The sequence below is a fragment of the Poromitra crassiceps genome (genome assembly GCF_964638095.1).
Source record: "Poromitra crassiceps genome assembly, chromosome: 16".
NCBI lineage: Eukaryota > Metazoa > Chordata > Actinopteri > Beryciformes > Melamphaidae > Poromitra > Poromitra crassiceps.
This window is the reverse complement of record NC_139645.1, coordinates 6,941,690-7,085,868: the sequence shown is the minus strand read 5'-3', so window position 1 is coordinate 7,085,868 and position 144,179 is coordinate 6,941,690. Positions and strand designations below refer to the sequence as shown.

The following is a 144,179-nucleotide window of genomic DNA, read 5'->3' as shown; positions in this document are numbered from 1 at the left end:
AAAGCCATCCAAGCTTTGATGTCTTCCAGACATTTGAGCAGTGGCTGGATGGAGAAGGAGTCAGATTTCTTTAGGGGGACATATATCTGACTGTCGTCTGCATAGCAATGGAAGGCAATTCCATGCTTCCTGAGTATAGAACCTAGCGGCAGGAGATAGAGCGAAAAAAGGACAGCGCCTAGTATTGAGCCCTGTGGGACCCCATACAGGAGAGGGGCAGTGGAAGACACAAAGTCTTCAAGGCTTACACAAAAGGATCGGTCTGCCAGGTAGGACTTGAACCAGTCCAGGGCTATGCCCTTGATGCCCACCCACTGCTCCAGGCGGGAAATCAGGATTTCATGGTCCACTGTATCAAAGGCAGCTGTTAAATCTAAAAGCACAAGGACAACGCAGTCACCAGAATCGGTAGCTAAAAAGATATCATTAAAAACTCTTAAAAGCGCAGATTCAGTACTGTGGAGAGATTTAAAACCGGATTGGAAAACTTCAAGGATGTTATGTTCATTTAAAAAGGCCGTTAGCTGATTGTACACTGTTTTCTCAAGGATTTTTGAGATAAAGGGGAGCTTAGAGATAGGCCTGTAGTTGGATAAAGGTGCAGGATCCAGGCTCGGCTTTTTAATCAGTGGCTGCACAACTGCATGTTTTAAATTTGCAGGTACCACACCTGAGGAGAGGCTACTATTTATAATCTCAACCACAGATGGCCCAACAGTGGGAAACACTTCCTTAAAAAGGCGTGGAGGGACAGCATCTTTGGGGGATCCTGAGGGCTTCAGTTTATTTACTAGCTCCTGCAGGCCAGATAGGGTCACAGGTGTAAACGTCTCAAAGACAGCATCACAGGGAACAAGCACTGAGGGGTCGAGCGCAGGTGGTGAAATGACAGCCCTAGCAGAAGATACTTTGTTAATGAAAAAATGCAAAAAGTTTTCACAGACAGTTGGGGAGGCCTCAATGCAGGCAGTCTGTGGTGCATTTAGAACGGTGTTAATAGTTTTAAACAACACACGGGGTTTGTGACAGTTGGATATGACAACATCAGCAAAGTATTTTCTTCTGGACTCTCGTACAGTAGCTTGGTAGTGACGCCAACATTCCTTAAAGATTTGAAAGGACACATGTAAATTGTCTAATTTCCATTTTCGTTCAGCTCTACGGCACTCGCGTCTGGAAGAGCGAGTGGTCTCATTTAGCCAGGGCTCGGATTTGGCTTTGGGCCGCCTGGATTTTTCTAGGAAGGTTCCTAGTAGAGGATGGGTCAAATGCAGAGGATGAATTTCCCCATGAGGATAAATAAAGGATAACTTAACTTAACGAGTGCGTGGGTCCAGGTCAGGTGATACCCGTCCTGTACAGAGTGTAACCCAGTAACAAGGTATACTGATACATACAGACCCACTATATATATATATAAACCTCAACCTGGATGAGTTCAACTAGAACCCATCTATGTATTGAGCAGAGAAGCCATGTTTGCCCTTAATCCTTCCTTATTCCCACACACACACACACACACACACACACACACACACGCACGCACACGCACACACACACACCTCCCCCCCTCTCCCCCATTGTGTATCCTGGTAAGTCCAAGCCTGGATTTTCAAATCAACGATCTCACATGATAAACCAATTATATTCACTGGCCGACCGTGTTCGGTCTGTGAAGTAAAAACCACACAGCTGACTGTAATATGCAAGTCATTGTCAGATATCCTGATGATGCTGCAACTGAAGCGCCAATAACTTGGGACTGGCTTGGATCATAGGATAAGACGTGCGATTCATTTGTCGGCTAGTGTCATGACAACTATCTGCACCAAAACAAACACAAACACAGAGGAGCCGTGGAGATTGTGTCCTGCTTAAAAAGACAAAATCCTTATTTGTTGTGCTAGTGAGAGACTAACTGTATGCAGACGTGTGTGTGCGTGTGTGTGTGTGTGTGTGTGTGTGTGTGTGTGTGTGTGTGTGTGTGTGTGTGTGTGTGCGCACATGTGCGTGTTCTATTTACCCTTGTGTTGTTCCTCTCTGCCTTCAGCTCAGCAATCTCCTCCTCCTTCTCCAGTAGATGCTCCCGACACACGTTCACCTCCTTGGTCAGTGCAGCAAACTCCTACAATTGAAATTGGACAATGACATAGTAACATTGAAACTTGTTAGTTAAAAGAAGTTCTGTTTTACAGTCCTTAACTTAAGGAGAACGCTATAACAACAAGAAAGAACAAGTTCAGTTTTATTGTCACTACACATTCATGTGGATGGATGTATTACACTTCTAATAATATCCAATAATATTCCATATTTTCCTCACATAACTGTTCTAATTGATTATGGTTTCTCGGGCACTCTCGCAGAATATCACTAGTGTAGACCAGATGGAAGTCAGTCAACCACATCCAAATATTACAACGTAGGAAACGCACAGCAACAAGACGAAGGCTGGGCGATCTGGGTGAAATATCACGACAATCACAAAGATTTCCTTCAGTATCAATATTTATATCACGATATGGCTCACGTATGCAACATCTCATTAATGTTAGGTGTGTGATGTCAAACAAAAAAATAGAAATATTCGAATAATGTTCCTTAAAAAAAAAGGCTAAGTTCACAGCTTTCATCTGGCTGTAAACACTAAGCCAGTTGTTCTCAAATGAGGGTCTGGGGACCCCCAGGGGTCCTTGAGGGGGTTCCAGGGGGTCCCCAGCCAAAAGTGGGGTAATTTATTTTCACTATAATTCCATTCATAAGTAACACAATGACTATTTCTGTCATGGGTTTTATACACTTTCTGTAATAAAACATCTAAAAGCATCAATCTTATTATCATATGGGGGACCGTGGGACAAAATCCTATCAAATGGGGGTCCGTGGTCTAATCTTGTCAGTTTCGGGGTCCTTCATGTGAAAAAATTTGAGAACCACTGGGCTAAACAGTCTAGGAAAATCACAAGTGAACACACATGATGAGACTGACACTTTGTGAACAGACTTGTGCTAAATGATAAACTCGCATCACTCTCACACATCTCTCTGTCTCTCTCAACCGAATTCACTTGCGTATAAAAACACACACACACACACACACACACACACACACACATACATGCGCACACACGCTGCTGATACGGATTAAGCGCATGGTTGGGCTCGGAGAATGTGCCATCCTGATTTTTCACACTGTAGGACCACAGCAGCACCCTGAGTGGTGAGGCCTTCTTCTCCTTACGTTTCAGAGAGGGAGAGGAGGGAGAGGAGGGTGCAGAGAGGGAGAGGAGGGTGCAGAGAGGGAGAGGGGGAGAGGAGGGTGCAGAGAGGGAGGGGGGGAGAGGAGGGTGCAGAGAGGGAGGGGGGGAGAGGAGGGTGCAGAGAGGGAGGGGGGGAGAGGAGGGTGCAGAGAGGGAGAGGAGGGTGCAGAGAGGGAGAGGGGGAGAGGAGGGTGCAGAGAGGGAGGGGGGGAGAGGAGGGTGCAGAGAGGGAGGGGGGGAGAGGAGGGTGCAGAGAGGGAGGAGGTGGTGGGGGGGGGGGGGGCTGCTGGAACCGATCGTCCTTTTCAGTCACTACCACAACTATTCTCTCTTCCCCTTCACCCCGGCCTCTGAGCTTTTACAGCGACTGTCTGGCACGGATTCCTCTCTGCTAAAAAGGAGCGCCGGCCATTGGCTGGGATCGTGGTCTGTGGGCTCTGCTCTGGCCAATGGGAGACGAGGAGAGGCGGGCCTAGACGTAATTACAGAGCGTATGACTTCCTACATTCCAGAGCAGAGGCTGAGGTTGAGTCGTGCTGCAACTTTAAGGTTTCTCTCTCTCCTCGCTCACTCCCACAATCTTTGACCCGTTTCTTTCCAGCTATCTTTCCTAGTTTGCCCTTTTAGGCCCTTTTAGGCCACTGACTGAAGAGTGGGGCGGTGTGTTTACACCGGTTTGGTGTCTTGCTTGTGGTCTCCTCCACTGTGAGATGTTGACATTTTGAACGGTGAAATTGTGGGTGATTGATTTGAGTCTGGCAAAATCAAAACCGTGGAAAAGTCTCAATGAGCAGGATTCACCTGCTGACCAACTCAATATGTCTGTGTCCATCCAAGCTATAATCCAGAGAAATTACATTCTCCATTATTTTCACAATGCCCACAAGAAATAAACCTACCAACCTTCTATACGTGGGGTTTGCATCCACCTGTTCTTATACACATTTTTCATTTGTGCATTAAAAAACCTGAGTGAAAAACGCGGAGGGGGGGGGGGTACTTTTGAAATATCGTAAAAAAAAAAAAGTTTTGCGCTTAGCGGAGGTGGAAAGGTTGATGTATCGAAAAAGGTAAATGCGACTAAGTGCAGTGGAAACGGATGCAGCAAAGCCTCTCTCAGGTAACCAAACTCTGGTTTAACCAAACTGCCAAGGTAGGTTTTAATTTAACGGAAGAAGACTGCAGGGAATTAACAGGCGACTCACTTCTAGAATTGATATTTTATTCACACAGTTCTGCACAGTGGATTACTATATATATATATATATATATATATATATATATATATATGCCGAACTGAAGAGTGGGACCTGGTAATCCATTTCATAGTGTACCTTTGTGGATAATCAAAATACTTTAAATGAATAGATGTTTTTCATAGAGCTCAGTCGCTGCCTGCAAGTCGACACTGCAGCGCATCGTGCGCTGTGCTGAGATTGAGAAGGTAATCGGATGCAACCTGCCCGCCCTTCAGGACCTGCATGCAGCCAGGACACTGAAGCGGTCTCGTAAGATCATGGCCCCCCCCCTATCCCCTTTAAAAATGGTCTAGAAGATCTACGCACGCATCGTTATGTGAATCTGGCAGCATGAACTGCACGGGCATCAAGTCAGCCAGAATGTACAAGTACATCGTCCGCTTTGTTGCTTTCAAAATAAAACGCTTATTGTAACGTAACCTTATTTATTTTGAGTAATGCGTTACAGCCACAGTTTCACGCCATATAACATCACAACGAGTATTTTGATACAAGGTTTGCTGCTTCATTCGTTGAAATACCTTTTCTCCTCCAACGTGCATCAATAAGCTATTTACTTTTGTTTAAGTAACATTATTTTGAAAGTTTTAACCGGAAGTTTTCCAGCTCATCCCGAAAATGGTGGCTGAAGATATGCTTCCGAAGGAGACGCACACTTCTTCATAGCGCACGCCCGATAAAACTCATTCAAAACTTTGCAGTAACGCTAGTTTACTGACTACACTGTCGTTTCCCATAACGGTAGTCACAAGAAATGTAGAGAAAGAATCACTTTTTGGGAGACAATCGCTTCATGGTGATCACTATTCAGCTGCAGCTGTAACGTTAATCACACTGGTCAGTTTTCACTTTTTGGCAGAACACCGGACCTTGTAATCCGTGGATTTACGTTAGTGTAACAGTGATCATAAAGTAAAATGGATGATACTGGACAATAACCTGACATTGCTGGACAATGGACATGTAGGCTATTGGAAATGCATTCGCTTGTTTCACAACTTGTCTGCTCCAAAGCGCTAATGCCATCCATCCAACCATCGGAGATACTGTCTGAAGTAGGCTTTGTTCGCTTAGCGTCACCTAATATCACAGTCAGAGGGACTGACTGTGATATTGACAAAAAATGCTCCAGGTAGCGCTTTTTCCATGCAAAAATGCAAACGTTATGTGTGAACAGCCCCATATACAGAAAATTACCCCTGCTCAGTCATTACCATAGTAATCACACAGACCCCCCCCCCCCCCGCGCGAGTGCTCGAGCACTCGTTCATAATATAAGGAGAGTACTCGAGTATTTAAATTGCTTAAAATGCCCATCCCTATTGTTTACAGGTATGCCACGAGTGGATAGGTGAGAAGATTGGTGGATGGCTGCCATTAGAGATTGTTCTAAATCACTTGCCTAAATTCTAGATCAGGAATGGGAGAGGGGAGTATGGACACCGAGCTTCAAATCCAAGTGTTACTTTACTCACATGTGCATACAGACATCATAAACCCTCAAATACATGTATGCATTAAATGCAAATGCACAGATTGCATGTGAAACAATCCTATACACATGCAGAGTGTAGTGCAGTGTGTGGATGCAGGCCTGACGCCATCTCTTCCTGCAGTTCCCATCTCTTCCTGCAGTAGTGTGTAAATTGGCGTCAGGCTCAGTGAGTGTAGATGGGTGACATGCTGGTGACAAGGGGACAGGCATGCCCTGTAAGCCACAGAATAGGGGGAGGGGATTACAGGAGGGGGGGGGGGGGACATGGATATGTGTGCCAACCTCTTAAAGGAACAGCGTACCAAAACACAGGGACACACAAAAGCATTTCAGGGATTACCATTACTGTACCGGTCTATGCCAGGGTTCTCATGAAGAACAACACAGCGAAAGTACTCTGGCAACAGAGGATTTTGAGTGGTGTGATTTTAGAAGCCATCGGCTCACTTCCCTATCCACAATATGGGACTTTCCGTTTGAAAAAGTGGAATTTTTTTCTTATTATTGCGAGCAGAAAAAATGCATTTGATAAATGTAATAACTTGGAATAATCCATTATTTTACATTACGACAAACCACTGTTCTGAAAATGGCAAACTGTATGACTATTGACTATTAAAACTTTAAAAAGGACTATTCTCAAAATCTACAATCATTGTTTAGTTCCCAAACTGTTGTTGCGTAAACACATCTACATATTTACAAATTTGTAGACACAATACATTTTATGCATATTGCTGCAATCCTGCACCCTGGGCTAAATAGGTATAGACTATTACTTTGACCTGGTGCAACATTGACTACGTATACAGGACTAAAACTAAGAAGGGATTTAGGTTATGGTTCTCCTCAATTTTGATGTGCACTGTCTGCTAGGCACTGCTACTCCACAGGGAGAGAAAACAAAGTTCTTCTAATCTCAACTACATACAGTCTTTCACCTTCTCTAGCATTCAAAACCCTAATTTACTAAAACGCAACTCTCAGCTGGGGATACACCAGGTTTTCTGCTTACAATTCCTCTTGCTAAAAAGTCAAGCTTATACAGTATATAGACGGTTTTCACCAGAGCGCAACCCCACAGCACTTCCTTTTTCTCAGCATTCGGCAAACTGCAGAAATATTCACTTGACATCGTTACTTTTGTTTTCGCCGCTCAGCTGTATAGACGGTTTTCACTGAATGGTCAGTCCTGCACTTGAATGTTTTTTTTCTTTTATGTCCATAGCAAACACTGCAACAGGAAGTGAGCGGGGGTTCAATTTAGAATGTTTTTGTTGTCAAGTTAAAACAGTCTATAATCTAAAGGTTTGCATTTTATTATGCGATTACAACTCATGAGACTGAGCTGTTATTTTTTTTCCCAACTTCACCACTAGAGCTGTGCGTCTTCACTGATCTCACGATTCGATACGATTCGATTATACAAGTCTACGATTCGATTCGATTCGATTATACGATGCATCTCGATGCATCTCCGATGCATCGAGATGCATCTTAAATCGATGCATCACTTTTTCCGCAATACATGATTTATTTTTTCTCACTTTATTTTTTCTCACTGTGTGGCTACTTTTAAAATAAAGGTGCATTTGGAATTGCATTGTATTATGATGCATAATTAAAATAAACAACTGCATGTACTTACATTCTATTTTATTTGATTATAAAAATAAATAAATAAAAATAAATAAATAATAATAATCGATTTTTGATATTTGTTAATCGATTCAGAATCGTCCTATTAAGCATCGCGATGCATCTCTGAATCGATTATTTTCGGCAGCTCTATTCACCACCACCATCATCAGCAGCACACTGCGCTGTATTTGGATTTGAGATCAGTTAATAGGCCTACCAGGTCCTACATAATGACTTTAGCCATTCTTAAAAGCTTACGGCGCGTGTGCTGAAACCTGACACTGTGCAGAGGGCATCTGCTCTCCTGGAGGAGGACTCGCTGTCAGAAACTCATTAGGACGCCACAATGGCCGCTATTCAGGGCTGCTTTGCCGGCTGGCCAGACGCACACAGACACAGAGGACGAGTCAACCTGAAGGAGCCGGGTCACCTGACTGCTGCTAGGGGGTCTACGCCACCTCTTCTCTTCAACTCGCTGCTATTTATAGATTATGATGACATCATCATCGGTGGACTTGAAAAGATTCATTTAACAAAGCTTCCTGTATCGCTTAGGTCTACTATTTTAAATATGAGCGTGAAGAAGAGAATCAGCGATAGAGGTTCCCTTTAATTTGGACTTTTTCTTATTTATTTATCTTCCATCATTTCCAACGGCTAACTCCAACCTTCAACAGTTCAAGTTGCTATGGTAACCAAAGAGGACTGCATCATCCTCTGGTCCTTCTCTTCCGCAGCTCCTCCGGGTTTAAGGACAGATTACGCAGTAATATAGAACATAATGACAGTACAAATCTTTGCTCTATTCAAACTACATATCGATACTATGGTACCTCCAGAAGTTGGGGGTACCTGTCCTGTTGTATATTAGGGGTGTCAAAAACAATCGATTATAAGATGCATCGCGATGCGGACGTGCACGATTCTGCATCGATTCACAAGTGTCAAAAATAGATTATTAAAAAAAAAAAAAATAATAATAATCAAATAAAATATAATGGAAGTACATGCAGTTGTTTATTTTAATTATGGATCATAATACAATGCAATTCCAAATGCACTTTTATTTTAAAAGTAGCCACACAGTGAGAAAAAAGAAAGTGAGAAAAAAGAAATCATGTATTGCGGAAAAAAGTGATGCATCGATTTAAGATGCATCGAGATGCATCGATAATCGTACTCAAATCGAATCGTAGCCCTCTGAATCGTAATCGAATCGAATCGTGAGGGCAGTGAAGATTCACAGCCCTATTGTATATTGTGTAAAATTATACTAATTTAACTGGCTTTTATCAATGGAAGCTAGTGGAAAACAGCCTGACTCATGAAAGAGTCATTATATTCCCAGCTTCACACAACTCACACACTCTCGCCCTCACACAACTCAATCACCACACACACACACACACACACAGCCGATATGGTACTGAATTAGGGCTGCAACGAACGATTATTTTCATTATCGATTCATCTGTCGATTATTTTCTCGATAAATCGATTAGTTGTTTGGTCTATAAAATGTCAGAAAATGGTGAAAAAATGTCGATCAGTGTTTCCCAAAACCCAAGATGACATCCTCTAATCTAATGTCTTGTTTTGTCCACAACCCAAAGATATTTAGTTTACTGTCATAGAGGAGAGAAACCAGAAAATATTCACATTTAAGAAGCTCCAATCAGAGAATTTTGACTTATTTCTTAAAAATTTACTCAAAACGATTCATCGATTATCAAAATACTGTCGATCGACTAACTAATCGTTGCAGCTCTACACTGAATAGTGATGTGGACACAAAGAGAGAACAGAAAACTCATACAGGTCTTGATCAAGTTGCATCAGTTATGTAAAGAGAAGCCAACTGGTCTGTTCTAGCTAGTAGGCACTGGGCAGGTGATGTGTAAACGGAGGAGCAGCTGAGTCTTCTGCCAGAGGAGGGATGAGTCTCTCCACTCCTAACAGGGAACAGATGGGTCTTGATCTTCAAGTGCACTCCATGTGCCAATTAAAAGCACAGCGTGAGGCTCGTTATCAATTATGAACACATGTTTGAGTGGAATATAGCCTAGGAATTGTTGCTACATTGGGACTTTCTCCTCAACCATATGCATCGATTTCGATTTCGACGACCTTAATTTCCTTTTATTTGTCGAGATTTGAGATTGATTAAGAAAAACAGTGATTTTTTTTTCTTTAAACCCACATTTTTGTAAGGTTTTGGTCCGAGTGAAATGTTATGCGATCTCTCCTGTTTCTAAATATATCTGAACCGTTTTATTTGACCAAGTAAAACTATTTTTATAAACATTTTACTAAACAGCTATGGGAAAATAAATGGCGGATGAAAATCTCTGGTACAGTACTGAAGCAGGAAGTGACGTTCCACTTTAACTCAATTGAATTTGATCCCTTAACCTGGGGGGGGGGGAAGGGAAATGTTGATGTTGTTTGATGTGGCCACATGACAAGCGAAAGCAGCTGGGACGCTAAAGTCACAGCCATTACGATTAGCGGTTAAAATGAATGAACGGGTGCAACAACAACAAGGCCTGATGCTACCCAACATCACTGCTCTCTCTTCTACTGAGCACACAGCCATCTTCAAAGCAGTTCTGCTAGAGCACAGCTGGCAGTTCACTACTGACAGACACAAACACACACACACACACACACACACACAGTGGCCCAATATATGTGCGCCCACTTCAAGCAAAGCCGTTACAAGCCTTGGCTGGCACCGACAATTAGCTTTATTGCTACATATGGGCGCTCAAATTGGATGCAAACAGATCCCAACTGTGCTACAATGTAGCCGAAATGACGACGGCACCACTTCAAAGCTGTGGCACTGGTGTGAATGAGCTACTCACAATATCCCTGTGAAGCTCAGGGCCAACGTGAACACGTACAAACACACAGAACGGGAGGTCGTGTCAAACTGGCAGGAAAAATATAGCGAACTGAGTGAGCACACACTCTCGGCCATAGGGCAACGCTGGAGGTTGAAAGAGCCGTTGACGTGTGAGCAAGCTGCCCTGGAATGTTTGTGCATTCCGGGTGAAGGGTACTCGCACCAGGAGGGAGGAGACATTCCAGTTAGGGATGCACCGATCCACATCTTTTCACTTCCGATCCGATTCTGATACCTGAATTTGGATATCTGCCGATACCGATATTATGCCGATACCAATGTTTTTCTTGAATATATAGAGTATAGGCAAAGATTTGGCCAATTAAAGATTTTCTTTAAATATACCTTGCAAAAAGCAGACAAAATTAAGAAAATATACAAGGCAAAGAAGGATACTATTATACATGGGCAAATTACAGCCAGCGCTGGAATTGCACACAAAAAACAAAAACAAAAACAATCCCGATTCCGATCCAATCTGTGAATTAGTGCCAATATCGGCACCCGATACCGATATTGGATCGGCCCCATCCCTAATTCCAGTTGAAGGGTACTCACACCAGGAGGGAGGAGACATTCCAGTTGAAGAGTACTCACACCAGGAGGGAGGAGACATTCCAGGTGAAGGGTACTCGCACCAGGAGGGAGGAGACATTCCAGGTGAAGGGTACTCGCACCAGGAGGGAGGAGACATTCCAGTTGAAGAGTACTCACACCAGGAGGGAGGAGACATTCCAGTTGAAGAGTACTCACACCAGGAGGGAGGAGACATTCCAGTTGAAGAGTACTCACACCAGGAGGGAGGAGACATTCCAGTTGAAGAGTACTCGCACCAGGAGGGAGGAGACATTCCAGTTGAAGAGTACTCACACCATGAGGGAGGAGACATTCCAGGTGAAGAGTACTCGCACCAGGAGGGAGGAGACATTCCAGGTGAAGAGTACTCACACCAGGAGGGAGGAGACATTCCAGGTGAAGAGTACTCACACCAGGAGGGAGGAGACATTCCAGGTGAAGAGTACTCACACCAGGAGGGAGGAGGATACATTCCAGGTGAAGGGTACTCACACCAGGAGGGAGGAGATATTCCAGTTGAAGAGTAGGGGTGGGACAAAATATCGATACTCACGGTATCGCGATATTTCCACTTGCGATACGTTATCGATACACTGGCACCAAGTATCGATATGTTTATTAAAAAAAAAAAAAAAAAAAAATTTTTTTTTTTTAATAAACAGGCTAAAATATTATGCTGTGTGTGGTAGTTGAAACATAGTTTCAAGTTGACGTTTATTTATGTTTGTAGTTGAAACAAAAACATAAATACTGTAGGCTACATGTAGGGCTGCACGATATATCGTTTACACATCGTCATCGCGATGTGCGCATGCGCAATAGTCACATCGCAGGGCGTGCGATGTTAAAAGTAAATTAACTCGTCATTTTGCTTGATAAACTCTCACTTTAGGGGTAGCCTACTGAGTGAAATGCAGTCTCTCTCAAAGGTGAGAGATGCCCTACTACTGTACTCACTCATTTAGTGCTTAGCTTCAACACAACAAAATGGACAGAGAGCTAAATTGAATTATTTTTGCTTATGTTGCGTTGCTGACAGTAGCCCGTCGGATGTAAACGATGTGATTGCGTAGGCGGATGTGTCCACAGGTTGCAGCGCACTAGCAGGCTGGCTGCTGTAACTCAAACATGTCTGTGGAGTGGAGATATTTACTCTTGAAACACCAACAAGCAAGACAGCAACATAATATAATGACAAGAAGGCTAAAGTGATTATTACTGAGAAGTTGTCCGTGTATCACCGCAGCTCTCTCTCCCCCTCAGGCTCTGATGATGCCAGGTCCTACACATCGGGAGCGTTTTTTTCGTGCGATTAATTCGCACGTCAATAATATTATCCGAACCTATATCAGTCAATGCAACCGTGCATACCAACGGCGAAGTTTCGCCGAGCGTTATTGCGGTGTTTATTTTTTCGAACCACGGTCGATTTTTCAGTAGTTCGCTTCTGACGTGTACACATCTGTGGCTGTGATTGACAGGTGGTTCAAAACTCGCATCGCAATTTCGTGCCATATATTCGCTCTTGATGTGTAAGGACCTGGGTTGAGTTAATCATACATAGCGACTCATTTACACAAAACATTTCAGTGAAAATAAAAAGACAAGAGACATATCTTGGCAATTAAATGTATATTTATTACTTTTCACGAATGAATTGTTTGTCACCAGTGCTGCTACATGTGAATCGTCGTCTCTGTCTGTACTGCGGCGGTGCGCTCCAAAACCGGAACTCCAGAGATGCGGAGTGTACCACTTGGTAGTTTCTGGAGGGGGTTTCCGGGGGGTCAGACCAAGTGTGTAAAGTGGCAGGGGTGTTTCATTGTTGATTTATTGAAACGGTAGATTCTGGCACTCAATATTAGGGGTGGGCAATATATCAATTGTATATCAATATTGTGATATGAGACTATATGGTCTTTGATGTTGGATATGGTAATATATGGTGATGATACGGCATACATGTTGTCTTTCCCTGGCTTTAAAAGCTGCATTACACTAAGTGAAATGTAGGCTAGTGACATTTTTAAAGTAGAATGTCATAACTCACTCACTTTTTCATGTATGTAAGTCATGGAAATCCATTGGTCAAAATGTGTATGAACCCTGATAGATGGTGCTCTGAGGCCTACCAGTAGGCCACAGCCCAGTGGTTGAGAAACATTAAAATACATAATTTCCCCTCCAATATCAGATGGACTCCTCTACAAAATCACCCAAATCAATCTAGAAGTATTATTTTCTTTAAAATAGAGCTATTCTGGTAATCTGGTGAAAATCTCTATTTTTTCATATCGCAATATATATCGCAGGGGTGGGGAATATCGCAATGTCAGTTTTTTCCAATATCGTGCAGCCCTAGCTACATGAATGGAAATGTTTGATCATTAATATCTTTTAGAAATTATATAGGTAGGTAGGTTATATAGGTTTTCTTGTTTTAATAATAATAATAAAAAGACTTAATGTGTAACTTTTCCTCCGTGGTATCGAAAATGGTGTGAGTGAGTGAACTCTGAGAGAGTTCATGTCAATTCTGCTAATAAATACATAATACCTGCTTCTTGCCTTTTAGGGGTATTTTTTTCTCTTCAGTTACACAGGTATCGTGATGTATCGTCTTCCAATATATCGATTATCGCAGTATCGCTGTATCGTGATAATATCGTTATCGGGGGCCAAGTATCGTGACGATATCGTATCGTGAGCTACTCAGCGATTCCCACCCCTATTGAAGAGTACTCACACCAGGAGGGAGGAGACATTCCAGTTGAAGAGTACTCACACCAGGAGGGAGGAGACATTCCAGTTGAAGGGTACTCACACCAGGAGGGAGGAGACTATCCAGTTGAAGGGTACTCGCACCAGGAGGGAGGAGACATTCCAGTTGAAGGGTACTCGCACCAGGAGGGAGGAGACATTCCAGTTGAAGAGTACTCACACCAGGAGGGAGGAGACATTCCAGTTGAAGGGTACTCACACCAGGAGGGAGGAGACATTCCAGTTGAAGAGTACTCGCACCAGGAGGGAGGAGACATTCCAGTTGAAGAGTACTCGCACCAGGAGGGAGGAGACATTCCAGTTGAAGAGTACTCGCACCAGGAGGGAGGAGACATTCCAGTTGAAGAGTACTCACACCAGGAGGGAGGAGACATTCCAGTTGAAGGGTACTCACACCAGGAGGGAGGAGACTATCCAGTTGAAGGGTACTCGCACCAGGAGGGAGGAGACATTCCAGTTGAAGGGTACTCACACCAGGAGGGAGGAGACATTCCAGTTGAAGAGTACTCACACCAGGAGGGAGGAGACATTCCAGTTGAAGGGTACTCACACCAGGAGGGAGGAGACATTCCAGTTGAAGGGTACTCACACCAGGAGGGAGGAGACATTCCAGTTGAAGAGTACTCGCACCAGGAGGGAGGAGACATTCCAGTTGAAGGGTACTCACACCAGGAGGGAGGAGACATTCCAGTTGAAGAGTACTCGCACCAGGAGGGAGGAGACATTCCAGGTGAAGAGTACTAGCACCAGGAGGGAGGAGACATTCCAGTTGAAGGGTACTCGCACCAGGAGGGAGGAGACATTCCAGGTGAAGAGTACTCGCACCAGGAGGGAGGAGACATTCCAGGTGAAGGGTACTCACACCAGGAGGGAGGAGACATTCCAGGTGAAGGGTACTCGCACCAGGAGGGAGGAGATATTCCAGGTGAAGGGTACTCACACCAGGAGGGAGGAGACATTCCAGTTGAAGGGTACTCACACCAGGAGGGAGGAGACATTCCAGTTGAAGGGTACTCACACCATGAGGGAGGAGACATTCCAGTTGAAGAGTACTCACACCAGGAGGGAGGAGACATTCCAGTTGAAGAGTACTCACACCAGGAGGGAGGAGACATTCCAGTTGAAGAGTACTCACACCAGGAGGGAGGAGACATTCCAGTTGAAGGGTACTCACACCAGGAGGGAGGAGACATTCCAGTTGAAGAGTACTCACACCAGGAGGGAGGAGACATTCCAGTTGAAGAGTACTCACACCAGGAGGGAGGAGACATTCCAGTTGAAGGGTACTCACACCAGGAGGGAGGAGACATTCCAGTTGAAGAGTACTCACACCAGGAGGGAGGAGACATTCCAGTTGAAGGGTACTCGCACCAGGAGGGAGGAGACATTCCAGTTGAAGAGTACTCACACCAGGAGGGAGGAGGAGACATTCCAGTTGAAGAGTACTCGCACCAGGAGGGAGGAGACATTCCAGTTGAAGAGTACTCACACCAGGAGGGAGGAGACATTCCAGTTGAAGAGTACTCGCACCAGGAGGGAGGAGACATTCCAGTTGAAGGGTACTCACACCAGGAGGGAGGAGACATTCCAGTTGAAGAGTACTCACACCAGGAGGGAGGAGACATTCCAGTTGAAGAGTACTCACACCAGGAGGGAGGAGACATTCCAGTTGAAGGGTACTCACACCAGGAGGGAGGAGACATTCCAGTTGAAGAGTACTCGCACCAGGAGGGAGGAGGAGACATTCCAGTTGAAGGGTACTCGCACCAGGAGGGAGGAGACATTCCAGTTGAAGCTCAAAAGGAATGCTTTGATTTTTTTACATTTTATTTGACGTTTTGTTCATCCTCCCTAATGTTTAAACCTTGATGAAGGACTCCCTATTCTAACACAAAGTATCGCTGCTGAACATTTGGTTTTCTTCTGGCTCGTGCTTTTAAGCTCTTTGGTTGCTAGCCGCCGCAGAGATCTGTTCCCTATCCTCCCCTAATGTTACCAGGAATATACCAGTTATAAGCTACTTTACCCTTCAATTCATTCAATCAGGTTTATAACAGACATATTGTCTCTCAGACGGCTTTTTTATCCGTTTTATCTGCTGACTAATCAATTGCTGGAATTCACCTAATTGAAAATGGACGTCTCTTGTCCATTTGTGATTGTGGATTTACAGGCCAAACTAAAGAACGTCACATCGGCAGCGTATTAACACCAGATTACAGCATGTAAAGTGCCTGCAATGTTTTTTAACAGCTCAGGGGCTTTTTTGCCTTCCAGACACACATCCCAGGAGCTTTGGCAGACGGCCACCGCATCAGCTGACAGCACTACAGCAGTGCACTGCATGCAGCACGCACACACACACACACACGCACGCAAACACACACACACACACAGACACACACACACAAAGGCCTAAGTGTCTCCACTCCTATGATGTTGAAAAAGGAAGATATGCAGACGATGCAGAGTGGAAGTTGAAATATTGAAAGAAATCATGGCAATTGATTACTTCTCATGCTGGCAACAAGACTACAAGCCTTAAAGTAGTAGTAGTAGTAGTTGTAAGCATTAGGGATGTGCAATAAAATCGATACGGCAATATATCGCAATACTGTATCGATATTTCAGAAAAATATCGTGATATATCGCCATATCGATTTTTGTGCACAGCCGTGTGTTCAGTGACGCAATAAGAATACTTTTTATTTCAGTCTGTTCAGTAACACACTCAGCAGTTTTGACTCAATTTGTCCACTCAGTTATCAATATAAAGTGATGTACATATTATTACACTACCTGGGTGGTACACAGTAGGGCTGTGAATCTTCACTGGCCTCACGATTACGATTCAGAGGGCTACGATTCGATTCGATAACGATTATCGATGCATCTCGATGCATCTCGATGCATCTTAAATCGATGCATCACTTTTTTCCCCGAATATATGATTTTTTTTCTCACTTTCTTTTTTCTCACCGTGTGGCACTGGCTACTTTTAAAATAAAAGTGCATTTAGAATTGCATTGTATTATGATCCATAAAATAAACAACTGCATCTACTTCCATTATATTTTATTTGATTATATATAAAAATAATAATAATAATAATAAAAAAAAAATCGATTTTTGACATTTGTGAATCGATGCAGAATCGTGCAGGTCCGCATCGCGATGCATCTTATAATCGATTATTTTTGACACCCCTAGTACACAGCGGGTTGTATTTTTAGCTCCATTTTTTATTTTCAGTAAATTATGTAGGGTATTGCAATATATCGCAATATGTATTGTATCGCAATCGTATCGTGACCCATGTATCGTGATGCGTATCATATCATGAGGTCCTTGCCAATTACCCAGCCCTAGTAAGCATCCTAAAATCCCACATGGGACCATTGGATCAGCGCTCTTGTTGTCCACTGTGATGTTGGAGGAGCGCCCCTTGTGACTGTCAACAAGTCCCACACGGGACGACGGGAGTGGCGGTCCCTCTGGCACTGTACACAGATGTAGGGGGTGGTAGTCCCTCTGGCACTGTTCACAGATGCAGGGGCTGGCTGGTCTTGCAGGAGTCCCACGTGGGAGTGGCGGTCCCTCTGGCACTGTTCACAGACGTGGGGGGTGGTAGTCCCTCTGGCACTGTTCACAGACGTGAGGGGGGGGGGCTGGTCTTGCAGACTGGCTTCTTGTCCTTCTTGTTTTCATTTGCCATACGAGACCAGTGAGGTAAGTTGGTCCAGTTCAAACTGCTGAACATGCAAAAATCCAGAGTCGCCAAAACAGGATGAATATGTTGTTTTTAACAGATAAATATGCTTGTGCTCAGCCGCAGTGCGCACAGAGCAGCTGGCTACGGGGCTACTGGTTTATCCAAAAATGCATGAGGCTTCCTGCAGTTGTCAGATGGGAGGTCGCTTCACGACACGTTCTCACTGCAAACGAACCGCTCCAGAGGAAGTGGACCGAGTCGAGAGTGAGACCACCCTTTCTTGGCGATTCCAAAACTTTTGTGATTCCCCCCTCCCCCGTGACTTTTCCGGGTTTTTCATGTCCGTACGTATGAACCCTGGTAAGTCTTGTGTTTCCTCATTCAATAAATAAAGAGGAAAACAATAGAGAACAACAAACAGCATGTACCGTACTTCTTCAAAGAAACCGACAGACCAGATGCATGTTTTCAACCAAAAGCACAGAAGCTTAATTGATCACCAACTTCTTATGCATCATTAAAGGCAGAACACCTGATCCTGAGAGGGGCAGATACATGATCCATTATCATAACCCAGAGCAGCAAGCAGATACACAATGTCTGAAGCATGACTCCTCCCACCACATTATATTCATGTGTGAACCTATCAGCAAGCAGATACACATCTGAAGCATGACTCCTCCCACCACATTATATTCATGTATGAAACCTATAACATCTCTGAAGCAGATACACAACGTCTGAAGCATGACTCCTCCCACCACATTATATTCATGTGTGAACCTATCAGCAAGCAGATACACAACGTCTGAAGCATGACTCCTCCCACCACATTATATTCATGTGTGAACCTATCAGCAAGCAGATACACAACGTCTGAAGCATGACTCCTCCCACCACATTATATTCATGTGTGAACCTATCAGCAAGCAGATACACAACGTCTGAAGCATGACTCCTCCCACCACATTATATTCATGTGTGAACCTATCAGCAAGCAGATACACATCTGAAGCATGACTCCTCCCACCACATTATATTCATGTGTGAACCTATCAGCAAGCAGATACACATCTGAAGCATGACTCCTCCCACCACATTATATTCCTGTGTGAACCTATCAGCAAGCAGATACACATCTGAAGCATGACTCCTCCCACCACATTATATTCCTGTGTGAACCTATCAGCAAGCAGATACACATCTGAAGCATGACTCCTCCCACCACATTATATTCATGTGTGAACCTATAACATACACGTCTGAAGCATGACTCCTCCCACCACATTATATTCATGTGTGAACCTATAACATATCGATACAGCATCGATTAGGGGAATCACCAGATGCAGAGGCCTGGCATGGCATGGCCTGAAAAAAAAAAATCCAAGTATCGATACAGTATCGGGAAATAAAATATCGCGATATATTGCCGTTGTCACAACGCTGAGGAAGGTCTTTGACTGAAACGTTCGTTGCTGCTGCCCAGGTATATGAGGAAATAAACCAACAAAAAAGACATTTGGAGTGCTGGCTTTTCTCTTTTTCATGTGAACCTATAATAACATCTCTGAACTATTGAGAAGCCCTGCCTTCTGCCACCACAACATGACTGCTTTGCAATCAATCAGAACATGTAAGACCCCAGCAAACGCCAGAATGAACCGGTGGGCAAAGTGAACAACCTCTAATGGAGGAATGTCACACTGCACCCTCCACTTACAGGATTCTAGGCTGTGCCCCCCCCCCCCCCCCCCTCAAAAAACATCTTAAATCACACATCAAAATGAAGGAGCACAATTATCTAAATCCATTCCACTTCGTGTAAGGAGCTTATTAGCATATTGACTCTAGCCTTAGTGGCCATTCACACCATACGCCGAAGCAACGCCAAAGTCACGCTGAAGCCACGCTGAAACTAGGGGTGGGAATCGCTGAGTAGCTCACGATACGATATCGTCACGATACTTGGCCCTCGATAACGATATATCACGATACTGCGATACTGCGATATATTGGAAGACGATACATCACGATACCTGTGTAACAAGTGAAAAAAATACCTCTGAAGGCAAAAAATCATGTATTATGCATTTATTAGCAGAATTGACATGAACTCTCTGAGTTCACTCACTCACTCATACCATTTTCGATACCACGGAGGAAAAGTTACACATTAAGTCTTTTTATTATTACTATTAAAACAAGAAAACCTATAGGCTATAACCTACCTACCTACCTATATAATTTCTAAAAGTAGATATTAATGATCAAACATTTCCATTCATGTAGCCTACAGTAGTTATGTTTTTGTTTCAACTACAAACATAAATAAAGTCAACTTGGAAAAAAAAAAAAAAAAAAAAAAAAAAAAAAAAAATTAATAAACATATCGATACTTGGCGCCAGTGTATCGATAACGTATCGCGGGTGGAAATATCGCGATAACGTGGGTATCGATATTTTGTCCCACCCCTAGCTGAAACCACGCAGTTTCATTTCGTCATCCTTGTTAACAGGTGAGACCGTTCACACCACCTGCACACCACGCCACGCCAAAGCTGCGCTGAAGCGATCGTTCAGGATTCAGTCCTATTTTCCAGGCGTGACGCGTGAAGCTTGAAGCTGCCAGGCATGAATTCAATGGGAGTTGTGGGCGGGTTCAAGGCGCCGAGAGGAAAAGAGAAGGCTTATTGTGTGAACGGTTCAGCTTGAGCCTGCCTCAAGCGTCAGCTCCGCCTATTGTGTGAACGTGCACTTAAAGAGTTGGACTTGGAGTCAGTTGTGTGTCTGGTATGTGGCCAAAAGCCAAGCAGGTTAATGTACAGCACTGCTGCTCTGCCAGTCTCCAGTAAAGCTGAATACAATAACACTGGTAGCAAGGCTGAGAGAGTAAATCACCATACAAGGGAGTTATATAGTGCTGTATACATTTAACTCAACATCGAGGTATCATGAGACAAACGTTTGTTGCATTTCGTACATAGTAACTGTAAAAGCACTGCACAGTGCAAACTGTATTGAAGTTTCTATCACCTGTGATTGAAGGGTGTCAATTGAGCAGAGCAGACTGACCAAATTCCAGCAATGTTAACACATTGACTGCCAGCCATTTTTTTCTTGCTGTAGGTAGCTTCTGCCAAGCCGTTTTTTGAGGATTGTGGCTCATTTTACAAGCGCCGAGGATTATTTTCTGCTTGGAGTTTGTGAACATACAACATCTCAAAAGTACTAATAGAATGTGTACTTTCTCTGTCTAAAAGAGTTAGTTTGTAGAGTTAGTAGTTATGTAAGCATTAGCAGTTGAATACAGCATGGTTTTAGCATTAGAAAAAATATTCAGAGATAAACGGCTTTTTGTGAAATTCGATAGAGCTGTCACTTTAACCATTCATTTTTGGCTCTCTCTCTCTCTCTCTCCCTCCCCCTCTCGCTCTCTCTCTCTCTCTCTCTCTCTCCCTTCCCCTCGCTCTCCCTCCCTCTCTCTCTCTCTCTCTCTCTCTCTCCCTCCCTCTCGCTCTCCCTCCCTCTCTCTCTCTCTCCCTCCCTCTCGGGAGGGAGACGCACTAGGTTTAATCCTAGTGAGAGGGGGAGAGGGAGAGAGAGAGAGAGAGAGAGAGAGAGGGAGGGAGGGAGAGAGAGAGAGCGAGAGAGAGAGAGAGAGAGAGAGGGAGAGAGCGAGAGGCAGAGTTTCTTCAACTCCTCCCTCTTCTTGGCTGCCGCGGCCGTCACAGTCTCAGTGCTTTTGCTGCTCTCCTGTGCCTGTCTGCAGGCTGCTGTTTGAGGAAGTGGACTCGCTCGCTTCTTGGGAGTTTTGGTTGAGAGAAGCTTTTGCGATTCTGGTCATATTTATGCTGCGTGTTTCAAAGTGTGTTCCACCTGTAATGTATTATGTAAATTTGCAATCCCGCATCGCCAGCAATCAGTGCGAAAACGAGAGCGTTTTCCCCCAACCATTTTCATGAGAATGTAATACTGTAAAATCGCCTCGCCATTTCCTTGAATGGCTTTGCTCCCTTTTTCTTTGATTTCGCTCGTCTGGGGGAGCACTGTCAACACTTAGTGGGTCGGTAAAATAGATTATACACATTCAATACCTCCAATAATTGTACAGGAGACGTAAAAGGGATTGATCAACGCCCCACCGTCAAAAAAAAAAAAAGTCAAGCGCTGGATTTTTTTTGACGTATGCATACGTCGCTGGCAGTTAACGTGTTAACAAAGAATTTAATGTATAAAGACACAAGTTCAAGAGAATCAAAGCCCTAAAATGGGCAAAAAGAGGAACATAAGTTTGCCTTCATAGTAGGGGTGGGGGAAAAAATTGCGATATTTTGCCTGACGATATTGTATTGATTTTTTTTTTTTTTATTGCAGGCCATGCCATGCCAGGCCACGGGGCATCTGCCCGAAGCGCCCGATGTTGCAGTCTGCGCCTGCAGTGGCGTATTGAGTCCAGAGAAGCTTAATAAAAACAAAACAAAACAAAAAAACATTGCATGTCCTTCATAAGTGACAGTGTAATCAAATTAGGGAACGTTAACGGCATTTAGTATGAGAAATGACAAGTAGAAGACAAGTCTGTGCCCTTCAGGCATACTTTAGTTTGATCAGCCGTGCCCCACAGTGTGTCCACATCATATCAATCCACCAACGGGGTTGATATATGCTACAGAACCGGTTTCTCTCCCGTACCTGTGGCAAGGCGGTGTTGAGCTGCCTCTGCAGAGAGTCCCGTTCGTGGCTGACTTCGTGCAGCTTGCCCTGGGTCAGGCCCAGATTCTCCTGGGTCTCCCGCAGGGTGTCGAGGAGACGGTCCCTCTCCTCCAGCATGGACACCATCAGGGACTCAAAGTGGCCCTCCGAGTCCGACTGCAGCGGGGAACCGGAGCCCCGACCGCCGCCGCCTCCCCCGCCGGGCCCCTCGGACTCGCTGATGGTGGGCATCACCTCGCACATCATCTACAGCCGTGGTGGGTTTGGGAGAGGAGAGGGAGAAGAAACACATGAGTTTTTGGAGACGAATGGAAGAGCAGGATTATGAGGGAACAAAACAGACCTGTCAGCACAGAGTTGGTGATATGCAGCAATTTGGCCTGAAGACATGTAGAATTTTATCACTATGGAGAGTAATTATTTCTCTCTCTCTCTCCCTCTCTCACACAGACACACGCGCACAAAAAAGATCTTTTGTCAATGCTTGCCATACCCTACGATCTGCACTCAATAAACTAAAACGTCGCTTTTGTCAAAAGCAGACCAGTGAACGTGAACTCTAAAATATCATTCCAGTGTCCTACAACAGCTCAGTTTGGACAGTCTGGATTCACACACACACCCACACACACACACACACACACACACACACACACACACACACACAGACAGTATGGTGTCACTCTCTGTGACACCATACTGTCCCAAATACCCCTTGAGTTGACACAGGATTACAAAGGATGGAAAATTGACAGTAACAGCGGGCAAACATGGGGATATGGGGACATCATTGAAAATGATAGAACTTTTATAATATAAAGCTCAATACATGTAAATTGGGCAAGAATTTTAGGTCAGTGTAATGTGAATCCAAATCATCCACATTACTGATGTCATCAGTAACGTGGATATAATGACTGAAGTGGGTAAATAATCATCAGATCATTATTTATCAAAAAATATGTTGTGAAACCACCAAGTTACCAGTGAACATTTACCCCACTTTGCAGAAAATACCGAGATATACGTTGTGTATCATCATCATTCAGGCTAAAAAATATCAAGATGTGATTTTTGGTGCAGGCACCAAAACAATGAAGCGACAAATAAAACCAAACAAAATGTAAGGTGAGGCCAGGCCCTAAGGGTGCTTTCTCACTGGGGACCCGGGAGTGGAACCGAGCACACGTGTCGTTTTAATTGACCCCAGGTGCAGCTTGTGAGTGAACGTTGCGTTCCGTGCCGTGCCCGGGCGCAGAACAGCGTACCGCGACGTGACAGGGTCCACTCGAAAAGGTGGTCTGGGGGAGCGCTTTGGCGCGCCCGGGGACGGAACACTTGCGAATGTGAACGCCAACCGTACCGAACCACGTAGACAACACACGGCCGAGGATACACTCCAGGCGTAGTTGATGACGCAAGTGTACTCTGCATCTTCTGCAAGTCCCCGAGTGAGCACGGAAGAAATGTTGTAATGTGAACGCTGACCAGCGGGGGAGAGGGTGGGGGGGGGGGGGGGGGATCGTACTCGGGCACGGAACGGGACGAAAGCAATCATTCCTAGTGAGAAAGCAACTAACTCGAGGGCTGTGCAGGCTGCAGCTTGGAGTAATGCAGCACCTAACAAAAGCTGGACAGGAAGGCCTGGAGAATTAGAACCACTCTCCACACACCAAAGGGGCTTAGACTGCTAGACAGAAAAGCCAAGAATCATGTGAGCTGGATTTAACAGACCTAACAAGGAACTACAACTTACAAATGTGAAGCGAGTAGGAAGTGGACTGGCAGCCAGAGACGCCCCTTCCTCTTATTCCTCAAACCTCAAAACGCCTGCAATTCCAAAAGGCATTTGTTGCCATTGTGTTCAGCTGCAGCAGCACTGTTCAACACACTCAACTGTACCTTTTAACAAGAGTGTCAAAAGAGAGCTGGACCACGTCTGTTATAATGTGCCAAATAACCAGCCGACATGCCACCTTCAATTTATTGCTATTAAAAAGAAAAATCACACAATATAAGATGACAAACATGATTAGTGGTGGAAGGAGACGAAATGTAACCCAATTTAGCAGGAGCAAAATAAAACCCAGCGCTCCATAACGAGGTCACGCCACTCAAGCCCAACATTAATGTTTATGAGGGGGGAGGGGGCCACTCAGCATCCACCAGAGCGATTGACAGATGGTAGGTCTTGTGTAACTTAGCAAGGAGGATGTCCAATACATCAAAAGTTGAACAAGATTAACAACCAGGGTCTGGAACAACACGACTATATAAGTACACTAAAGAAAATGCTCAACACTTTTTAAGGAAGGTCAGTTTTGGGGGGTCGCAGCAACTGAGAAGCGAGGTGACTGATGAATGAGTAGATCACCAGTGGTCATTCAATTAACCTTAATGACTGTACTGTAGCCAGGTTGCCAATGATGATGTCAGGCCAAACAATTCATAGTACTGTCTGCAACTTTAGATTAGTTTGACCGTCTACACTCATAGATCATGTAGTGGGAGAATAGAGTTGTGGTAGTCTCATCGGCCACAGAGTTTGTAATGTTAGATAATACTATAAATACAGTACGTCTTTGTCTTGAACAGTCAGCGTATGCCAGTGTGATGCTGGCACACACAGCACATTTGAATACATGTCAGTTCATTTTCACCACATTATAGTGACCACATTTAATGTGTGTTTGTATCTCACCTTTGCAGAGTAGCGTTAGTCCAACCTCCTTTGGTAATGTCCAATTAACTTTGTGGTGCCAAAAACAACGAAATCCAGCTTCTCCAATTGTGAAGTGTTGCAATGTATCAAGTTTCACAAATATCCAGTGTCGTTCAAACCATATTCAAATCCACTCAGGCGCTGGGATCCATTAAGGCTGTGTTTGAAAGGGGTCTTTTCGGCAAGAAAAGGAGGAATTCCAAAAGGCCTCAGAGCAGGGGGCAGTATTCCAAGTTTAGCAGGCTAACAACGTTAGCAAGCTAGCATCGAGTACGCTGGTGACTTGATGATTGCATAGCTAGATTTACAAGTAGAGTGGATATCTTTGCTTTTCAAAACAAACCAATGGCCATTTTCTAACAGTTCAATATCAACTCACCAAATAGCAACTCATAATAAGTAGCCATGTGATGATGTAGTTAGCTGACGTGGAAACAGCCGTACCCTACTACTTGCTAACGTTAGCTAATTTGAAGCAGAATTCTTTGGCTTGAAGTCAGTTTTTAAAGTACAAGCTACGCTAGCTAACGTTAGCCACTAGCCAGCTAGGTAGCTAACGCTTGCTAGTTTCATATAACGTTAGCTACTAGCGTTAAGTTAGCCAAGATAGCGTCAGGTAACGTTAGTTCATAAAGTATAATGCTCTATTTCGGACAAAAGAAGACATGTTAAAATATCTTACAGTAATCGACTTTACATCATCGAAAAGACTAAGACGAGTGAAAAAAAAAATGAAATCCGCTAAGTCCTCAAAGCCTTGGTGTATTGTTGAATCTATCAAGTAACGTTAGCCCCTCAGCTAACGTTAGCTTCCCGTCGTTTATGTTGAGCCGCGTCACCACATCACGGCTTGACTCGGAAACTTCCAAGCTAACAAACAACGTTAGCGACCTTTTCGTTCGTCTGGGAAATCCAAACCACAGATAAAAACTTGTATTCCACTCGTTTCTATGCGAGTTTGGTATGCTTTTTTCGGTATTTCCACCAAAAGGTCCGTCGTCGGTCGGTCCCGTCCTTCCCTGTCGCCACTGCCTGCCAGCCTCGGCAGTCGGGACAGCCAATGGTAGGCTCAGCTCAGGCTAGCACAGCACAGCACAGCACAGCATTCACTTTTCATTAGCCTGCTCATCTGCTGCTTTCCACGGGAGGAGAGAGAGGAGCTTCCCAGGTTGGCAACAGGAGGAAAGGGAAAGGCAGTAGCACAGCACATTCAGTTCCTCTGTGGGTGAGTTCACTCCTCAGTCAGCGACATCAACTTCTGTCCATCCATACCCAATGATCCATACCATACAGCTAAACCTCAACCAGCAGCGTGGTAAAACATGTTTTATTCTATTATAAAAAAAAATACTTTATTTTTTTTATAGTTTTTGTTTTATTTTTTATTTTTTTCAACTGCTTTGCCAGTCTATTATTATTATTATTATTATTATTATTATTATTATTATTATTATTATTATTATTATTGTTGTTGTTGTTGTTGTTGTTGTTGTACTTTATGTGATGAGTCAAACTATCACTTGATTACGAACACTTTTATTATTACAATTTTACACGTTTATTAGCATTATACTGATTTTAGTGAGTGAGTGACCCACATTCTGGTTTGGGAAGTTTCATGTTCCCAGATTAAACAGCTGATAAATAAAAACAACATATTTTGAGAGGGCCTAATAAAGAGAAGTTTTGCGCCATCACGTGGTGACTCGGCGTTATTACATGGAGTCTACACAGAAGCCTCCAGGCCTTCCCAAAAACGTTTCAGAACAGTACAGTACCAGTCAGTGTACCCTTCTATATATGTCTATGGTACCCACCCACTACCACAGTGGTTCTCAAATGGGGGTCCGGGGACCCCCAGGGGTCCTTGACGGGGTTCCAGGGGGTCCCCAGCCAAAAGAGGGGTGATTTATTTTAGCTATAATTCCATTAATAAGTAACACAATGACTATTTTGGTCATGGTGGGTTTTATACACTTTCTGGATTAAAACATCTAAAAGCATCAATCTTATTATCATATGGGGGACCGTGGGACAAAATCCTATCAAATGGGGGTCCGTGGTCTAATCTTTGTCAGTTTAGGGGTCCCTCATGTGAAAAAAACATTGAGAACCACTACCAAACCAAATTTCTCAAGTACCACTTCCCACACTGCGGATTCCAACATCCCCCCCCCCCCCCCCCCATAATTAAATTAACTGATTTAACCATGCAATAGCATCAGCCAGCGCAAAATAGATGCAACACAGCAAATAGCCTAAACATCTTATTTGCTGATAGGCTGATGGCAGCAAGGCTCTTATCTTGAGTACCACCAGGTGGAGCCTCGCAGATTATAAACACAATTTACTAAATGAAAAGGCAGCTACCTCATTTGTGTCTGTGATGTAACTTTTCTGTTCACCTCCAAGCTGAGCCTAACAGCTATGTACCTGTCCTTTATACCCAACCCTTTGAGAGCCTTCCAAAGCTTTTTGGGATCGTTTTTATGTTCAAGTGTCTTTTCTTTGAAAATTCATTTTATATATTTCATAATACAATTGTGACATTCCCCCGCCCCCCAACTTCCACCTCCACGCCATTGTGCAGCGACACCTACAACAAGGCACCCAAATAGAGTGCGTGGCGTGCGTGTGTCATGGTGAAGAATTAAAGTGGAAAAAGGGAACATTTATGCATGAAAGTACACATATTTTTATTTATTCATTACAATTAATTCGTATAAGTCATTATGATGGCATTGGGCATATGCATGATTAATACTAGGTAAGATTATAAATTATGTCCATCTGGATATATGTTTTAAATCATACTTTACACATACTGTAACAGTAAAGGGAGTCGTAGAGCTACTTGGATCCCACAGTGTTAAACTCCTGTACCACTAAACCAAAATTGAAGTGGTGAAACACAACACAAGTCAAGTCAAGTTGTATAGCCCTAATTCACAAGTATGTCTCAGAGGACTTCACAGAAAATATGTCTAGCTAAATCTAGCTGACACAACAGTAGCAAATTACAGTAGTAATAATAACAAGATTGAACAATCATATGATAGAAAGAGGCAGAGATGGAATGTGGGGGAGGGGAGAGCAGATGTTGAGCATCTTTTTAGTGTAGCTTCCCAGTATCCCAGTAGGTTATTTCCTAGCATATAAGATCATAGCTGATATGAGATGGTCATGTGGTCATTGGAGGTGCAGGGGCAGTGTAGTAATGCAAAATGTATTCTCCTGCACACACAGCTGTCTTAAGTTTCAGTTGGTAAAGGTTGATATTTGATCCTTGGCGTCTTGGCTTTGTAAACGGCCGCTGCACAGATCATTCCAACGGCTGCTAGAACACATCCAGCGATAAACACCAGGTTCAGATTCAGGTTGGTCGCTGAAAGAAAGAGAAACACAGTTTCAATCGGGCCTTGTCAGAAGGTCTGTGAGCCCACCAAGCATTTCAAACATGTGCTGTTTTTGATTCACGACAGACCGGAGAAAAGGTTCGGCGTTACCTGTGCTCTCCTCCGAGGATCTTCTCAAGCGCAGGGGGCCCTGGGAAACAAAGTGGTTTGCAGTCTGGATGACGGTCGCTCTCTTGCCACGATGACGGCCAGGCGGAGAAGACGTGGAGTTGACGCATCCGCGGGAGCACCGGGTGTTGGGGTTGCCAGCTTCACACATGATCACCGAACAGCTGATGTACACCTGAACAAAACACGATCATCTGTCATTACATCAGCGGACAAACCCCCCGGTGGAACTGTAGTCCTCTTCTGCGCTTCATCAATCCAGCCAAACCTAGGTTACATCAGTATCACGTGGTGATACATATAGTTTGGAAATAAAAAAAACAACTATATATATATATATATATATATATATATATATATATATATATATATATATATATATATATATATATATATATACATATAATGCTATACATTTAAGCATGTAGGCCTATAGATAGAGTATGACAGGTATTTGGCACTAGCGCTTCGCAGTAACTGGCTCCTCTCCAGCGAAAGTTTGATCCTCACCTGGTCGTGCTGTCCGATGAACTTGAACGCCTCTATGCTGAACCGGAACTCTCGTTGGTGCCTCCTTGGATAGATCTGAACAGTCTGGTCCACTTGACACCTGGCAAAACACAGTATAGAAACAGTGTCATTGTAACTCTGACCATCCCTGATTGACTGATCAGCAGAGGTTTTGGTTTTCATTATTGTGTTACGGATACCAGTTGGTGCCCATTTTTGCCTTTATTTCCTACTTCCTTTCTCTTCTGATATGGAGCTTTGGTTTATAACAGCAGCTTATGCTCTTTTGGTCATGTTTACTCTTTATGTCAAACAGACAAAGATTGTATGCATCAAAGTCGGTCTCCATGAGCCAGGACAGACCCCCTGGCCTGGAGGTCACCTCTATCCAGACAATTATATCATTTTTAAACAGTTACGTTTCCGTATAAATCCCTGAGGAGCATAATGCCAGAAAAAATTCTGTTCATTTGTGAAGATCATCTTGCTAAACAATGTTCAAGTTTCATAAACTTTTGCTAACCACAGACCTTATTTCAGGCATTCAACCAAAATTCCATCCAAAAAAAATCATTGACCTCCAAAGGAGGGAACCAGGCAATGCTAACTGCTTCATTACCACTCAATGTTGCACTTACCCATTTTCAATGATGGGATACGTTGGCCAGTAGTTTGGGTTATCATAAGGTGTAGCTCTGCAGGACTCCACAAACAGCTCGGTGTCATTGACTGAAGACGAGGCTTCTATCTCCATGTAGATCTGGTCCCCTACGTCATACTCCAGAGGGTATGAATTGGGGTCCATCATTCCTCGGAAACGGCTGCTTTGGTAGAACTCAAAGCCGTAGGTGAAGGTACCGAAGCCTTTCTCCCACACGGTGACGTTCTTCCTGTGTGCGGTGAAGCCCAGGGTCACGTTGCCCCGCTTGGCGTACTGGCAGTAGAACTGCACCTCCAGCAGGTGCTTCCTGGTGATGAGGTCTCTGACATTGTCGACGGTGGTGATCTCATTCTTGAAGATGAGGTGTTCTTCATCTTCCTGCAGAGTCAAAAGTGATTCAGTCCTTGCACTGCTATAACTCATAGCATTTAGACAAATCGATGAGCACAGTCCTTCATGAAGCAAATACCACCAACCAACCAGCATCTAGACTAGGAGTGAGTTCCTTACCTCGATCTGAGTGCCGCAAGCATTGAGGGGGATGATGGCGATGATGTGAGTGCTGTTGGAGTGCCTCTGCAGGCTGCAGAGCGTGTTGCTGGGGTCATTAAGACGTAGATGATCCTCGTGAAGTCTGGGGAATGAGGATTTGTCCACCTCCACTCTCATAGAGGACTCACTGCAGATCACGTTGGCTATAACTGGAGGTACAGATTTGGTTGTTAATAATTTTCTCCCCAGATAACACAATACAGCATTTTTTTTGCAACTTAACCCATTGATACCTGATGCAGCATTTGTGTGTGTATCCCTTTAAGACCGCGAGCAAAAAGGGATACACACACACAAATAAGGGATATACACGCAAATGCTGCATCAGGTATCAATGGGTTAAAAGAGTCTACAGCACTAAAAATGGGTTTGGTGAAAATCCAACACATTTATAATTCTCTAGCAGTTTATGTTGGCATAACAAGACTCACCCTTCTCCTGCCCAACCTTCACCACAACACATCGCATCTCAGACTGATAGATGCGAGACCTGAAAACCATTGAAGATTAATTTAACACTTCCACTGAGGATAGTAATGCTTTTCAATTCAATTTCAATTGATTTTGCAATTATTAATATTATTATTACTGATGTGTATTCCACTGACAAAAGTCTATGTTTAAGGTAACCTATGTAAAAGGTTCACTTTAATCTTCTCAATAGTTCAAGAGATAGGGTGGAGGGATGAATATATGGTCTATTAATTTCCCATTTGGTTTGTTGTTGTCCCTTATACTCAGATTCATTTAGTTTTTTTTCTGTGCCGTGTCGTGAAAACGTTCCTTCTAGTGGAGCCTCTTTTATCCCTTATAAATGTATAGGTTCAACCAGAATGGGTGTGTGCAATTTTGATTGTATTTCTTATTCTCACAAGAGGCAGTTTAAATAGTAAATATTATTCAATTAGTCAGATTCAGTACAGGTGAGGAAATCAGCATCTGAACTTGGCATCTAATTAACTCTTAACAAATCTTTGTAAAAAGCACATTTTTGACTTACAGTTGAAATGCAGCAAATCAGTGTTGAATACTGCACATTGACAACTTCTGCATTGAGTCTGAGACAGCTGAGCAGCTTGATAGGTTGCTTACTGCAACTTATTATATTATATATATTATATTATTATTATATTATAACTGTCTTTTTTCCTCTTTCTCACCCAAGTATTGATACAGCGACAAAGCAAATGGGGAAATGATCTCCCAGGTCATCTTCAACAGGCGTCCATCTAATGACAAACTCATCATGCATGGTCCTGTGGTTGGTGATATTCAGAGGGCCGCTGACTATGACATTTTGCAGCCTGTATGACAACAAAACAAACAAGTCAGAAATGTCACAGTGATTTCTGAGGTTATATTGTACTTGTTGAAATGAACAATTTAATTATTTAATTATTTATTTATTTATTTTTGCTGCCACAAGGCCAATCTGGGAACCCAGAGTCTATTTCGGCATCTAAATAGACACCTAAATAGACTCTGGGACAGTCATACTTTTTTTTTTAGGCTTCCTGTACAGCGCGGATCTTCCGCCCGGGGACTTCCACTTCCGCACAGCGGTGCCTTTTAAAAACATACATTGTGTCGCTTTTATTTTGAAAGCGAAATGTCAAAATTATATTTTGTATTCACTACAACAGAGCGGCACTGCGCGGAGGCGGAAGTCCCGGGGCAGAAGATTCGCCCTGTACAGGAAGCCTAAAAAAAAGATACGGCTGTCCCAGAGTCGACAGTATTTACGTGCCACGAGGCTAACACTGGTCATGCCTGTTCAACGTTGCTCTTCGAGCTTTGGCCTTGACTCTGATCTCCAGTTCTCTGCTGACTTCAGCATGGAGGCGCTCGTCGTTTCTGGGTGTTGGCGGCAGGAACTTAGGCAAGTATTCTCCCTCAACGCAAGAGGGAACAGGTGGATCAACTAAAATTCAAAATAAAGATTGATTTAAATGCAGAAACGCAATATGTTATATATTCCATGCAAATGTATAGGAAGAGCATTTTGGCTGGCTTACCAACAACTGAGAATTGCAATGGAAGTTTACTGAGGGGGGGGGTGGAGGCATACAGGGGTGTTGTGGTGCTAGGCGTCTGTCTGGGAAGGGTGTATGTATGGGAATGTATGGGACTGGTGTATCTAGTTGGCCTGGAGGTGGTGGTAGTACTCGTCAGCCCCCAAGGAGCAGACGTGACGGTAGTTGCTGCGGTTGTGGTCGTGGGAGGCGTGCTGGTCCCCCACCACCGAGGAATGGTAGTGCGCTGATTCCACCACCAGGGGGACGGAGTTGTGTTCTGTTGGGTCCACCAGCTGGGAGTGGTGGACCCAACAGGTGGTGGTGTGGAGCGACTCGACCACCACCAACCCCCGCCGGGTGTTGTGGGAACTACGTTTGTAGTTGTTGGAGGTGGAGTACTGGTTCGATGCCACCACCACCAAGGAGGGCTTGCAGTCGTTGAAGGTGGAGCACGGGTTCGCTGCCACCAAGGAACGTTTGTAGTTGCTGGAGGCGGAGTACTGCTTTGCTGCCCCCAAGGAGCGCTTGTAGTTGCTGGAGGTGAAGTACTGGTTTGGTGCCACCACCACCATGGATTGTTTGTAGTCGGTGAAGGTGGAGCATTGGTTCGCTGCCACCAGGGAACGTTTGTAGTTGCTGGAGACAGAGTACTGGTTTGCTGCCCCCAAGGAGCGCTTGTAGTTGCTGGAGGTGAAGTACTGGTTTGATGCCACCACCACCATGGATTGTTTGTAGTCGGTGAAGGTGGAGCATTGGTTCGCTGCCACCAGGGAACGTTTGTAGTTGCTGGAGACAGAGTACTGCTTTGATGCCACCACCTCCGAGGAGGGTTCGTCGTTGGTTCTGGTGTGGAGGTCTGAGCCCACCACCAGGGGTAGGAGACAGTCGTGCCGTGCAGTGAGCGCTTCCCTCTCCTTCCCACGTACAGTGGAGACCTGTTGGATCGAGACCCGTCCGTGTAGGCCAGCGTGATGGGGCGACGCGGGAAGTCCTCCACGACCAGCTCAAATCCATAGATGCCAGTGTACGAGGTGGCGGAGTAGGACAATGTGCACGAGCCCTGACAATGTGAATATAGTGACGTTAGTTGAGGCAAAATTAGTTGCATAAGGCAGTGGTTCTCAAATGTTTTCACATGAGGGACTCCTGAACTGACAAAAATTAGACCACGGAGCACGGACCCCCATTTGATAGGATTTTGTCGCACAGTCCCCCATATGATAATAAGATGATGATAAGATGCGCTTAGATGTTTTATTACAGAAAGTGTATAAAACCCATGACCAAAATAGTTATTGTGTTACTTATGAATGGAATTATAGCTCAAATAAATGACCCCCCTTTTGGCTGGGGACCACCTGGAAACCCCTCAAGGACCCCTGGGGGTCCCCGGACCGGCGACCCCCATTTGAGAACCACTGGCATAAGGTATTGGGAAATAGATTTCTCAACCTACCTGATCTAAGTGAAAGCCTGCAGTTGATTGGCTGCACATGTTGCACTCTGTGCCTCTGGCTGTTCCATATCGACATCGAACTTGGTCATCATCAGGATCAAAAGACATCAGGTTGTATGACCGTGGGCAGTTTGCAGGAACTCTGAATGCATATGTTAATAACAAGAGTAACAGTTAGTGCCAGATGTCTGCAAAGGGTCCCCTGAAGCCCAGAACACACCGGGCCGACGTTCGGCCGTCGGCAATGTCATGGCCGTCGGTGAGTGTCTGTCGCTCTAGTCTGTGTTGTGTTTCCCGCATCGTTGTTGGGACTAGTCGGCCTTGTTGTCGGCTTTTTCGGAATCGGCCTCTTAAGTGAAAGCCTAATGCCGATTCAACATGTTGAATGAACATGTTCAACATGTTCATCTTCAACATGTTGAAGATGAACATGTTCAACATGTTCATCTTCAACATGTTGAACATGTTCATCTTCAACATGTTGAAGAACGCGCAGAATGTCTGTGCTAGTCGACCATCTCTGTAGTCTTTGCGATGTGTTCAAGTGCAACTCTTTGGCCCCGACACAGCGAGGCGACGCAACATTTGGCCTTTGTTGCCAGTTCCAGGCTTTACACAAAACAATAAAATCAGCAGATTGAAAAGCAAACAAGTGTAGTTAACGTCCCTATAAAGAAAAAGTTAATGGAGGATCCTATTCACAAGATTCATTTATTTTTATTTTTATATCTTTACAACCACAATCACCATGTTGTAGCATTGGAGTGTGTGTGTACGCGCGTGTTTTTGTTGTCTGTTTTTTGTTTTGTTTCTGTCTGAGTTTGTTCGTTCTGGTATAAAGGACCAGAAGGGGAAAAAATTTAAGAGAAGAGAAATTTGCACCAAATAATCATGTAGTGCATCATGTCTCTGGAGATTGACCTTATTTTTCTTCTCCCTTACTTTTTGGTTTATTCTTTCACCTTCTGTCACTGTCCAGACCAATGTTGTGTCTGAGCTGTCATGCTCTTGTTTTTGTTTGTTAAAATCAGAAAAACCAAATAAAAATATAATTAAAAAAAAAAAAGTTAATGTGTCGTGAGCTTGTCACACCACAGAAAACTGTGTTATTAACCATCCAGCCAAATGAATGATTAGAAATTTCAGCAAGTATATAAATTATGTTTCAAAATTGTGGAAAAAAATAAGCAGTAGTCTATTATCTGCCCTAAAACTCTGGGGGCGTGTCCGCTGAACTGTCCCCAAAAATAAATCTTCTAAAATTTTCTTTATAGCGACTTGGAGGTCAAGAGGTATCATAGATATGTTATGATGGAGGGGGCATGACATGGTAGAAAGACACCCCCCCCCACAAAGTATTTCCGGGCGAAATAATAATTTATTTGAATGGTGTGTCCACTGTGTCCATCCACTGTATGTAAGGGACTTACCGTAGGAAAGGTACAATGGCAACTTCTGGAGATCTGTTTGGCTCGCGAGTATCAGATCTGATTCCTAAATCCATTAGAGTCGAGAGTCTCCAAGATCCAATGTTATTGCTTGTGTGGATCCAACAACAGCTCGCTGCCCTGGTGTGTGGATGATACAACAATCTTGAGATACTGCATTTCTAAACACTGTTTACTTTTAGAATTGGCAGAATAACAATAAAATAAATGTGGTTGAAAATGTTGCGATCTACTGAAAGAGAGGATGGTGCTCAGCAAACTACAATTTTACTGTACTATCATTTTATTAAAACTGTAATATGTTGTTATTGTTGTTGCTATTATTATTATTAATGATCATAATAACAACAACAATCATCAACATCAAAAGGGTAGTAATAACAGCAATGATCATCGTGTGATTTGAGGGGAAATAGCGCACCTCATTTGAAAAGGTTTGTCACTTGGGACATGTCTTGTCGTGACTGTTTCAGTCTCACACCACAGCCCACCTCGTTCTCCATTGTTGACGATGTCAATTCTGCCGCTATGAGCTGGTCCGACCTGGTGTCCACAGTTACCGCTGTAACAATACCAGCTGAGCTGACTACAACCATTACGAAAGGTTACCCTGTTGCGAACATCCACCTGTGGAACAAGAGCTAGTTAGTGCAATTTTTGTTGAGTGGAGAGCACTGAGCACTACAAGAGAACTACAGTTATAGATATAAGGAGAACAGTCTGGGCATCCATATATATTGAAAACTCTCTCAAATGGAATGTCCATATCGACTACCTGTGTGGTAAACTGGGCCAGAGGCTTCACTTTCTTAGAAGGCTCAGACTGTACGGTGTTAGCACCAAGATCATGGAGACCTTTTATAATGCCGTGCTGGAAAGCCTCATTAGGTACGGTATGGCAGCATGGTATGGAACACTTCCCGTGCAGCTCAAAACGAGACTTGCAAAAATTGTAAATACAGCAATGAAAGTGATTGGGAAGAGAGACTTTGCACCTCTCCAAACAATCTACGAAAAAAAGGTCATCAGCCTAGCACTCAAAATCCTAGATGACCCATCTCACCTTTTATTTTGTGATTATGACCTGCTGCCCTCGGGCAGACGATACAGAGCGTATAGATGTAAGAGTAACCGCTTCAAGCTCTCTTTCCTACCCACTTCTGTGCTATTGTTGAACAAACAGGCGGCATTGCCCCTTCCCCAAAGAGGGTGTTCCCTATAAAACCAGGTCATATGCCGGTCGATGTCTTCTCACTTTTTTTTATATTTTTATTATTTTATTTTATTTTATTTATTTTACTTTTTCACTATTTTTACTATTTTTATTTTATTTTATTCTCTTAGCTTTTTATTTTATTCTCTTACTCTTCATTAAGAACCCTCTACAAACAGAGGCAAATCTTGCCTGTCCTAGTATTAGTAGAGCTGAAATTCTTTTAAAACAAAGCAGAACTCTCTACTAATCTGGATTGCCTGTCCTAGTATTGGTAGAGCTGAATTCTTTTTAAACAAAGCAGAACTCTCTATTGTACTGTCATATACTGAGTTCTGGTCTTACTTAGTTGAGTGCCCTATTGCTCTTGAGGTGAGGTTTGTACCTCCAAAAAGTGTATTTATTTTACCTTCAATACTTTTACTTTATCAAATGGGAAATTGCAATGAGGGTTGTGCAATAAACCCACAATGACTGTGCAATATGCTTAGAATGTCATTAGGATGAAATGTTGAACCAAATTGAACAAACCAGTGTTTGCTGTCTTTTATTTCTATATTACACGCTGGCAAAATTTCCCAGTGGAAAGTGCATGTTGGAAAGGGACCACATTGTATGCTCGATATGTTTTTTCCCTGTCTGTTGTATGTATTGTGTCTAAACCTCTATACATGCGATATGTGGCTGTTGTACGGCACTACTTGCCCAAGACAAATTTCCCCTCGGGGACAATAAAGTTCATCTCATCATCTCATCTCATCTCATCATCAGTCTGAGCTGTGACAGAAAAGAAGGGAGGAGGATGAAGATGCCTCAGACCCCCGACAGAGAGGAGTCGAGGAAAGGAATATCAATGTACAAATTAAAGATTTTGTCAAATTGGATCTTCAGCATTAGGTTAATTTTACATTTTCAAACTGTAATTGGTCATCATTAGCAGACTTATTAAATACTGGTTTGCTGAAGTAGCTAGTTTGTTATATAACGTAAAGTGTGCAAAAGTAAATTCAGTAGAGACGCAGATGTTAAACATCTGTCAACATCTGAAATGCACAATCACTTGCATTTCAAGCAGCCTACCCTGGTATCCACCCCAACCCCCCCACGGCCACATCAACAACACAGCATGTCCTGGCTATCCCTGCAAGTCACCCACCACCTATCTCAGCTGACCATTCAGAAATTGACAATGTACAACAAATAAGAAATTGCTAATTAACAAACAAATCAGAATCAGAAATCCAGTCCAATCCAGCCATATAGATAGGTTTCTGACCTAGTCTTGTTTTCGGAAGGATGGTATTCATCAACACAGCCTTGGTGAAATGCAAATGATCATATGAAATATGAAATAATATGTTTTTTTAATATGTAATAATAATAATATGTTACAGTACCGAAACAGCACTACTCAAAGTCACCAACGACCTCCTCCTCTCCTCTGATTCTGACTGTCTCACTGAAAAAAAAACCTGGATGACCAACAACTTCCTCAAACTCAACTGCAATAAATCAGAAATCATGATCTTTGGCCCAAAATCCCTCCTCCCCTCCTCCCAGAACCTCTCACTCTGCATTGATGGAGGACATACAGTCACCCCCTCCCCTCTGGTCAGAAATCTCGGCGTCATCTTGGATCCCACACTCTCCTTCAAGTCACACATCAACAACATCACCAAAACATCCTTCTTTCACCTCCGAAACATTGCACGACTCCGCCCCACTCTCTCCCCCTCAGCCGCCGAAATACTCATCCACGCCTTCATCACCTCCAGACTAGATTACTGCAACAGCATCCTCTATGGCCTCCCTTCCACTGTCCTCCGTAAACTGCAATATGTCCAAAACTCAGCTGCCCGATTACTCACCCACTCCCGCTCCAGAGAACACATCACACCCATCCTCCAACATCTCCACTGGCTCCCCATTCAACACCGCATCCACTTCAAAATCCTGCTCATCACCTACAAAGCCCTCAATAATCTGGCCCCCTCTTACCTAACAGCTCTCCTCCAGCGCCACTCCCCCACCCGCCGTCTCCGCTCTGCTGATGCCAACCTCCTAACCCCCATCACCAAAACCAAGCACCGCACCACGGGGGACAGAGCCTTTGCCATCGCTGCCCCAACCCTCTGGAACTCTCTGCCCCTCAATATCAGAAACTCGGACTCACTCACCTCCTTCAAAACCAAACTCAAATCCCACCTCTTCAAAACAGCCTACAATATCTGACTTCTACCTCTAACCACCATTCCATCTCTGCAATCTATTGACTTGTATTTGTTTTCGTTCTTGTTATTTAGTTTTGTTTATTGTATTACTTTTCTATGTATTGTAAAGCGTCTTTGAGTTCCCCAGAAAAGCGCTATATAAAACTTATGTATTATTATTATTATTATTATTAATATCACATTTCTATATTAGTTTCCATCTCTCCAAACCAAAGTTATAATAGTTTTGGATTTTTTCATTAGTTTTTATTTTTATTAGTTTTGACTTTTTGTTTTCAATTTCAGTTTAGTTTTCATTAGTTTTTAAGGTGGGTTTGATCGTTTAGTTTATTTTTTATTTTTTGAAAATGCTTAGTTTTAGTTTAGTTTTTATTAGTTTCAGTGTTAGTTTTAGTCTTTTTTTTGCCCCTTTCCTCTTTTTTTGTAATATGGGGTGTTTGTCAGGGGTGAGATTCAAAAGGGTCATAAAATATGATAGATCTAGGAAAATAAATTTCATCTCCACTCAAAATATAGGCTTATTATGTACGAAATACTGTAAACTGACAAAGACTAAAACTAAGGACATTTTCTCTTCAATTTTATTTTATTTTAGTTAGTTTTGTAAACACACAATACCGTTTCAGTTAGTTGTCGTTTTTTTGTAAAGCTTAGTTTTTGTTTTTATTTCAGTTTATTTCATGTTTTTTCAATTCTAGTTTTCGTTTTTTCGTTAGTTTTCGTTAACTATAATAACCTTGCTCCAAACAACATACACATTCATCTGAACAGTAAACTACAACTTCAGTTAACTGAAAAGACCTCAAGTTGACTCTCATTCTATATATTATATATCATTCTATATATTATATATATGTTAGTGTCTCCTCCTTTTATAAGAAGAACAAGCCTGGTACAAGCTTGCAAAGGCTTCGTTCCCACCTTGCACAGATTTGTACCTAAATTTGTGCTAAACAAATAAATAAAAAATAAAAAAATAAGAAACTGCTACAAAATGACAAGTTATAGTCACCATATTTACAAGCCTAGGCTGTCACTAAGTTCTTGTATTCATCACCAGGACACAAGTGCAAGTGAGAACAAACAATGCAAACTGTGGCTGCACTACATGGCTGATATCATAGGGTCTCTTGCAAAAGTCGCATCCCTCACCCTAAATGTTCCATCTGGGTTTCTTCCTTTGACAGTAAAAGCCACCGTGCCGCCATAGAAGTGCGATGCAGATGCCAGAGCGATCAGGAGCAGCGGGAGCAGGAACACCAGTGTGGAAGACGCCATGGTGGCTGAAACTCAACCATCTGTCCCAGCAGGGTGCCTCTGCCTCTCTCATCCGCACCTGCAGCATCTTTTATACACGCCTGACCTGACCTGCCAAACAACTCAGATTGGAGAATGGCCCGCTAAGTTCATTGGTATGCTTAAAAATCACAATGTTGACCCAAGCAACTTGTGATAAGAGGATCATTATTATCACAAGGTAAAACCCAAACAAAATAAGATTACTTTGGCAGAATACCGAACAAAGGAAGGTCCTGCCAATGTTATTTTCCCTCTTCTCTTCCTTGATTATGACCGGCTTTTCTACATTCTGTCTTTTATCGCAGTATGTTTCTTTTTGTGTTTTGTTTTTCCTTTTGTTCTTACCAGTAAGCCACGCCTCAGTGACACTCACGCAGATGCTATGAGCACATCAGATTTGAGCAGAACTTGACAGTAGCCGTCAAAGCCGTCAAATTTCTGGGAAAGTCTGTGCCAAGGGTTTATTCTTATCACATCAACTGGACTGGCAGGGTCATGACGGATGACGGAAAATACTTTCACCTTCGTTTCACCAGTCTAATTCAGAATACTTTCATGTTCATACTGACTAGTACGGTTTCTGGATGTGCAAAATGACAGCAGTAATACCCAGTAGAGGCTGCCATTTTTTCCGAGGTCCCGTGGATCACGTGATTGGGACAAGGTCAAAAAGGTCAACCGGAGGGGGAGCGGGAATGATGCCAACAATAGACCAGTTTTTGCATGTAGTTCTAATTTGAAGAAACACTATTTTCACTGGTTGCTGGTTGGTTGCATGCAGACACCTGACCGTGGCGCATGGCATGTGGAAAGAATTGAGCAAGACCAGGATTGGGACGGGACCAGTGGGCAAGCCCACCCCCTTCCCTCTGAGGATGCAGAAGTGAATTGAAAAGCTGTAGTTCCTCGAATGGCCACTAGGCGTCGGGGGCAGTAGGCATTCCCCCCATGTTAAAATGCCCGACTTTGTAACATGATTAAACATCTTTCCAGAGCACTGAGCACTACAAGAGAACTACAGTTATAGATATAACCCCGGTTCCCCCAGAGAAGGAGAACAGTCTGAGCTGTGACAGAAAAGAAGGGAGGAGGATGAAGATGCCTCAGACCCCCGACAGAGAGGAGTCGAGGAAAGGAATATCAATGTACAAATTAAGATTTTGTCAAATTGGATCTTCAGCATTAGGTTAATTTTACATTTTAAAACTGTAATTGGTCATCATTAGCAGACTTATTAAATACTGGTTTGCTGAAGTAGTTTGTTATATAACGTAAAGTGTGCAAAAGTAAATTCAGTAGAGACGCAGATGTTAAACATCTGTCAACATCTGAAATGCACAATCACTTGCATTTCAAGCAGCCTACCCTGGTATCCACCCCAACCCCCCCACGACCACATCAACAACACAGCATGTCCTGGCTATCCCTGCAAGTCACCCACCACCTATCTCAGCTGACCATTCAGAAATTGACAATGTACAACAAATAAGAAATAGCTAATTAACAAACAAATCAGAATCAGAAATCCAGTCCAATCCAGCCATATAGATAGGTTTCTGACCTAGTCTTGTTTTCGGAAGGATGGTATTCATCAACACAGCCTTGGTGAAATGCAAATGATCATATGAAATATGAAATATGAAATAATATGTTTTTTTAATATGTAATAATAATAATATGTTACAGTACCGGATCACGTGATTGGGACAAGGTCAAAAAGGTCAACCGGAGGGGGAGCGGGAATGATGCCAACAATAGACCAGTTTTTGCATGTAGTTCTAATTTGAAGAAACACTATTTTCACTGGTTGCTGGTTGGTTGCATGCAGACACCTGACCGTGGCGCATGGCGTGTGGAAAGAATTGAGCAAGACCAGGATTGGGACGGGACCAGTGGGCAAGCCCACCCCCTTCCCTCTGAGGATGCAGAAGTGAATTGAAAAGCTGTAGTTCCTCGAATGGCCACTAGGCGTCGGGGGCAGTAGGCATTCCCCCCATGTTAAAATGCCCGACTTTGTAACATGATTAAACATCTTTCCAGTTAGGGGCGAAATACGGTTTTGGTCTCTATATAGTTAATTTCACCTTTTCATAACAGCTGTAGGGGGGGGGGGGTCAATTTGTATATAACTCGCCCGTTTGGAGTAAAATAGATGATAGAAAAGGGGGTGATTGACAGATCGCCTGTCCAGTGATCGTGCAGCTTGCTGACCACGGACCAACAGCAGGTGGAGCTGCGGCTCTGGGAAACTCCCATCTCTGTTAGGGTTGCTGTGAGACGTGGATTTAGGTGCGGATACTTAATGTCCAAGACACACTGGGTAACTGAAGTCTCGATATAGGAACGCTGTGGCACTTGATAGCTGAGTCTGCAAGGTTCGGAGATGGGAACTGTTGCAGAAGGTTGCCGTGAGATTAGTCTATGAACCACTGCAGAGGACTTGCAGAACCGAACCTTTATAGGTCCCGGACATGACATCACCTTGTGTTATGACATCATCAGTGAGTGATCTATGACATCACAGGAATGATGACATCATCCTAACAATCTCACGTGAGGTGCGGAAGGAGTCAATCCATTCCCTCCCACTCTGCTGACGAAAAATCAAGATGGTGACACCCACCATTTGAGCTCTGCCAGGAAAACGAAATGTAATGGGATAGATACGTCCATATTATTTATGTCTATGGGCGGGACAGGATTTTTTTTTTTACTCTGGCCCGGGATTGACTCTGAGGCCTAAAAACATAAAATATCAGTGTAGTCCGGGGACCCCCAGGGGTCCTCGAGGGGGTTCCAGGTGGTCCCCAGCCAAAAGGGGGGTGATTTATTTTCGCTATAATTCCATTCATAAGTAACACAATGACTATTTTGGTCATGGTGGGTTAAATACACTTTCTGTAATAAAACATCTAAAAGCATCTTCTGGAGCACTCAATTCACTGGAAAGTGGTTTTAATAAGGTGCAGTCACTGCACCTTATTAAAACCACTTTCCAGTGAATTGAGCGCTCCAGAATCTTCCTTCTTTATTATACTGTCCTGTTCTGAGAGCACCGACCTCCCACTGCGGAGGGGCTGACGCGCAAGAGACTCCTTCTACATCTAAAAGCATCTATCCTGTTATGGGGGACCGTTAGACAAAATCCTATCAAATGGGGGTCCGTGGTCTAATCTTTGTCAGTTTAGGGGTCCCTCATGTGAAAGAAACATTGAGAACCAGTGCACTACCAAACGAAAATTTCTCAAGTACCACTTCCCACACTGTGGATTCCAACACCCCCCCCCCCCCCCCCCATAATTAAATTAACTGATTTAACCATGCAATAGCATCAGCCAGCGCAAAATAGATGCAACACAACAAATAGCCTAAACATCTTATTTGCTGATAGGCTGACGGCAGCACGGCTCTTATCTTGAGTACCACCAGGTGGAGCCTCGCGGATTATAAACACAATTTACTAAATGAAAAGCTATCATTGAAAATGCTCCTCATTGAATAACCCGAATGACCAGGGAGCTAATAGCTACAAGATTGTTAGCTACTGTGGTATAGGTATTTAAGTAGGCAGCTACCTCATTTGTGTCTGTGATGTAACTTTTCTGTTCACCTCCAAGCTGAGCCTAACAGCCCTGTACCTGTCCTTTATACCCAACTCTTTGAGAGCCTTCCAAAGCTTTTTGGGATCCTTTTTATGTTCAAGTGTATTTTCTTTGAAAATGTCTTTTATATATTTCATAATACAATTGTGCACATCCCCCCCCCCCCCCCCAAATTCCACCTCCACGCCATTGTGCAGCGACACCTACAACAAGGCACCCAAATAGAGTGCGTGCACGCGTGTGTCATGGTGAAGAATTAAAGTGGAAAAAGGGAACATTTATGCATGAAAGTACACATATTTTTATTTATTCATTACAATTAATTCGTATAAGTCATTATGATGGCATTGGGCATATGCATGATTAATACTAGGTAAGATTATAAATTATGTCCATCTGGATATTTGTTTTAAATCATACTTTACACATACTGTAACAGTAAAGGGAGTCGTAGAGCTACTTGGATCAGACAGTGTTAAACTCCTGTACCACTAAACCAAAATTGAAGTGGTGAAACACAACACAAGTCAAGTCAAGTTGAGTTGTATAGCCCTAATTCACAAGTATGTCTCAAGAGGACTTCACAGAAAATATGTCTAGCTAAATCTAGCTGACACAACAGTAGCAAATTACAGTAGTAATAATAACAAGATTGAACAATCATATGATAGAGAGAGGCAGAGATGGAATGTGGGGGAGGGGAGAGCAGATGTTGAGCATCTTTTTAGTGTAGCTTCCCAGTATCCCAGTAGGTTATTTCCTCTTTCCAGCATATAAGCCTTGGCGTGCCCCAAGGCTCAGTCCTAGGCCCCATCCTCTTCTCAATTTACATCACTTTACTCGGTTCCATCATTCACGCCCACGGTTTTTCATATCACTGCTACGCTGACGATACACAACTGTTTCTGTCCTTCCATCCCAATGACCCCACAGTTTCATCTCGCATCTCTTCCTGTCTGTCAGATATCTCATCCTGGATGAAAGCACGTCACCTTCAACTCAATCTCTCCAAAACTGAGCTCCTGATCATCCCAGCCAACACCCCCATACCACACCAGATTAATATCAACCTCGGTTCATCACAACTCATCCCAGCTCAGTCCGCCCGTAACCTTGGAGTCATTCACGACAATCTTCTATCCTTCAAAACACACGTCGCTGCCATAACCCGGTCATGCAGATTCACTCTATACAACATCAAGAAAATCAGACCCTATCTAACCGTACACACAGCACAGCTTCTAGTCCAGGCCCTCATTCTATCTCGCATTGACTACTGTAATTCCTTACTGGCTGGCCTTCCTGCATCCACATTCAAACCTCTCCAAATGATTCAGAACGCAGCAGCACGCATCATCTTCAACCAGCCAAACAGAACCCACGTCACACCCCTCCTCATCTCCCTCCACTGGCTCCCAGTGGCAGCCAGAATCCAGTTCAAGGCCCTAACCCTTGCATACAAAACCCTGACAAATACAGCCCCAACCTACCTAAACTCCCTCATCCAACCCTATGCCCCGTTCCGTCCACTACGTTCCGCTACTGAGAGATTCCTTTCACTTCCACCACCCAATTCACTCACCAGGCTCTTCTCCTCTGTTGTTCCCCGGTGGTGGAATGAACTACCTAACCCTGTCCGTACCGCTGACTCCCTTACTACATTCAAAAAAAGTCTTAAGACTCACTTATTTCAGGTCCACTTCCGTACTGACGCACTTGCACAAATTCATCTCACAGGCACTTTTTCAATGCACTGATTGCACATCCAATAGCACTTTATATTTTACTATGTTCTAGATTATTCTGGTACTGTGCATACTGTATATTGCTTGTATTGTTTCTTTTTTATCTTTGTTGTACGTCGCTTTGGATAAAAGCGTCTGCTAAGTGAAATAAAGTAAAGTAATAAGATCATAGCTGATATGAGATGGTCATGTGGTCATTGGAGGTGCAGCCCCCCCGGGGGGTTGTGTGCAGTGTACGTAGCAATGCAAAATGTATTCTCCTGCACACACAGCTGTCTTAAGTTTCAAATGTTGGTAAAGGTTGATATTTGATCCTTGGCGTTTTGGCTTTGTAAACGGCCGCCGCACAGATCATTCCAACGGCTGCTAGAACACATCCAGCGATAAACACCAGGTTCAGATTCAGGTTGGTCGCTGAAAGAAAGAGAAACACAGTTTCAATCGGGCCTTGTCAGAAGGTCTGTGAGCCCACCAAGCATTTCAAACATGTGCTGTTTTTGATTCATGATAGACCGGAGAAAAGCAGGCCTGTATCTAGATATGAGGACAGGGAGGTCCGGACCTCCCTAATAATTTCAGAGAAAAAAAGAAAAAAAGTTTTTTTTTTTTTTTTTTTTTAACAAATGTAATTAAAAATATTTTGCAGTGCACTATGTTCCTTTCTTCTTTAAGAATGTTTCGGGAAATGAAAATGTAGCCTATTTAAATATTTTTATCAACAATAACAATGAAGGAAGTTACATGCTTGTAGGCTAGAGAAGAAGAAGAAGCGTGCATGCACGCACATGTTGTGTTGAACCAACCAACAACCAATAAGAATTGTTTAATCTGGCAATAAAGAAATGTGAACTTGACATGCTATTTTAATAGCCTACTCAAAAATGCACCTCCCAGGCTCCCACTATACAGCAAAGAGAGGAGTCAATGTTTCTTGATATATGCTATTCAGATCAGAATAATTAGTCTAGTCATTAAGTTTGCTGATAATATTTCTATCATGTTAAGTCTGTGTCATGTTAACTGGTGTATTCAGAGCAAATAGGGAGATATAGAGCATTATCATCATGCTATATATCTCCATCTTTGCTCTGAATGAGTGAGAAAAGGAGAAAATACTGAATAATTACATCACAACAGTATCCTAATGTTAATTAAAAATGAGATATTCCTCTAAATATGGCTAAAAAAGGTAAAAAAAAAAAAAAAAATTTAAATGATATATTACTCTAAATATGGCTAAAAAAGGGGAGGAAAAAAAACTCATTTTTTTCGGCGGCGCCTGCGCCGCCTCCCCTTGCCATGTCTGGACCTCCCCAATTTCGAAATCCTGGATACGGGCCTGGAGAAAAGGTTTGGCGTTACCTGTGCTCTCCTCCGAGGATCTTCTCAAGCGCAGGGGGCCCTGGGAAACAAAGTGGTTTGCAGTCTGGATGACGGTCGCTCTCTTGCCACGATGACGGCCAGGCGGAGAAGACGTGGAGTTGACGCATCCGCGGGAGCACCGGGTGTTGGGGTTGCCAGCTTCACACATGATCACCGAACAGCTGATGTACACCTGAACACAACACGATCATCTGTCATTACATCAGCGGACAAACCCCCCGGTGGGCAAACAAGCAGAACTGTATTCCTCTTCTGCTCTTCATCAATCCAGCCAGACCTAGGTTACATCAGTATCACGTGGTGATACATATAGTTTGGAAATAAAAAAAACAACTATATATATATATATATATATATATATATATATATATATATACATATAATGCTATACATTTAAGCATGTAGGCCTATAGATAGAGTATGACAGGTATTTGGCACTAGCGCTTTGCAGTAACTGGCTCCTCTCCAGCGAAGGTTTGATCCTCACCTGGTCGTGCTGTCCGATGAACTTGAACGCCTCTATGCTGAACCGGAACTCTCGTTGGTGCCTCCTTGGATAGATCTGAACAGTCTGGTCCACTTGACACCTGGCAAAACACAGTACAGACAAGAGAAACAGTGTCATTGTAACTCTGACCATCCCTGACATTGACTGATCAGCAGAGGTTTGGGTTTTCATTATTGTGTTAGGGATACCAGTTGGTGCCCATTTTTGCCTTTATCTCCTACTTCCTTTCTCTTCTGATATGGAGCTTTGGTTTATAACAGCAGCTTATGCTCTTTTGGTCATGTTTACTCTTTATGTCAAACAGACAAAGAACTGTATCTCTGTAGGCACCAGCTGTGGACGACCGGTGTTATGCCGAGTTCTGCATCCCCGCCGAGAATTGCATCCCCACCATATTTTGAGGCTGTTTTAACTTAAAAACGGGGATGCAAGTCTCGGCAGGTACAGACAGCCGACACCCCCCTCCATAAAGCAAATAGAGACCCCCCCAGGCCTCGAGTTCACCTGTACCCGGATTTTAAGCACCAAAGTCGGCCTCCATGAGCCAGAAGAGAGCCCCAAGAATGGAAGTCACTTCGACGCAGATTTTATGCATCAAAGTCGGTCTCCATGAGCCAGGACAGACCCCCTGGCCTGGAGGTCACGTCTACCCAGACAATTATATCATTTTTAAACAGTTACGTTTCCGTATAAATCATTACAATATACTCCCCTGAGGAGCATATTGCCAGAAAAAAATTGTGTTCATTTGTGAAGATCATCTTGCTAAACAATGTTCAAGTTTCATAAACTTTTGCTAACCACAGACCTTATTTCAGGCATTCAACCAAAATTCCATCCCAAAAAAATCATTGACCTCCAAAGTAGGGAACCAGGCAATGCTAACTGCTTCATTACCACTCAATGTTGCACTTACCCATTTTCAATGATGGGATACGTTGGCCAGTAGTTTGGGTTATCATAAGGTGTAGCTCTGCAGGACTCCACAAACAGCTCGGTGTCATTGACTGAAGATGAGGCATCTATCTCCATGTAGATCTGGTCCCCTACGTCATACTCCAGAGGGTATGAATTGGGGTCCATCATTCCCCGGAAACGGCTGCTTTGGTAGAACTCAAAGCCGTAGGTGAAGGTACCGAAGCCTTTCTCCCACACGGTGACGTTCTTCCTGTGTGCGGTGAAGCCCAGGGTCACGTTGCCCCGCTTGGCGTACTGGCAGTAGAACTGGACCTCCAGCAGGTGCTTCCTGGTGATGAGGTCTCTGACATTGTCGACGGTGGTGATCTCATTCTTGAAGATGAGGTGTTCTTCATCTTCCTGCAGAGTCAAAAGTGATTCAGTCCTTGCACTGCTATAACTCATAGCATTTAGACAAATCGATGAGCACAGTCCTTCATGAAGCAAATACCACCAACCAACCAACATCTAGGAGTGAGTTCCTTACCTCGATCTGAGTGCCACAAGCATTGAGGGGGATGATGGCGATGATGTGAGTGCTGTTGGAGTACCTCTGCAGGCTGCAGAGCGTGTTGCTGGGGTCATTAAGACGTAGATGATCCTCGTGAAGTCTGGGGAATGAGGATTTGTCCACCTCCACTCTCATTGAGGACTCACTGCAGACCACGTTGGCTATAACTGGAGGTACAGATTTGGTTGTTAATAATTTTCTCCCCAGATAACACAATACAGCATTTTCTTTTGCAACTTGAAAGAGTCTACAGCACTAAAAATGGATTTGGTGAAAATCCAACACATATATCTTTACATTTTTGGTTATTATAATTCTCTAGCCATTTATGTTGGCATAACAAGACTCACCCTCCTCCTGCCCAACCTTCACCACAACACATCGCATCTCAGACTGATAGATGCGAGACCTGAAAACCATTGAAGATTAATTTAACACAATTTAACACCTATGTAAAAGGTTCACTTTAATCTTCTCAATAGTTCAAGAGATAGGGTGGAAGGATGAAAATCTAAATGGTCTATTCATTTCCCATTTGGTTTGTTGTTGTCCCTTATACTTCTTTTTCTGGGGCGTGTCGTGAAAAAGTTCCTTCTTCTTTCATCCCTTATAAATGTATACGTTCAACCAGAATGGGTGTGTGCAATTTTGATTGTATTTCTTATTCTCACAAGAGGCAGTTTAAATAGGAAATATTATTAAATTAGTAAGATTCAGGTACAGGTGAGGAAATCAGCATCTGAATTTGGCATCTAATTAACTCTTAACAAATCTTTCTAAAAAAAGCACATTTTTGACTTACAGTTGAAATGCATCGAATCAGTGTTGAATACTGCACGTCTACAACTTCTGCATTTAGTCTGAGACTGCTGAGCAGCTTGATAGGTTGCTTACTGCAACTTATTATATTATATATATTATATTATATATATTATATTATTATTATTATATATTATTTTTATATTATAACTGTCTTTTTTCCTCTTTCTCACCCGGTTACTGCTTCAGCGACAAAGCAAATGGGGAAATGATCTCCCAGGTCATCTTCAACAGGGGTCCATCTAATGACAAACTCATCATGCATGGTCCTGTGCTTGGTGATATTCAGAGGGCCGCTGATTATCACACCTTGCAGCCTGTATGACAACAAAACAAACAAGTCAGAAATGTCACAGTGATTTCTGAGGTTATATTGTACTTGTTGAAATGAACTATTTAATTATTTAATTATCTATTTTTGCTGCCACAAGGCCAATCTGGGAACCCAGAGTCTATTTCGGCATGTAAATAGACACGTAAATAGACTCTGGGACAGCCGTACCTTTTTTTTTTAGGCTTCCTGTACAGCGCGGATCTTTCGCCCGAGACTTCCACTTCCGCGCAGCGGTGCCTTTTAAAAACATACATTGCGTCGCTTTTATTTTCAAAGCGAAATGTCAAAATTATATTTTGTATTCACTACAACAGAGCGGCGCTGCGCGGAGGCGGAAGTCCCGGGGCGGAAGATTCGCCCTGTACAGGAAGCCTAAAAAAAAGATACGGCTGTCCCAGAGTCGACAGTATTTACGTGCCGAAATAGACTCTGGGTTCCCAGATCGCCACGAGGCTAACACTGGTCATGCCTGTTCATCCCTTACGTTGCTCTTCGAGCTTCTGCCTTGACTCTGATCTCCAGTTCTCTGCTGACTTCAGCATGGAGGAGCTCGTCGTTTCTGGGTGTTGGCGGCAGGAACTTAGGCAAGTATTCTCCCTCAACGCAAGAGGGAGCGGATGGATCAACTAAAGTTCAAAATAAAGATTGATTTAAATGTCGAAACGCAATATGTTATATATTCCATGCAAATGTATAGGAAGAGCATTTTGGTTGGCTTACCAACAACTGAGAATTGCAATGGAAGTTTACTGAGGGGTGGGGTGGAGGCATACATGTACAGGGGTGTTGTGGGGCTAGGCGTCTGTCTGGGAAGGGTGTATCTAGTTGGCCTGGAGGTGGTGGTAGTACTCGTCAGGCCCCAAGGAGCAGACGTGACGGTAGTTGCTGCGGTTGTGGTCGTGGGAGGCGTGCTGGTCCGCCACCACCGTGGAATGGTAGTGCGCTGATTCCACCACCAGGGGGACGGAGTTGTGTTCTGTTGGGTCCACCAGCTGGGAGTGGTGGAGCCAACAGGTGGTGGTGTGGAGCGACTCGACCACCACCATCCACCGGGTGTTGTGGGAGGTGTGGTACTGACTCGCCACCCGTAAGGGTTCACGGTAGTTGCTGGAAGAGAGGTAGTTGTTGGAGGTGGAGTACTGGTTCGATGCCACCACCACCAAGGAGGGCTTGCAGTCGTTGAAGGTGGAGCATTGGTTCGCTGCCACCAAGGAACGTTTGTAGTTGCTGGAGGCGGAGTACTGGTTTGCTGCCCCCAAGGAGTGCTTGTAGTTGCTGGAGGTGAAGTACTGGTTTGATGCCACCACCACCATGGATTGTTTGTAGTCGGTGAAGGTGGAGCATTGGTTCGCTGCCACCAAGGAACGTTTGTAGTTGCTGGAGGTGGAGTACTGGTTTGCTGCCCCCAAGGAGTGCTTGTAGTTGCTGGAGGTGAAGTACTGGTTTGGTGCCACCACCACCATGGATTGTTTGTAGTCGGTGAAGGTGGAGCATTGGTTCGCTGCCACCAGGGAACGTTTGTAGTTGCTCGAGGTAGAGTACTGGTTTGCTGCCCCCAAGGAGTGCTTGTAGTTGCTGGAGGTGAAGTACTGGTTTGCTGCCCCCAAGGAGTGCTTGTAGTTGCTGGAGGTGAAGTACTGGTTTGGTGCCACCACCACCATGGATTGTTTGTAGTCGGTGAAGGTGGAGCATTGGTTCGCTGCCACCAGGGAACGTTTGTAGTTGCTGGAGACAGAGTACTGCTTTGATGCCACCACCTCCGAGGAGGGTTCGTCGTTGGTTCTGGTGTGGAGGTCTGAGCCCACCACCAGGGGTAGGAGACAGTCGTGCCGTGCAGTGAGCGCTTCCCTCTCCTTCCCACGTACAGTGGAGACCTGTTGGATCGAGACCCGTCCGTGTAGGCCAGCGTGATGGGCTGACGCGGGAAGTCCTCCACCACCAGCTGAAATCCATAGATGCCAGGGTACGAGGTGGCGGAGTAGGACAATGTGCACGAGCCCTGACAATGTGAATATAGTGACGTTAGTTGAGGCAAAATTAGTTGCAGAAGGTATTTGGGAAATAGATTTCTCAACCTACCTGATCTAAGTGAAAGCCTGCAGTTGATTGGCTGCACCTGTTGCACTCTGTGCCACTGGCTGTTCCATATCGACATCGAACTTGGTCATCATCAGGATCAAAAGACATCAGGTTGTATGACCGTGGGCAGTTTGCAGGAACTCTGAATGCATATGTTAATAACAAGAGTAACAGTTAGTGCCAGATGTCTGCAAAGGGTCCCCTGAAGCCCAGAACACACCGGGCCGACATTCGGCCGTCGGCAATGTCATGGCCGCCGGTGAGTGTCTGTCGCTCTAGTCTGTGTTGTGTTTCCCGCATCGTTGTTGGGACTAGTCGGCCTTGTTGGCGGCTTTTTCGGAATCGGCCTCTAAGTGAAAGCCTAATGCTGATTCAACATGTTGAATGAACATGTTGAACATGTTCATCTTCAACATGTTGAATCGGCCTCTAAGTAAAAGCCTAATGCCGATTCAACATGTTGAATGAACATGTTGAACATGTTCATCTTCAACATGTTGAAGAAGGCGCAGAATGTCTGTGCTAGTTGACCATCTCTGTAGTCTTTGCGGTGTTCAAGTGCAACACTTTGGCCACTATTTTTTTTTTTTTTTTTTTACGTCAGCCCGGCTTTACACAAAACAATAAAATCAGCAGATTGAAAAGCAAACAAGTGTAGTTAACGTCCCTATAAAGAAAAAGTTAATGTGTTGTGAGCTTTACATACCACAGAAAACTGTGTTATTAACCATCCAGCCAAATGAATGATTAGAAATTTCAGCAAGTATATAAATTATGTTTCAAAATTGTGGAAAAAAAATAAGCAGTAGCCTATTATCTGCCCTAAAACTCTGGGGGCGTGTCCGCTGAACTGTCCCCAAAAATAAATCTTCTAAAATTTTCTTTATAGCGACTAGGTAGTAGACAAGAGGTAACATAGATATGTTATGATGGAGGGGGCATGACATGGTAGAAGGACACCCCCCCCTTCCACACACACACACACACACACACACACACCCCCAACCCCCCCCAAAAAAGTATTTCCGGGCAAAATAATAATTTATTTGAGTGGTGTGTCCATCCACTGTATGATAGGGGACTTACCGTAGGAAAGGTACAATGGCAACTTCTGGAGATCTGTTTGGCTCGCGAGTATCAGATCTTATTCCTAAATCCATTAGAGTCGAGAGTCTCCAAGATCCAATGTTATTGCTTGTGTAGATCCAACAACAGCCCGCTGCCCTGGTGTGTGGATGACACAACAATCTTGAGATACTGCATCTAAACACTGTTTACTTTTAGAATTGGCAGAATAACAATAAAATAAATGTGGTTGAAAATGTTGCGGTCTACTGAAAGAGAGGATGGTCCTCAGCAAACTACAGTTTTACTGTACTATCATTTTATTAAAACTGTAATATGTTGTTATTGTTGTTGCTATTATTATTATTAATGATCATAATAACAACAACAATCATCAACATCAAATGGGTAGTAATAACAGCAATGATCATCGTGTGATTTGAGGGGAAATAGCGCACCTCATTTGAAAAGGTTTGTCACTTGGGACATGTCTTGTCGTGACTGTTTCAGTCTCACACCACGGCTGACCTCGTACTCCATTGTTGTTGATGTCAATTCTGCCGCTATGAGCTGGTCCGACGTGTCCACAGTTACCGCTGTAACAATACCAGCTGAGCTGACTACAACCATGACGAAAGGTTACCCTGTTGCGAACATCCACCTGTGGAACAAGAGCTAGTTAGTGCAATCATAAAAGGTTGCTTTCTGAAGCTGAGGGCATTTTTGTTGAGTGGAGAGCACTGAGCACTACAAGAGAACTACAGTTATAGATATAACCCCGGTTCCCCCGGAGAAGGAGAACAGTCTGAGCTGTGACAGAAAAGAAGGGAGGAGGATGAAGATGCCTCAGACCCCCGGCAGAGAGGAGTCGAGGAAAGGAATATCAATGTACAAATTAAGATTTTGTCAAATTGGATCTTCAGCATTAAGTTAATTTTACATTTTCAAACTGTAATTGGTCATCATTAGCAGACTCATTAAATACTGGTTTGCTGAAGTAGTTTGTTATAGGTAAAGTGTGCAAAAGTAAATTCAGTAGAGACGCAGATGTTAAACATCTGTCAACATCTGAAATGCACAATCACTTGCATTTCAAGCAGCCTACCCTGGTGTCCACCCCAACCCCCCCACGACCACATCAACAACACAGCATGTCCTGGCTATCCCTGCAAGTCACCCACCACCTATCTCAGCTGACCATTCAGAAATTTACAATGTACAACAAATAAGAAATTGCTAATTAACAAACAATTCAGAATCAGAAATCCAGTTCAATTCAGCCATATACATAGGTTTCTTAGTCCAGTAAAAATGTCACTTGACCTCACACTAATTGCAACAAAACCAAACTCAACTCATTTTGTATGCTCAATATGTCCTCAATGAAGGAAAAAAGTGTTAAGGAAATGTATGAAGGGAAAATTTTGAAAATTACCTATATGATGCTACCAAAAACGTTTTTTAATTTATTTTTTAACATTTTTATTTATTTATTTATTTATTTATTTTATTTTCTCCTTGAAGCAAAAAACACATACAGGATATAAGTGATGAGATTTATGGCACATTAAAAAAAAAAAAAAAAGGCTTACATAGGCTTCCATAGGCTACCATCATATTTAGGTCATTTTCAAAACCTTCCCTTCATACATTTCCTTGACACTTTTTTTCCTTCATTGAGGACATATTGAGGATACAAAATCAGTTGAGTTTGGTTTTGTTGCAATTAGTGTGAGGTTGACCCACATATTTGCGTAAAATGCCTGGACTACCTAGTCTTGCTTTCGGAAGGATGGTATTCATCAACACTGCCTTGATAAAATGCAAATGATCATATGAAATATGAAATAATATAACATTTCTATATTAGTTTCCATCTCTCCAAACAACATACACATTCATCTGAACAGTAAACTACAACTTCAGTTAACCGAAAAGACCTCAAGTTGACTCTCATTATATATATATATATATATATATATATATATATATATATATATATATATATATATATATATATATATATATATATATGTGTGTTAGTGTCTCCTCCTTTTATAAGAAGAAACTGCTACAAAATGACAAGTTATAGTCACCATATTTACAAGCCTAGGCTGTCACTAAGTTCTTGTATTCATCACCAGGACACAAGTGCAAGTGAGAACAAACAATGCAAACGGTGGCTGCACTACATGGCTGATATCATAGGGTCTCTTGCAAAAGTCGCATCCCTCACCCTAAATGTTCCATCTGGGTTTCTTCCTTTGACAGTAAAGGCCACCGTGCCGCCATAGAAGTGCGATGCAGATGCCAGAGCGATCAGGAGCAGCGGGAGCAGGAACACCAGTGTGGAAGATGCCATGGTGGAAACTCAACCATCTGTCCCAGCAGGGTGCCTCTGCCTCTCTCATCCGCACCTGCAGCATCTTTTATACACGCCTGACCGGACCTGCCAAACAACTCAGATTGGAGAATGGCCCGCTAAGTTCATTGGTATGCTTACAGAATGCATCGGTATGCTTCTTGTAATAGTAGGCCCGACTGCAGAACCGGTTTAGCTGAAATAGTAGACAAATGGACATTGTGTTTGCAAAACGTTGAACAAGGGCATGATGCCATGTACCTCCATTATCACAGACAAGCCTAATTTGTGTCAAACACATAAAACGTCATAATATCATTCAAGTAAATGACAGGGCGGCATGAAGGACAATGGCCCTGATCACAAGGTATCAATTCTGAATCAATGCTGAATTTTGTTCCGTTTTTGAAAGCTTTCTGCTTGCTTTGCCAAATTTCAAGTATCAATGTAATGTAGGCCCTATACTCGTTCAAAATCACAATGTTGACCCAAGCAACTTGTGATAAGAGGATCATTATTATCACAAGGTAAAACCCAAACAAAATCAGATTGCTTTGGCAGAATACCGAACAAAGGAAGGTCCTGCCAATGTTATTTTCCTTCTTCGTTTCCTTGATTATGACCGGCTTTTCTACATTCTGTCTTTTATCGCAGTATGTTTCTTTTTGTGTTTTGTTTTTCCTTTTGTTCTTACCAGTAAGCCACGCCTCAGTGACACTCACGCAGATGCTATGAGCACATCCGATTTGAGCAGAACTTGACAGTAGCCGTCAAAGAGGATGATTTCTGGGAAAGTCTGTGCCAAGGGTTTATTCTTATCACATCAACTGGACTGGCAGGGTCATGACGGATGACGGATAATACTTTCACCTTCGTTTCACCAGTCTAGTTCAGAATACTTTCATGTTCATACTGACTAGTACGGTTTCTGGATGTGCAAAATGACAGCAGTAATACCCAGTAGAGGCTGCCATTTTTTCCGAGGTCCCGTGGATCACGTGATTGGGACAAGGTCAAAAAGGTCAACCGGAGGGGGAGCGGGAATGATGCCAACAATAGACCAGTTTTTAAATATGCATGTAGTTCTAATTTGAAGAAACACTATTTTCACTGGTTGCTGGTTGGTTGCATGCAGACACCTGACCGTGCGCGCATGGCGTGTGGAAAGAATTGAGCAAGACCAGGATTGGGACGGGACCAGTGGGCAAGCCCACCCCCTTTCCTCTGAGGATGCAGAAGTGAATTGAAAAGCAGTTCCTCGAATGGCCACTAGGCGTCGGGGGCAGTAGGCATTCCCCCCATGTTAAAATGCCCGACATTGTAACATCTTTCCAGTTAGGGGCGAAACACGGTTTCGGTCTATATAGTTAATTTCACCTTTTCATAACAACTGTTAGGGGGGGTCGATTTTTATATAACTCGCCCGTTCAGAGTAAAATAGATGATAGAAAAGGGGGTGATTGACAGATCGCCTGTCCAGTGATCGTGCAGCTTGCCGATCACGGACCAACAGCAGGTGGAGCTGCGGCTCTGGGAAACTCACATCTCACGTGAGCTGCACAAGGACTCAACCCATTCCCTCCCACTCTGCTGACGAAAAATCAAGATGGTGACACCCACCATTTGAACTCTGCCAGGAAAACAAAATGTAATGGGATAGATACGTCCATATTACTTATGTCTATGGGCGGGACAGGATTTTTTTTTTTACTCTGATTGACTCTGAGGCCTAAAAACATAAAATATCAGTGTAGTGCTGCTCGGCTGATCCCTCCTATTCAGAGATGGGATGTGAAAGTAGACTATATCCTATTCAAGAAAAGTCATGCAAGTTAACTCCAAGTCAAGATCAAGACTAAAGAGGTTAAGACCAAACAGAGCCACATGTGCATATTTTAGCCTTTATTAAGAACACAATGAGGCCATTTACACCTGGCATTAACATGCATTTTCTGTCATCAGATTGCAATCAGTGCTTGACCACATTAGCTGGATTTCATTTACACTTGGCGTTAACATACATTTTTGGTGATCTGATTGCAATCTGATCACCCAAAATGGGTGTCCTCTCAATCCGCATACAGTTGCTGTATGCACATTGCATTTACACTTGTGTTCATCAATGTGTAGGTACACAATGCATCCCTGACCACGCCTGGAGGTAGCCTGGGTAAACCCAGCCCCCAGTGACCTGCTCTCAGGCTTACCCTGCTTACAAGTCACAAGGTAGTGACTGAGAGCAGGTCTGAGAGCAGGTCACGTGGCGGCTGGGTTTACCCAGGCTAGCCTGGAGGTGGTTTGGCCGATCAGATTGCAATCCGTCTTCAATGTGTCTTGGGGGCGTTTACACCTGTACTTTCAAGTGGTCAAGCACAATCTGATTGCAATCTGATGGCAGAAAATGCATGTTAATGCCAGGTGTAAATGGCCTCAATGAGCTCCACTTGGTTTGTCATTATAAATGAACTAATTGCAGTGATTTGTATTGAAATCCACGACAAAGAGTTTTAAATGAAAGGTTTCAGGTGAACAAAATGTACTGTGCCGAATGAATGCACATTCACAATAAATCAAAGTTGGTCAATCTAATGTGAAATCTACAAGGAAGTAGGCTAACTACATAGCGTGTGATTCCTGTCTTCCAGCTTAGCTATCAGTCATTGAGATCCTCTGGTCGCATGCAAAGCCATGGGAACCTGACCAAGCCAATAGTTAGACAAAGATTAAAAACACGATTAAAAAAACACGATTAAAACACGATTTCAGATGGACAAGCCCGTCTTTTTATTGTCACACGAACACCACAACACATGCATGCGGCCACAACACACTCATGCTGACGGTGGCCGGTGAAATTTGTCCTCTGCATTTAACCCATCCTGGCTTTGTCCTTTCCTCCGGAGGGCAGGCCAGGAGCAGTGGTCGCTTTCTCGTACAGCGCCCGTGACCGACTTCGGATGTTGTCGTCACTGGTCGGATGACGATGACGATCTGATCTTCTGCATGTTTTTAGTGGGGGGGTTATATACGGAGGAATCCCCCTTTGGGTGAGGCCAGGTTATGGTCCATTTCACCTTCATATTTAAGAAAAACACTTTCGCTTAAAGGAACACTCCGCCCATTTTCAACCAGCTTTGTATCATTAGAACATCAGTAGTATATCAGAAAACTGTAAACGGTTTTGAAGTCTGTCATTTCATTTTACAGTTATTGAGTGTTAAAGTGTGGACCAGTGACATCACTGGTCCACACTAACTCAAATTAATAACTCATTAACTCAAATCAACTCTCAATAACTGTCAAACTATTCATCATTCATCTAGTTTGACAGTTATTGAGAGTTGGTTTGAGTTAATGAGTTATTAATTTGAGTTAGTGTGAACCAGTGATGTCACTGGTCCACACTATAACACTCAATTACGTGGCAAATTAAATGACAGACTTCAAAACCGTTTACAGTTTTCTGATATACTACTGATGTTCTAATGATACAAAGCTGGTTGAAAATGGGCAGAGTGTTCCTTTAAAGACATTTTTGGTAAAGGGCTTGACCTGGAGAGTAATCAGTCAATATGAAGAACATGGGGTATTCCTGTACTGCAATATTGCCTTTTGAACTCTGACCCCACCCCAGGCTACTTTTGCAACACATGGGGTTGATGAAGTTGATGATGTCTCTATGCAGGGGTTTTCAAAGTCTGAGACTGTGGGCATTTGATCCCATAGACACTGAACAGTTGAGCCTAAATAGCCTGATGATATTGCTGTTAAAAGTGTTAACTATATATTAACTAAATATTAATATAATTCACAAAAACGTTGATATCCATGTATCGAGAAATTTTGATATGAATTATGCTTGATTCAGAAACGTGAAATTCAACGTATTGTGATTTGCAGATACGTACAATATCAACATGTTATTCCGGGGACTGGCTTGTTTCATTATGCACATTTGACGGCATTTTGCACCCGTTTCCTTTTTGGTGGACTAACGTTTTGGAGGAAGCCTTGCCTCCTACTTTCAGATTACAATTCGTGTACTTGATGAAGATGGATTTGAATTTCAAATTCAAATGTATCCTTGTCAAAATCTTAAATTTGCTCATGAAAGAAACTAATCAAACAAAATGTACCAGTAAGATAAAGATAAGCATTATATAGCAACTTCCTTGATTAATTCAAGGCTCAATCTAAGATTGGGCAAATAACTAACTGGTAAGGACTTGCTAGACAGGTTGCATTTGCACCCAAGGAACAACACTCTGCACTGGATTTGTCACCTAAAGTCTTATTCAATATTTCATGCAAAGATAGTACACATAATTATATACGGTACATAATTATTTCTCCATGCAGACACACTGCAGGCAAGAACCAGGCAGCAGCAGTGACAGAAGCCATGATTATGTGAGTTACGTCTCCATATATTTGTGAAATAAAGCTTCTTATAAAGCCTAGTACAAGGAAATGAGATGACATGGATTAAAATCTTCAGAATTGACTGTGGTGTTTGTGACAGGTGTGACAGTGTTGACAGGTATGTCAAAATGCATTTGTTGAGACACTGCAGGAGAGCAGCCTTCCAGCCTCCCCTCCCTCCCTGGAAGGATTCACATTCCAGCCTCGCTTCAGCACATCCATCATGTCCAAGCTATTTGTTGCTGCAGGTAGGCCATCGCTTTCATCCAGCATCTAGCCTTCTAACCTTGACCCACATCCAAACCCTAAACCCAACCAAATGGCTACCAGTGCATAACCCCAACCCCCGTGCCTCAACCCAACCGTGTGCATCCAAGCATGACGCACAAGGTCTCATTCATATATATATATATATATATATATATATATATAGTAGAAACTGCTAGTGGTGTTGGTTAAAAGTGTAGCCTCAGCAAGTGGGGCATCGGTGAGAATGAGGAGGACCAGAGGAACATATGCCAAGGGTTTTATTTCAAAGCAAATCCCTTTGTGGATGGATAACCATCAGACAGATGTAGACAAGTGTGAACAGATGATTTAACCTAAAACACAAACGATGTATTAACAAAGGATTCAATCAAACAAGGGAAAACAATTCAACTGTAAAGTAATATAATAAATCAAATAATCAATATACAAAGGAATAACACTAACTATAACAAACTTACTGGCAATAATGCATCTGCGCATGGCAACACCAAGGGAAGAACAAACAGCCTCCTCCACTGCTGTCTGGAGCACACTGAGCCTCACCCAATCAGCCGTCCTTTATTGAGCCCAGGTGCGGCCCAATCAGGGCCCCAGGTGTGGCTGATTAGGTGAGGCTGAGCTGGTGGGGGGATTTTGTACAGCCGCCCCTCAAATATTGTATCATATTTGACTAATCAACTTTAACTTCTAGGTCAGGGTTCAGAAAATCCAGGGTTAGCTGTAGGAGGAAAGGCTGCCATACATCACCCAAGGGAGAGGGGTGTCCCGCCGCCCCATGAACACAAATTTTGGGTTCACAGGCTCCAGGTCAGGCAGGATGGCTGAAGGGCACCACGGGTCCGGAGGGCGTCCAGGGGGAAGGTCAGAAGGGTGGAGCAACCCTGGACGATGGCCCAGACGCTGATGACACAGGTAGCAGCACCCTTCCGGAGGCCGACCTGGATGCTGGTAGTGGAATGGTGCCACGGTAGGTCGGCGCCGAGGGATGGGTGCCAAGGGAGCAGATGGAGGTGCGGGGGCCACCCGAGCAGGAGGTCTAGGGGGCACTGGGGCTAGAGCCGGGGGGGCCACCGGTGCAGGGGGCACCGGGACTGGTGCCAGGGGGGCCACCAGGGCTGGCGGTGCCGGGGGCACCAGGACTGGCGGTGCGGGGGGCACCGGGACTGGCAGTGCGGGGGGCACTGGGACTGGCGGTGCGGGGGGCACCGGAACTGGCAGTGCGGGGGGCACTGGGACTGGAGCCAGGGGAGCCACCGGGACTGGCGGTGCGGGGGGCACCGGGACTGGCGGTGCGGGGGGCACCGGAACTGGCAGTGCGGGGGGCACTGGGACTGGAGCCAGGGGGGCCAACCGGACTGGCGGTGCGGGGGGCACCGGAACTGGCGGTGCGGGGGGCACCGGAACTGGCAGTGCGGGGGGCACTGGGACTGGCGGTGCGGGGGGCACTGGGACTGGCAGTGTGGGGGGCACTGGGACTGGAGCCAGGGGGGCCACCGGGACTGGCGGTGCGGGGGGCACCGGGACTGGCAGTGCGGGGGGCACCGGAACTGGCAGTGCGGGGGGCACTGGGACTGGAGCCAGGGGGGCCAACCGGACTGGCGGTGCGGGGGGCACCGGAACTGGCAGTGCGGGGGGCACCGGAACTGGCAGTGCGGGGGGCACTGGGACTGGAGCCAGGGGGGCCACCGGGACTGGCGGTGCGAGGGGCACCGGAACTGGCAGTGCGGGGGGCACTGGGACTGGAGCCAGGGGGGCCACCGGGACTGGCGGTGCGGGGGGCACCGGAACTGGCAGTGCGGGGGGCACTGGGACTGGAGCCAGGGGGGCCACCGGAACTGGCAGTGCGGGGGGCACTGGGACTGGAGCCAGGGGGGCCACCGGAATCTGAGGAGGTGCAGGGAGCACCTGAGGCGGAGGAGGTGCAGGGAGCACCTGAGTCTGAGGAGGTGCAGGGAGCACCTGAGGAGGAGGCGCCTGGAACACCTGAGGCGGAGGAGGTGCAGGGAGCACGTGAGGCTGAGGAGGAGGCGCCTGGAACACCTGAGGCGGAGGAGGAGGCGCAGGGAGCACCTGAGTCTGAGGAGGAGGCGCCTGCAACACCTGAAGCGGAGGAGGTGCAGGGAGCACCTGAGGCGGAGGAGGCGCCTGGAACACCTGAGGCAGAGGAGGTACCTGGAACACCTGAGGCGGAGGAGGTGCAGGGAGCACCTGAGGCGGAGGAGGTGCAGGGAGCACCTGAGGCGGAGGAGGCGCCTGGAACACCTGAGGCAGAGGAGGTGGCGCAGGGAGCACCTGAGGCTGAGGAGGAGGCGCCTGGAACACCTGAGGCAGAGGAGGTGGCGCAGGGAACACCTGAGGCGGAGGAGGTGCAGGGAACACCTGTATTGGAGGTGGTGCAGGGAGCACCTGAGGCAGAGAAGCTGCAGAGAGCACCTGAGTCTGAGGAGGTGCAGGGGCCGCTCTTCTTGAGTACACGCTCTGCTCTATCGCCTCAAGCCTCCTGCTAACCTGCATCAACAGGTGTCTATGGTGCTCACCAAGTTGATATGGTGCAGGTTGGCTAGGCTGTCTCCCAGGTGTATGCCCGACCACATGGCAATAATATTGTGTTGGGGGATGGGGTTGGAAGGTTTGTGCTACTGAAGTAGAGTAAAAGGCTGGATAATATCCATATTGTTGATGGTATCCAGGTGCCCACCTTGGTCCCTCTGCTGGTTGCTGGTTCCTCTGGTCCATTCCCACTTGCTGAGGCCTGTCCGGTTCGAAGGACCATGTAGAAACTGCTAGTGGTGTTGGTTAAAAGTGTAGCCTCAGCAAGTGGGGCATCGGTGAGAATGAGGAGGACCAGAGGAACATATGCCAAGTGTGAACAGATGATTTAACCTAAAACACAAACGATGTATTAACAAAGGATTCAATCAAACAAGGGAAAACAATTCAACTGTAAAGTAATATAATAAATCAAATAATCAATATACAAAGGAATAACACTAACTATAACAAACTTACTGGCAATAATGCATCTGCGCATGGCAACACCAAGGGAAGAACAAACAGCCTCCTCCACTGCTGTCTGGAGCACACTGAGCCTCACCCAATCAGCCGTCCTTTATTGAGCCCAGGTGCGGCCCAATCAGGGCCCCAGGTGTGGCTGATTAGGTGAGGCTGAGCTGGTGGGGGGATTTTGTGTATATATATATATATATATATATATATATATATATATATATATATATATATATATATATATATATATATATATATACATATGTATAAGAATACTCCTGTGAGTATCGTGTTGCTTGTGGAAAGACTGTACCTCTGTACATTATTTGTATGTACATATTATTTGGTCATCTTCAGTTATTACAGTATACACTAAGTATAGTAAATAAATGAATTCCTGAATGACAAATAGAACTCTTACTGTAGGCTACATCACTTAATAATTTCATATTGAAGATTTTATTTTAAAATGCAGCAATGACAAACATTCAGCCAGGAACAAATCAAATGTTCTGATGCTAGCATAAACCTTTGGCAACTTTACATTTGTCCTCATTGTGTTTGCTACTTTATATGTCATATTGAGCCCAAAGTAAGGATTATCATATTTGGCATTGAGTAAAAAAAAAAATGAAAAAAAAAAAAAAATGGTAATAACTTCAGTGGTGCTCATGGAACATGATGATACTTCTATCACACATAAGTCCCACACGTCTAAAATGACTCACATGTAGGGAATGACAAATGAGGAAGGTAAAAGGTGATCCAGCAGGTTTCTGGCATCGTTTATTTACAGATCCCTATCTCTGTTATCGACCACGACATCTTAGAGGAAAATGTGCAAGGCCTTAAATCATCTTCGTGCTGTCTCGATACCCCTCCAACAAGCTTTTTTAAAAGCGTTTATAACTGTCTGTCGTCGGACCTATTGCAAATAGTGATTAGCTGCCTTTTGACCGGCACTTTTCCTGAGTCCCTGAAAACTGCAGTTATTAAACCTCTACTAAAAAAGCGTAGCCTTGATGCATCGGTAATCAGTAACTACAGACCAATATCTAATCTCCCCTTTATAGCCAAAATAATCGAAAAGGTTGTTTACCTACAACTCAATATATTCCTAACCTCAAATGATCTCCTAGATAAACTCCAATCAGGCTTTCGCCCCCATCACAGCACAGGAACCGCGCTTACTAAAGTCATAAATGACATCAGAATGAACACAGACTCAGGCAAAAGTTCGATTCTAGTGCTACTGGATCTTAGCGCTGCATTTGACACTGTTGACCACTCAATTTTATTGGACAGACTGGAAAACTGGGTTGGGCTATCGGGTACGGTCCTCCAGTGGTTCAAGTCCTATCTTCAAGACAGGAAGTACTTCGTCTCCATTGGCAATTACACATCTGACCTAACTAGGATGCTTGTGGGGTGCCTCAAGGATCCATTATGGGGCCCGTTCTCTTCAACCTTTATATGCTCCCCCTAGGCCTAATTATGCAAAAAAACAAAGTAGCCTATCATAACTATGCAGACGACACTCAGTTGTATATAACTCTTTCCTCAGCTGACTATGCCCCCATAGAATCATTGTGCCAGTGCATTGATCAAATAAATAACTGGATGTGCCAGAATTTGCTACAGCTAAACAAAGACAAAACAGAGGTGATCGTCTTTGGCCCCAAAGAACAAAGGCTTAAAATCACTGTACGCCTTGAGTCTCTATCCCTGAAGCCTAAGGATCAAGTCAAAAATCTTGGAGTTATTATTGATTCCGATCTCAACTTTAACTCCCACATTAAGTCAATTAGAAAATCAGCTTTTTATTATCTTAAAAATATAGCAAGAATTAGGGGATACATGTCCAGACAGGATCTAGAAAAACTAATTCACGCCTTCATTTATAGTAGGTTAGACTATTGCAATAGCCTTTTTTCTGGTCTCTCCAAAAAAGAACTTAGGCAACTTCAACTCATTCAGAATGCTGCTGCTAGAGTTCTAACGAAGACTAAGAAAGCTGATCATATCACTCCAGTTCTTAAGTCCTTACACTGGTTGCCAGTGTGTCATAGAATAGATTTTAAAATACTGTTATTAGTCTATAAATCACTTAATGGCCTAGGCCCAAAATGCATAGCTGAATTGCTCCCACGCTACGAACCTAGGTCAACAGGGTCCAGCTTATTAACTGTCCCTAGGATCAAATCAAATCATGGGAAGGCTGCATTTACCCACTATGCTTCTGCTAGCTGGAACAAATTGCCTGAAGACCTCAGATCTGCCCCAACCTTACTTACTTTTAAAAATAGACTTTTATGTTTACCGTCGCTTTTAACTGCTGACAGCTACTATGCAAACCCAATGAGTCCTCTATAAGTTTTTAGCTCTTTCTGCAACTGCTGCGCCTGTTGCTTAATGCACTTTTTATACTCTTTTTTAAAGCTTTGTTGTGATGCTTTTAAATGTCCATTTTATTCTCTTCTTTTCTTTTTTTTTCTTTTCTTTTCCTGTCAACCATTTTATGTGAAGCACTTTGAATTGCCTCTGTGTATGAAATGTGCTATACAAATAAACTTGACTTGACTTGACTTGACTTGACTATGTACATGGAAGTTACAGCACGTTGGTAGCTATAGCTAAGAGTGGTAAGCTAGCTAGTAGCTGCAGGCTGTGTAGAGTGGTCTAGTTGCCTCCTGTGCTAGGAGACGTAGACTGAAGAACTGTCATGCTCAGGCGGTGTGGCCTGCTCGGCATGCTGAGTGACTATTTCCTGAGGAGCTGAACTCAGTGGACTTTATGTTTATAATAGAGAAATAAGTTCTGTTTATTCCTTGTGTAGTCTCTGTCTGTTCCCCACCTGTTCATGTTCCCTCGTTAGTCTACCTTGATTCCTCCCACCTGTTCCCTATGTGTCTGATTAGTCTGTCCCATTACCTGAGTTCTCCCCACCAATCAGTTCTCCCGTTTTGCCCTGTGTTCCTGCCTACCCAGCTGTCCCTCATGTGTGATTAGTTAGCTGTCTATATATTGTCTGAGTCTGTGTGTGGTGTTGGTCGGTTCATTGTCTCTCTGTTCCCCGGTATGGTATGTAGCAACCCTGTCCTGTGTTCTCTATTTTTGATATCCTGTTCCTGAGTATAGCCTAGCCTCGGGCTAGTGCGTTCTGTCTGTTTTGACATTTTGATGTTCCTGAGTAAAGACTTTTTCTGTTATACCTCAAATCCTTGCCTGCCTGGTCTGCCTTGCCTGCTGCCTCTCTCTCTGCATTTGGGTCCACACACAATACACCATCTAACCATACCAAACCCTAACAGAATGAACCGACCATAAAAATGGACCCAGCAGAGAAACAACTTTTCATGGACAAAGTGGAGGCCTTGGACTAGACAGTGACTCAGCTCATGGCCTCTCCTCACCAGCTGCAAGCATCATGGATGGAGGACATCACAACCCAGCAGCGCTGGTTGAAGGAGAGGCCATGGGTGAGTCACTTTGTTCCCCACCTGGATGTGGTCAATGCTAGACTGCACGACTATCTTGACCCACACTCCAAGACTCTGTCTCAGCCCTGTGTTGAGCCCAACCAGGCCACGGGGGAAAAAAAAAATATAACTATTTTTCAAGTTTTTGCACAGGAGGCAGCCTATTGCGCTGAGCAGCATTCCCCTGCCCTGAACCCTTGGGTAGCCGCCTGGCTCGGGGTGGCCCTCTGAGCCTCATGCCACCCGAGCTCAGGCGCAAATCCAAGCCCCAGCGTCAGCGGCGCCACAAGGTGCTAGCCCCTGTGCTGTGGGAGCCACCGGTCCCGGCACCCCGCAAGCTTCCTGTCCCTGTGCTGCGGGAGCCACCGGTTCCGACACCCCGCAAGCTTCCTGTCCCTGTGCTGCAGGAGCCACCTGTTCCTGCACCCCGTAAACTTCCTGTTCCTGTGCTGCGGGAGCTACCATTTCCGGCACCCCATAGACTTCCTGTTCCTGTGCTGCGGGAGCAGCCGGTTCCTGCGCCCCGCAGACTTCCTGTTCCTGTGCTGCGGGAGCTACCGATTCCGGCACCCCGCAAACTTCCTGTTCCTGTGCTGCGGGAGCTACCGATCCCGGCACCCCGTAGACTTCCTGTTCCTGTGCTGCGGGAGCTACTGATTCCGGCACCCCGTAGACTTCCTGTTCCTGTGCTGCGGGAGCTACCGATTCCGGCACCCCGCAAGCTTCCTGTCCCTGTGTTGCGGGTGCCACCGGTTCCAGCGCCCCGCAAGCTTCCTGTGCTGCAGGAGCCACCTGTTCCTGCGACCCGCAAACTTCCTGTTCCTGTGCTGCGGGAGCTACCGATTCCGGCACCCCGTAGACTTCCTGTTCCTGTGCTGCGGGAGCTACCGATTCCGGCACCCCGCAAGCTTCCTCTCCCTGTGTTGCGGGTGCCACCGGTTCCAGCGCCCCGCAAGCTTCCTGTGCTGCAGGAGCCACCTGTTCCTGCATCCCGCAAGCTTCCTGTTCCTGTGGTGCGGGAACTTCCTGTGCTGTGTGTGCCACTGGTCCCGGCGTCTCACAGGTACTCTGGTCTTTTGTCTCCCAGCTCCAGTCCTGATCCTCCGCCTCCTGGCTCCGGTCCGGGTCTTCCGCCTCCTGGCTCCGGTCCGGCCATTCCGCCTCCTGGCTCCGATCCGGGTCTTCTGCCTCCTGGCTCCGGTCCGGGTCTTCCGTCTCCTGGCTCCGGTCCGGGCATTCCGCCTCCTGGCTCCGATCCGGGTCTTCTGTCTCCTGGCTCCGGTCCGGGTCTTCCGTCTCCTGGCTCCGGTCCGGGTCTTCCGCCTCCTGGCTCCGGTCCTGGCGTTCCGTCTCCTGGCTCCGATCCTGGCGTTCCGCCTCCTGGCTCCGGTCCGGGTGTTCCGACTCCTGGCTCCGCTCCGGGTCTTCCTCCTGGGTCTGGTTTTCCTGGTCGTCCTCCTGACCTTCTCTGTCGGCCTGGCAGTCCGCCTGGCCGTCCGCCAGACCTGCTCCGCCAGTTTGGCCTGCCCCCAGGTCGTCCACCTGAGGTTGCCGGCTCCGTCCTGTCCTCATCCGGGCCTATGGTTCCGGTGTCCCGCCTCCGGGTCCCCCTCCGCCCACCCTGCTCGGTGTTTCAGGGGAACGTCTGGAAGCCGTTCCGTGAGAAGGGGGTACTGTCATGCTCAGGCCACGGTGTGGCCTGCTCGGCATGCTAAGTGACTATTTCCTGAGGAGCTGAACTCAGTGGACTTTATGTTTATAATAGAGAAATAAGTTCTGTTTATTCCTTGTGTAGTCTCTGTCTGTTCCCCACCTGTTCATGTTCCCTCGTTAGTCTCAGGCCCGTAGCTACCATTGAGGACACCGAGGTCATGACCTCGGTATTTTCCACACCAATTTATTTTCTTTTTTTTTTTCTTTTTTTTTGAAAAATAGCCCCGGTCCCCAGATCTATTAATCTGTCATTGATGTTTTAATGCGACAGTTGATCAGAAATGCAACAATTTGCTTCCTCTCTGTGTGCTATAGAAGGAAGAGAGATAACTCTCTGAACAACATTCAGATTTTGCATTGAGGCTAGATTGGGGCTAGACTTTGGGGACAGTTCTATTGAAGTGAATGGGTAAGTAACTCCCCTGTAAGTGATGTTTGTGTAGATGGGCCATTGTATTTAATTGAGCAGTATTCTGCCATGTGACCTGTATGCAGAATATAAATTATATCATATGGGGAGACATTTATTTTTTGTATCATTTTAAAGCAACAGCACAGTAAAGAGGATATTAATCTAACATGATGTATGTAGTTCTTTATAGATCTAGCCTCTTCATTTTGCTGTCAAAGTGCACCAGATTGAAGCATTTGACTTTAAAATGGACAAAATGTTCTATCCGGGGGGGCATAGCCCCCCCTGGGCCCCCCACCCCGCGTTAAAATCACCTTGGTATTTCTCAAACCCTGGCCCACGCACTGGTGTGGGACACTTGCAAGTAGGCAGAAAAGTTAGTCTGAAACCATGTCGGCTGTTAAGACGGCATGGCTCGGCGTTGGGCCAGATGTCATGGTCCCAGGCCGGGTGGCATGGTTTGATACCGGGTTGAAGCTGCAGTGGCGGTCTCCGACACCGACACCCAGGCGGGAGCTGTCATCGTCGCAGGGGGGAGAGTCCTCTGATCCACCCCCTCAGTCATGGCAGCCGGCGGAGGCTCTGCGTTGTCAAACCGTGGCGTAGAAGCCGGAACCCCGTGCAGAGCGCAGCCGTGGTGGCTTCTGAAGCGGGCCAGGTCTGGAAGTCGAGCAGCAGCCCCCCGTGCGTCCCCTCGCAATCGGCAAAAGGGAACGTGAGGTGTCATGACGAACAGCAGCTCCCCGTCAGCCGGGCAGCAAGATGAAAGAACGAGGTAGTAGCTTTGGCTGGTCACCAAAAACTAGCTCCATGCTGCATGCTCGTGGCTCCTACAAAACGGCAGGAACCGTCGGGGTCACCAATGTAGGGAATGACAAATGAGGAAGGTAAAAGGTGATCCAGCAGGTTTCTGGCATCGTTTATTTACAGAACACTATCTATGTACATGGAAGTTACAGCATGTTGGTAGCTATAGCTAAGAGTGGTAAGCTAGCTAGTAGCTGCAGGCTGTGTAGTGGTCTAGTTGCCTCCTGTGTTAGGAGATGTAGACTGAAGAACAAGAGACTTTGATTAGCTTAAATAGCCCAGCTGCTCAATCCACCAGAGTCACATGACTGCACTTGAGGTTTCTGTCCCAAGCCTGCTATAGATCACTAGCAGACTATGTTGTGGTCACCACACACACATACTTTAGTTTTCCTGCTTTGGATAAATAAGAGGTCATGTTTCATGTCCTGCTGGCAGCAGATCTTGTTCAATAACTGAATATTTGTCTTCTGAGTTATGTTGGTCTCGACCTAGTTCAAAGATGAAGACCAGTCACGCTACCTCACATCACAATAGGCATCAGCTCCCAGCCTAAATCAAGCATAATCCTAGTGTGACGTCCGCTATGACGTGTGACTCATCACCCCATCCTCAATAGCCAATCAGGCCCTCAACATGCCAATATGAAAACTCTCGTAACGGGACAAGCCCCGTCATTTATTGTCACACGAACACCACAACACATGCATGCGGCCACAACACACTCATGCTGACGGTGGCCGGTGAAAAGTGTCCTCTGCATTTAACCCATCCAGGCATGTCCTTTCCTCCGGGGGGCAGGCCAGGAGCAGTGGTCGCTTTCTCGTACAGCGCCCGGGGACCAACTTCGGATGTTGTCGTCACTGGTCGGATGACGATGACGATCTGATCTTCTGCATGTTTTTAGTGGGGGGGTTATACGGAGGAACCCCCTGGGGGAGCACGGGGAGAACATGCAAACTCCACACAGAGAGAAAGGCCCTTACGACGAGATACCCCTGACGTCAATGCCGAGGCTATGACATGGCAGTACTTATAGCCATGCTCAGCGCATCATCGTCCTCTTTCCCTGATCCTTCTCCTCCATGGTCGCTGTACCTGGGCTGATCGTATCCCATCCTCTGAAGCTGTGTTTCGCCCCACCCACTTGACTCCTGAAGAATCCCCTACGGGGGGATTCTCTATCCTAGTCCGAGCAGATGCCCTCCTCTCTCACCACAAGAAGAGAGGCATCTTACCACAGAGTCATTACGCCAAATAACTAGTTGCCATGCTGCCATGCCATAGAATTAGTTCCCATGCCATTTCATGCCATAGATCTAATCACCATGCCATTTGTGAATAAAGCTCGCTTGTTAAATTCTACCCACTGGTCTCTCATGATTGAAACAATGACATACCTCTACAATCTACAATCTATAGTGACTTCCCTCTCCTGTGGACTTACAGTGACATGTCTCTAGAATTCATTTCCTTGTAGTAGGGTTTATAAGAGGCATACACTATCTATTAAGGGGACAGAGAGAGGGTGGCAGCATTGAAAGGACCATGGCTTCTGTCACTCTACTGCTGCTGCTGCTGGTTCTGGTTCTGGTCTCCAGCGTGTCTGCATATAGACGCGCAAATTATTTTACGTACTATGGCGGGTCAGTGACCTTCACCCCCAAAGGCCTGAATTCAGATGGGACATATGAGGTAGGTTCAAGTTCAACTTTAAACAATGGCAGGTAATGTTGTTTTGATGAGAGAGATGGGAAGATTCCGTTTCCGTTTTTTCGTTTTCGTTTTCTCGTTTTCCGTTTTAGGGGACGGTAGCACCACCCTGATTTGGCTTAGGGGCTTTGGCTTGGTGCTTGAAAACCCTGGGGTCAAAGACCTGAACCCCTTTACGCTTCGTTCACACAGACAACCTACGCCTTGCCTTGCCTCAACCCACGCCTACGCCGAGCTGGGCGTGAACCTGTTACACGCTTTTGCGATCACACCGCACGCCTTTTGCACGCCGAACCTGGAGCCGAGTCACAAGCGCCTCTCCTCTCTCCCGACTGTATTTTTTCACGTGTTGTCCAGAATTGTCATGGGTAGTCTCTAGGTAAAATAAATCGGATATATTTAATGTTCTATTGATGCTGGATATGTATAACCAGGTCTGACTATAGTCGGACATTTTAGAGAGGTGATCTTGCAAGAATATGTGCTGGCAGCCTGGCACAACAACATTGTCCATCTTGCTTCTTCGGTCGCTATTCTCTCTCATGAAGATTTGTTTGCCGACGGGGAGAAAGCCCCACGTGATAGCCACCCGTCAATATCTCTGTCTCTCTGCTCAACATGTTGTAGTAACTCCATTTTATTTTGAAATTCAGTTGACTTTTCCATTTCCGACGGATATTGTGCGTTTTTCTTTCATGGCTTGAGGCTGGTTTCACACCGACGACCCACGCCTTGCCTATGCCTTGCCTTTACCCACGCTTTTAAATAGGCGTCCGTTTTAGTCAATGAGGCTGTGTACACCGGCCGCCTGAGCGTGAACCCTGCGTGTACCCACGCCTTGCCTGTGCCTTGCCGATTTTATCGAATAGGCGAGAGTTCTATTTTCACGCCGACAAGGCGCGTGCAGGCAGGCTTTTCTGTCAAGCCATGAAAGAAAAACGCGACAATATCCGTGGGAACTGGCAAAGTCAACTGAATTTCAAAATAAAATGGAGTTTCTACAACAGTATTGAGCAGAGAGAGAGAGCGAGAGAGAGATTGACGGTAGCCTGGGTAAACCCATCCCCCACGTGACCTGCTCTCAGACCTGTTCTCAGTCACTAGTGACTGGGAACTGAGAGAGCAGGTCACGTGGTGGCTGGGTTTACCTAGGCTAGATTGACGGGTGGCTATCACGTGGGGCTTTCTCCCTGTCGGCAAACAAATCTTCATGAGAGAGAATAGCAACCGAAGAAGCAAGATGGACAATAATGTTGTGCCAGCACATATTCTTGCAAGATCACCTCTCTAAAATGTCCGACTATAGTCAGACCTGGTTATACATATCCAGCATCAATAGAACATTAAATATATCAGATTTATTTTACCTAGAGGCTACCCATGACAATTCTGGACAACACGTGAAAAAATACAGTCGGGAGAGAGGAGAGGCGCTTGTGACTCGGCTCCAGGTTCGGCGTGCAAAAGGCGTGCGGTGTGATCGCAAAAGCGTGTAACAGGTTCACGCCCAGCTCGGTGTAGGCGTGGGTTGAGGCAAGGCAAGGCGTGGGTCGTCGGTGTGAAACCAGCGTTACAGAGGTCGCCAAAGGCGCTTGACAAAGCGGTTCTGTGAGACGAGTTTGGAGTGAGAATGTGTTGAATGTATGAATGACCTGGGAAACAACTACAGTACTGTAAATAGAGGTAAATATTTATTATTTATTCTGTGTGTGTGTGTGTGTGTGTGTGTGTGTGTGTGTGTGTGTGTGTGTGTGTGTGTGTGTGTGTGTGTGTGTGTGTGTGTGTGTGTGTGTGCGTGCGTGCGTGCGTGTGTGCGCCTACTTATTTGTAGGTGGAGCTTCGCAACAAGCAAAACCATTACTACTGCAGACAGGATGGCTTCACATGTTCCAGTGGAAACTGTGGGAATCAGACCAGCAGTGCCACTGCAACCATTGGCCTCAATTCATATGGTTTCACCTGGTGCCAGTATGAGGTGGTTATGACAAGAAAGCTTCAAAGCAACCGACCCTTTGAAATCAAGTGAGAAATGATTGGTTAGATGGGAGAAGAAAGGGGAATGAGCAATGTTTCATGATTTATGCTAGTTTAGTTTAGTTTATTAGGATCCCCATTAGGTGCAGCAATTTATGCTACAGCTATTCTTACTGGGGTCCGAGTCCGATACATAAAATTGTACACATGTACAATATTGATTGATTGATTGATTGATTGATTGATTGATTGATTGATTGATTGATTGAAACAATTTATTTCAAACAGTTAAAACAATACATAGAATGACAGTCCAATAGACTTCAGCAAAAGGAAAATAAGTAAACTCCACATAAAGAAAAGGCGAACTGTTTGAAAAGGGTCCGGAAGAAGCATAGGCTTATCGAGTCCTGCCCCCAAATCATTCATAAACAAATTTATACATCCATACAGTATATGCATATACCAACTCCCACGCTCCTCCACACACGCTCATGTATACACAGTGGCGCTGAAAGTACTTTTAGGTAGGGGGTGCTGCAAGGCCGTAGCCACCGATTCAACATTGGGGGGGACGGCTGCCGACGCCCGCAGGGTGAAATTTTTTTGGCCACTTTGTCGCCAGATTAGAGGAATATTAACATTAAGATTAGACTGTTGTGTCATTATTCAGTCACCTTTTCTCACTCACCTCCATGTCACCACTTGCTCCCAGTGCTGTGTTGGAATCCTCATTCTCTCTCCCACCCTTTTTGGACTTTTAGCCATATTTAGAGGAATATTTAATTTTAAATTAACATTAGGATTATACTGTTGTGATGTCATTATTCACTGTCTTCTCCTCTTCTCTGCAGCATTACTCAATTTATCCTCAGGAATCAGGGACAGTGATAGCCAACCTGCTATTCCTCCCATATATCCAGGGCCGGATTAATAGTACCATGGGCCCCCGGGGCTATTCATTTTCTAAGCTATTCATTTAGCCTTTTAGTCATAAAGATTATATCTTCCAGACTGAAATGTTATAACAGAAGTAGAGTATTGGCCAGAATTACATGAACATTTGGACACTTATTCAGCGGGTATTTTGCATGTTGCGTTCAGGTGCACTGTCATTTTTTTTTTTTTTTTTTTTTTTACATCTCTTGCCGCCAGGGGGTGCTGCAGCACCCACCGCAACCAGCTTCCCGCGCCCTTGTGTATACACATACATACATACATATACATGTATATATATACACATACGTATACAAACTTACCCATACACACACAATATCATAAATCAACCCACATATCCCTATCAATACTTATTCCTAATAATACATTCCAATATTACCCCAATAACCCAATGCTTTGATATTAACTTGTGTTGTACCAATGACTATAAGAATATATACAATGTACACAACAATTCTATACATAATGTATATTACAATATACATCATGCACACCATATACTGTATATTTACATACAACATAATAATATGATGTTGTCTTGCTATGTCGGTATTATGATAACTAGTGCAGTGCCCGTTCCCCCCATTCACCACCCTGTGAGCGCTCCCAACCCCCCCCCCCCCCCCTCCCCTAGACTTGCTGGATAGCCCCTCATCTCTGTCCACTCGGTGAACGGAGTGAAAATGAGTGAAGACTCTGGAGGCAATTTTGTATAAGTGTGCAGTGGCGTCAGTTCAGTAAAGGCCAAGGTATGGCAAGGTCTGCGGTGGGGGGGGGGGGGGGGGTAGGGGGGTTTCCCCCCCCTTACTTGAAGATTTTTTTGTGAAATCAGTTGTGCAATAGTCAATTTTCATGAGTTGTTTCTATGCAATTAATTTATATGACATAATGTCAACCTTATAAGGTTAACTAAGGAGACAACTACAGTATAAGTAGTAAACATATTTTCTTTATTCCAGTCACCGTAAAACTAACATAAGTGCATTTTATGAATGCTGAACAAATCTGCACTGCAGGGATGCAGACCCATGGACAGTGAAAAAGGTGACAGCAGTGCAGACATAAAACCACTCAAAAACCATTCACTTTGAGTGTCCTATTTTGGAATGAAAAAGGGGTCTGTCACCTAAAGGTGACTAGTTTGCATTCCTGGCAGTGTTAAATACTTAGCTGGCTTACTTCACAATCGCGGGTGACATTAAGTCTGGTTTTTCACTAAAATAATATATAGGCTACAACATGTTTGTATTGACACGGCATGACATGCACTTGTTCATCATGAATATGTTTCAATCATGAGAGGCCAGTTGGTAGGATTTAACAAACTTTATTTAGCAATCGGCATGCATGGCAAATACTTTGGCGCATGACTCCATTAGCCAGTGGCGCTGCTCTTGAGGCAAGAGGAGGGCACCTGCATAGGCTAGGAGATCCCCCCCCCGTGGGGGATCAGGAGTCAAGACTCGTTGGTGGCGGACTGGGGAGGTGGGTGGGGCAAAACAACGCTTCGGAGGACGGCTCAGGGGAGATGGACTGCCGTGAAGCTGCTGCTGCTATGATCGGCCAGAGAGAGAGAGGTGACATAGAACCCTTGCTATATATATGAGAATTAACTGACGTCATATCTGACGTCATTACAGACGCCATACTAAGACTTTGACTGACCACGTCATACTAGAACTTGACTGACGTCAGGGGGTGATCGGATTAGATTATGCACGAATGGCCTTCAGCTTGAAATATGGTCTAGAGACCTCACTTCAATCATGAGAGGCCAGTTGGTAGGATTTAACAAACTTTATTTAGCAATCGGCATGCATGGCAAATACTTTGGCGCATGACTCCATTAGCCAGTGGCGCTGCTCTTGAGGCAAGAGGAGGGCATCTGCGTAGGCTAGGAGATCCCCCAAAAGGAAGATCTGATTACCGGAGGTTAATTGAGATCTGCGGGCACCGGTAGTTGATTGTATTTTTCTGGCCTTCGACCTTTTTAACGACTTATGGCTACTTGCGGCTGGCGCTTCCCAACTCGGTCGGGCCTTCGATCTTGACCCCCCTACTTGCGTTGCGGCTGGCGCTTCCCAGCTCGGTCGGGCCTGCGCGCCGCACGCTTCCCAGCTCGGTCGGGCCTTGCGCGCCGCACGACTTGGCCTTCTGACTGACCCTGACTCTCTCTCTCGACTCTCTCTCTCCCCCAAAAATGATCCGGGAGATTTACCGCGCCTACTGGGCGCTGTGCTTTTCGGGGAGCCACCACCAACGAGACATTTTGGCACGGAGCCCGGGACACTGTTTGTTGCCATGCTCGCCGATTGAGGGAGGAGGGTTCTTTGGGCCACGGTATGGCCGCCTGCTCCGGTCGGGTGTAGCTGGAGAGCTGATGAAGACCAGCTGGAGCGTCCGCTTGAGGTGCTGGATGACTTAGGGGTTGGTGACTTAGTGACTTAGGGGTTCCCAACTTGGCCTGGGTGACTTAGTGATTTCCCGACTGGGCGCTGGACTAGGATGACTTAGGGGTTGGTGACTTAGTGACTTAGGGGTTCCCGACTTGGCCTGGGTGACTTAGTGATATCCCGACTTGGTGCTGGACTTGGAAGACTTAGGGGTTGGTGACGGGGTTCCCAACTTGGCCTGGGTGACTTAGTGGCTTCCCAACTTGGCGCTGGGGCCAGTCTGAGGCCTGAGCCTGATGTAGCGAGCCATGGGGAGTAGATTGTTTCCAGGAGTTAGGATGACTTAGGGGTTGGTGACTTAGTGACTTAGGGGTAGGTGACTTAATGACTTAGGGGATGACTTAGGGGTTGGTGACTTAGTGACTTAGGGGATGACTTAGGGGTTGGTGACTTAGTGGCTTAGGGGATGACTTAGGGGTTGGTGACTTAGTGGCTTAGGGGATGACTTAGGGGTTGGTGACTTAGTGGCTTAGGGGTGACTTAGGGGTTGGTGACTTAGTGGCTTAGGGGATGGCTTAGGGGTTGGTGACTTGGTGGCTTAGGGGATGACTTAGGGGTCAGTGACTTGGTGGCTTAGGGGATGACTTATTACTATTGTTATTAGTGGGCGTTTAATGATAGGATGATCGGATCACAGACCAGGTAGATTGTCAATCAACTCGCTTTATTTAATCAAACACAAGGGACACCTACAGTACATGTGGTGTTTTCAAGGCAATGTTCAAACAGAATCAATATTTCTTGTTTGGTGGGGGGCGGGTCCTTTGCGGGCAGCGGGAGTGGGGGTGGGCGTCCCCGCAGGTGCTACATGCGTGCAGGAAATTACATTTGGGATATGTGCACACGTTTTCATTGAAATATCTGCAAAGGGAGTCGGGGGAATGGGCATGCACCTGGGAGGACCCGCTGGTGTCGGGCGCCCAGGAGGGGGCGGGGGTGGGGGCGGCGCCGGACTGAAAGGCCGCCTTTGGGCAGAATTGTGCAGAGTGCCCCGGTTCGCCGCACGAGTAGCAGGTGTTCGCCGGCCGCCCGCTAACCAGCGACGTGAAGATCTGCATGTCCATAATGGACCAGTTAAGCCGCGTATTAGCCCGGGTGATCATCAGGGCGGCTTTAGCGGAGAATGCTTTATGATACTGGTAGAATAATTTACCGTGGTTGGAGTAGAGGTCCACTATTAGCGCTATATATAAATCTAGCTCATAGCGGCGCTCTGGGTACACCTCACAGATCACGTCGCGGTAGACGCCGAACGTGTTCAGGAAGTCACATAGGGAGAGGTCTTTGGACAGGCGGGGGTCGGACGACTTTAAATAGACAGGGCCATCTGGGTCACCCGCGACCTTCCTTTTGCACTCGGGGGATGGCAGGAGTATGCTAACTAAATTGATGTCTCTGCCCTTCAAAATCTGGGATCTCAACCTGGGAGACACATCGGCACAGGGAGAAACAAAAGGCATACCAAATGAGATGGCGGGCGTGGCGGACGCCAGGGTGTTCATCTGGGCGGGTTGGGCGGTGGTGAGGAGCACGTCGGCTTGCTGCGTGGGCGGGGGCAGGATCGGCTGCTGCGCCGGCTGGGCTGCGGCGAACGTGGGGGGAAAGGGGGGGGGGGGTTTCCAGGGCCCTCTGACGAGCATCTACTGATCTGCTAGCATCTAGCAGGGACAGCAGAATGGCTCTTGACAACCCCTGTCGGCTCGGCGGAGCTGCGAATGGTGCGGTTTCCGCTTCCGGGGCGGCGGCCTGGAGGTCAGTGCGACCAGGAAGGACATGGCGTCTCGCGGTGGCCCCGCGGCCTGTATTTCCCCGGCGTCTCCCCGCTCTCGGAGCGGCTGCCTCTGCTGATCTTCGTCCGCGGCCTCTCCCACGTCCACGCCGAGCGGCCTCCCCCTCTGGCACGCTCGCGCGCGTTCTTGGGCGACCGGGCGCACGCGGCACTTCGTCATCTGCTCTCCTTCCAAGGGCCGTCGCAGTGGCGCGCCCCGTGCCACGGGAACGCGCGCCGGGCCTTTTCATCGTGGCTGCGTTGGCGGCCTGTGGTCCGGCCGCTTCGCCAACGTCTTCATCAGACGTCTCGGAAAGCAAGAACGCACCGTGGCCGATCTGGAACGGGGTCTCGTTGGCTGAGCTGCTGTCGCTGTCCATGGACTGCTCTGGCTCGGAGCTCGACATGCCGGGAATGGAGTGGGAAGCGTTGAGGAATCTGCGGGGAATATCTGCGTTGGATTTCCACGGGTAGAGAAGGCTTGAGGGTGCTGATTCGGTCTCCGGATATGGTGCAAAACAACGCTTCGGAGGACGGCTCAGGGGAGATGGACTGCCGTGAAGCTGCTGCTGCTATGATCGGCCAGAGAGAGAGAGGTGACGTAGAACCCTTGCTATATATATGAGAATTAACTGACGTCATATCTGACGTCATTACAGACGCCATACTAAGACTTTGACTGACCACGTCATACTAGAACTTGACTGACGTCAGGGGGTGATCGGATTAGATTATGCACGAATGGCCTTCAGCTTGAAATATGGTCTAGAGACCTCACTACATTTGAATAAACAGTGGTATGGCATTTATACAGTGTGTAGTGGAGAGAACAATGGACTAGGTGCTAGTTAGGGGTTTGTCACCAAGTTCACGCTGGTGTGTCGGCCAGGACACCACTTAAAGCCTCCAGGTATGAGGAATAAAAAGCTGAGAGAGGATGATGTTTCTGTCTTTCTTTACTGGCACTGTGCAGCAACACATACAGGTTGTGAGTTTGGGATAGTTGTGAACAGTTGTGGTTTTTCTATATAGAAAGAATAACAAAAATACAATTAGTGATCAAACATACATAAATCCCATTAATATCCCCATCTGCATAAATATACTATTACTGATCCATAACATTAATTCTAACAGGATGAAATTAAATGGCTACAATTATACTCCCCTTACTATTACAGAGCCAGAAATAAATGCCATTCACTTATTAACAGGTTTCCACAAACATATTAGCTACTGGTAATTTAATTTATAACTCACGTTTTACTAGCGAGGCTTTTATTGTGAAAATCCACACTTCCTGTTGCAGTTAACTATCTTAGTTTAACCTCAATATAAACACAGGCATTTAATAATCACTTCGGGAGGCTTGCTTGCTCCATCATAAAACATCATTCCACACAATAGCAACAACAGGTAATGAATAATATAACATAAGAACATGTTCAGGACTCGACATATTTAACCGACGTGCTGCGTCGGGGGCTGTCAGGTGTGAGGACAGGAGGATCATTAATTAGCGTACATCAACCGGCTATTATTAGTGCATTTGGCAGCGATTCTTTTTTTTTGGCCAGAAGCCAGGGTATGGCGTGTGCCATATCTTGCCATACTGAATTGACGCCCTTGGAAGTGTGTAACATTAACATTATGTATTTTTTCAAACAGACATCCCAACTACTATCACAACTACTATGGCTATGGATACTGGTATCCAAACACCAGAGCAGCTTATGCTCGTTGGATAATGACAACTCATGTGGACCTGGGAACTCGATCTGATACTGGTGAATCTAACAGATCTCCCATCACAACTAATGTACCTCCTCTCCGGTAATGAATGATCAATTATTGTTTTGTGCTGTTCCAGAAAAGTGTCAGCTCACATGTGAAGTTTAACAGAAAACCAGTCAACTCCCAAGTAGGGATGTCACAATATATCGTCCCACGATATACCGCGATATCAAAACGTGACAATATGTATCGTTGAGATGAAATCTCATATCGTGAGAAAAAGAAGCTGAACATGGTGGCACTGATCTGCATCTGATTGCATGCTCGCTCTCATTTTCATTGCTTTGTTTGAACAGACGAGGGACGTTACAGACACGGAGGATGAAAATGGGGAAATTACTCAAATTAGCGTGGAGGATGCCCCCTCAACGTACAAATTGATCGCAGAAAAATATTGTTAAAATATCGTATCATATCGTTATCGTGAACCCAATATTGTGTATCGTATCGTATCGTGAACTGAGTGTATCGTGACACCCCTACTCCCAAGTATTGGTTTCACAGACATGAATTAGCTTTGCACAGGCACAATTACGCAGAGCCCATCTGGTGACATTAATAAAATAATGTTGGCTAATCTCTATGATAGCTGCATATGAGATGTCATCTGACTGTAAACAATGACGGACGTGGAAGTCATGGTGCAGCCGTCTGCTCTCCACCAGAAACCCTGAAATACTGTCCGTCTCTCCCAAAGTTTCAGAATCTCTCTGCGGGTGTCAGAGTTAATGACTACCTGGGCCAGACTTGGAAAATCATTCAGGCAGGAAATATAGTGTGGAATGTAGCCCCACACGTTTTCTGAAAATCGTGTAAAAGCAAAAAACAAAGTGCATTTACGCACTTAAGTCACACAAAAAAGTGGTCCTCGTTTGTGACGCTTATCTTGCTGAACACAAACTTCAGACCTTATTTCATGCATTTAACTGAAATCTCCATACTAAAATCCCATTGCCTTTTCCCTTTACGTCTTAATGATCTTGTTCCCACAAGTTAGTACATGTAAGTGATGGCCACAACTGTACACTGATCTTATTTTCATTATGAAGCTGTGGCCACTCGCTAGGATCTTTTCCCCACACATTATTAAGTCATGGTCACACATACATTTTGATTAACAAGCAAATAGTAAACATGTGCCCCCTAGGAGCACAAAGTCAACGTTACAGTGTGACTAACAAACGAACAGACGGAGACTGATCCACACTCCCCCCTCTGGGGGTCTGGGCAACAACAAGATATGTCACCAGATGGACTTTGTACACTTATGGTGCTTTGCCCTGCCACTGACTGTACCCTCCAAAAATATCGTTAATCCTGTATAATTCTTGCATTATATTAGTAGGTGTTCATAATTCAACCTGGTTCCCACTTCACAGAATAACCCGGAACTGTCCAAGGACATACAGTCTGCCAGTTTTTGATTCTGATGGTGATCAGGTCAGATGCAGGTATGGAGCATCAGCTGACTCTGAGTGCAGCTTGTGCTACCAACCTGAGGGTTTCTCTTTAGATCCGGTAAGAGATCATGCAAAATCCTGACACTTACTTTGCAAAATGGGAATCTGTCACATGAGCTTCAATAGACCCTTCTCACAGGAGCCATTTTGTGTTGAAAAGGCAGGGTAAACACAGGTGCAAGCAAAACACTAATTCTAACTTTCATGATTGGAATTTGGAAATCCTCGTTAGTGTTTTGCTTGCACCTGTGTTTATTCTGCCTTTTCGACACAAAGTGGCCCCCGTGAAAAGGGTCTATATAGAGCTGAACTTTGCCTTGTTTAGAGAAGAGTTTGTGGACAGGGTAATGCATAAATAGGTAACACTTTACACAAGTTTTACAGTAGTTACTAAGGAAACTAATGAGAAACTATTAGTTAATGATTAGTTACTGCCAGTTCTGAGTATAGTAGTTAATCATTAGTTAATCATTAGTTAAAGTAAGTTTGTGAGTATAGTAGTTAATCATTAGTTAATCATTAGTTAATCATTAGTCGGTCAGTCCCTGAGTAGAGTAGTTAATCATTAGTTAATGATTAGTTAAAGTAAGTTTGTGAGTATAGTAGTTAATCATTAGTTAACCATTACTTGATTATTATCTGTCCATTAGCTACTTTTTTCGTGTCCCCTATTGTAAAGTGGTGCATCAACTTACATTATTACTCAATTATTACCTGTCCATTAGTTACTCTTTTCGTGTACCCTTTGGTAAAGTGGTGCATCATACTGAGAGACTGAGTAGTTACTCATTACTTTTAAATTGCCCCTGGATCATGGTTTTTAGGGGCATTCTGAGATTTCTTAGGTCATTTTTGCTCTTTCCCCTGGCTAAATTCCTACACTCACATCAGTGTGATAAGAAGTACCTAAAATAATCAAAACCATCTTTGGATAAATGTATTTGATGTGGATTTTCCCTTTTTTTCTTTCATTTTTTTGTTTTGCTCATGCCCCGTCCAGTAACATGGAGGGATTTAAGACCTATACTGCAGCCAGCCACAAGGGGGCAATCGACATTTTTTGGATTCACTTTTGAGGAGCTGTCATGACGACCATATTTTTTATACAGTCTATGGTCAACAAGAGTGTATAATCTGTATCCACAGTATATAAAGGCTTTAATTGGTCAGTTACGTTCTACAACTTTTTTTTGCATGTACAGTTGCAATGTTCACCTGAACTTAATTATTTATTTGATATCAAGGTTTACATTATCGCTCCAATTAAACACCTGTCCACCCCTGCCCATAAGATTAGAATTACGGCATTATAGCTCTGCAGTGAAATGGTGTTTATGCTCAATCCCAAAAACGCACAGTTAATGGGCCTCAAGGAGAAAATAATTGTGATGTGATATACCAACAATTATGATATGACACAATTTTAACAGCTATTGCAGCCTTTGTTATTTGTGTGTCAAAAATAATGTTCCGTATTCCTTTCATCAGAATTCCTGCTCCTTATCATATACCACCAGTAGGCAAACTGGATATCATGGAGTATTTGAGCTAGTAGTGGAGGACTTCCCCAAAAAAACCATTTCTGTCTCCTACTCGGATGGATCCTTCACCTTGAAGAATCCCCTTTCAGTAGGAAGGCGTAAACGTGACACAAACAATACAAGCCCATCATTTTCATTGAGCACCACAACAGCTGCAACAACGACCACAGCCGCACCAACAACGACCACAGCTGCACCAACAACGACCACATCAGCTGCACCAACAACGACCACAGCTGCACCAACAACGACCACAGCTGGAGCAACAACGACCACAGCTGCACCAACAACGACCACAGCTGGAGCAACAACGACCACAGCTGCACCAACAACGACCACAGGTGGAGCAACAACGACCACAGCTGCACCAACAACGACCATAGCTGGAGCAACAACGACCACAGGTGGAGCAACAACGACCACAGCTGCACAAACAACGACCACAGCTGCACCAACAACGACCACAGGTGGAGCAACAGCGACCACAGCTGCACCCACAACGACCACAGCTGCACCAACAACGACCACAGCTGCACCAACAACGACCACAGGTGGAGCAACAACGACCACAGCTGCACCAACAACGACCACAGCTGCACCAACAACGACCACAGCTGCACCAACAATGACCACAGCTGCACCAGCAACGAGCACAGCTGCACCAACAACGACCACAGCTGGAGCAACAACGACCACAGCTGCACCAACAACAACAACAACAACCACAACTGCACCAATGACCACGACATCTACCACCATACCCACCACCACTCAGTTCTACCGTCCATCAATTGCTGCTTTAAGCAAGATTCCTCTACAGTTTTTAATTTATGGTTCGTTTGCATTTTTTCTATTGTAGCATTTATTTATTTTTTATTTCAATCTTGAGAGACCAGTGGGTAGAGTTAACAAGCAAGCTTTATTCAAGTATGGCAGAGCGATAAGATCTATGGCATGGAACGGTATGGCAACTAATTCTGATGGCATGGCAGCATGGCGACTAGTTCTTTGGCGTAATGACTCCGCGCTAAGATGCCTCTCTTCTTGAGGTGAGAGAGGGCATCTGCTCGGACTAGAATAGAGAATCCCCCTTTGGGGGGGGGTTTATGCAAAGGGAGGGGGGGTTTTGGCTAAAAGGGGGGGTTGTCTTTCTCAATGCTAGGGGGGTTTTGGCTAAAAGGGGGGTTTTCTTTCTTAACACTACATCAGCGCGCCGAATTATGCCGGATTGGTCGATCACCCAGCGCCCGCTGTAGTGCTGCGGCCACGCCCCGTCGGTGATTTCATAAGCCGCTGTGGGGTTTTCCTAATGCTGAGTCAGCGCGCCGAACTATGCCGGATTGGTCGATCACCCAGCGCCTGCTGTAGCGCTGCGGCCACGCCCGGGGGGCTTCGTAAGTCGCGGCCGCCAAGCCAACCGGTCGGCGACAAGCGTCGCATTCCGCCCAGCGCCCGCTGTAGCGCTGAGGCAAGCAGACCGGGTGGCAGTTTGGGTTTTCTTTCTTTTGGGGGATTCTCTATTCTAGTCCGAGCAGATGCCCTCTCTCACCTCAAGAAGAGAGGCATTTTAGCGCGGAGTCATTACGCCAAAGGACTAGTCGCCATGCTGCCATGCCATCAGAATTAGTTGCCATACCGTTCCATGCCATAGATCTTATCACTCTGCCATACTTGAATAAAGCTTGCTTGTTAACTCTACCCTCTGGTCTCTCATGATTGAAAGACCTAGTTTCAAGATGAAGACCAGACACGCTGCCTCGCACCACGCGTAATCCTAGTGACCTCATCTCATGTAATCCTAGTGTGACGAGCACAAGTGTAATCCCAGCGTGATGTCCGCGTGACGCACTTGCCTATATGACGCCAATAATGTCGTCAGTGCCGAGGCTATGCGGCGTAATGGCTCCGCGCTAAGATGCCTCTCTTCTTGCGGTGAGAGAGGGCATCTGCTCGGACTAGAATAGAGAATCCCCCTTTGGGGGGATTCTTCAGGAGTCAATACATTGGTGGTGGACTGGGGAGGTGGGTGGGGCGAAACGCAGCTTTCAGAGAATGGGATGCAATCAGCTCAGGTACAGCGACCAGAGGATCAGGGAAAGAGAACGATGACAAGCTGAGCATGGCTATATACTGCCACGTCATAGCCTCGGCACTGACGACATTATCGGCGTCATATAGGCAAGTGCGTCATGCGGACGTCATGCTGGGATTACACTTGTGCTCGTCACACTGGGATTACATGAGATGAGGTCACTAGGATTACGCGTGGTGCGAGGCAGCGTGTCTTGTCTTCATCTTGAAACTAGGTCGAGACCACCATTAGTATTTCATTTTCACTAACTCTCTCACTTTCTCTCCCTCCGTTTTTGACTTTCAGTTGACTCACACTATGCCCCTTCATGCCTCGATGGTGACTATTTCCCAAGTTTTCTGTCTCCAACTCCACGTAATGGAGTCAATCTTCCTGCCTTTGTCAACAACACACTCGAAATCAAAGTCAAAGCCACAGCAAAATACTCCACGTAAGGAAATTCAACATTCAATTTTTGTTATAACTTGTTATGTATCATATGAGTTAATTAGAACAATCATGTCCCAGTGCGTTATTCGGAAGGTACAGTCTAATTTTTCATTAGTAGTATTATTCGCAATATGTACAGTATAATTTTTCATAGTATTAGCCAGTAGTTCATATACCTTAAATGGATTCTACTGTAAATTTTAAATAATTACCTTATAGAATATTGCTGTCCTTGTTGCCCAGAACAAGTTTATGAAAACATTGTTCCTCTTGTAGGATCTATGGCCTCGTTATCACTGGACCAACGGGCATTACAAAACAGAATATCTCCACAGATGAATATGCCATAAAATGGACACCAACGGATAATGAATTGGACGACCATTTCCCTATTTGCTTTCATTTTGAGGCAGTAGACAGGTGAGCTTCAAATAAACTATATCAAGTTCATTCCAAATCACATTAACCAGAATGGATGACCAGTTGATACCAATATGCAAAAATCTTCACAGGGTGTTGTATTTCTGCTGACATATTTCTGTATTTTCAAGTAGCATTTTTAAACCACGGTGTATCTTTGTCAAATGAATTGTTTGTGTCAGTTGTTTTTGCTTGTTATGCCATAAAGCAATCCAACAATTTTCCTACAAAACAATGGCAAAATAAAAAATGTAATATCTTGTAGAGGTGGAAGGTTTTGTTTGTTTATGGTAATAGACTAATATTTCAAACTTAATGTGTTAATAGGCTGGCTAATTTATTGATGTTAAAATGCTACACGGAAGACTTTTAACAGTTTACTGGAGAAACAGTTTATACCATACTAGGCATTTCGCTACTATGCACTATGCACCCTCGATCCCTAGGCTCACCCGCTGCACGGGCTCGACGAGCTGACCCTGCAGCTTGCCTACGCAGCTCGGCCTTGCCCGCAGCTCCGCTCCTGCACGGCCTCGCCTGCCCTATCGGCGCACGCACAACAAGGTCACCCGCACGGGTGCTCTTTACACTTCCTGAAAGTTTCAGCCCGATCGCACTTAAAACGGCATGGCTGTGGCCGGACAAAATTCTTAAAACAAACAGACAAGAGTCAACATTGCCAAATTTATATAAAGAAGATAGATAGATAGATAGATAGATGAACTCCATTCCCCCAAATGTATTGTGTTTGGAATAATTACCAACTAGGTTATACTTTGCCTGTTAGTCTGTCAGCATAATATCTCAAAAACTTCTGAAGGCGTTTCCATGGAAGTTGGAATTAACAATTTTACAGATAGATCTTAGGCCAAGGAACAATTGATTAACATTTGGTGGTGATCCACATCTGGGATTTCCACCATTAGACAATTATTGTACAATTAACTGTAGCCATTCAATCTGAATATCATGCTAGAAACTAATGGACACGGACATGATTCCAATACCTAATGGTATGATTGCATAATCAAGAAATCAGTTTAATTCATGGTGATGGGAATGATGTCTGTGAGCGTAACAGCAAGTTGGAAAATTGCTCAGCATTAACAGAGGTTTGCACTGTACCTTCTATTTTTTTAAGTGTGTATTCAGATGTGAGATGATTGATGTCTAGATAAGTGCCATTACAGACTATATTGAGGGAAACTTAATTGAATAATTGACCACTTTAACATTCTATTCCAGACACCACAGAGTCTATCATTCAGAGTTGCGCTGTGTGATTGCTGATGTTGGATACCATGGTGAGTTGATACACTCTGAAAATTAACAAAGTATCCCAGTGAAACAAATGTTATGTTTCATGAAATAATATAATGCTCAATGTCATGTTTTGACTATTGGATATTGGCTGTTCTTGTATTGGAGGTGCTGAAATGGCATGTTTTAGGAAAGATTGACACATGCAGTTATGGATATTTTTAACCCTTATGTACATTAGCTAGCTGCACAAGTTAACACAGATAGGGTTGTGAATGAAACTGAAATGTATTAACTGTGAGAGATTAGCTGCAGTGGTTCTCAAACCTTTTCACGTCAAGGACCCCTTTAAGCTTCTGGCATACTCTTCGCGCACGCGCTGGAGGCGGGGCTCCAAGGAGGGCGCGCGCACTCTGCGCGGGCCAAAACAGAACATACTCAGTGCGCAGCTCCAGGCTCCAGGCAGTCTGAATGAAATTTAATGTAACGTTCCCAATTCTATGTATTAAATTATAAAAAACGACCCTCAACATTTGGGAAGGCTAAGCCACACAACTAGTTCGTTATAATCGAACGCCATGCTTCAAAGGCAACTTTACGACGGTGAGGACTCAATCACAGCAGATATCCACTGATAGCCTACCACGGAGATCTCACAGGCACAGGCAGCAAAACCCGACGCGCTGATAGAAAAATCTCCATGGACGCGCCGCGCTGCGCTCAGGCCTCGCCCCCCGACACGCCCCGTGCGATGACGTCATAATTGCCGTGCGCCCTATGCGCTTGGCTGGGCGCGAAGAGTGTGCCACAAGCTTTAGTCTCTCAAGATGGACACGTGGGTTCCCACAATTTACAGATGCTCCGGGGTTATCCGTTCATTTCCCCACTTGTGATTGGTTGAATACCATCGAAGGTGGGTATGCGCTCATTTCCCCACTTGTGATTGGTCGAATACCATCGAACTGAAGTGTTTTTCTCTTTGGAAGATGACAACTTCGTCTGTCCAAATTTTAATGGGCTGAAGTACAGACTGTCTCTGGAGCATTCCAAGATTGTGGAAAGAGATAGACTGGCTCGAGAGACTACCTCAAGTAAAGGTAGTCTAGGTTGCTTTTAGAGGTTTTAATACAGAAAGTGTATGAAACCCATCACCAAAATAGTCATACATTCTATCATTGTGTTACTTATGGATGGAATTACATAGTGAAAATAAATGATTCCCCTTTTTGTTGGGGACTCCCTGGAACCCTGGTTAAAATCACCACATCCATGAACTCATATTCTGTTTCATTCTGCAATATTGTCTTCTGGAAATACATTTCCCCAGCAATCATTCTGTAGAAGGGTGCACTCAATCAAACTTCAAGTCATCACTATTATGTCTTGTGTCACACTTGAGTTGTCTCATGTCTTCATCTCAGTCTGTTCACACATCATCATCATCATCACCATCACCACCATCGTTATGTGTATCTGACACTTTTCAGAGACCACTGTACACTGCAATGAAACCACGATGACAGTGGAGGTGGTGAAGGGCTACCTCATCAGACGCAACGAGCACAACTTACACCTGAAAGACTTCAATGACCCTGCCTGCAACCTGACAAGACGCTCCAACAACACCCACCTAGTCGCCACCATGTCACTGAACACCTGTGGGACCACACTGGATGTAAGGCACACTAAACTAACACAGTTACATTGACTACTTAAGGCAAGGCAGGCCTCCCAAAATTATGGCTGAGAAAGGATCCCTTTTGTTCAGTTGTCAACAGTCGTACAATCTTAGTTCTTTGTCCATTTTGTACATTGTATGTAGATCATTGTTTGGAGGAGCGTCTAAAAAGCATCATAATAAATGTAATAGTGACAAGGCACCTTCTATGCATCCCAAAAATCATTATTATTATTCAAATGTTTTTATTGGTTTTTCAAAGTACTCCGTTCTCCAAATTAACACAAACAGAACAGGACAAAACAAAAACAAACCCACAACAATACCAACACTACTCAATAAATCAAAATCAATACAATACAATACAATACAATACAATTAAATTAAACCAGTCAGGACAAGAATACAAATACATGACGAAATAAACAAAACAAAACAAAACAAATCAAAATCAAAATGTAGGATAGGATTGGGGGAAGGGGGAGGGGGGGGGGGGGGGGGGGGAGCAGCTACTCTTCTACAACCTGTGGGAACTCCGTCTCAAAGTAGGACAGAAACGGTTGCCAGATCTTAAGGTACTTCTGGGTGGAGCCTCGGGCAGTGTGTTTAAGCTGTTCTAGTTTGAGATGGGACATTACTTCTTCTACCCAGCGCTTATGGGATGGTGCCCTAACCTTCTTCCAGCTGAAGAGTATTAGACGTCTAGCCAGTAATGTAGAGAATGCTATAGCTTCAGCTTGGTGAGTTGGAATTGATGTCTCCTGTGGGACTACACCGAACAGAGCGGTCAATGGATTGGGATCAATGACTCTGTCGCACATAAAGGAAAATGTGTTAAATACACCTGTCCAGAGTGGGGTCAGTTTGGGGCACAGCCAGAACATGTGACTGAGGGTAGCTGGGTCTCGACTGCACCTAACACAGTTTGGGTCTAAACCAGGATATAACTTGGCCAGCTTGCTCGCCGATAAGTGAAGCCTATGTAGAACTTTAAACTGTACCAACCCGTGCCTAATACATATTGATGATGAGTGCACCAGTGAGACCGCCTCTTGCCAATCTGTTTCCGACAACTCAATTCCCAACTCCTCTTTCCATTTCTCTGCCAGGTGTGTGAGTGATGGAGAGGCGACGCTCTGGATAATATCATACAGTCTAGACACCACGCCCCTGCTAGCTGGATCCCCACTCAGACAGTCATCTACCCACGTGCTCTGTGGAGTTGTTAGAGAAAAGTGTTTTTGTACATAGCTACGTATCTGTAAATACCTAAAAAAATGTGAATGGGGAATGTCAAAATCCTTCCTTAACTGATCAAACGAAATAAAATGCCCTTCCTTAAAGAGGTCTTTCACACACTTGATCCCTCTCCTATGCCATAATTGGAAAGACGGGTCTGTAAGAGATGGGGTAAAGTTAACATTTGCCAGAATAGGGGAAAAAGTAAAAGCTTGTTTATGTTTGAAATGTATTCTAAACTGGGACCATATCTTTAAAGAGCCGTAAATAATGGGGTTGTTTGTCCAATGGCGTTTACTTAATGGTAGAGGGGCACAGATCAAGGAGCGAAGTGACACTGGATCGCTTGAACGCTGTTCCATGAGAGACCACACTGGAGATTCATCCTCTGACAAGTCTGAGACCCAAAACAACATCTTATGGATGTTGGCCGCCCAATAGTAGTATAAATAGTTTGGGGAGGACAAACCCCCCTCCTCCTTTCGTCTTTCCAGATATTCTTTCCGTATTCTAGGTATTTTTTTATTCCAAATGAAAGTAGAGGTGCACCTATCTAGTTCTTTAAAAAAGGATTTGGGAATGAAAACTGGGACTGCTTGAAAAAGAAATAAGAATCTAGGCATGATTGTCATTTTTACAGAATTGATCCTACCAGCGAGTGATAAGGGGAGTGTTGACCATCTCTCCATATCTAACTTGGCCTTATTAAATGCTAGTTTGAGGTTTTTGCTAAACAGATCGCTGTACTTTGAAGTGACACAGACACCCAGATAGTTAAAGCTGTCCTTACTAACGGAGAAAGGGAAGTTCTGGAACGACATTCGACGTGCTTTATCATTTATGGGAAATAAGACACTTTTACTTAAATTTAACTTATAACCTGACACCTGTCCGAACTCGGTGATAAGATCCAGAGCAATCGGTAGAGTAGCGTATGGGTCCGAGAGGAAGAGGAGAAGATCATCCGCGTACAGCGATAGTTTATGCAAATGTCCCCCCCTTCGAACCCCAACCAAATCGGCAGCCTCTCTTAACCTTATCGCCAACGGTTCAATGGCGATGTCAAATAGCTGAGGACTCAGCGGACACCCTTGTCTCGTCCCACGGAAGAGAGGAAAAAAGTTTGACATAATTTTATTTGTGCGTACTGAGGCTTGAGGTGCGGTATATAGAATTTTTATCCACGAACAGAAAATAGGACCAAAGCCGAACCTCTCAAGTGCAGTGAACAGATAGTTATATTCAATCCTGTCAAAAGCTTTTTGTGCATCTAACGATATTATGACCTCTGGCTCGACATTGTTGGGTTGATATATAACATTAAACACGCGCCGAAGGTTGCTTGATAACTGTCTCCCTACGATAAACCCTGTTTGATCAGGATGTATCAGTCTAGGCATAACGTTCTCCAGCCTGCCAGCCAGTACCTTAGTTAGAATTTTGTAGTCGCAACATAAAAGGCTAATCGGTCGATAAGACTCACACATCAAAGGATCTTTATTCTTTTTGAGTAATACTGAGATACGGGCCTGCGTCATAGTTGGGGGAAGCGCCTCCTTGTCCAGGACTTCCTCAAAAACCTTTGACAGTAACGGTAGTAATTTAGGGGCAAACTTCTTAAAGAATTCTATCGGAAACCCGTCAGGGCCTGGAGCCTTTCCGGACTTCATTTTTTTAATTGCACTATCGATTTCTGTTAAAGTTATATTTCTTTCTAATTTAGATTTATCTGCATCTTCTAGGGAGGGCATTTCTAATTTACTAAAGAAGTTATCTACTAATTCTTTATTACTTGCTTCTGAAGTATATAAATTTTCATAAAAGGACCGAAATTGAACGTTAATGTCTCTTTGATCTGTCAAAATCTCACCTTCCTCATCTTTTATTGCTGAAATAAAACCGGCTGTTGCCGACTGTTTAAGTTGATGGCACAAGAGTTTACTGGCGCGCTCCCCATGCTCATACAAAGCATGCCGAGATTTCAAATGTAGGTCTATGGCATTATCGTTAGTCAAGGAATCAAATTCTGTTCGGAGCAAAATCCTCTCTCTGTATAGACTCTCAGACGGTGATGTTGAGTGTAGTTGGTCAATCACTTTAATCCTGTCAATCAACTCTGTAACCCGTTTGGCCTTCCTCTTATTCTCACCAGCATTATAGGAGATCACCTGCCCCCTCACATACGCTTTCATGGTTTCCCACAATGTGCAATAGCTTATCTCAGGTGACTCGTTAGTTTCGAGGAAAAAATCTATTTGGGTGTTTATAAAGTCTACAAAGTTCTTATCCGCGAGTAGTCTTGGGTTAAGGCGCCACGTACGCTGGGGGAGTATGTTTTCCGGGAATCGAAGCTTCAAAAGTACAGGGCAATGATCTGATATGACTATACTACTGTATTTTACTTGTGTAACTATGGGCAATAATTTCTGGTCTACAAAAAGATAATCAATTCTAGAATAGGTTTGGTGTACGGGAGAAAAGAAAGAAAACTCTTTGGACGTTGGGTATTTGAATCTCCAGGGGTCAGTCACTCCATAAGACTGAAGAAATGTATTAACGCATCGTGCAGATTTATTGAGTGTGGTGACTTTCGTACTGGAACGGTCTAGTGACGGATCTAAGACACAATTTAGGTCCCCCCCTAGTATTAAGTCATGTGTATCCAGGTCCGGTAAAAGTGAGAAGAAATTACTAAAAAACTCAACATTATCCCAATTGGGGGCGTATACATTCCCGAGCACTACTGGTCTGTTAAACAATTTCCCCTTAACTATTATGTATCGACCATTTTTGTCTCTTATGGTGCTTGACTCTTCAAATTGTACATCTCGATGCAAGAGAATAGCAACTCCCCTACTTTTGCTATTAAAGTCAGAATGAAACACGTGCGCAAATCCTCCTCTAGAGAGTCTTAGCTGGTCCTTATTCAATAGATGAGTTTCCTGTAAGTAGACTATATCAGTTTTTAATTCGTTTAATTGGGAAAATACCTTGTTTCTCTTAACCGGGTGGTTCAGTCCCCGCACATTCCAACTCACCAATGTGGTGTCAGCCCTGCCTACACCTTTATCCGCCAATGCCATCAAGACGACCTCTTAGATGATGCCTCTGCCCGATCTCTGTGTCTCGTTGCCCGTGGTTCTGGAAAAACTGTCTTGAAGAGTCCCTAAGCTTGGTAATAAGGCTGTAGCCGTACAAGGGGGAAGAGTAAATTGGGATTTGGGGGTGGGGGTGGGGAGAATGAGCACTTAAACACAAACACTTCAAACACATAAAACAAATTATAACATTATCATCATTCTTGAACATAACAAAAGTGACAATGCTTGTCTCTCGCCTGGAGACTGCCTGCTCTTCCAGTTAACCTCTCCTCCTAAACTGCTTACCATGCTAGCACCTCACAGGAACCACCATACAAACAAATAAAATAAAAATAAATTCAGTATAGCTCTCCTCTCGCCTGCTGAACTGCCATTACTGAATAAATCACCATCACACCTCACTCACTTTGCCCCACAGTTGTGACCTACTAAATCATGAGTGACCATATAACATTCGGTTTGAGCAAAAATAAAAAATAACGGGGGGGGGGGGGGGGGGAATCGAAAACCTAGACACAACATGCAATCTCTCTCTCTCTCTCTCATACTCACACACACACACACACACACACACACACACCATGTTCTGTGTCTCAACTCAGCATGGAGCCCCCATGTCAATCAGGTAACTGGGCGTTGTTAAGGGGGCAGAGAGGGAAAGAAAACCGTTCGCACATACATTATTGTCCATGATGTAGCTTGCTGCAAGTCCTCTTCCACTCTTCACGCAACCAGCAAGAGTAGCGAAAATGTTTCCAATGGGGAGTTGCATAGTCCTGCACATGTACTAAAATAAAATAAAATAAATGCCCCATAGATTCGCACAAGCACACTATTGTGTGCGTGTGTAGCTTGTCTCAATGGTGTACCACTCCTCTGTGTATGTATAGCAAACATTATGAAAAAGATTATAAATTGGAAATTAAACCATCCTGTGGTAACAATACAATGAAATAAATGCCCCCTAATATTATTCACCTACCCATAACGTTACTGTCCATGTCATAGTCATACAATGAAATGAAATAAAATAAACGCTCCATAATGTCATTCACATTCCCCTAACGTTACCGACCATGTTGTGTTTAGCCTCCGTTGTTCACTCTCTCTTCAGCATGTCCGTTTAAGCCTTGCGCACCACCTTCTCCAAAACGAACGCCTTCGCTAGTTTTGGGTCCTTGAAAGTTGCCTCTCGTCCATCCGATGTTGTTATCCTTAATATCGCTGGGTACTTCAGGCCGTAGCGAACTCCCTCGCATCCCCGAAGTAGGCCTCTAACCTCGGTGAAGGCCGCCCGTTGTTGACTCACGGCCTGAGTGAAGTCTGGCAGGATTCTGATCTGGTCACCGTTAGCTGTCGTCACTGTTTTCATCTCTATGGCTTTCTTTAACAGCGCCTCTTTCTCTGGGAAGTGGTGGCATCGTACTATGAACGCCCGTGGTGGAAGGTTATCTTGTACCGGTTTGCTGCGCAGGGAACGGTGCGCGCGGTCCAGTTTGGGAGGCCTATCCAGGTTCAGAGCGTCTTTTAGCATGTTAGCCACAAACTGTGATGGCTGCTGTCCATGTTCACGTCCCTCCTTCACTCCCACGATGCGGAGATTACAGCGCCTTGACCTGGCCTCCAAATCCTCGCATTTGTCTCGTAGTGCAGCCAGCTCTTTTTTCATGCTGCTAACGTCTGACTCCACAGCGGTGATTGAATCAGAGTGGCTGCTAGCCGTAGCCTCCAGCTCTGATACACGGTGCTCGGCTGCCCCGATCCTATTGTTGACTTGATCCACCGCAGCTCGTAATTCAGTGCGAATCTGGGCAACCTGGCTCCGGAGCTCAGCAGACTGTGCCGTCGCATTTTCTTCCATTTTGGCCATCAAGTCTTGTTTTAAGCCCGCTATGGCCCTCAGCACTGCGTGGTCGTCACCGGCCTGGGCGCTGCCTGTTTGGCTACCACTAGCATCTTTAGCATTAGCTTCAGAGGGCTTCGACGCTGAATCTTTGCCTGCGCGAGTTTCTGGCATTTTCTTTTTCGTCGTAGTGGACAAGTTATCGTCTTAACTTGCTTTTTGTGACGTGCAATGTCAATCTACGCGACTTGAGGAGAGCTATATCATGAAATTAGTAGTTCCTGTGAGGAGCTCGGCAAAACACCGTCTTCACATGGCGCCGCTCTCACCGCCATCCCAAAAATCATGTATCAACATTCAATATTCATGAAAGATGAAAACAATACATGTTTGGTAAGAGATTTAACGGTAGAATTGTAAAGTTTCAAGTAATCAGTATTCTAATATCCACACAAAAATCAGACGCTGATTTGAACGACCACATTTGCCACCATTACAGGGGCCTGTACTACGTAGCTAGATGATTGCCTTATCCGAGTAAGTTTGAGTTTGAACCTGGTTTAGCCGTACTACAAAGCAAGTTAACTTCTAATCACCATGGCAACTCGTCACATTCATATAAGATCGCCATATGAAAAATAGATTGCAGTCAACTGAGAATAGAACTAGAAAAACATTTGTGGCTCTGTAGGCTACATAATTAAATTAAGCCTACTTACCACTTTATGTCTTAACAGCTGAACGATGCGTGGAGAAATATGATCACTATTAATCACCGCAGCGCATATCTTAAACGGAGCCTCAAATGGAGTGAGGGTGATATTCTCCTACATGCCAGAAAAGCCTATACATATAATAGAGCAATAATACATGCAATTTCCTGGTTGCTGAAGTGGTGCCTCCTCTGGACGTTAGGGGTGCCTGTTCGGAGGGAGGGTAACTCGTTGGAATAACGTGAACCTCCCACGTGCTATGTCCTACCGGGGAAAGCTTACCCCGTCAGGTGAAAAGAAGCGGCTGGCTACTGCCCATGTCTCGGAGGAAGCATGGAGCCAGTTTCGGCTCTCCCCAGATCGGCAGAGGGTGGAGCAGCAACCAGGATAAACAAATTAAAAATTTGCACTAATGGGGGATAGAAATTGGATAAAAAAATCTGGGAAAAATATTAAACCAAAAGAATAATAATAAGGCTAGTAGCCTAATAATGGTGATAGTAGTTTAAGCTTTTTGAAAATGTTAGCTAGTTGATAAATCTGAGCTGGTTGTCATCAATAAACCCACCAGGCGAAGGTTAGAATTGTAATTCACGCAATTCATCTATATTGCTTCCTCTCAAAGTTACTCTTCAAAAGTCTCAGGGCTTTCCAACATGATAAATTAATATTTTCTTTCACCTTTAGGACGATGGTGACAACCTTGTCTTCAAGAATGAGATCACATCTGCTGACCCAACTAAAATTATTTCCAGGCAACATGATGTTGAGATCGCCTTTTCATGCGTCTATCCCAAGCGTGCCAACCTGACGCTGGGATTCAGGCACAAAAACCCATACGCCTTTAGAGAGAAAGGCTTCGGTTCTTTCAGCTTTCAGTTTGAATTCTTTGAGAGCGAGAGGTTCAGGGAACAGAAGGAGGCCAGCACCTACCCAGTGGAGGTGTACATGAAACAGATGATCTTCATGCAGATTGATGCAACTACCGCCATCCCCAACACACAGCTGTTTGTGGAGTCCTGCAAGGCGACTCCCTACGACAACCCAAACTCTCGCATTACCTACACCATCATTGAAAATGGGTAGGTGTACGCAGTGATGAACCATCTAATTCCATGGGTTAAATGTATTACACCTCACTAGCACATGTCGTGCGCATATATTGTTCCCTTACATGGTGTCCAATGTAGTTATTATGAGGAATGTTGGCATTATTATTCCTAAACCATTATTACTGTATTATTACAGGTGTGTGATGGACGACACAGTGCAAGTTTACCCCGGCTCTAACTCTCAATTCAGATTTGGAATGGAGGCGTTTGAATTCCTTGGTGCACATGAGGAGGTAAAGTGAAACATAGCCCCACCATCTTGTTCATGTCTAAATGTTCTTTTGGTTTGAAAGTGCTGGTCCATCACAGCATGTCCCCAGATGTGCCCAGGTGATCTGTGGAGGGAGTGACTTTAGCTCGCTGTGTCCTATAGGTCTACATCACCTGCTCAGTCGTCATGTGTGAGATTGGGGTTCCTGGAACCAGGTGCACTCAGGGATGCATCAGGTCCAACTCAGAAAGCCAGCGCCGCAAAAGAGAAGCTATCGCCGAGACTGCCATGCACTCCATTTCCCAGGGACCTTTGCACCTGATTAGAACTTCTGACAGCCAAGGTAACACCATAGACACACACACACACACACACACACACACACACACACGCACACACACACACACACACACACACACACACACATATGAATTTATTTCCTAAGCCTTTGCCTTTCCTTCAATGTAAAATGTGGCTACTTTAAAGAATCTAAAATATAAGATCGTTTTGATTTTTTTAACACTTTTTTGGTCACTGCATAATTCCATTTATTTTATTTCATAGTTTTGATGGCTTTACTGTCATTCTAAAAATGTTTAAGATAGTACAAATAAAGATGTGGTGTATCCAAATGTTTGGCTGTTGTGCAGTGTATCAATCTCCACAAGTGGATTTGTCAAGCTGCCGTATAGTCAGTTTGCCCACTGCGTTGTGCTTATGAACATTCATCTGTCAGTGCGTATGTTTACCAGCAGGGGGGTAAATCTGCTTAACCCAGACATTGCCACATTATTGTGCGTGGAAAATCCCAAATGATAAATGTTTCCTTTCCAAAGTAACTGGACAATGTATATACACATATATATTAAAATGTTATTTTACAGATTCACCACACATTTGATAATTGTACATACTAACTGACCATGTCGTTTGTAAATATCCACATCAACTGATAAATACATATTATGCTATTCCAGTCTGCCCTCTTACTCACTTCTCTGTGTTTGTATTTATTTTTGTTTCTATTTCCCTTTTAGCTTCTGGCTCAAACCTGCATGTGGGCATGAACCTCATGTTCATCGTCGGCTGCCTCCTGGTGTGTGGAGCGGTGGTCTACCGGTCCAGGAGGTCCAAAGCTAAATACCAACCCCTGCCAACCTCTGACTCCAACTGAGGATTGGAGCCATTTTTCTTCACTCTGATATTCACGGTGATGGGAAGATCTGAAGATCTTGGGTTTGGGTAGTTTGAATCATTATTACAATATATCTTGGGTTTGGGTAGTTTGAATCATTATTACAATAGATCTTGGGTTTGGGTAGTTTGAATCATTATTACAATAGAAGATCTGAAGATCTTGGGTTTGGGTAGTTTGAATCATTATTACAATAGATCTTGGGTTTGGGTAGTTTGAATCATTATTACAATAGGGGCTCGATTCAGACTTTGTGAAGATGTGCATGTTTGAGCTGTTCATGTTCAGTGTGTGATCTGAGGACTGAGGCGTGTCTTCACCTGCACACAGACTTATTCAAAAACCTTGGTTGCTTTGTCCTTCCCATCAGGATAGTGCAATATACTACTGGCCATGGGCTTTTTTTGCATTAGCATTAGCATTAGCATGTCAGTTGTCTGTTAATTCAGGTTTGTTTAACAACTACTTGAAAATTCAATGAATCAAATTTAGACTTCTAGTGCAAAATACTAAGAGTTATCTCAAGGCGCTTTACAAGTAGAGCAAGTAGAAGACAAATTGTCAACTTGTCCATGCGGGTCATTCATTTATTGGATAAAAACATGATGCTTTATAAAATGTGAAATCATTTATTTCACTTTTTTTTGCCTATAAATAAACACTGATTTATTTACATAAAAAATACATCAAAAGATGAGTTTCTTGATGACAACTTTCTTCTCTACTCGCTGACATGACACGTTTGAGCAAACTCATGTTATGCCATTTCAGCATCACATATCAATCCAAACAACATTTTGTTCCTTGGCTGAACTCAATACCATGATAATCATAAGGATTTTTCTTTATATCAATATATCACAATATGGTTTATGTATACAAAATCATGTTAAATAATAAAAACAAAAACTGAAATATCAAAATAATATTCATCCCAGACATACCTCATACCACAAGTGAAATGTACATTTCAGCAGAAATGTGTGTCACGATATTAAAAAAAAATCTTCATATCTTCACAATATGATTCCACTGAAAAATCCTCAAAAGTCTGGACACACATGATTGAATGTACAGTACAGTATGTTTTTCATTATCTTAAAGCCATTCTGAACTAAACGCTTATGACATTTGTTTCTTGGACAAATCAAAATAGTGAAGTTGATCCTTAAGACTTTGCCTTTCCATCAAGGCAAAGAGTGGCTACTTTAAATAGGAAATATAAGATATTTTGGATTTGATTAAAGGAACACTCCGCCCATTTTCAACCAGCTTTGTATCATTAGAACATCAGTAGTATATCAGAAAACGGTAAACGGTTTTTAAGTCTGTCATTTAATTTGACAGTTATTGAGTGTTAAAGTGTGGACCAGTGACATCACTGGTCCACACTAACTCAAATTAATAACTCATTCACTCAAATCAACTCTCAATAACTGTCAAACTAGATGAATGATGAATAGTTTGACAGTTATTGAGAGTTGATTTGAGTTAATGAGTTATTAATTTGAGTTAGTGTGGACCAGTGATGTCACTGGTCCACACTTTAACACTCAATAACTGTCAAATTAAATGACAGACTTCAAAACCGTTTACAGTTTTCTGATATACTACTGATGTTCTAATGATACAAAGCTGGTTGAAAATGGGCGGAGTGTTCCTTTAACACTGCATAATGTGGGAAATAGTAAAAAGAAAAATGCATGTGTCCAAACATTTGGCTGGTAGTGTATGTAAGCAGTGGGAAAGAAAGGTCAGAATCTGAATCTCCTTATCAAAATGTGCAGCTGTGCAGCAGGACATGCCTCAACTCACGATGATGACGAAATCAGGTGTTTCATTGGGTATTGTTACTGTGTGGAATATAGACCTCAAAAACTATGAACAGAACATAGATTGGAGGAGAGTTTGGAGCAACATTTCTTTCACATCAAGTAATTATAACTATCAGTTGCTGAATTATAAGTTTATTCACAGATTTTATTTAACTCCAAGAAAACGGTGTCAACTCAAACTGACTCCAAGCCCCTTATGTTTATTTTGTTCACAAAATGAAATTGGAACATATGTACACATGTTTTGGGAATGCCCAGGCGTCCATATGTTCTGGACACAAGTGGCTAGAGCAATATCAGCTATAATGAATGTAACCATACCTTGTTTTCCAAATATTTTCATTTTGAATGATGATTCCTCTCTTACTTTATCATGTCATCAGAAAAAGACAATGTTCTGTGCAGTAACAGCAGCTAAAAAAATAGTAGCAATAAGATGGAAACACCTGCAAGATTTAAATGTACGAAAAAAGGGAAAAAGTCAAGATATGATTTAGGTTTATAGGAGGGCCATTGCTTTTCAGATAATTCAAAGCAAATAAACTAAAAAACTACTTGTTTGGTTGGGGTATAGTAACACTTCAATGTGATTATACTGTGTTTCTCTTTGATTTAAGGTCTTATGCATTTTAGGTGATATCCAGATATTGATGTGAGTGATCTTATTATCTTATGTGTTTGTCACCACATCTCTGAAATGTTTGCACTATGTTGATCACCTAATGTTGTATAATGATTCATATATATTATATTACCCCACAATCTTTGTGTTATTTGATCTGTAATGTATCCTCATGCGAACAAAAAGAAAAACCAATAAAAACTTGGTCACAAAAAAAAAAAAATGTGCAGCTGTGCAGGACATGCCTCGACTCACGATGACGGCGACATCCATCGCCTGCACACACTGCAGGGCACGAATCCCACATGCTACTCCAGTGTTTGATTCAGATATTTAAAAACTGAACTGAGAATCACTGCACGGATCTTAGAAATCTGAATCGGGCCAAACATGATTTAACACTGATTCTAAGTCTTTATTTCAAGCTTAAATTCAAATGTACGTTGTGTTGAACTTGACATAATCACCTAACTGAAATAGAAAACATGGTACAGTAAACATTTATTGGCATTATTCCCGTCTTGTCTGAGTCATTTACCGGGCATTTGTATGGCTCTTGGTTTTAGCGAGCCTCTCATTCCTTTAGGTTGAATTTGTGATAAATATAAATGTGTGTCAATGAATGAAGTGAAGAAACAACTGGGAACATGAAGATGACTTATTCAATTTTGTAAAATGACAACTAAACATTTTTTTATTAAGGCAAAACAGTGTATAAAGCTTGCAGAGTTACAAGGTCAAGGTCAAGGTTACTTTATGTGTACCCATAGATTTGGTTGCAGGGAGAGTTACACATTTTTAAAAGACACACAATAGAAAGTAGACAGACATAAAAGTGCTAAGTGCCATAATACTGATCATCATCACAAAAAATGCAAAAAGAATGATACAAATAAGTAAGAAAACATTGGGGCCCGAAGCAATGCAAAAGAGTGCCACTATGCAAAAGAGTGGCAGGAGAATGAGCAGCCAGGAAGTTACCCCCACCATCTCTCCTAGCCTCAATACAGACAAGCATCATGGCAGAAATTCCGAAAACAGCCACAACCAACAAGAAGAAACAATACACTTTACAAGTTGTTCCTCTGAATATCATCACACCATGTTGCACGAGGGTGCCATCTTTTTAAGGCTAGGCCGTTAGCTACCTGCAAACCTGTTTTCTTTTGGCTGAAAGTTGGTTAAATCATCATCATGGAGAAGGGAAAAGAGAAGGAAAGGGAACCCTGTGGGCATTGAGGATGTGTCCCCATTCCCATGTCCAATATACAGTATATGTGGATATATATAGATTTTGAGAGGGACTACAGTAAATAAAAGTTTTGCGCCATCATGTGGTGACTCGGCACAGAAACATTTGTGTTCAGTTATTACAGGGAGTCTTATTGCACCATAATCAAAACCTACATTCACCAAGCACTTTATAGGGAACATCTTAATACTGGGTAGGTACTCTGGAATCAGACATTTAAATGCTAAATAGATTGTATGGCTCAGAATGTCCCTTATTACTATTTTTACTTTATACTTCTTTTTTTTTTTTTTACTGTGCATTGTTCCTTTTATGGTGTAACTTCACTTCAATCAGGAGAGGCCAGTTGGTAGGATTAGACAAACTTTATTTAGCAATCGGCGTGCATGGCAAATGCTTTGGCGCTTGACTCCATTGGCCAGTGGCGCTGCTCTTGAGGCAGAGGAGGGCGCCTGCATGGGCTAGGGAGATCCCCCCCCCGTGGGGGATCAGGAGTCAAGACTCGTTGGTGGTGGACTGGGGAGGTGGGTGGGGCAAAACAACGCTTCGGGGCCGGCTTCAAGGGAGATGGACTGCCGTGGGCTGCTGCTGCTATGGTCGGCCAGAGAGAGAGAGGTGACGTAGGACCCTTGCTATATATATGAGGATTAACTGACGTCATGTTTGACGTCATAGCAGACGTCATACTAGGATTTTTTGACCACGTTGAGATCGGATTACGCGTGAGTGGCCTTCTGCTTGAACTATGGTCTGGAGACCTCACTTCAATCAGGAGAGGCCAGTTGGTAGGATTAGACAAACTTTATTTAGCAATCGGCGTGCATGGCAAATGCTTTGGCGCTTGACTCCATTGGCCAGTGGCGCTGCTCTTGAGGCAGAGGAGGGCGCCTGCATGGGCTAGGAGATCCCCCAAAAGGAAGATCTGATTACCGGAGGTTAATTGAGATCTGCAGGCGCCAGTAGTTGATTGCACTATTCCGGCCTTCGACCTTTTTAGCGGCTTACAGCTATTTGCGGCTGGCGCTCCCAACTCGGTCGGGCCTTCGATCTTGCTTTTCCTGCCTTCGACCTTTTTAGCGACTTACAGCTATTTGCGGCTGGCGCTCCCAACTCGGTCGGGCACCTCGTGATAGCGCTTCCCAGCTTAGCCTACCTGGCCGCCTTGGCGCTTCACGATTGTACTTTTCCTGCCTTCGACCTTTTTAGCGACTTACAGCTATTTGCGGCTGGCGCTCCCAACTCGGTCGGGCACGTGATAGCGCTTCCCAGCTTAGCCTACCTGGCCGCCTTGGCGCTTCACGATTGTACTTTTCCTGCCTTCGACCTTTTTAGCGACTTACAGCTATTTGCGGCTGGCGCTCCCAACTCGGTCGGGCACCTCGCGATAGCGCTTCCCAGCTTAGCCTACCTGGCCGCCTTGGCGCTTCGCGATTGTACTTTTCCGGCCTTCGACCTTTTAGCGGCTAACGGCTATTTGCGGCCGGCGCTCCTAACTCGGTCGGGCCTTCGATCTTGGTACATTAGAGTTTAGCTTGGCGCTTCCCGGCTTGGCCTACTTGGCTGCCTTGGCGCGACTACCCTGACTTTTTTGCTCTCTCTTTCTCTTTCTCCCCCCCAAAAATGAGCCGGGGAGTTTACTGCGCCTTGCTGGCGCCGTGCTTTCGGGGAGCCACCACCAACGAGACATTTTCTTCATCGGCACGGAAGTCCGGGACATTGTTTGTTGCCATGCTCACCGATTTAAGGGAGGAGGGTTCTTTGGGCCGCCAGTATGGCCGCCTGCTCCGGGCGGATGTAGCTGGAGAATGCCGATGACGACCAGCGGCCCATTTGCTGGAGGGAGGCGGAGGACACTCCTTGCTCGGCGGCCGAGGTGGCCGCTCTGATCCTGAAGGAGTGGCTGGAGTATTTCTTTGTCGAGAGGTTGCGTTGCTGGAGCGTTTGCCTGAGGTGCAGGGTGAACCAGGATCTTGTCATGTGGTGACAAGGTGCGATGAGGAACAGGGGGGCCGAGGGGCCGGTCCGAGGCCTGAGCCTGACGTAGTGAGCCATGGACGAGAAGGGGCAGAAGGGGGAATTGTTCCGGGCGATGACGATGTGCCGATGAGGGCCAGCGGCCCGTTTGCTGGAGGGAGGCGGAGGGCACTCCTTGCTCGGCGGCCGAGGTGGTCGCTCCGATCCTGAAGGAGTGGCTGGAGTAGTCCTTCGTCGGGGGTTGCATTGCTGGAGCGTCTGCTTGAGGTGCAGGGTGAACCGGGATCTTGTCGTGTGGTGACAGGGTGCGATGAGGAGCAGGGGAGCCGAGGGGCCGGTCCGAGGCCTGAGCTTGACGTAGTGAGCCATGAACGAGAAAGGGCAGAAGGGGGCTAGTGCCTTCCTGTATGCTATTGTGTGCTGGGGCAGCGGGGCTCTCTGGCTGCGGTGTCAGAGAAGAGAACGTTGTCCAGGCTACGCTCCATCGTGAACAATGACTCGCGCCCACTCCACGGCGTGCTAGTCGAACGCAGGAGTACGTTCAGTGAGAGACTGATTCCACCTAGATGCAGTACGGAGAGGCACAGGAAATCATTCCTGCCTGTGGCCATTAGTCTATTTAATGCCTTCCTTAAAGAGCACCTCGGAGACGCTCAGTCTCCCTGAGACTGAGCCAGCCGATAGGTTAACTGTGCCTGGCTGAGCCACGTGTGGCGTATAGGGCAAGCCGACTTAATATAGTCCCGGGTGCAATAATGATAATTGACACGGAATGTATACTTACCTGACGTGTTTTGTATTTTGCATTTGCGTTGCATTTACTACTGTTTATTTTATTTTAAGCTATGTGTGTACTGTGAGCGAGCTACTGTAACCTGTCCCGATTTCCCCTCGGGGATCATTAAGTCATTCTGATTCTGCTTCTGAAGAAATGCCAGAGGCATTTTACTTTGAAATTCGTTAAGAACAGGAGGTGGTGTATTAAGACCGGGTAGCTTAACACGGAAAGACGTCAGCATTCCCTGGGCCGTCTGGCTTCGGTCCGAAGTTATGCAGTAACACTCATTCTAGCTGATGCTCAGACAAGCTCCGTGGGCCAGGGGTGTTAGAATGGCCCCTTGCGTGGTTATTATTATTATTGTTGTAATTATTATTATTATAATTATTATTATTATTGTGACTCCCGCTGGCCATTTGCCAGAAGCGATTTCCGCTTAGGCGTCGGAGATAGGCAGGCTGAGATGCCCGCTGGGTAGAATAGTCAGATCGCAGGCCAAGCGCACGAGGTAATCAATGACTCCACGCATGTCCTTCATGTCTGTTTTGACTTAATGCCATCAGGAAAGCGCTTTAGACAGCCTGCCTGCGAAACAAGCAGAAGGAAGTTTGGTTTGGTTCCAGAGGCCATTCGACTGGTGAACAGCCACAGTACGAGAAGTGGTCAGTTTATCTAGACTAGGTCTGTACCTTGACCTTTTGATTTGAACCCTTGAACAAGTCTAATATGCACTTGGATTGTATTGACTGAAATTAATTTGTATTGATGTGACACCTATATTCCTTTGTGGTGTTGGATACACTGTAATCAGGGATCTTGCTTTATCAGTGTCATTTATTGTATTTATTGTCTTGTTTTTTGTATTGTTTTTTGGATGTGTACAGAGTACAGCTTGTTTGCAGTATTCATGCCTTAAATTGGCCTTTGCGGGACTAATAAAGTTTTTTTTTTTTTTTTTTTTTTTTTTTTAATAAATTGAATTGATTTTACTGGACTGGTAGATTGCCTGTTTAAATGCTGAAGTACTGATACTTTCCTCATGGGTCCTTTCGCGTCCACGGGTGACTGGTCCTCCGGGGTATGCTCGGTGTGCTGTGGTCGTCAACCCCGTCCTTGGTAGAGCAGGTAGCTCTTGAGAGAGGCGGGCAGGGGCAGTCCGTGGATTCCGCTCGGGCGGTCCCTTCCTAGAGCCGCCCGCACGGAGCGCCTGCACAGGTCCATCAGAGGGAGGGGATCCGGATCGAGTCCGTTTATGTACCGGATTCGTATTTCGCAGTGTCACTATGAAACCTAACGTCCCCTCGTCCATGTCCAAGACGACTAACAGAGCGAGTCTGGTATTATGAAGGTGTCGTCGGGCTCCAGGAAGGGGGGTGATAGTGGAGTTGTTGTTTTTTAAGATTGTTGTTCAGATAAACCCCCTCAGATCGGCTAAAGTTAAGAAATTATCATTGTCATCATCACAGGAGCTTCCTAATTTAATTTATCAGTCACCATCAGTCACATGGGGTTGATTGAGAATGAGAAGGCAAGAGTATATAGTGCCTTTTTGAAAACGGCGCTGCGGCCATTTTGGCCTGAAATACGGCTCCTTGCTGGGGCAGAAGCTTAGTCTCCAAAATGGCGGATTGGCTGTGTGCTGTCGCATCTTTACGATAAAAGGTCTCTGGTTACCGTGAACCTCCGTTTCGCAAACACCACAACAAGGAGGGAGACAGCTACTTTTCACACTCTGTTTTGGATTAAGAGGATGTCCTGAAGTGTGACGGTGGATTAAAGACTTGATGAAAAACGTCATGTGATCTGGTGGATTATAGTCTTCGTGACAGAAAGAACAGGATGGAACATGGATGCGAGTTTTACTGCCGAGTGCGACTTTCTGCTTGACTGCATGTAACGTTAAACTTTTATCGTCCATGAATTCCTGGGAGTGCTTATTCTTTTCGTGAATGGATTATTTTACGTCGCTGGATTTGGAAGGGAAGCAAATTGCACTACATTTCAGCTGTTGCCGCCAGAATGAACCGTTCGCCCCATGGACCTTTCGGTCTGCCCAGAGTGCCCGAGATGCCACGGCGCTCCGGCTTCAGCGCTTCTCCAAGCCGGTTCCCGTCAATCACCGTGAATCTGCCCGGCGGCCTGGGGGTCAGTGCGACCAGGAAGTACGTGGCGTCTCGCGGCGGCCCCGCGGCCTCCATTTCCCCAGCGGCTCCCGGCTCTGGGGGCGGCTGCCTCTACTGGTCTTCGCCCGCGGCTTCTCGCACGTCCGCGCCGATCGGCCTCTCCCTCCGGCACGCTCGCACGCGTTCTTGGGCGTCCGCGGCGCGGCGCTTCGTCTTCTGCTCTCCTACCGGGGCCGTCGCAGTGGCGCGCGGGGGGCTATGTTGGCAGCCTGTGGTCCGGTCGCTTCGCCAACGTCTTCGTCAGGCACCTCGGAAGGCAAGTACGCTCCGTGGCCGGTCCGGGACAGGGGACCGATGACTGAACTCGACATGCCAGGAATGGGAATATCCACGGGTAGAGAAGGCTTGTGGGTGCTGATTCGGTCTGCGGATCTGGTGCAAAACAACGCTTCGGGGCCGGCTTCAAGGGAGATGGACTGCCGTGGGCTGCTGCTGCTATGGTCGGCCAGAGAGAGAGAGGTGACGTAGGACCCTTGCTATATATATGAGGATTAACTGACGTCATGTTTGACGTCATAGCAGACGTCATACTAGGATTTTTTGACCACGTTGAGATCGGATTACGCGTGAGTGGCCTTCTGCTTGAACTATGGTCTGGAGACCTCACATTTGAACTCACTTGTTTGTTTGTATGATGTGTCTGTGTTTTGTATACAAGCTGCTCTAAATTCAATTCCCCCTTGTGGGATTAATAAAGTTGTTTGAAACTTGAAACTCTCAGCGTTCAGCTCCGTGTCTGGCTACCAAATAGTGATATCGATATCGATGTGTTGCATTCTGAGATTATTTTCTGCTCACAGCAGTTGTAAAGATGCAGTGATTCCCAACCAGGGGTACGTGTACCCCTAGGGGTACTTGAGCAGCTTCCAGGGGGTACTTGGAAAGATTGGGGATTACAATTTATTTATTTCCAAAATGATAAAAACAATATTCCAAGTCATTTCATAGGCCCATCTTAGTAAAACTGTTAACGTTTATTCATTTTAAGGCCATTTTTTATATCCATGCACATTACTGTGAAGAAACTGAAAGTATTCTACTGGTGAAATGAAGGCGGAGTTGGTTTCGCCCAGCCTTTGTTGAGTTAATGAGGTGGATTATCCCGCCACTCATTGTTATAGGAAACTCGAACAACGCAATTGTTATTTCTTGGCACTGGCATGAGCCAACTGTGGTCACTTCCTTGTAGAATGATATATTGAAGCATTAAGCACCTATTATGTTTCAGTGGAATTTTACATTCTATCATTAATACTAGAAATTTTGCACGGTCATTTCTCTAGGGTGGAGACTCTGGAGACGATATGCCATGGGGGCACTTTTTGGGGGGTTGTGTAGACTCATGCAACATCATCATCATCATCATCAGTGGGTCTGACATCACTCGAAGATTGTGGGGTAGGACATGACATAATCACTGGCAGAACTTGTGGGAGTATAAGTATAAGAGGATGGATGAATCTAGAAGGAGGCGGTAATGCAACATAGAGGATGCCAACTGCCATAAAACTCCACAACAGAAGAAGAAGAAGAAGAAGAAGAAGTAGAAGAAGAAGTAACAGTGACATCATCGGTGGCATCATCAGGTGGAAGCAGGGAAGGATTTATAACAAACATTGATGGCATCATAATGTCTAACATCATTGATGATGTCAGCATTCTGGATGTTGATTGTGTTAGATCACTGATGACATCACATTGTCTACACTGATGATGTCACAATGTCTATGACATCGCTGATTATGTCATAGGATTGTGGATGTCGATTGTGTTTGTGTGTGTCAGAAGCCGCCCTATTATGTAGTATTATTATGTAATAAGAAGTCGGTTGGGGAGTTGGGAGCAGGCAACAAAAACAATATAAATGTTGAACATGTTCAACATTTATTTCAACATGTTGAAATGACAGTAAAGTGACACAGGCATAAGCTGGATGGACACAGCAAACAGGGTGACAAATAACAAATAATTATTATTATAATCAAATTATCACAATGTATCTCCTGGAGATGGGAAGGACCAATATCCACTCTCGCGGTTGAGAGGAACCATCATATAAAATACTGTAGTTTTGACTTTAGGGCTTTTGTTTGCATACAAACAAAATGATTGCACGATATTAAACAGTGTTTTGTTAACTGTGCAGACTGCCTGCCTGCCCCTGATGGCCTTTAATTTACCTGAAGGACTTGAAGGACATTAAGTATCTCTTATACGTTCAAAACAACAAGAACGGTTGAAGTTGTGGTTGTTCAGTATTACTCCACTTTGCATTTTTAACTGTTTGCTTTTCAGTATTGTTTTGATACTGGTATGCATTCAAAACTAGAATCCACCAAATTGTCTTTATTGTTTTGGAGTCAGTGTCCAATTACAGTACTTGTGCACAATCTGTTCATATAGCCTACACTACATACCGGAACTGGAACATTTACTCGCATACACGTACATGTACGCACACGGTTGAGGCACAGAGGGGTGAGGGGGTTGGGGTTATGCACTGGTAGCCATTTGGTTGGGTTTAGGGTTTGGATGTGGGTCAAGGTTAGAAGGCTAGATGCTGGACGAAAGGGATGGCCTACCTGCAGCAACGAATAGCTTGGACATGATGGATGCGCTGAAGCAAGGCTGGAGGCTGGAATGTGAATCCTTCCAGGGAGGGAGGTGAGGCTGGAAGGCTAGCCTCACAAGGGTAGCGTGCTCTCCTGCAGTGTCGCAACAAATGCATTTTGACATATACCTGTCAACACTGTCACACCAGTCACACCTGTCACAAACACCACAGTCAATTCTGAAGATTTTAATCCATGTCATGCCATAGAATTAGTTCCCATGCCATTTCATGCCATATATCTAATCAACATGCCATTTGTGAACAAAGCTCGCTTGTTCAATTCTACCCACTGGTCTCTCATGATTGAAACAGTGACATACCTCTACAATCTACAATCTATAGTGACTTCCCTCTCCTGTGGACATACAGTGACATGTCTCTAGAATTAATTTCCTTGTAGTAGGGTTTATAAGAGGCATACACTATCTATTAAGGGGACAGAGAGAGGGTGGCAGCATTTAAAGAACCATGGCTTCTGTCACTCTGCTGCTGCTGCTGCTGGTTCTGGTCTCCAGCGTGTCTGCATGGAGACATTAATGACTTAATGACTTAATGACTTAATGACTCGCCTGTCTAAATAAAGGTTAAATAAATAAAATTAATTTCCTTGTAGTAGGGTTTATAAGTTTATAAGAGGCATGCACTATCTATTAAGGGGACAGAGAGAGGGTGGCAGCATTGAAAGAACCATGGCTTCTGTCACTCTGCTGCTGCTGCTGGTTCTGGTCTCCAGCGTGTCTGCATGGTACCTTGGCGGGTCAGTGACCTTCACCCCCAAACACCTGAATGCAGATGGGACATATGAGGTAGGTTCAAGTTCAACTTTAAACAATGGCAGGTAATGTTGTTTTAATGAGAGAGAGGGAAGATGCTGGAACGCAGTGTTTTGTGGATTATAGTTACAGTCCATTTACTTCTGTCTAGGGGTGGCCAAACTTTTTTGGTTGTGGGCCGCATACAGAAAAATATAAGGCCAAACAATATTAAGCAGTTTCATTTTTCCGTTTAAGTTTTTTTTTTCGTTTTTCAGGTTTTTTTTCGTTTCCGTTTTTCCGTTTTCGTTTTCTCGTTTTCCGTTTTAGGGGACGGTAGCACCACCCTGGTTTTGGCTTAGGGGCTTTGGCTTGGGGCTTGAAAACCCTTGGGGTCAAAGACCTGAACCCCTTTAGGGGGTCTTTGACCCTTGACTGCCCTGGAGACTCTACCCCTAACCAAACCCGCCCAATGCCTGCTGCGTTCCATAAAACGCGAGTGCTGCTGCACGGAGCGTGTGTGTTCCATAAAACGCCGGAGGCTCCATGGAGTGTTACAGAGGTCGCCAAAGGCGCTTCACAAAGCGGTTCTGTGAGACGAGTTTGGAGTGAGAATGTGTTGATAAACCATACATGTATGAATGACATGGGAAACAACTACAGTACTGTAAATAGAGGTAAATATTTATTCTGTTTTGTGTGTGTGTGTGTGTGTGTGTGTGTGTGTGTGTCTGTGTGTGTGTGTGTGTGTGTGTGTGTGTGTGTGTGTGTGCGTGCGTGCGTGTGTGTGTGTGTGTGTGTGTGTGTGTGTGTGTGTGTGTGCGTGTGCGTGCGTGCCTACTTATTTGTAGGTAGAGCTTCGCAACAAGCAAACCCATAAGTACTGCTACCAGAATGGGTTCACATGTTCCAGTGGAAACTGTGGGACTGAGACCAGCAGTGCCACTACAACCATTGGCCACAATTCATATGGTTTCACCTGGTGCCAGTATGAGGTGGTTATGACAAGAAAGCTTCAAAGCAACCGACCCTTTGAAATCAGGTGAGAAATGATTGGTTAGATGGGAGAAGAAAGGGGAATGAGCAATGTTTAATGATTTATGCTAGTTTAGTTTAGTTTATTAAGATCCCCATTAGGTGCAGCAAATGCTACAGCTATTCTTACTGGGGTCCGAATCCGACACATAAAATTGTACACATGTACAAAATTGATTGATTGATCGATTGATTGAAACGATTTATTTCAAACAGTCCAAACATAACAGTCCAATAGACTTCAGCAAAAGGAAAATACGTAAACTCCACATAAAGAAAAGGCGAACTGTTTGAAAAGGGGCCGGAAGAAGCCTAGGCTTTTCGAGTCCTGCCCCCAAATCATTCATAAACAAATTTATACATCCATATATACATATACCAACTCCCACGCTCCTCCACACACGCTCATGTATACACATACATACATACATATACATGTATATATACACATACATATACAAACTTACCCATACACACACAATATCATAAATCAACCCACATATCCCTATCAATACTTATTCCTAATAATACACTCCAATATTACCCCAATAACCCAATGCTTTGATAGTGTTGTACCAATGCATATAAGAATATATACAATGTACACAACAATTCTATACATAATGTATATTACAATATACATCATGCACACCATATATATTTACATGCAACATAATAATATGATGTTGTCTTGCTATGTCGGTATTATGATAACTAGTGCAGTGCCCGTTCCCCCCATTCACCACCCCGTGAGCGCTCTCCCACCCCCCCTCCCCTAGACTTGCTGGATAGCCCCTCATCTCTGTCCACTCGGTGCACGGAGTAACAATGGGTGGAGACTCTTGAGGCAATTTTGTAGAAGTGTGTAACATTAACATGATGTATTTTTTCAAACAGATATCCCACCTACCATCACTATAGTCAAGGATACTGGCATCCAAACACCAGAGGCACTAACACTTATTGGATAATGACAACTCATGTGGACCTGGGAACTCGATCGGATACTGGTGAATCTAACAGATCTCCCATCACAACTAATGTACCTCCTCTCCGGTAATAAATTAGCAATTATTGTTTTGTGCTGTTCCAGCAAAGTGTCATCTCACATGTGAAGTTTAACAGGAAACCAGTCAAAACTCCCAAGTATTGGTTTCACAGACATGAATTACCTTTGCGACATCTCACATTCATAAAATAATGTTGGCTAATCTCTATGATAGCTGCATATTAGTATGAGATGTCATCTGACTGTAAACAATGAGGAACGCGGAAGTCGTGGTGCAGGCGTCTGCTCTCCACCAGAAACCCTGAAATACTGTCCGTCTCTTCCAAAGTTTCAGAATCTGGCTGCAGGTGTCAGAGTTGATGACTACCTGGGCCAGACTTGGAAAATCATTCAGGCAGGAAATATAGTGTGGAATGTAGCCCCACACGTTTTCTGAAAATCGTGTAAAAACAAAAAACAGTTTTGCACAAACAGTGCAAACAAAGTGCATTTACGCACTTAAGTCACACAAACAAGTGGTCCTCGTTTGTGAAGCTTATCTTGCTGAACACAAACTTCAGACCTTTCATGCATTTACCTGAAATCTCCATACTAAAATCCCATTGCCTTTTCCCTTTACGTCTTAATGATCTTGTTCCCACAAGTTAGTACATGTAAGTGATGGCCACAACTGTACACTGATCTTATTTTCATTATGAAGCTGTGGCCACTCACTAGGATCTTTCAATCTTTTATTAACAAGCAAATAGTAAACATGTGGCCCACCAGTGATGTAGTTCCACCCTTGGGGAAGCCCCCATTCATTGTCAATGCCGCTAATAAACTTTAAAAGTTTTAGCTGTAAAAGAAAGTACTTGGAGTAGTTGTTCCTAATTCAACCTGGTTCCCACTTCACAGAATAACCCGGAACTGTCCAAGGACATACAGTCTGCCAGTTTTTGATCCTGATGGTGATCAGGTCAGATGCAGGTATGGAGCATCAGCTGAACAGGAGTGCAGCATGTGCTACCAACCTGAAGGGTTCTCTTTAGATCCGGTAAGAGATCATGCAAAATCTTGACACTTACTTTGCAAAATGGGAATCTGTCACATGAGCTTCAATAGACCCTTCTCACAGGAGCCATTTTGTGTCGAAAAGGCAGGGTAAACACAGGTGCAAGCAAAACACTAATTCTAACTTTCACGATTGGAATTTGGAAATCCTCATTAGTGTTTTGCTTGCACCTGTGTTTATTCTGCCTTTTCGACACAAAGTGGCCCCCGTGAAAAGGGTCTATATAGAGCTGAACTTTGCCTTGTTTAGAGAAGAGTTTGTGGACAGGGTAATGCATAAATAGGTAACACAAGTAAGTTTCTGAGTATAGTAGTTAATCATTAGTTAATCATTAGTTAATCATTAGTTAAAGTAAGTTTGTGAGTATAGTAGTTAATCATTAGTTAATCATTAGTTAATCATTAGTCGGTCAGTCCCTGAGTAGAGTAGTTAATCATTAGTTAATGATTAGTTAAAGTAAGTTTGTGAGTATAGTAGTTAATCATTAGTTAACCATTACTTGATTATTATCTGTCCATTAGCTACTTTTTTCGTGTCCCCTATTGTAAAGTGGTGCATCAACTTACATTATTACTTAATTATTACCTGTCCATTAGTTACTCTTTTCGTGTACCCTATTGTAAAGTGGTGCATCATACTGAGAGACTGAGTAGTTACTCATTACTTTTAAATTGCCCCTGGATCATGGTTTTTAGGGGCATTCTGAGATTTCTTGGGTCATTTTTGCTCTTGCCCCTGGCTAAATTCCTACACTCACATCAGTGTGATAAGAAGTACCTAAAATAATCAAAACCATCTTTGGATAAATGTATTTGATGTGTATTTTCCCTTTTTTTTCTTTAATTTTTTTGTTTTGCTCATGCCCCGTCCAGTAACATGGAGGGATTTAAGACCTATACTGCAGCCAGCCACAAGGGGGCAATCGACATTTTTTGGATTCACTTTTGAGGAGCTGTCATGACGACCATATTTTTTATACAGTCTATGGTTCGAGATGTAGTGAAGTATTACAACAAGAGTCTATAATCTGTATCCACAGTATAGAAAGGCTTTAATTGGTCAGTTACGTTCTACAACTTTTTTTTGCATGTGCAGTTGCAATGTTCACCTGAACTTAATTATTTATTTGATACCAAGGTTTACATTATCGCTCCAATTAAACACCTGTCCACCCCTGCCCATAATATTAGAAATGAAAAGCATTATGGCATTATAGCTCTGCAGTGAAATGGTGTTTATGCTCAATCCCAAAAACGCACAGTTAATGGGCCTCAAGAAGAAAATAATTGTGATGTGATATACCAACAATTATGATATGACACAATTTTAACAGCTATTGCAGCCTTTGTTATTTGTGTGTCAAAAATAATGTTACGTATTCCTTTCATCAGAATTCCTGCTCCTTATCATATAACACCAGTAGGCGAACTGGATATCATGGAGTATTTGAGCTAGTAGTGGAGGACTTCCCCAAAAAACCCATTTCTGTCTCCTACTCGGATGGATCCTCCACCTTGAAGAATCCCCTTTCAGTAGGAAGGCGTAAACGTGACACAAACAATACAAGCCCATCATTTTCATTGAGCACCACAACAGCTGCAACAACGACCACAGCCGCACCAACAACGACCACAGCTGCACCCACAACGACCACAGCTGCACCAACAACGACCACAGCTGCACCAACAACGACCACAGCTGCACCCACAACGACCACAGCTGCACCAACAACGACCACAGCTGCACCAACAACGACCACAGCTGCACCAACAACGACCACAGCTGCACCAACAACAACAACAACAACCACAACTGCACCAATGACCACGACATCTACCACCATACCCACCACCACTCAGTTCTACCGTCCAGCAATTGCTGCTTTAAGCAAGATTCCTCTACAGTTTTTAATTTTTGGTTCGTTTGCATTTTTTCTATTGTAGCATTTATTAATTTTTTATTTCAATCATGAGAGACCAGTGGGTAGAGTTAACAAGCAAGCTTTATTCAAGTATGGCAGAGCGATAAGATCTATGGCATGGAACTTGGTCGATCACCGAGCGCCCGCTGTAGTGCTGCGGCCACGCCCGGTCGGTGATTTCGTATGCCGCTGTGGGGTTTTCCTAATGCTGAGTCAGCGCGCCGAACTATGCCGGATTGGTCGATCACCCAGCGCTGTAGCGCTGCGGCCACGCCCGGGCGGTGATTTTTGTAAGCCGCTGTGAGCCAAGTAAACCTGCTAAGTCAGTGCGCAGAGGTATGCCGGATTGGTCGTTCACCCAGCGCCCGCTGTAGCGCTGCGGCCACGCCCGGTCGGCGGTTTTCCTAAGTCAGCGCGCCGAAGCTCGCCGGATTGGTCGATCACCCAGCGCCTGCTGTAGTGCTGCGGCCACGCCCGGGGGGCTTCGTAAGTCACGGCCGCCAAGCCAACCGGTCGGCGACAAGCGTCGCATTCCGCCCAGCGCCCGCTGTAGCACTGAGGCAAGCAGACCGGTTGGCAGTTTGGGTTTTCTTTCTTTTGGGGGATTCTCTATTCTAGTCCGAACAGATGCCCTCTCTCACCGCAAGAGAGGCATCTTAGCGCGGAGTCATTACGCCAAAGGACTAGTCGCCATGCTGCCATGCCATCAGAATTAGTTGCCATACCGTTCCATGCCATAGATCTTATCACTCTGCCATACTTGAATAAAGCTTGCTTGTTAACTCTACCCTCTGGTCTCTCATGATTGAAATGGTGGTCTCGACCTAGTTTCAAGATGAAGACCAGAAACTAGGGCTGTCACTTTTTCCCAAAATAAAATTCGAACAAACTTTAATTGCCCGAAATTCGTTCGAATATATTCGAAGTTTTTTGGTTAATTAAAAAAAAAAAAAAAAAAAATCAGTCCAGGCCACCGGGCATCAGCCCGACGTGTTTAGCTTGGACGCTCACAGTCACAACACTGCCTCACAAACTTGGCTGCATCCAACTCGAGACAACTTTTCAGACCCTGGAGACAATCTTTCTCAGAAGAGTCTAACGCGACAAATCTGGAGACTTTTTCTGACATGGGATTAACATTACCAGCAAGCAGCAGTTGGTTAATTTTGGTTCATAAAAATAATAAAAAATAAAAATCGAACAGTCAATTTACATATCGAACACGAACCCCTCCCCCACATTCGAAGTTGCATTTGTATTTCGAATGAAAAGTGACAGCCCTACCAGACACGCTGCCTCGCACCACTGACGGCACTGACGACATTATTGGCGTCATATAGGCAAGTGTGTCACGCGGACATCACGCTGGGATTACACTTGTGCTCGTCACACTAGGATTACATGAGATGAGGTCACTAGGATTACGCGTGGTGCGAGGCAGCGTGTTTGGTCTTCATCTTGAAACTAGGTCGAGACCACCATTAGTATTTCATTTTCACTAACTCTCTCACTTTCACTCCCTCCTTTTTTGACTTTCAGTTGACGGACACTACGCCCCTTCATGCCTCGATGGTGACTATTTCCCAATTTTTCTGTCTCCAACTCCACTTAATGGAGTCAATCTTCCTGCCTTTGTCAACAACACACTCGAAATCAAAGTAAAAGCCACAGCAAAATACACCACGTAAGGAAATTCAACATTCAAATTTTGTTATAACTTGTTATGTATCATATGAGTTAATTAGAACAATCATGTCCCAGTGCGTCATTCGGAAGGTACAGTCTAATTTTTCATTAGTAGTATTATTCGCAATATGTACAGTATAATTTTTCATAGTATTAGCCAGTAGTTCATATACTTTAAATGGATTCTACTGTAAATTTTAAACAATTACCTTATAGAATATTGCTGTCCTTGTTGCCCAGAACAAGTTTATGAAAACATTGTTCCTCTTGTAGGATCTATGGCCTCCTTGTCACTGGACCAACGGGCATTACAAAACAGAAGATCTCCACAGATGAATATGCCATAAAATGGACACCAACGGATAATGAAGTGGACGACCATTTCCCTATTTGCTTTCATTTTGATGCATTAGACAGGTGAGCTTCAAATAAACTATATCAAGTTCATGCCAAATCACATTAACCAGAATGGATGACCAGTTGATACCAATATGCAAAAATCTTCACAGGGTGTTGTATTTCTGCTGACATATTTCTGTATTTTCAAGTAGCATTTTTAAACCACAGTGTATCTTTGTCAAATGAATTGTTTGTGCCAGTTGTTTTTGCTTGTTATGCCATAAAGCAATCCAGCAATTTTCCTACAAAACAATGGCACAATAAAAAATGTAATATCTTGTAGAGGTGGAAGGTTTTGTTTGTTTATGGTAATAGACTAATATTTCAAACTTAATGTGTTAATAGGCTGGCTAATTTATTGATGTTAAAATGCTACACGGAAGACTTTTAACAGTTTACTGGAGAAACAGTTTATACCATACTAGGCATTTCGCTACTATGCACTATGCACCCTCGATTCCTAGGCTCACCCGCTGCACGGGCTCGACGAGCTGACCCTGCAGCTCGCCTACGCAGCTCGGCCTTGCCCGCAGCCCCGCTCCTGCATGGCCTCGCCTGCCCTATCGGCGCACGCATAACAAGGTCACCCGCACGGGTGCTCTTTACACTTCCTGAAAGTTTCAGCATGTAAAACGGCATGGCTGTGGCTGGACAAAATTCTTAAAACAAACAGACAAGAGTCAACATTGCCAAATTTATATAAAGAAGATAGATAGATAGATAGATAGATAGATAGATAGATAGATAGATAGATAGATAGATAGATAGATAGATAGATAGATAGTGAGATAGATAGATAGATAGATAGATAGACCTTCTATTTTTTTAAGTGTGTGTATGCAGATGTGAGATGATTGATGTCTAGATAATTGCCATTACAAACTATATTGAGGGAAACTTAATTGAATAATTTACCACTTTAACATTCTATTCCAGACACCGCAATGTCTATCATTCAGAGTTGCGTGTGTGATTGCTGATGTTGGATACCATGGTGAGTTGATACACTCTGAAAATTAACAAAGTATCCCAGTGAAACAAATGTTATGTTTCATGAAATAATATAATGCTCAATGTCATGTTTTGACTATTGGATATTGGCTGTTCTTGTATTGGAGGTGCTGAAATGGCATGTTTTAGGAAAGATTGACACATGCAGTTATGGATATTTTTAACCCTTATGTACATTAGCTAGCTGCACAAGTTAACACAGATAGGGTTGTGAATGAAACTGAAATGGATCAACTGTGAGAGATTAGCTGCAGTGGTTCTCAAACCTTTTCACGTCAAGGACCCCTTTAAGCTTCTGGCATACTCTTCGCGCACGCGCTGGAGGCGGGGCTCCGAGGAGGGCGCACGCACTCTGCGCGGGCCAAAACAGAACATACTCAGTGCGCAGCTCCAGGCTCCAGGCAGTCTGAATGAAATTGAATGTAACATTCCCAATTCTATGTATTAAATTATAAAAAACGACCTTCAACATTTGGGAAGGCTAAGCCACACAACTAGTTCGTTATAATCGAACGCCATGCTTCAAAGGCAACTTTACGACGGTGAGGACTCAATCACAGCAGATATCCACTGATAGCCTACCACGGAGATCTCACAGGCACAGGCAGCAAAACCCGACGCGCTGATAGAAAAATCTCCATGGACGCGCCGCGCTGCGCTCAGGCCTCGTCCCCCGACACGCCCTGTGCGATGACGTCATAATCGCCGTGCGCCCTATGCGCTTGGCCCGGCGCGAAGAGTATGCCACAAGCTTTAGTCTCTCAAGATGGACACGTGGGTTCCCACAATTTACAGATGCTCCGGGGTTATCCGTTCATTTCCCCACTTGTGATTGGTTGAATACCATCGAAGGTGGGTATGCGCTCATTTCCCCACTTGTGATTGGTCGAATACCATCGAACTTCCCTCCGGTCTGAAGTGTTTTTCTCTTTGGAAGATGACAACTTCGTCTGTCCAAATTTTAATGGGCTGAAGTACAGACTGTCTCTGGAGCATTCCAAGATTGTGGAAAGAGATAGACTGGCTCGAGAGACTACCTCAAGTTTAGGTAGTCTAGGTTGCTTTTAGAGGTTTTAATACAGAAAGTGTATGAAACCCATCACCAAAATAGTCATACATTCTATCATTGTGTTACTTATGGATGGAATTACATAGTGAAAATAAATGATTCCCCTTTTTGTTAGGGACTCCCTGGAACCCTGGTTAAAATCACCACATCCATGAACTCATATTCTGTTTCATTCTGCAATATTGTCTTCTGGAAAGACATTTCCCCAGCAATCATTCTGTAGAAGGGTGCACTCAATCAAACTTCAAGTCATCACTATTATGTCTTGTGTCACACTTGAGTTGTCTCATGTCTTCATCTCAGTCTGTTCACACATCATCATCATCATCACCATCACCACCATCGTTATGTGTATCTGACACTTTTCAGAGACCACTGTACACTGCAATGAAACCACAATGACAGTGGAGGTGGTGAAGGGCTACCTCATCAGACGCAACGAGCACAAGTTACACCTGAAAGACTTCAATGACCCTGCCTGCAACCTGACAAGACGCTCCAACAACACCCACCTGGTCGCCACCATGTCACTGAACACCTGTGGGACCACACTGGATGTAAGGGACACTAAACTAACACAGTTACATTGACTACTTAAGGCAAGGCAGGCCTCCCAAAATTATGGCTGAGAAAGGATCCCTTTTGTTCAGTTGTCAACAGTCGTACAATCTTAGTTCTTTGTCCATTTTGTACATTGTATGTAGATCATTGTTTGGAGGAGCTTCTAAAAAGCATCATAATAAATGTAGTGAGGTCTCCAGACCATAGTTCAAGCAGAAGGCCACTCACGCGTAATCCGATCTCAACGTGGTCAAAAAATCCTAGTATGACGTCTGCTATGACGTCAAACATGACGTCAGTTAATCCTCATATATATAGCAAGGGTCCTACGTCACCTCTCTCTCTCTGGCCGACCATAGCAGCAGCAGCCCACGGCAGTCCATCTCCCTTGAAGCCGGCCCGAAGCGTTGTTTTGCACCAGATCCGCAGACCGAATCAGCACCCACAAGCCTTCTCTACCCGTGGATATTCCCATTCCTGGCATGTCGAGTTCAGTCATCGGTCCCCTGTCCCGGACCGGCCACGGAGCGTACTTGCCTTCCGAGGTGCCTGACGAAGACGTTGGCGAAGCGACCGGACCACAGGCTGCCAACATAGCCCCCCGCGCGCCACTGCGACGGCCCCGGTAGGAGAGCAGAAGACGAAGCGCCGCGCCGCGGACGCCCAAGAACGCGTGCGAGCGTGCCGGAGGGAGAGGCCGATCGGCGCGGACGTGCGAGAGGCCGCGGGCGAAGACCAGTAGAGGCAGCCGCCCCCAGAGCCGGGAGCCGCTGGGGAAATGGAGGCCGCGGGGCCGCCGCGAGACGCCACGTACTTCCTGGTCGCACTGACCCCCAGGCCGCCGGGCAGATTCACGGTGATTGACGGGAACCGGCTTGGAGAAGCGCTGAAGCCGGAGCGCCGTGGCATCTCGGGCACTCTGGGCAGACCGAAAGGTCCATGGGGCGAACGGTTCATTCTGGCGGCAACAGCTGAAATGTAGTGCAATTTGCTTCCCTTCCAAATCCAGCGACGTAAAATAATCCATTCACGAAAAGAATAAGCACTCCCAGGAATTCATGGACGATAAAAGTTTAACGTTACATGCAGTCAAGCAGAAAGTCGCACTCGGCAGTAAAACTCGCATCCATGTTCCATCCTGTTCTTTCTGTCACGAAGACTATAATCCACCAGATCACATGACGTTTTTCATCAAGTCTTTAATCCACCGTCACACTTCAGGACATCCTCTTAATCCAAAACAGAGTGTGAAAAGTAGCTGTCTCCCTCCTTGTTGTGGTGTTTGCGAAACGGAGGTTCACGGTAACCAGAGACCTTTTATCGTAAAGATGCGACAGCACACAGCCAATCCGCCATTTTGGAGACTAAGCTTCTGCCCCAGCAAGGAGCCGTATTTCAGGCCAAAATGGCCGCCGCGCCGTTTTCAAAAAGGCACTATATACTCTTGCCTTCTCATTCTCAATCAACCCCATGTGACTGATGGTGACTGATAAATTAAATTAGGAAGCTCCTGTGATGATGACAATGATAATTTCTTAACTTTAGCCGATCTGAGGGGGTTTATCTGAACAACAATCTTAAAAAAAAAACAACAACTCCACTATCACCCCCCTTCCTGGAGCCCGACGACACCTTCATAATACCAGACTCGCTCTGTTAGTCGTCTTGGACATGGACGAGGGGACGTTAGGTTTCATAGTGACACTGCGAAATACGAATCCGGTACATAAACAGACTCGATCCGGATCCCCTCCCTCTGATGGACCTGTGCAGGCGCTCCGTGCGGGCGGCTCTAGGAAGGGACCGCCCGAGCGGAATCCACGGACTGCCCCTGCCCGCCTCTCTCAAGAGCTACCTGCTCTACCAAGGACGGGGTTGACGACCACAGCACACCGAGCATACCCCGGAGGACCAGTCACCCGTGGACGCGAAAGGACCCATGAGGAAAGTATCAGTACTTCAGCATTTAAACGGGCAATCTACCAGTCCAGTAAAATCAATTCAATTTATTAAAAAAAAAAAAAAAAAAAAAAAAAACTTTATTAGTCCCGCAAAGGCCAATTTAAGGCATGAATACTGCAAACAAGCTGTACTCTGTACACATCCAAAAACAATACAAAAAACAAGACAATAAATACAATAAATGACACTGATAAAGCAAGATCCCTGATTACAGTGTATCCAACACCACAAAGGAATATAGGTGTCACATCAATACAAATTAATTTCAGTCAATACAATCCAAGTGCATATTAGACTTGTTCAAGGGTTCAAATCAAAAGGTCAAGGTACAGACCTAGTCTAGATAAACTGACCACTTCTCGTACTGTGGCTGTTCACCAGTCGAATGGCCTCTGGAACCAAACCAAACTTCCTTCTGCTTGTTTCGCAGGCAGGCTGTCTAAAGCGCTTTCCTGATGGCATTAAGTCAAAACAGACATGAAGGACATGCGTGGAGTCATTGATTACCTCGTGCGCTTGGCCTGCGATCTGACTATTCTACCCAGCGGGCATCTCAGCCTGCCTATCTCCGACGCCTAAGCGGAAATCGCTTCTGGCAAATGGCCAGCGGGAGTCACAATAATAATAATAATTATAATAATAATAATTACAACAATAATAATAATAACCACGCAAGGGGCCATTCTAACACCCCTGGCCCACGGAGCTTGTCTGAGCATCAGCTAGAATGAGTGTTACTGCATAACTTCGGACCGAAGCCAGACGGCCCAGGGAATGCTGACGTCTTTCCGTGTTAAGCTACCCGGTCTTAATACACCACCTCCTGTTCTTAACGAATTTCAAAGTAAAATGCCTCTGGCATTTCTTCAGAAGCAGAATCAGAATGACTTAATGATCCCCGAGGGGAAATCGGGACAGGTTACAGTAGCTCGCTCACAGTACACACATAGCTTAAAATAAAATAAACAGTAGTAAATGCAACGCAAATGCAAAATACAAAACACGTCAGGTAAGTATACATTCCGTGTCAATTATCATTATTGCACCCGGGACTATATTAAGTCGGCTTGCCCTATACGCCACACGTGGCTCAGCCAGGCACAGTTAACCTATCGGCTGGCTCAGTCTCAGGGAGACTGAGCGTCTCCGAGGTGCTCTTTAAGGAAGGCATTAAATAGACTAATGGCCACAGGCAGGAATGATTTCCTGTGCCTCTCCGTACTGCATCTAGGTGGAATCAGTCTCTCACTGAACGTACTCCTGCGTTCGACTAGCACGCCGTGGAGTGGGCGCGAGTCATTGTTCACGATGGAGCGTAGCCTGGACAACGTTCTCTTCTCTGACACCGCAGCCAGAGAGCCCCGCTGCCCCAGCACACAATAGCATACAGGAAGGCACTAGCCCCCTTCTGCCCTTTCTCGTTCATGGCTCACTACGTCAAGCTCAGGCCTCGGACCGGCCCCTCGGCTCCCCTGCTCCTCATCGCACCCTGTCACCACACGACAAGATCCCGGTTCACCCTGCACCTCAAGCAGACGCTCCAGCAATGCAACCCCCGACGAAGGACTACTCCAGCCACTCCTTCAGGATCGGAGCGACCACCTCGGCCGCCGAGCAAGGAGTGCCCTCCGCCTCCCTCCAGCAAACGGGCCGCTGGCCCTCATCGGCACATCGTCATCGCCCGGAACAATTCCCCCTTCTGCCCCTTCTCGTCCATGGCTCACTACGTCAGGCTCAGGCCTCGGACCGGCCCCTCGGCCCCCCTGTTCCTCATCGCACCTTGTCACCACATGACAAGATCCTGGTTCACCCTGCACCTCAGGCAAACGCTCCAGCAACGCAACCTCCCGACAAAGAAATACTCCAGCCACTCCTTCAGGATCAGAGCGGCCACCTCGGCCGCCGAGCAAGGAGTGTCCTCCGCCTCCCTCCAGCAAATGGGCCGCTGGTCGTCATCGGCATTCTCCAGCTACATCCGCCCGGAGCAGGCGGCCATACTGGCGGCCCAAAGAACCCTCCTCCCTTAAATCGGTGAGCATGGCAACAAACAATGTCCCGGACTTCCGTGCCGATGAAGAAAATGTCTCGTTGGTGGTGGCTCCCCGAAAGCACGGCGCCAGCAAGGCGCAGTAAACTCCCCGGCTCATTTTTGGGGGGGAAAGAGAAAGAGAGAGCAAAAAAGTCAGGGTAGTCGCGCCAAGGCAGCCAAGTAGGCCAAGCCGGGAAGCGCCAAGCTAAACTCTAATGTACCAAGATCGAAGGCCCGACCGAGTTAGGAGCGCCGGCCGCAAATAGCCGTTAGCCGCTAAAAGGTCGAAGGCCGGAAAAGTACAATCGCGAAGCGCCAAGGCGGCCAGGTAGGCTAAGCTGGGAAGCGCTATCGCGAGGTGCCCGACCGAGTTGGGAGCGCCAGCCGCAAATAGCTGTAAGTCGCTAAAAAGGTCGAAGGCAGGAAAAGTACAATCGTGAAGCGCCAAGGCGGCCAGGTAGGCTAAGCTGGGAAGCGCTATCACGTGCCCGACCGAGTTGGGAGCGCCAGCCGCAAATAGCTGTAAGTCGCTAAAAAGGTCGAAGGCAGGAAAAGTACAATCGTGAAGCGCCAAGGCGGCCAGGTAGGCTAAGCTGGGAAGCGCTATCACGAGGTGCCCGACCGAGTTGGGAGCGCCAGCCGCAAATAGCTGTAAGTCGCTAAAAAGGTCGAAGGCAGGAAAAGCAAGATCGAAGGCCCGACCGAGTTGGGAGCGCCAGCCGCAAATAGCTGTAAGCCGCTAAAAAGGTCGAAGGCCGGAATAGTGCAATCAACTACTGGCGCCTGCAGATCTCAATTAACCTCCGGTAATCAGATCTTCCTTTTGGGGGATCTCCTAGCCCATGCAGGCGCCCTCCTCTGCCTCAAGAGCAGCGCCACTGGCCAATGGAGTCAAGCGCCAAAGCATTTGCCATGCACGCCGATTGCTAAATAAAGTTTGTCTAATCCTACCAACTGGCCTCTCCTGATTGAAGTGAGGTCTCCAGACCATAGTTCAAGCAGAAGGCCACTCACGCGTAATCCGATCTCAACGTGGTCAAAAAATCCTAGTATGACGTCTGCTATGACGTCAAACATGACGTCAGTTAATCCTCATATATATAGCAAGGGTCCTACGTCACCTCTCTCTCTCTGGCCGACCATAGCAGCAGCAGCCCACGGCAGTCCATCTCCCTTGAAGCCGGCCCCGAAGCGTTGTTTTGCCCCACCCACCTCCCCAGTCCACCACCAACGAGTCTTGACTCCTGATCCCCCTCGGGGGGGGGATCTCCTAGCCCATGCAGGCGCCCTCCTCTGCCTCAAGAGCAGCGCCACTGGCCAATGGAGTCAAGCGCCAAAGCATTTGCCATGCACGCCGATTGCTAAATAAAGTTTGTCTAATCCTACCAACTGGCCTCTCCTGATTGAAATAGTGACAAGGCACCTTCTATGCATCCCAAAAATCATGTATCAACATTCAATATTCATGAAAGATGAAAACAATACATGTTTGGTACGAGATTTAACGGTAGAATTGTAAAGTTTCAAGTAATCAGTATTCTAATATCCACACAAAAATCAGACGCTGATTTGAACGACCACATTTGCCACCATTACAGGGGCCTGTACAGAGATGGGAAGTAACGAAGTACAAATACTTCGTTACTGTACTTAAGTAGATTTTTCGAGTATCTGTACTTTACTTGAGTATTTAATTTTCTGACGACTTTTTACTTTTACTCGTTACATTTTAACACAAGTATCTGTACTTTTCCTTGTGTACATTTTCAAAACAGGTTCGTTACTTTCGTTTAAATGCACGAGAATGTAATTTAAAAACGAGTAGAAACGGGAGAACGGAGCAGAAGTAATAGACGGGTTTCCCAGCGCTGCTGATAAAAGCTCATTCCAGCTCCGCCAATAGTATGACTTGGCACTCCTCCGGGGGGTGGACAAAGAAGAGAAACACGGATTTTCTCTGAGGGGAGACACACGCAGACATTAGGAGCCGTGCAGACAGCCAGCACTTATTAGCGCTCCTCTTTTTGCAATTTATTCTCTATAAGTACGCGCTTAGCGCGCATCTCTTTCAAGAAGCATTTCATCGCGTTTAAAAGCTGGTGGTGTTTTTTTTTAGCGCAGCGCTCTGGGCGCTGAAAGCTGAGGAAAGATTAACAGGAAAAGCGCCCTGCTCCTCTTCACTCCTCCCACCTCGAGTCTTCTCCCAGGAGAGGAGGATTTTCATCTCGCTGCTTCCAGAGTTGCCAATAATCTGGCTTTTCCAAGCGTTCTTTTTTAAATAACCGCATGGCCCCTTATGGTGTTGTTCTAACACATACATTCAGTTTGTGCACTGTCAACATTCAGCTAATATGGAATATGGTGGTGTTCTAACACCAGAGACAGTTCTGTCTTAATAATAAACCTTGAATTTGTGAATGTGATCAACCTGTGGACATTCAGTTCCTTATCCATTAGGTATCAGTATCATATCAGTCTGGAGTATTGTGATACTGCACTTTGTAAGGGACACCTTGTAGGCCTATCCAGCAGTTAAACTTGTCTAACTATTTGCACATTCATATATCATGGAAATATTAATGAGGGAGGACTAGATATGATTTTAATGGGGTTTTTTTGTGTGGAAAAACCATAGCACACTATTTAAAGTAGAGTTTTAAGATGTGTAAAACATTTGTAGGGGATCTTTTATCCTCAAATTATATTCTATGATGTGAGGTTCAGTCATTCAGAAAGATACGGTAAAAATACTTTTACTTTTACTCGTTGGGTACATTTCAGAGCCTGTACTTTTTTACTTTTACTTGAGTAAAATAATTGAATCAGTACTTCTACTTTTACCGGAGTAGTTTTTTACACAAGTAACTGTACTTCTACTCAAGTACAGAATGTCAGTACTTTTCCCATCTCTGGGCCTGTACTACGTAGCTAGATTAATGCCTTATCCGAGTAAGTTTGAGTTTGAACCTGGTTTAGCCGTACTACAAAGCAAGTTAACTTCTAATCACCATGGCAACTCACGCTGCAAAGCTAACCTGGTCCCGACCAGGTTAGCTTCAGAGGATAAGATCAAAATCCATGACAGACCCATATAATCGGCTCTCTAGAGTCACATTCATATAAGATCGCCATATGAAAAATAGATTGCAGTCAACTGAGAATAGAACTAGAAAAACATTCGTGGATCTGTAGGCTACATAATTAAATTAAGCCTACTTACCACTTTATGTCTTAACAGCTGAACGATGCGTGGAGAAATATGATCACTATTAATCACCGCAGCGCATATCTTAAACGGAGCCTCAAATGGAGTGAGGGTGATATTCTCCTACATGCCAGAAAAGCCTATACATATAATAGAGCAATAATACATGCAATATCCTGGTTGCTGAAGTGGTGCCTCCTCTGGATGTTAGGGGTGCCTGTTCGGAGGGAGGGTAACTCGTTGGAATAGCGTGATCCTCCCACGTGCTATGTCCTACCGGGGAAAGCTTACCCCGTCAGGTGAAAAGAAGCGGCTGGCTACTGCCCATGTCTCGGAGGAAGCATGAAGCCAGTTTCGGCTCTCCCCAGATCGGCAGAGGGTGGAGCAGCAACCAGGATAAACAAATAAAAAATTTGCACTAATGGGGGATAGAAATTGGATAAAAAAATCTGGGAAAAATATTAAACCAAAAGAAGAAGAATAAGGCTAGTAGCCTAATAATGGTGATAGTAGTTTAAGCTTTTTGAAAATGTTAGCTAGTTGATAAATCTGAGCTGGTTGTCATCAATAAACCCACCAGGCGAAGGGTAGAATTGTAATTCACGCAATTCATCTATATTGCTTCCTCTCAAAGTTACTCTTCAAAAGTCTCAGGGCTTTCCAACATGATAAATGAATATTTTCTTTCACCTTTAGGACGATGGTGACAACCTTGTCTTCAAGAATGAGATCACATCTGCTGACCCAACTAAAATTATTTCCAGGCAACATGATGTTGAGATCGCCTTTTCATGCGTCTATCCCAAGCGCGCCAACCTGACGCTGGGATTCAGGCACAAAAACCCATATGCCTTTAGAGAGAAAGGCTTCGGTTCCTTTAGCTTTCAGTTTGAATTCTTTGAGAGCGAGAGGTTCAGGGAACAGAAGGAGGCCAGCACCTACCCAGTGGAGGTGTACATGAAACAGATGATCTTCATGCAGATTGATGCAACTACCGCCATCCCCAACACACAGCTGTTTGTGGAGTCCTGCAAGGCGACTCCCTACGACAACCCAAACTCTCGCATTACCTACACCATCATTGAAAATGGGTAGGTGTACGCAGTGATGAACCATCTAATTCCATGGGTTAAATGTATTACACCTCACTAGCACATGTGCGCATATATTGTTCCCTTACATGGTGTCCAATGTAGTTATTATGAGGAATGTTGGCATTATTATTCCTAAACCATTATTACTGTATTATTACAGGTGTGTGATAGACGACACAGTGCAAGTTTACCCCGGCTCTAACTCTCAATTCAGATTTGGAATGGAGGCGTTTGAATTCCTTGGTGCACATGAGGAGGTAAAGTGAAACATAGCCCCACCATCTTGTTCATGTCTAAATGTTCTTTTGGTTTGAAAGTGCTGGTCCATCACAGCATGTCCCCAGATGTGCCCAGGTGATCTGTGGAGGGAGTGACTTTAGCTCGCTGTGTCCTATAGGTCTACATCACCTGCTCAGTCATCATGTGTGAGATTGGGGTTCCTGGAACCAGGTGCACTCAGGGATGCATCAGGTCCAACTCAGGGAGCCAGCGCCGCAAAAGAGAAGCTATCGCCGAGACTGCCATGCACTCCATTTCCCAGGGACCTTTGCACCTGATTAGAACTTCTGACAGTCAAGGTAACACCATAGACACACACACACACACACACACACACATATGAATTTCTTTCCTAAGCCTTTGCCTTTCCTTCAATGTAAAATGTGGCTACTTTAAAGAATCTAAAATATAAGATCGTTTTGATTTGCTTTAACACTTTTTTGGTCACTGCATAATTCCATTTATTTTATTTCATAGCTTTGATGGCTTTACTGTCATTCTAAAAATGTTTAAGATAGTACAAATAAAGATGTGGTGTATCCAAATGTTTGGCTGTTGTGCAGTGTATCAATCTCCACAAGTGGATTTGTCAAGCTGCCGTATAGTCAGTTTGCCCACTGCGTTGTGCTTATGAACATTCATCTGTCAGTGCGTATGTTTACCAGCAGGGGGATAAATCTGCTTAACCCAGACATTGCCACATTATTGTGCGTGGAAAATCCAAAATGATAAATATTTCCTTTCCAAAGTAACTGGAAAATGTATATTCACATATATATTAAAATGTTAATTTACGGATTCACCACACATTTGATAATTGTACATACTAACTGACCATGTCGTTTGTAAATATCCACATCAACTGATAAATACATATTATGCTATTCCAGTCTGCCCTCTTACTCACTTCTCTGTGTTTGTATTTATTTTTGTTTCTATTTCCCTTTTAGCTTCTGGCTCAAACCTGCATGTGGGCATGAACCTCATGTTCATCGTCGGCTGCCTCCTGGTGTGTGGAGCGGTGGTCTACCGGTCCAGGAGGTCCAAAGCTAAATACCAACCCCTGCCAACCTCTGACTCCAACTGAGGATTGGAGCCATTTTTCTTCACTCAGATTTATTTCACTTTTTTTTGCCTATAAATAAACACTGATTTATTTACATAAAAAATACATCAAAAGATGAGTTTCTTGATGACAACTTTCTTCTCAACTCGCTGACATGACACGTTTGAGCAAACTCATGTTATGCCATTTCAGCATCACATATCAATCCAAACAAGTATTCACAAGTATTTCGAAGAGCTGATGAATGAAGAAAATGAGAGAGAGAGGAGGATGGACAATGTGGAGGCAGTGAACCAGGAAGTACAACAGATAAGTAAGGAGGAAGTGAGGGCAGCTATGAAGAGGATGAAGAGAGGGAAGGCGGTCGGCCCAGATGACATAGCAGCGGAGGCCTGGAGATGCTTAGGAGAGTTGGCAGTGGACTTTCTAACAAGACTGTTTAACAACATCTTGGTTAGTGAGGAAATGCCAGAGGAGTGGAGGCAAAGTGTACTAGTGCCTATTTTCAAGAACAACGGAGACGCACAGAGTTGCAGCAACTACAGGGGCATAAAGCTGATGAGTCACACTATGAAGCTTTGGGAAAGAGTAGTGGAGGCTAGATTAAGAGGAGAGGTGAAGATTAGTGAGGAGCAGTATGGGTTCATGCCAGGAAGAAGCACAACAGACGCATTGTTTGCCCTGAGAATGCTGATGGAAAAGTATAGAGAAGGCCAGAAGGAGTTACATTGCGTCTTTGTAGACCTAGAGAAGGCATACGACAGGGTACCAAGAGAGGAGGTGTGGTACTGTATGAGGAAGTCAGGAGTGGCTGAAAAGTATGTGAGAGTAGTGCAGGACATGTATGAGGGCAGTGCGACGGTCGTGAGGTGTGCAGTGGGAGTGACTGAGGGGTTCAAGGTTGGGGTGGGATTGCACCAAGGGTCGGCCCTCAGCCCATTCTTGTTCGCAATGGTGATGGACAGGCTCACAGACGAGGTCAGGCAGGAGTCCCCGTGGACTATGATGTTTGCAGACGACATAGCAATCAGTAGTGAGAGCAGGGAGCAGGTGGAAGAAAATCTAGAGAAGTGGAGACATGCGCTGGAGAGAAGAGGGATGAAAATAAGTAGAAGTAAGACAGAGTATATGTGTGTGAACGGGAGGGAAGATGGAGGGGGGGTGAAGATGCAGGGAGTAGAGGTACCAAAAGTGGAGGAGTTTAGATACTTGGGGTCAACCGTGCAGAGTAGTGGGGACTGTGGCAAGGAGGTAAAGAAGAGAGTGCAGGCGGGGTGGTGCGGGTGGAGAAGGATGACTGGGGTGATCTGTGACAGAAGGGTACCAGCGAGAGTGAAGGGAAAGGTCTACAGCAGGGTAGTGAGACCAGCCATGCTGTACGGTCTAGAGACGGTGGCACTGACAAACAGGCAGGTGGCAGAGCTGGAGGTGGCAGAGATGAAGATGTTACGCTTCTCTCTGGGAGTGACAAGATAAAGAACGATTACATCCGAGGAACCGCCCATGTTGAGCAGTTTGGACAGAAAGTGAGAGAGGCAAGACTGAGATGGTATGGACATGTGCGGAGGAGGGAGGTGGGGTACATTGGGAGGAGGATGCTGGAGATGGAGCTGCCAGGAAAGAGGAGGAGGGGAAGGCCCAAGAGGAGGTTCATGGACGCAGTGAAAGAGGACATGCAGGCAGTGGGCGTGACGGAGGACGATGCAGAGGACAGAAACCGATGGAAACAGATGATCCGCTGTGGCGACCCCTGACGGGAATAGCCGAAAGAAGAAGAAGAAGATATCAATCCAAACAACATTTTGTTCCTTGGCTGAACTCAATACCATCAACTCGCTGACATGACACGTTTGAGCAAACTCATGTTATGCCATTTCAGCATCACATATCAATCCAAACAACATTTTGTTCCTTGGCTGAACTCAATACCATGATAATCATAAGGATTTTTCTTTATATCAATATATCACAATATGGTTTATGTATACAAAATCATATTTCAACTGAAATATCAAAATAATATTCATCCCAGACATACCTCATACCACAAGTGAAATGTACATTTCAGCAGAAATGTGTGTCACGATATTAAAAAAAAAATCTTCATATCTTCACAATATGATTCCACTGAAAAATCCTCAAAAGTCTGGACACACATGATTGAATGTACAGTACAGTATGTTTTTCATTATCTTAAAGCCATTCTGAACTAAACGCTTATGATATTTGTTTCTTGGACAAATCAAAATAGTGAAGTTGATCCTTAAGACTTTGCCTTTCCATCAAGGCAAAGGGTGGCTACTTTAAATAGGAAATATAAGATATTTCGGATTTGATTAACACTGCATAATGTGGGAAATAGTAAAAAGAAAAATGCATGTGTCCAAACATTTGGCTGGTAGTGTATGTAAGCAGTGGGAAAGAAAGGTCAGAATCTGAATCTCCTTATCAAAATGTGCAGCTGTGCAGCAGGACATGCCTCAACTCACGATGATGACAAAATGAGGTGTTTCATTGGGTATTGTTTGTTACTGTGTGGAATATAGACCTCAAAAACTATGAACAGAACATAGATTGGAGGAGAGTTTGGAGCAACATTTCTTTCACATCAAGTAATTATAACTATCAGTTGCTGAATTATAAGTTTATTCACAGATTTTATTTAACTCCAAGAAAACGGTGTCAACTCAAACTGACTCCAAGCCCCTTATGTTTATTTTGTTCACAAAATGAAATTGGAACATATGTACACATGTTTTGGGAATGCCCAGGCGTCCATATGTTCTGGACACAAGTGGCTAGAGCAATATCAGCTATAATGAATGTAACCATACCTTGTTTTCCAAATATTTTCATTTTGAATGATGATTCCTCTCTTACTTTATCATGTCATCAGAAAAAGACAATGTTCTGTGCAGTAACAGCAGCTAAAAAAATAGTAGCAATGAGATGGAAACACCCGCAAGATTTAAATGTACGATATTGGCTTTTCCTGTTTTATAACATTCTGTCCTTAGAAGTGTCAATAGGCAGAATACGGGGTATGAAGATGGAAATAATTGAAGCTCTTACTCTAGTAATGGAGAGAGTAAATTCTCAATTATAGCCACATTTGTTGCATAAATTATAAGGTGAATGTGGATTGTATGTACAATTTATTTTATTTGTCATTTACACCAACTTTACTTTATTTTTTAATTTTGGTACCGTTCCATAAAATCGAACGAGGGTAAAGATTGATATATGGGGGGGGGGGGGGGGGGGAGAAAAAAAACGGGGGAAAAAAAACGAGGGAAAGATCAAAATAATAATGAATATAAACCAATAATAATAAGAAGAAGAAGAAGAAGAAGAAAAAAAGATGAAATCCAAACAGAAGAGATATTGTTTACTATATAATTTTTTATTATATTATATATATATTTTTTGGATTTGTCAGAACTGACGATTCAGGCTACTGGGAGGGTGGGGGGGTTGGGGGGTGGGGGGTTCAAAAAGGGAAAAAGTCAAGATATGATTTAGGTTTATAGGAGGGCCATTGCTTTTCAGATAATTCAAAGCAAATAAACTAAAAAACTACTTGTTTGGTTGGGGTATAGTAACACTTCAATCTGATTATACTGTGTTTCTCTTTGATTTAAGTTCTTATGCATTTTAGGTGATATCCAGAGATTGATGTGAGCTTATTATCTCATGTGTTTGTCACCACATCTCTGAAATGTTTGCACTATGTTGATCACCTAATGTTGTATAATGATTCATATATATTATATTACCCCACAATCTTTGTGTTATTTGATCTGTAATGTATCCTCATGCGAACAAAAAGAAAAACCAATAAAAACTTGGTCACAAAAAAAAAAAAAAATGTGCAGCTGTGCAGCAGGACATGCCTCGACTCACGATGACGGCGACATCCATCGCCTGCACACACTGCAGGGCACGAATCCCACATGACTCCAGTGTTTGATTCAGATATTTAAAAACTGAACTGAGCATCACTGCACGGAACTTAGAAATCTGAATCGGGCCAAACATGATTTAACACTGATTCTAAGTCTTTATTTCAAGCTTAAATTCAAATGTACGTTGTGTTGAACTTGACATAATCACCTAACTGAAATAGAAAACATGGTACAGTAAACATTTATTGGCAATATTCCTGTCTTGTCTGAGTCATTTACCTGGCATTTGTATGGCTCTTTGTTTTAGCGAGCCTCTCATTCCTTTAGGTTGAATTTGTGATCAATATAAATGTGTGTCAATGAATGAAGTAAAATGACAACTAAACATTTTTTAAACGATTTTCAGACGGCAGCCCGTCTTTATTGTCACACAACACACTACAACACATGCACGGAGGGCCACAACACACACATGCTGACGGTGGCCGGTGAAATTTGTCCTCTGCATTTAACCCATCCTGGCTTTGTCCTTTCCTCCTGGGGCAGGCCAGGAGCAGTGGTCGCTTTCTCGTACAGCGCCCGGGGACCGACTTCGGATGTTGTCGTCACTGGTCGGATGACGATGACGATCTGATCTTCTGCATGTTTTTAGTGGGGGGGGTTATATACGGAGGGGAACCCCCCTGGGCGAGCACAGGGAGAACATGCAAACTCCACACAGACAGAAAGGCCCTTACGACGAGATACCCCACCTGGGCAGTAGGCACTGAAGATATGGGGGGGAACACAACCACAGCGCCCACAGTGTCCCAGGCGAGAATCGAACTCAGGACCTTCTGACTGCGAGGCGACAGCTCTACCACTTAATTTTTATTAAGGCAAAAGCAGTGTATAAAGCTTGCAGAGTTACAAGGTCAAGGTCAAGGTTACTTTATGTGTACCCATAGGTAGATTTGGTTGCAGGGAGAGTCACACATTTTTAAAAGACACACAATAGAAAGTAAACAGACATAAAAGTGCTAAGTGCCATAATACCGATCATCATCACAAAAAATGCAAAAAGAATGATACAAATAAGTAAGAAAACATTGGGGCCCGAAGGGGCCACCTTGGCTATGCAAAAGAGTGGCAGGAGAATGAGCAGCCAGGAAGTTACCGCCACCATCTCTCCTACCCTCAATACAGACAAGCATCATGACAGAAATTCCGAAAACAGCCACGACCAACAAGAAGAAACAATACACTTTATAAGTTGTTCCTCTGAATATCATCACACCATGTTGCACGAGGGTGCCATCTTTTTAAGGTTTAGGCCGTTAGCTACCTGCAAACCTGTTTTCTTTTGGCTGAAAGTTGGTTAAATCATCATCATGGAGAAGGGAAAAGAGAAGGAAAGGGAACCCTGTGGGCATTGAGGATGTGTCCCCATTCCCATGTCCAATATGGAATTATAGGTTTGAGAGGGACTAAATAAACGTTTTGCGCCATCATGTGGTGACTCGGCACAGCAACATTTGTGTTCAGTTATTACAGGGAGTCTTATTGCACCGTAATCAAAACCTACATTCACCAAGCACTTTATAGGAACATCTTAATACTGGGTAGGTACTCTGGAATCAGACATTTAAATGCTAAATAGATTGTATGGCTCAGAATGTCCCTTATTACTATTTTTACTTTATACTTCTTTTTTTTTTTTTTTACTGTGCATTGTTCCTTTTTATGATGTAACTTCACATTTTAACTCCATGGCATACTCACTTGTTTGTATGATGTCTGTGTCTGTGTTTTGTATACAAGCTGCTCTAAATTCAATTCCCCCTTGTGGGATTAATAAAGTTGTTTGAAACTTGAAACTCTCAGCGTTCAGCTCCGTGTCTGGCTACCAAATAGTGATATCGATATCGATGTGTTGCATTCTGAGATTATTTTCTGCTCACAGCAGTTGTAAAGATGTTATACCTGAGTCAGTGATTCCCAACCAGGGGTATGTGTACCTCTAGGGGTACTTGAGCAGCTTCCAGGGGGTACTTGGAAAGATTGAGGATTACAATTTATTTATTTCCAAAATGATAAAAACAATATTCCAAGCCCATCTTAGTAAAACTGTTAACGTTTATTCATTTCAAGGCCATTTTTTACATCCATGCACATTACTGTGAAGAAACTGAAATTATTCTACTGGTTGGTTTCGCCCAGCCTTTGTTGAGTTAATGAGGTGGATTATCCCGCCACTCATTGTTATAGGAAACTAGAACAACGCCATTGTTATTTCTTGGCACTGGCATGAGCCAACTGTGGTTACTTCCTTGTAGAATTATTGAAGCATTAAGCACCTACTATGTTTCAGTGGAATTTTACATTCTATCATCAATTAGAAATTTTGCACGCTCATTTCTCTAGGGTGGAGACTCTGGAGACGATATGCCATGGGGGCACTTTTTGGGCGGTTGTGTAGACTCATGCAACATCATCATCATCATCATCAGTGGGTCTGACATCACTCGAAGATTGTGGGGTAGGACATGACATAATCACTGGCAGAATTCGTGGGAGTATAAGTAGGGAGACGAGGAGAGAGGATGGATAAATCCAGAAGGAGGCGGTAATGCAACATAAAGGATGCCAACTGCCATAAAACTCCACAACAGAAGAAGAAGAAGAAGAAGAAGAAGAAGAAGAAGAGGAAGAAGAAGAAAAAGAAGAAGAAGAAGAAGAAGAAGAAGAAGAAGAAGAAGAAGAAGAAGAAGAAGAAGAAGAAGAAGAAGAAGAAGAAGAAGAAGAAGAAGAACAAGAAGTAACAGTGACATCATCGGTGGCATCATCAGTGGGAAGCAGGGAAGGATTTATAACAAACATTGATGGCATCATAATGTCTAACATCATTGATGATGTCAGCATTCTGGATGTTGATTGTGTTAGATCACTGATGACATCACATTGTCTACACTGATGATGTCACAATGTCTATGACATCGCTGATTATGTCATAGGATTGTGGATGTCGATTGTGTTTGTGTGTGTCAGAATCCGCCCTATTATGTACGTAGTATTATTATGTAATAAGAAGTCGGTTGGGGAGTTGGGAGCAGGCAACAAAAACAATATAAATGTTGAACATGTTCAACATTTATTTCAACATGTTGAAATGACAGTAAAGTGACACAGGCATAAGCTGGATGGACACAGCAAACAGGGTGACAAATAACAAATAATTATTATTATAATCAAATTATCATAATGTATCTCCTGGAGATGGGAAGGACCAATATCCACTCTCGCGGTTGAGAGGAACCATCATATAAAATACTGTAGTTTTAACTTTAGGGCTTTTGTTTGCATACAAACAAAATGATTGCACGATATTAAACAGTGTTTTGTTAACTGTGCAGACTGCCTGCCCTCAACCTACTTCTGTCAAGTTTATCAGGTCAGGTTTCTCACAGCGCTCCCTGTAACACAATACCTAATCATCACTGACAGTATTCTTTCCCACCAGCATCTGTCAACGGTGGATACTTCACTTTATATGTCACTGTAGAATCATTAAATAAACGTTTACTCTTCTCTTAATGTAAAAAAAAATAAGGTTTTGTTCTACAACAATCTGAATTTTAATACAAATGTCTAATGAGACACTCCAAGTCTGTCACTAGGGGTTACGTTCAGGCCCGTTTCTACGGGGGTGCAAAAGCACGCATTGCACCCTTATTTTAATTGTCTGCATGCTCAGTTGAAAAGTAATTCTTTTTTTAATAAATGCTGCAGCTGCACACTTACTGTTTAAACTTGAATTATAATTGTTATTTTTCTTTGTTCTTTGATGTGAATTTATGGCTTTTTGGCACCTACATGTAACCTTTTAAGGTTGAAATAATTGTATTATCATTATATGGTCCAAATATTTCAGTAAAGCACTTGAAACACTTGAAATATTCTTGCTTGGGTGGTATCATTCTACTTGAAATGATGGTAAAATGTATTATTTTTAGTCAAATAACATGTCAAATTTTTCGGCCTTCGGCCGGGCATCTGCACCCCTTTTTATCTAGGATGCATCCCTGGTCATCTTGTTCTGGAACCGGCCCTGGTTACGTTGGTTTCTCACATAAAATCTTACAGAATAAGTTGTTCTTTTCCACATGTGGAGCACATGTGGAAAACAACATTTACATGGGGTTTCACATGTAATCACATAGGTTTCACATGTAATCACATGGGAATTTACATGGGTTTCACACATTTCACATGTGAAAACATTCCAAAACCACACGCTTCGCATGGGCAAAGCACATGTTTGTTTGTTCCATGTGTGTTCCACATGTGGAATTTAACATGTTTTCCACATGTGATCACATGTGAAAGGGCACATGTGCAAAATCACATGTGATTTTGCACATGTGAAGTTCACGTGGTTTTTCTGTAAGGGAGGAGAGGAAGGCCAGAGTCTGGTAACATCTTCATCCAATATGCCAAAGTCCTGTCCATCACCTCTGTCCTTTAAGGAAAACCACAGTGCATTCTGGTCTGTGCACTCTTAGCCAATCAAATACCTGGCTCTCTCTCTTTGCCCAAAGACGCCCACACTTCTCTATTGGTGCCTGGTTACGGTAAACGAAGGCAAGGGCACATTCCTCTGGATGCGGTGAGGTGATTACCAAACCCACTTGCTTGGCAGTAGTCTCGGCTCCGCCCTTTATTAGGAGCATCATCATTGCCTGGAGTCCGACTATGATACTTTGACCAAATCTGTCGCAAACTCCCAATCAACTTTTATTTGTAGGAAATTGCTGTTAACATCAATCAGCCTTAATCAACAGTTCTTCAAATCATCTTCCTCATAGGTCATCATTATACGTCAGTCCCGTTCGAACCTGCCAGTGCAGAACTGTTTCTATTCTGCACCGCATGTTAAATGCATTCATCATTGCATGTGAGAGCATTGCAAAGTAATTCTTTGGCATTGTTATCGCTGGCCTCTCTTGTTTCATTGTATCCAGTGTAATCTAATGTATTTCAGGTTTAACAATGATCATAATCACGCAGGCATTCCCATCACACACAAACTATCTGGCAGCAGGAAGTCTTGACAGCATTTAATAAAATTTGAATTTGAATGAATTCTGTATTTAGCTTGTAATTACTTAGTTATTTTGGTACTAGATCACTCCTATTGCACTTTTATGATGGCCTTTAATTTACCTGAAGGACTTGAAGGACATTAAGTATCTCTTATACGTTCAAAACAACAAGAACGGTTGAAGTTGTGGTTGTTCAGTATTACTCCACTTTGCATTTTTATGACAGTACTCGTGCACAATCTGTTCATATACACTACATACCGGAACTGGAACATTTACTCGCATTTACTTGTATATATATATATATATATATATATATACCGATATATGTATATATATGACCTTGTGCGTCATGCTTGGATGCACACGTACACACACGGTTGGGTTGAGGCACAGAGGGGTGAGGGGGTTGGGGTTATGCACTGGTAGCCATTTGGTTGGGTTTAGGGTTTGGATGTGGGTCAAGGTTAGAAGGCTAGATGCTGGATGAAAGGGATGGCCTACCTGCAGCAACGAATAGCTTGGACATGATGAATGCCCTGCAGCAAGGCTGGAGGCTGGAATGTGAATCCTTCCAGGGAGGGAGGGGAGGCTGGAAGGCTAGCCTCACAAGGGTAGCGTGCTCTCCTGCAGTGTCGCAACAAATGCATTTTGACATATACCTGTCAACACTGTCACACCAGTCACACCTGTCACAAACACCACAGTCAATTCTGAAGATTTTAATCCATGTCATCTCATTTCCTTGTACTAGGCTTTATAAGAAGCTTTATTTCACAAATATATGGAGACGTAACTCACATGATCATGGCTTCTGTCACTGCTGCTGCCTGGTTCTTGCCTGCAGTGTGTCCGCATGGAGAAATAATTAATGTATGTACCGTATATAATTATGTGTACTATCTTTGCATGAAATATTGAATAAGACTTTAGGTGACAAATCCAATGCAGAGTGTTGTTCCTTGTGTGCAAATGCAACCTGTCTAGCAAGTCCTTACCAGTTAGTTATTTGCCCAATCTTAGATTGAGCCTTGAATTCATCAAGGAAGTTGCTATATGAATGCTTATCTTTATCTGTTTCTCTCCCCCTTCTCCTTCTTATGGTCGCCGTTGTTTGTATGTTAACTGGTACATTTTGTTTGATTAGTTTCTTTCATGTGCAAATTTAAGATTTTGACAAGGATTCATTTGAATTTGAAATTCAAATCCATCTTCATCAAGGAGAAGAATTGTAATCTGAAAGTAGGAGGCAAGGCTTCCTCCAAAACATCCAATTGATGTTAGTCCACCAAAAAGGAAACGGGTGAAAAATGCAGTCAAATGTGCATAATGAAACAAGCCAGTACCCGGAATAACATGTTGATATTGTACGTATCTGCAAACCACAATAAGTTGAATTTCACGTTTCTGAATCAAGCATTATGTTTCATATCAACATTTCTAGATACATGTATATCAACGTTATTGTGAATTATATTAATATTTAGACTGTTGCACCATTGACTGTGTTGCACATTCTATGTTGCACAGTTTACGTTATTTACGAGTTTATGAGTTCTATGTAAAGTATCATTTACACAAAATCCAGATGAAGACTAATTAATTAATTAATTAATTAATTAGGGTTAGGGTTAGGGTTATGGTTAGGGTTAGATGAAGACTAATTAATTAATTAATCAATTAATTAATTAATTACTTAATTACTTAATTACTTAATTACTTAATTAATTAATTAATTAATTAATTAATTAATTAATTAATTAATTAATTAATTAATTACTTAATTCCTTAATTAATTAATTAATTAATAGTGCACTTCAGTAATTTACTAATCAGATGAATTTAGCCGGCTTTCACTCCAAAGCTCACCGCACTCGTTGCCATAATAGCCCGGACAGATTTGGCAGTGACACAGCCGATAAGCATACAGACATACCGACAGCATAAAAGATAACACTTTTAACAGCAATATCATCAGGCTATTTAGGCTCAACTGTTCAGTGTCTATGGGATCAAATAACAATCATGATCCCATAGGAATTTAGTGGAACTACAGTGAGCAAGTGAACTGGGGGGGCAATATTGCAGTACAGGAATCCCCCATGTTCTCCATATTGACTGATTAATGATTAAAAATGCAAAGTGGAGTAATACTGAACAACCACAACTTCAACCGTTCTTGTTGTTTTGAACGTATAAGAGATACTTAATGTCCTTCAAGTCCTTCAGGTAAATTAGAGGCCATCATAAAAGTGCAATAGGAGTGATCTAGTAACAAACAAAACAAACAAAACAAAACAAAAAAATACAGAATTCATAACAAATTCAAATTTTATGAAATGCTGTCAAGACTTCCTGCTGCCAGATAGTTTGTGTGTGATGGGAATGCCTGCGTGATTATGATCATTGTTAAACCTGAAATACATTAGATTACACTGGATACAATGAAACAAGAGAGGCCAGCGATAACGATGCCAAATAATTATTTTGCTATAATCTCACATGCAATGATGAATGCATTTAACATGCGGTGCAGAATAGAAACAGTTCTGCACTGGCAGGTTCGAACGGGACTGACGTATAATGATGACCTATGAGGAAGATCACGTGAAGGACTGTTGATTAAGGCTGATTGATGTTAACAGCAATTTCCTACAAATAAAAGTTGATTCGGAGTTTGCGACAGATTTGGTCAAGACAAATACTGCTGACTCATCGTGGAAAAAGTATCATAGTCGGACTCCAGGCAATGATGATACTCCTAATAAAGGGCGGAGCCGAGGCCACTGCCAAGCGAGTGGGTTTCGTAATCACCTCACCGCATCCAGAGGAATGTGCCCTTGCCTTCCTTCCAGTAACCAGGCACCAATAGAGAAGTGTGGGTGTCTTTGGGCAAAGAGAGAGTGCCAGGTATTTGATTGACTTAAAGGAACACTCCGCCCATTTTCAACCAGCTTTGTATCATTAGAACATCAGGGCCCCTATCGTTGCATCGGCGCAGTTTCTAGGCCGAGCGGCAGGCGCAGATCAAAGCAGTGGGCGTGGAAAGGCGCACTTGATATCGTCGTGCTGGCGCTAGATGCAGCCCAAAGCATTACAACCACGCCTTTTAGGCGTAAAATTATGCACCGTCATGCTCATTGGATAAGTGCAATAAACGAATCGCACGCTTGCCTTTTTAGCTCCAATTCCAGTGATCCCGCAAAACCAGACGAAAGCCAAACGCTCTGCCCCCCCCCCCCCCCCCTCCCTTCATCCAGCCTGTCTGTCTGCATTATAGGCTATTATTCCATATTATTATGCTTCTCAAACCAATCTAACTGCAGTTTCAATACTGCAAGCATGTAAATACGCTACACTATAGCAAGATCAAAGTGAAAATAATGTTCTATGCATCAGCTAGAAAAATATAGCCTATTAGATTGGTGAAAGTTTGTCCAGAAAGATATCATTTTCTCTCGCCTGCTGCAGGAAGGATGATGCACATAAATATACCCTACATTATGTCAAGTCATTGCATAAATGTGTTTTTATTGTAAAACTAAATGTGAAATAGGGCCAAGTTATTGGACGGACATCACAGTATAGCAGATGCCATTAGAAGCGCGTTCCGAAGCGCGTTCCGCTGTTACTTCTCTAAATCACGTTAACTCGACAAGGGGTATATATATGCCCAGGAGGACATATATGTTTCACATAGGGTGGTGTTTTCATTTCGAGGTTTTATTTGGTCCAATATTGAAATGTTGACAATGGCAGGCTGTGTTACCATTACACATTAATTTAGAACTACCTTTTATATCTATTTTGGCTCATTTGGTGGCTATTTAGTAGCGAAATGAAGAAACACAATGCATGCTGGGAACTCAGAGAGAGAGAGAGAGAAGGGTGACAGAGAAGAAGCAGTGAAGGCAAAGAATAGGCCTGCTTTTGAAAAGCGCAAAGCGCTAAATGTAGGCCAGCTCCCAAGATATGACTAGGCTGGTATTTAGCGCCGACACGCCCACTTTGGGACTGCGCCACGCCCATTCGGCCTAAAGCGCATTTGGCAGCCTAAAGCCTATTGCTATCTTGCCGAAACAGGCGCAAGGCACGTTTTTTTGCGGTTAAGGCCCGTAATAGCGCCGATGGCCTGTGGGAGAATAGAGCCCCAGGGCCCCTATCGTTGCATCGGCGCAGTTTCTAGGCCGAGCGGCAGGCGCAGATCAAAGCAGTGGGCGTGGAAAGGCGCACTTGATATCGTCGTGCTGGCGCTAGATGCAGCCCAAAGCATTACAACCATGCCTTTTAGGCGTAAAATTATGCACCGTCATGCTCATTGGATAAGTGCAATAAACGAATCGCACGCTTGCCTTTTTAGCTCCAATTCCAGTGATCCCGCAAAACCAGACGAAAGCCAAACGCTCTGCCCCCCCCCCCCCCCCTCCCTTCATCCAGCCTGTCTGTCTGCATTATAGGCTATTATTCCATATTATTATGCTTCTCAAACCAATCTAACTGCAGTTTCAATACTGCAAGCATGTAAATACGCTACACTATAGCAAGATCAAAGTGAAAATAATGTTCTATGCATCAGCTAGAAAAATATAGCCTATTAGATTGGTGAAAGTTTGTCCAGAAAGATATCATTTTCTCTCGCCTGCTGCAGGAAGGATGATGCACATAAATATACCCTACATTATGTCAAGTCATTGCATAAATGTGTTTTTATTGTAAAACTAAATGTGAAATAGGGCCAAGTTATTGGACGGACATCACAGTATAGCAGATGCCATTAGAAGCGCGTTCCCCCGAAGCGCGTTCCGCTGTTACTTCTCTAAATCACGTTAACTCGACAAGGGGTATATATATGCCCAGGAGGACATATATGTTTCACATAGGGTGGTGTTTTCATTTCGAGGTTTTATTTGGTCCAATATTGAAATGTTGACAATGGCAGGCTGTGTTACCATTACACATTAATTTAGAACTACCTTTTATATCTATTTTGGCTCATTTGGTGGCTATTTAGTAGCGAAATGAAGAAACACAATGCATGCTGGGAACTCAGAGAGAGAGAGAGAGAAGGGTGACAGAGAAGAAGCAGTGAAGGCAAAGAATAGGCCTGCTTTTGAAAAGCGCAAAGCGCTAAATGTAGGCCAGCTCCCAAGATATGACTAGGCTGGTATTTAGCGCCGACACGCCCACTTTGGGACTGCGCCACGCCCATTCGGCCTAAAGCGCATTTGGCAGCCTAAAGCCTATTGCTATCTTGCCGAAACAGGCGCAAGGCACGTTTTTTTGCGGTTAAGGCCCGTAATAGCGCCGATGGCCTGTGGGAGAATAGAGCCCCAGTAGTATATCAGAAAACTGTAAACGGTTTTGAAGTCTGTCATTTAATTTGACAGTTATTGAGTG

General features: G+C 44.4%; 5 protein-coding genes across 7 annotated transcripts in view; 2 read left to right on the top strand and 3 right to left on the bottom strand.

The window, feature by feature from the left end:
• The window catches only part of ppfia1 (PTPRF interacting protein alpha 1), a 61,432-nt gene extending 35,348 nt beyond the window's left edge, over positions 1–26,084 (bottom strand). The window contains exons 1-3 of the mRNA XM_083652905.1: positions 25,050–26,084; positions 22,328–22,594; positions 2,024–2,125 (exon numbers count right to left, since the gene is read on the bottom strand). Of these exons, the coding sequence (XP_083509031.1) occupies positions 2,024–2,125; positions 22,328–22,594 (369 nt within the window). The 5' untranslated portion in view covers positions 25,050–26,084. The remainder of the gene's footprint in view (positions 1–2,023; positions 2,126–22,327; positions 22,595–25,049) is intronic.
• A 1,668-nt stretch (positions 26,085–27,752) lies between these two features.
• Positions 27,753–39,990, bottom strand: LOC310791404 (uncharacterized protein). The gene is made up of 13 exons (XM_083653100.1): positions 39,833–39,990; positions 35,658–35,863; positions 35,219–35,356; positions 33,789–33,930; positions 32,333–33,392; positions 32,088–32,238; positions 31,478–31,621; positions 30,749–30,807; positions 30,276–30,466; positions 29,743–30,143; positions 29,105–29,204; positions 28,577–28,769; positions 27,753–28,455 (listed from the first exon to the last, which is right to left on the bottom strand). The coding sequence occupies exons 1-13, from the start codon at positions 39,956–39,958 to the stop codon at positions 28,322–28,324; spliced, it is 3,045 nt and encodes a 1,014-aa protein (XP_083509226.1). The 5' UTR covers positions 39,959–39,990; the 3' UTR covers positions 27,753–28,321.
• Positions 39,991–44,359: 4,369 nt separating this feature from the next.
• On the bottom strand, positions 44,360–55,385 carry LOC310791403 (uncharacterized protein). The gene is made up of 13 exons (XM_083653099.1): positions 55,219–55,385; positions 53,441–53,643; positions 53,004–53,141; positions 51,918–52,059; positions 50,559–51,837; positions 50,323–50,464; positions 49,678–49,821; positions 49,036–49,094; positions 48,662–48,852; positions 48,134–48,534; positions 47,197–47,296; positions 46,689–46,881; positions 44,360–45,740 (listed from the first exon to the last, which is right to left on the bottom strand). Exons 1-13 carry the CDS (start codon positions 55,342–55,344, stop codon positions 45,604–45,606), a joined length of 3,255 nt encoding a protein of 1,084 aa, XP_083509225.1. The 5' UTR covers positions 55,345–55,385; the 3' UTR covers positions 44,360–45,603.
• A 15,596-nt stretch (positions 55,386–70,981) lies between these two features.
• Positions 70,982–101,376, top strand: LOC310791286 (uncharacterized protein). 3 transcript variants are annotated; one of them, XM_083652972.1, is made up of 14 exons: positions 70,982–71,148; positions 72,998–73,188; positions 79,987–80,151; positions 81,492–81,630; positions 83,061–83,580; positions 83,812–83,946; positions 85,491–85,635; positions 85,911–86,054; positions 87,300–87,358; positions 88,802–88,989; positions 96,576–96,970; positions 97,137–97,233; positions 97,374–97,554; positions 98,249–101,376. In XM_083652972.1, exons 1-14 carry the CDS (start codon positions 71,002–71,004, stop codon positions 98,383–98,385), a joined length of 2,643 nt encoding a protein of 880 aa, XP_083509098.1. In that variant the 5' UTR covers positions 70,982–71,001; the 3' UTR covers positions 98,386–101,376. The 3 variants fall into 3 exon arrangements, with proteins under 3 accessions (XP_083509098.1, XP_083509097.1, XP_083509099.1); XM_083652971.1 differs by having other exon boundaries at positions 83,061–83,946; XM_083652973.1 differs by lacking the exons at positions 79,987–80,151; positions 81,492–81,630 and having other exon boundaries at positions 72,998–73,141; positions 83,061–83,946.
• Positions 101,377–112,381: 11,005 nt separating this feature from the next.
• Positions 112,382–129,894, top strand: LOC310791287 (CUB and zona pellucida-like domain-containing protein 1). The gene is made up of 11 exons (XM_083652974.1): positions 112,382–112,507; positions 113,358–113,496; positions 114,906–115,431; positions 116,975–117,119; positions 117,395–117,538; positions 118,457–118,514; positions 119,970–120,157; positions 128,054–128,448; positions 128,612–128,708; positions 128,849–129,029; positions 129,681–129,894. Exons 7-11 carry the CDS (start codon positions 119,999–120,001, stop codon positions 129,815–129,817), a joined length of 969 nt encoding a protein of 322 aa, XP_083509100.1. The 5' UTR covers positions 112,382–112,507; positions 113,358–113,496; positions 114,906–115,431; positions 116,975–117,119; positions 117,395–117,538; positions 118,457–118,514; positions 119,970–119,998; the 3' UTR covers positions 129,818–129,894.
• Positions 129,895–144,179: the final 14,285 nt, after the last annotated feature.

Bases quoted from the DNA above. Each gene is read 5' to 3' on its own strand.
- LOC310791286 (XM_083652971.1), top strand. From the start codon at position 71,002: ATGGCTTCTGTCACTCTACTGCTGCTGCTGCTGGTTCTGGTTCTGGTC. The intron at 73,189-79,986 runs GTGAGAAATGAT...TTTTTCAAACAG, and splicing joins AACCGACCCTTTGAAATCAA to ACATCCCAACTACTATCACA. The intron at 86,055-87,299 runs GTGAGCTTCAAA...ATTCTATTCCAG, and splicing joins CATTTTGAGGCAGTAGACAG to ACACCACAGAGTCTATCATT.
- LOC310791403 (XM_083653099.1), bottom strand. From the start codon at position 55,344: ATGGCATCTTCCACACTGGTGTTCCTGCTCCCGCTGCTCCTGATCGCT. The intron at 49,822-50,322 runs GTAAGGGATGAA...GTTGTCATACAG, and splicing joins GCAGAAGCTCGAAGAGCAAC to GCTGCAAGGTGTGATAATCA. The intron at 49,095-49,677 runs GTGAGAAAGAGG...AATGGTTTTCAG, and splicing joins GTCGCTGAAGCAGTAACCGG to GTCTCGCATCTATCAGTCTG.
- LOC310791287 (XM_083652974.1), top strand. From the start codon at position 119,999: ATGACAGTGGAGGTGGTGAAGGGCTACCTCATCAGACGCAACGAGCAC. The intron at 128,449-128,611 runs GTAGGTGTACGC...GTATTATTACAG, and splicing joins TACACCATCATTGAAAATGG to GTGTGTGATAGACGACACAG. The intron at 129,030-129,680 runs GTAACACCATAG...TTTCCCTTTTAG, and splicing joins TAGAACTTCTGACAGTCAAG to CTTCTGGCTCAAACCTGCAT.
- LOC310791404 (XM_083653100.1), bottom strand. From the start codon at position 39,958: ATGGCGTCTTCCACACTGGTGTTCCTGCTCCCGCTGCTCCTGATCGCT. The intron at 32,239-32,332 runs GTAAGCCAGCCA...TTTGAATTTTAG, and splicing joins ATTGCAATTCTCAGTTGTTG to TTGATCCACCTGTTCCCTCT. The intron at 29,205-29,742 runs GTAAGTGCAACA...GTGTTTTGCCAG, and splicing joins TATCCCATCATTGAAAATGG to GTGTCAAGTGGACCAGACTG.